Genomic DNA, 138,001 nt, shown 5'->3' with positions numbered 1-138,001 from the left:
GAATATTAGGAACTAACAAGGGAACCTGTCATCTTCTCTCACTCCAAATAGCTTCACATTAGCAAGTGTTGAATGAGTGCTTGCTGTTTAAAACCTGTGGATAAAAACTGAAACCTTGTCTGCCGTGGCTTGAAAGTTTTCTTCCCCTCTGGCTGGTATTTGTCGGTGAAGTGGAGAGCTGCTGGAGGCTCCTCTCTAATGAAACGGCCAGGGTGAGATCACGCTCTCCTCCTCCTCCTCTGCGCAGGGTAGCCGCGTGTTTACATGAACTCCCCGGGACACCCGGCTACTCACGCAAAATCCTGCAACCTCCATATTTGGCCTGACAAAGAGTTGGACTTGTGCAGGACTTCCATACCGAAGACAGGAGTCTTCTTCTGAAAATAACCTGAATCTTAAACCGAGTTGTTCTTCGATTCTTCCTCCTAGTTTGTCAAAGGGCGTGTTTCCACTGGTGCTACGTGGTTGGGGCCAGCTTGACTCGGCATGGTATGGCTCGGCACGGGTGTGTTTCAACTCTAACTTGGTCCCAGCTGAGCATGGGTGGAGTTAGGGCTGCAAGGCGGACCGAAGGTCCCTGGACGTTTGTTGTGCTGCCTGTGTCAACTAGATTCCTAAGTTTTACTTTTTGTATTGGCCATGTTTTTGTTTTGTTTTTCGGCAAGAGATTTTAGTAGTGCTTAGAATGATTTTGTTGACTTCTATCAAAACACTGTTTATTATTAGACAAGAATACCCACACAACTTTAAGTCTACACAAAGCACAAAACAGCAAAAGCTTCATTCAACCATGGTAACATGCTACCATGCGTTAAAATCGCTATAAGGACCGAAACTTAACAGGCAACAACTCTTTCTTCGCCCATGGCACAGTTTCATAATCATTTCAGTTTTTCATCATCATTCATCTTCTATACCCGCTTATTCCTATTCAGGGTCACGGGGGTCTGCTGGAGCCTATCCCAGCTGTCTTAGGGCGAAGGCAGGGTGACACCCTGGACAAGTCGCCAGTTCATCGCAGGGCCACATAGAGACAAACAACCATTCACACTCACACGCACACGCACACCTACGGACCATTTAGAGTGTTCAATTGACCTCACATGCATGTTTTTGGAGTGTGGGAGGAAGCCGGAGAACCCACGCAGACACAGGGAGAACATGCAAACTCCACACAGAAAGGTCCCAGGTCCGGGCCCCGGAATCGAACCCACGACCTTCTTGCTGTGAGGCGGCAGCGCTAACCACTGCGCCACCGTGTCGCCCCATTTCATTTCAGTTTTTAAAGCGTGAAAATTTAAAAATCCACACACAGGGCATTTAAAAATGGCGGTTTTGGTTTTCGTGATAGACTTCCCCTCGGCTTTCGTACAAACTCTTACCCAATCAGTGCCCTGCTCGTTGCTACGTCACCATTATGGTTAAGGCTCACGGGTCGCTCGGAACCCCTAGTAAGCAGGTGCCAAAAGGGTAACTGTTGGAACCATGCTGGCACCAGTGGAAATGCTTACAAACTGGGCCGTGGAAACATGCCCAAAGTGAAGCCATATTGGTGCAGCAGCAGCTGCCTATGTTCACGTGAAAGTATTGAGAAGGTGTTTGGAAGCTGTCAGCTGTCTTCATGACGATGAGCAGCAGGAGAGTAAACCAATTCAAGTTTTCAGGCGAATCCACCAGGCAGACTTGGCTATTACATTGGTTTTTGTGTACCACTACAACCTCCACCTCCACCACCAACTCCTCCACCTACAACAACACCACCACCACCACCACCACCAACTCCTCTACCTACAACACCACCACCTCCACCACCACCGCCACACTGCACCTGAATAAGTTGTGTTTTCTCTGTTCCAAAGTCGTTGTGGCACAGCTACAAGCATTTTTCCCAAAATTCAACCCCAATTCACTACCATTTGTGACTTGGATGGAGGAGAGAAACATTGGTCATTTTTTCCAAGTTTTTATTTTTTTTTATAAACAGAGACTGAATCTTTTTAACTCTTTAAACTTTAAGACGTTTTCATTTGGCTTTGTTCCAGATGTCAGTAAAAACTCCAATTCTAGTATTTAGTACCATTTTCTACCTGCTCTTTGCGGAGCAAAATGTCTTTTTCGTATCTTTGCACCAACTCTGACTTGCAGCCACTCGTTTCTCTTCCTTTTCTTACCCTCTGAGAAGTTTTCTTCTGCCCACTTGCAGTTTAACCCAAGTCAAGTGGACTTGTGCTTCTCCTTAAATCTAAACTTTCTATCCATTCATTTAAAGAAAAAAACACTAAAAGCACACCTCTATTTTATTTCCTTTCCTTTCCTCTCCCCCAATGTCTCCAGGATCCCAGTCGACGTGGATCCTCTCACAGTTTTCGCCTCCTTGTCCCCGGAGGGCGTCCTCATCATCGAGGCTCGCCAGACACCTCCGTATCACCTGTTCAGCGACGATGGCCACCAGGACGGTGACGGCATGCTGGAGGTGGAGGCCCCAAAGCCCCAGGAGGCCGCGGCGGCAGTCTGAGCGGCCACACTGTTTGTCCCTCCGCTTCCTGTTTCCTGACGTCCGGATGTAAAAAGTGTAAAATAAGCAAAGGGTCCCGTATTAAAACTGTCTACAGTGACTCAGAGTGATGCTTCAATTTTTTTTTTTTTTCTATTTCCGCATTGTTGCATGTCCAGTTCATGTTTTTAAATCAAGCAAATGCTTTTATTTGACACAACACCTAAATATGTATTTTTCCAAACAGAAAACCAGAAATGGCAAACTACGGCCCGGGTTCTTTATGCGGCCCATTAAGCTTTTTAATCCGGTCCGCCGAACTTGAAGAAATATTAATAGTAAGTAAGTCATAAAATAGCTGTAACTTCATCTTTTTTCCAGTGCTGTAAGAGTCAATTCAATACAGGGCTAAATAACATGGGGCTTCAAAGCATTTGTTGTAAAGCATGTTTTTTTTTTTGTTTTTTTGTCCTATCCCATATTTTACAACCCATTGTGGCCCACAGGTCAAAAAGTTTGCCCAACCCTGCATTAAACTCTAAAGCCTTCAGCCAGTGGATGGAACGGGTGCAGCATTAACTGATTTTCAGGTGTTGAAGAGGTGCAGGGGCTCTGACATGTTGCAGGTCTTTAATAAGCAGCTGGTTCCTCTGACACTGAGCCTTTTTCAATACGGATTTTCTATTTTTAATTGTGTTTTTTTAGTGATCAAAAATATATTTTCTGAAATGTATTTTGTTTTTGAGGGAGTGAAAGTTAAAATAAAACATCCTTTCTCTACTCAAGTGCCTTGAGCATGAAGCTCATGACTGTTTTACCTTTTGAGTGAAGGAGCTTAAAGGCCCAGTCTGCACAAATAAATTGAAATAGCAGGATTTATTATTATTATTATTATTATTATCATCATTATTGGCGACATCTAACTCTAAACATATACCTGGATTCTTTTTTTCATGCCAATAGCTCAATTTAAAAGTGACGTACTGGGTCTTTAAACTGACGGATGTGTAGGTAACCTTTTTTGACCACATCAAAGGGAGCAGTCAACTACACTTCGAGTCAAAAGTCTGGACACACCTTCTCATGTATTTAGTTTTTTTTTTTAAATCTTTATAACTTTCTACACTGCGGATAGATATTGAAGACATCAAATATATGAGCAAGATATACATCATTATGCAGCAAAGAAAAAACACTTTAAATAACTCTAAATATGCTTTTTTTTTATGGAAAGTGGCTATTTTGAAGAATAGAATAGAATTTAAAACGTGTTTGAGTTATTTTAATTCCAATTTTTATTGTTTCCTACATAATATACACGTGTGTTCATAAATAGTTTTGTTGCCTTCAGTGAGAAACTGCAATGTCAATAGTTGTGAGAATGAAAGAGAATACATTAAATTCTTAGGATGTGTCCAAACCTTTGACTGGTTAGTGTATATTGATCATATATTCCACCAGAAATGTCTGTAAATATATTTGAATTTGTGCCAATTCAGAATAATAAATGATTGTCTGAAGTAAACCAGCACAACGTGTATTTTCTCCTCTCTCTCTCTCACTCTGTGTGTGTGTGTGTGTGTGGTTTGGTTGTTTTTTCTAGCTCTGTTCTACTACTGGAGGTTCATTTGTTTGTTCTCAACAAGTACAGAAACAGTAGCTTATTTGTTAAGTGCTGAGGTGGTAACTATTAACTGTGACTAAAAATGATTTACCGAGGTCTTTTGGATTTGTTTTGTTATGTACAGTATGGTTGTCACATGACCCTGCATTCTCTCCGTTATCAGCTGATGTGAAATTTCTGATGAGGAGCAACAATAAAGAAATGCTTTTATTTACAAACATAACATTAGAGAGGGGAGGGCAGAGGGAACGCATTATGCAAACTGGCAACTGTGTGAGAGGAATTTGTCTGTGTGTGTTTGAGAGAAGGCGGGTTTGTGATATGATATAGTGGTTGTGTGACAAGAGAAAGTGTTGTGAGGTTAGTTACTGCAAGCCTGGAAACAATGGGTTTAGGTTTGCGATGTTGACATGCTAGTAGATCTCGGGAGGTTGGCTATTTGGGAAGTAGATCTTGGGTCAAAAAAGGTTGGGCACCCCTGGGCTGTGCCTAAACGAATCTAGTCAGTGGTGCTCTCAGATGGTCAGGGAGGGTATTCCACAACCTGGGAGCAGCCGAGCAGAAGGCTTGATCATATATGCTGTGCAGCTTAGTTCTGGGGACTTTAAGGAGGTTGGCTGTGCCGAAGCAGAGGGTGCGTGAGGAGGTCTGTGTGACGAGAAGTTCCTTTAGGTAGTTCTGGGGTCATCTCCGTATATACACTGGTGGTACACACGTGATTTATTATATAAGAGAAATATATATTGACACGACCTGGCTCAACAGCCATGCCAAAAAGGTGGAAGGACACGGTTTAACAGTTCACAAAAGAAATATTCAATTTATTGTCCAAACTAAACTGAATGTGCAACAAAACAACAAACTGTGCCATCGACAACGAGGTGGGTTTGGCTGGGTGTTTCACCAAACAAACATGAAAAAGACTGGATTAGCTCAACTAGATCTGCCCTTTCCCCTTCTGGTAGATGTTGCAACAACTCCTCGAGTTTGCAAAGAGTCTGAGTTTAGGTAGGCAGCCAGCCGCAGCCATTGAGGCGCAGCCATTGAGGCGCAGCCACGCGGACCCTGCCCACTGCACTGCGGGATTGGGGGTTGAGTGCGTGTGTGCAAGTGTTCATGGATATGTGTGCGTAGGCCCCGGAGAGTGACTTTGTCCAACGCCGCACTCTTGGTGCCTTGTTCCGCACGATGTCATGGCGATAACACAGCAGTTGCCGTGGAGACGTCCTTGATTGGGCCGCAGCCAAAGTCAACAATCCGCAGGTGTCCATGAGGGAAGGGGGGGTGAGTAGTCGCCTTCCAATAGACATCGACTACCCTGAATGTCCCTACTGGTCTCCAGAACGATCCATATTCCTTTGCAGAGTCAAAAGCTTCTCCAAGATGACATCCACATTGCGCTTCAGATCAGAAAGTTCTGCTTTCAGTGCCGAAATTGCCACAGTCTGAGTGAATGTTTCTGTTTCTGTTTCTTCTTCTTCTCCTACTTGATACGCACAAATAACGTAAAAATGTGAAACCTTCAAAAATAATATGATAGTTTTACATTATAATGTGAAAAATATCACAAAAAAGTGATACTGTGCCCTGTTTGTTTTTTTTTTGTGTGTGGCAACAATGCACTTCCATAATGGGAAACAGAATATTAAGTAAGATTGCAACTTTCTTTCAAAAGACTTAATACTGTTACTCGCAGGTAAGTATAACCAGATTAGATATTATATAGATGTTTTTTTAGTATACGTTTTTATGCGTATACACACACATACATGCACACAAATAATGTTATTGTTTTATTTATTTATTATTTTTTGCTATTTACCCAAGTGTACTTTACAGGGGAACTGCAACACAGGTATAGAAAGAGAACACTTGTACCCACCTGCGATAACAGTGGAAGGTGCAGCAGGACAATGTCCAACCACCAGGACACACACATATATATGTATATATATATATATATATATATATATATATATATATATATATGTATATATGATTACCATAACTTTTAACCTATAATTTAGTTTTTTGTTTTTGTTTTTAAAAGGTATTTTCCAATTTTGTGTGTTACAGGACACAGTATGAATGATGTGCGTGTCACACGGGCCATTTCTCTGTGTAAGAGAGTGGTCAGCAGCTTCTCCTACAGCTGGAAGAAAGAAGAGAACTGGCTGAAGTACAAATACAGCTGGGTTTGCCGGATCACCAGCTTATTACTGAGTCAACCACTCGCTGGGGATCAAGGCTGCCAATGATTGAAAGGGTCCTGGAACAGGAAAGTGCACTTGCTAAAGTCCTGTCTGCTGACAAGAAAACCAGACCTCTTGTCCCGAGCTGGCAGGACATAGAGGTCCTGGAGGCAGTCAAAAAAGCTCTGAAACCCTGATACTCTTTCAGGAAAGGAGTTTGTTACCCTTTCATATGTAAGGCCTGTGCTTCACCTGCTTAAAACCAGTCTCCTGGCACCTGAAGACGGAGATACTGAGCTGTGCAAGTCCATGAAGTCCACCATTGTGGATTACCTCAACAAGAAATATGCTGACCCATTCACCAGTGACCTTTTGGACATTGCATCATTACTTGAGCCACGATTCAAGGGCAGTTACATTGCAAGTGAAAAAATCAATGCACTAAAGCATACTGTCATCACAGAGGCGGAGGTTTTGCTCAGTGATCAAGACAGTGATCAGGCCAGCTGCTCGTCTAAACTGCCGAACCCAACTGTGCCCAAGGCTGTACCTAAAGACCAAGGAGAGGCAGGTGTGGCAGTGCCACCGACAGCTAAAAAAAAAAAAAAATCTCTGGCAAGTTTCTTTGAGCACAGCACGCTCACAGAAGCACGTTGTAGAAAATGAACTTTCTAGCTACCTGTTGTCAGCCTGTCTAGAGAGTAATGCTCACCCTCTCAAATGGTGGATGAATCACGAAATTAACTTTCCAGGATTGAGCCGCCTGGCAAAAAAGTACCTTTGTGTGCCAGCTACCAGCTCCCCTTCTGAAAGTGTTTTCAGTTGCAGTGGGAACATTGTAACTTGCCACAGGGCTTCCCTGAAACCTGATAGTGTTGACAGGTTAGTTTTCCCGCCACAAAACCTGTAAAATGGCCAGAAGTTGGCTTGTTGTAATTTTGTTTGCATTTGTTTTGTTCTATAGTTATTTGAGATTTGCACAAATACAATAGATGCAATTTCTGTCGGTTACATGTTTTGTTATTTAAAATTTGCACAAAGAAGAGCTGCACTTTGTGTTTTGCACAACTGCCAACCTCAGTGGACAAGTCTGCCTGTTACAGTTTGCGTAATTGCACAGTATTTCTTTTTTTTAATTAGTTGCTGTGTGTATTTTTGCTATGTAGGAAAGGTATATTTGTTTGATTTTATTCAAGAAGATTTTTTTTTAATTTATCCAGGCAGTTTTTTTCCATTGTTTTATACAGAATGATATTGTGCAGACAAAATAAATAAATAAAGGTGGTTGTTTGACATTTGGTATGAGGCTACGACTGATAACCTAGTTTTTTTGTTTTTTTTGAAGGGTTTGCCTTAAGGAAAAAAATAACAGAGAGCTTTGGAGGGAACCAAAATTATATTGCGGAAAAATATCGATACTGTATATATCGAGTATCGTCATTCAGCTAAAAAATATCGAGATACAAGATTTGTTCAATATCGCCCAGCCCTACATGACAGCATACTAACCTTCAGAAAAAGGGAATAAGTCAGAGGACAATCAGTGAAGACACACCTGCTGCTCATTACCAATGTCTGGATTATGAGCCAGGTTGACTTCCGCTTCCTCTTACCGGTGACGCCTGCGATCGGTGCTGCCACCCAGTGATGTCCCTACACAACTACAGTCAAATTACAAAATCTAAAATTGTATAGAAAAAAATAATAATACAAACAAAATACATTTTGTGAGTATCACATATACTCTGGTCAGTATTCCCCCCCCTATGTGTCTTGTAAACAGTTTCATTGGTCACAGTCAGTGCATTTACCTGAGACTCAAGAAAATTATTGCCTTAGTTGGACTATGATCGGACAGCTGAAGTGCATGCAAACGTGTTAGTCAGACTATAATAGACAACGCGTGTTCACATGCACCACAACCTCATGCTAGCCTCTGCCCCCGGAAAAACATTCAAGACACGAGCTCCTTCAACGCGTGGCGCTACTACGTTTGTGTAAGACTGAGGACACAACCCAGAACCTTTTTAGTTACTTTGTGTTCTCTAAAAAAAACACACACAACACGGTGCTCTGTACAACTCGCCAGTTTATACAGAACAATGGCGTCTCTCACCTGGAGTGGAATTGGAGCTCGCAGTTATTTCCTGGAGGCTCTCAACATCTTCACAAGTCCACAAAATTTCTCAAATCATTTGCGCATTATTCGGAAATGTGTTCAGAACTCTTTCATTACCGTTGTGTTTTCCACTTCTATTTATCAACACAACAAAAGGAGTCGCTAGATACATTTCATTGCCTTTACTGAAGCTCCACACAATACGATCACAAACCCTCTCCCACCAGTCTGTTTTCAGAACTCGTATGGACCAAGAATGAAGGGCCCGAATCACTCTCCACGGTGACTGCACAAAGTATAGAATCGAAGACATGGTTTTGTTGTAGCCTTCCAACAGCACACGCTGTTGTTGTCTGGCTCTCCAAATCACCATCGGTTTCCTTAATGAACAGCTGCTGTCCCGCCTTAAGTAAGCGAATTTTTAGAAAAAAAATCAAACATACACAACATTTTACTCGCGATTTTAATGAAAGTAAATAAAACATGATAGCCGAAGGAAGCCAGTTATCTCAGGCAGCCCAAATCAAAATGTTACTTGGATGCTGACTTCATTGACTAATACCAAAAGAAAGCCGTGCTAGCGAGGGTTGAGTTAAAAAAAACAACAATATTTTTGATATTTATTGATACACATGTTTAAAAATGATAATCGATACATAAATCCCAGTATCGGTATTTTAAAATGCAATAGATTTTACCTGTTCTCTGTTTTTGTTTGGTTAACCCCTTTAGTCTCGTGTGGGTTAATGCTTCGCGCAGCATTATCGCAGTCAGATGTCGCGAGATCCAGCCCATCCGCCTCAGAGAGAACAAATATGGCGGAGAAGGAAGTACAGCTCGTTTCACCGGGAAATCTAACGTATTTAAAACTGAAATTCTTATGAAACTGTATCATGGGCAAATGAAGAGCTGCAGATGTTTTTGTTCTCGGTGGCCGAAGATAAAGGTCAAAGAGAGCTTGTTCTTTTTGGGGTTTTTTTTATTTCTGTTCAAAATGCACCAAAGCTTTGTGAGACAATCACTGCAGTGTTTGTATGTTTTCATGAGGTACACAATAGCATTAGCTTTTGTCTGTATGTTTGGTGTCCATGGGTCTGGGTATACATCTTTGAATAAAAAGTGCATGTTGTTATATAACTATTTGTTTAATGTGCAGTTCTTTCTTCATGTAAATATTAATATTTAATTATGCACCATGTTAGAGGTTTCTTTTACAATTGAATTTACAGCATGAGTTCTTTGAGAATCTTTTCCATAACCAAAGCAAAATTGGTGTTATAGCTAAAATATCGATATTGAATAGTATCAGAAATATCGGACTCGAATTGACTTGGGACCTAGTGTATTGGAATCGTATTGCATCGGGAGGTCAGTGGCGATACCCAGCTCTAGTGCTAGCTGTGAGTTTTGGTAGCTCAAAGAGGTAGACAGCTGATAGAGTTTTTTATTCGGGTGAAATGAAGTCCAGCAGGACGCAAATTTGCATTTATTATATTTCCTCTTTTTAAAAATATCATTAGTACGTAGCGCTCACTTACATATTATATTTGCTGTGGTAGATGCGGGCTTTGACAGTAAATTTGCAAGTAATATTTTGTCTACGTTTGTAAATTTCTGACCAATCTGCTGATGGTGGTGAAGCACGTCTGTGGCTGGGTGAGGAAACTCGTTAAATTGAAGAACAGTATGGCCATTACATCGGTGTTGTATCGAGCTCCAGTTTTTTTGCTCTTGTGCGACGAAAGAGGTTAACCAGTAGTTAAAATGCTGAAAAGACTCATATCGCCCCCTAGTGTGGGGGAGGTGGACGCGTTCCCTTCAATCATTCATTCTCAGCTGCATGTAAATTGGGACAAGGAGACAAGACCTTTTAGACGAGAAAAGCGAATTATGAGCTTAGTCTGATTAAGCTCTGCATGTACATGTAGTGAGAGAGTGCACCTGCAGCCCGAGGGTGCACTTTATAACACTAACAGCCACTCAGTGAACCAGACAGCATACAGCAAGTCAACAGGATCTTCAATGTGGAGCAGCGCAGGGGTCTATTAAACTGTAAGTCCTGTGCAGTAACTTTTAATATGTTGAGCAATGTTGAGCCTGACTGGTGAACTTGATGTGTGATGAACTCAGCAGTGGACCAAACTGTTTCCTGAGGTGAACATCATACTTCAAGTTGGTTCCCTGCATAGATTTAGAGGAGTTTTATGTCTCAACATTGAAGATTAAGTGTTAGTTTAATGCATGAATCTCAATTTGATTCAACAATAGGACTGGGTGTTATATTCCCTTACCTTCCACACTGAAGGGGGGGTGGTTGGTGGGGTTCTGTTGCATTGGGTTTGTAGAAGGGTGGCCTCAGTTGAGTGCAGAGGATTTCATGCATCTTGGGGGGCATCAGGTGGGCAGCCCCCTTCCTCAGTGTTTCGACGACTAGCCCCTGACACCTCCAGAGGGCTCATCGGCACCACCTCGCGTCCCAGGTGTGCCCCCCTCTGCACTTCTCAGCTGCTGCTACTGCTGCTGCTTCATGGCCCAAGTGCTGTCTCTTCTCTTCACCCAGAGCCAGCGGCTGGATTGCTCTGTGGAGTTGGGGAGGAAGTTGATGGCTTGCTGCAGAGCTTGACCTCGGATCCCCAGATCCTTCAACAGCGTTGATCTCCCCACAAACCCTCTGCACCCACCTCGACTGGCTAGATCTTGGTCCTCCATCCGTGCTGTTCCGCATCCGCTGCCAGCCCAGAGTATTTGAGACACACTGAGACACACACTACTTGCCCTCGGATATGAAATTGTATGTTTTCCCTATGTAGTGAAGAGTCAGAGAAAGAAGAGGAAGATGAAGAACAGGAAGAGGAGGATCTAATCCCTCTTGCTGGAAGGCATAAGGCCCTGTTTTCACTTGGTCACTTGTAACTGTTTTGGGGGATTGGATCACGAGAACGGATCTCGAAGCATCTGTTCGCAGGTAGCATTAACATGCATCTCGAGCGTGCCATTTGTGATCGTATTACAGCGAATAAGAATCAACTTCCTGTTTGCGGACTATATCAAGTCACTCGTTTTAACTCTACTGCAGCTCGTATGGATCCGAACGAGGAGTAACGACTGGTGGGACAGAGTGGTGACGACTTTATTTTCGGATCAACAGTGGCTGGCAAATTTTCGGATGCAACGTCGCACATTTAATCACATATGTGGGAAACTGCGACCGCTGCTCCGCTGACAAAATACGCTAATGCGGAGTGAAATTTATTAGCATGCTAATAAACGAGTCTAACAAAAAGGATTTGTTTTCGCTTCTTGTTTGTAACTTTATAATGACAACGCCGGGAGGTGGGGCGCCGACCAAGTACGAAATGAATTATGGCTGCAGGTGTGTCTTCCTCTTCCTCTCACTACACCTGCATCCATCCACCAAACCAGCGTTGTTTGACACTGTGTTATTTGTAAGATCTTGTTTCATACATTTGTTTGTTAATGTTGTTGCATTTTGGATGATTTCATTTGTAATATTTATATTCTATGGAATTGAATTTTACCATGCTTTGTGAAGGATTATGTACATATATATATATATATATATATATATATATATATATATATATATATATATATGTATATATATATATATGTATATATATATATATATATATATGTATATATATATATATATATGTATATATATATATGTATATATATATATATATATGTATATATATATATACATATATACATATATATATATATATATATATATATGTATATATATATATATATATATACATACACACATACATATATAGAAAAGAAAAAACAGTGAAACAACTCATGTCAGCCACACATTCTCCTGAATTAAAACAACTTGAACTGCATCCTGAACTCTGAGGCTCTCGGTGTCTGAACGCACTCCCATTTTGGTAGCGAACCTATGTTTTCACCAGCACAACCAAAGTGAAATCTAATACCCTATTTTGGAAAAGATAATAGTGATCCAGCTATACTGATGGTCATTTAGCTAAATAAATAGAGATGGAAGCTGAATCATTTTTAGCAGCACCAATGTTTAACATAGGGGGGAATTTGTGTAGGGGTTTCAAAAAAGAAAAAATGGAAAACTTGGAAATTATCTCTGCTGGAGCAACCCAATAGTTTTAATAAAGATTAACATGAGCACTTTGTTCACTTAGCACAAACTTTAATGATTAGGTTTGAGAAATCATTAGAATGCAGAAAATGAATTCCATCTTAACTTTCTGCAGCAGCTCATCCCAACCAAACTAGAAACAAATTGGACCTGCAGTAAATAATTTGCCTACATCTAAATTTGTGTCATCTTTTCTGCCGGCTGCACAAGATCAAAAACATTTTCATGCACCCTCCTGAAGTTTTTCACATTTCACTGCATGAGTGATGTGATTCCTTCACTTAATGGCTGAGAAACTATTTCACTTGTGACCTAGTTAATGTGAGCCATCCTCAGTTGCGCTAGGCTTGATCTGCATCATGGTACATTTTAAGGCCCCAGGCGGCCAGCGTAGAGTCACTCCTCTTAAATGCAGGAGTTGTTTGATCCTCTTTGCTCTTTGCTTCCAACTGAAAGAAAAAAGAAGGCATTTGAAATAAGACGTTAAGAGTCACCTGTACTGCGGTATCCATCATGCTAGTGGTGTAGCTGGAGCAGTTGTTACAAGCAAGCGGGCGGCTATGGTATCAGCTGACGCCACCTAGAAACATGGGACCAAAGAAGGCAATGACAGATGAGGAAGGTGACAACATGAAAAAGTCACTGGAGTTCATGTCGGAGGAATTTTCTGTTGTCAAGATGCAACAGAAGGCCATCCTAGAACTGGTGGAGGAGGTGAAGACTCTCCGGACCCAGAACGTAGGACCGGCGTATGGCTTACATGCAAAGCAGAGTGGCTGAGCTGGAGCAGTACACCAGGTTGAACCTGGTGTGACCGGGCTCCGTATCAAACCCCAGTCATACACTCGGGCGGTGACTGCTGACAACGGTGGAGAGCCCAGTGTTGCAGAGGCTCACTGGTTACTAATTGCTGGTTGTCTAATTATATCAATCACAGAGTGGCACCAGTCAGAGAGCATCTAAAGGTCTCCCAAGGATGGCTCAAAGGTTGATTCAAATAGCTTTATTTTAATCTTTGCTTTAAATTGGTGAAGCATACATATACATGTGTGTGTGTGGTTCTGGGAAAAAAAACAACAACAGTAAAACAAATCAGCAAACAACCAAACAAAGGCTCAATAACTACAGTAAACGGCATGCATCCAGAATAACTGTCACTGTCTCCGCAGCACCTCTCATGTGCCCCCCTCCAATTCCTAGCATTTTGGTTTCTTCCAGTTGGTGCCGCCAAGTATTGATAGCCAACAATCTGCGCCTGTGATCTTGATAGCCAACAATCTGTGCCTGTGGCACTGCCTTTATAAACCGGTCTCTCGTGTTCCCTCGTTGCCAGATTATCTGTTTTGCCTTGTACCAGTAATCCAGCGGTTATCTCCCTGTTGGTCTGCTCCTTTGTTCTCCTGTTGACAACCGACCATACAACCCTGCCTTCCCGCCTCAGCCTCCGCCACACCTGTGTTTGGATTACGACTTGGACCGTCTTCGACCCTGCCTTCGCCTCGCCCTTGGACTGATTCCCCGGTATCGACCCTCGCCCGTCCCCGACGCTGATCCTGCCTGCCCCCGTCACCGCTTGCACTGGCTCTCGACCTCGGATTGTCCGACTTCCCGTACGAATAAACGTTCTAATTTGCAACAGAGTATCTTGTCGTGCATTTGAGTCCACCAATACCTGACAATAACAAAGGTAGACCATAGCATGGCATACATTAACACAAGTTATCAGTGTAAAGTTATAGTCAAAACTGTTAATATAAAGTAAAACTCACTTTTCTCAGGACGCACACCTTGACACATGCATTCACCAGCAACCCCTGTGGGAACTTTAACTGCAGTTTAGCACAAAAAGATCAAAGCAGGACAACTTGCATTCCTTTTAGGATTTTTACTGATGAAAAAAGAACACCCAACATTCCGTAATCATCCAACTGTTTTGTTTTGTTTTCTGCCACACTTTTAACTTCTTCTACTAACATAAATATGTTTTCCTACCATGCAAAATTACTAATACATGAAAAATAATAAACTTTGTGTTATTAAACAATAAACAAAGGATAAAACATCCTCCCCCCCATGAAGACAGTTAATAGAACTAAAGTTTTAGGGGGTACAGCAGTTGAACTGGTCTTCGTAATATTGTCCTATCTGATGTACAGCACAGGCTCGACAAGTCCATCTCTTCCTGGAAACAGTTCCTTGATAATTCCAGCCCTCTAAATCTGACGCGGTGTTCTCCTCCTCTCCAATGAGCACCAGATCACCCTCCTTGAGAGAGGTAGAATGTGCGTCTTTACTGGCGTGGGCAGATCTTAGCTCTAATAAGTACTCTCTTATCCATTGAGTCTAGAAGTCGTTGAGAAGACGCTGGCGATACTTCCATCTCCGAGTTAACTCCTCTTTGCTGGAGTTGGGGGTGCAAGCCGCAGCATGAAAAGGCTTGGGTGGTAAGGAAGAGCGTCGCCTTCCAATCAGGAAGTGAGCTGGTGTGATGGGCTGAGGCTCTTCAGGTTAATTGTACACAAAGGTGAGTGGACATGAGTTTATTGTTGCTTCTACCTCTGCCAATGGAGATGTAATCTCCTCAAAATTTAGTGAAGCTCTTCCCATCACTTTCCTTAAACATGTTTTAACTGATCAAACCAGCCTTTCCCAAAATCCGCTCCACCAAGCAGCTCGCTCTGCAATGTATTTTCATGTGATGCCCTTTTCAGTGAAATACCATAAGAGCTCAGGCTCCTTGATGCTTTTCCAGAGTTCTCTGAGGTAGTGATCAGCTCGCTTGAAGGAGGTTCGGGCATTATCTGAATACACAACCTTGCAGAGACCTTGTCTGGATATGAATCTCTTAAATGCCAGGAGGAACGTCTCTGTTGACATGTCGGACACCAGCTCCAGGTGGACTGCACGTATCATAGCACAGGTGAAAAGTGCTATCTATGTCTTTTCCACTTTGTCTTTCGTAGTCTTCACAAACAAAGGCCTGCAAATAGAGTTGTCTGATGTCTGTCCTCTTGTCCTCCTCCTGTCACAGATGTTTTGCACACTCCATTGCCACTGGGGTGTCACTGCCAAAGTCTTTTTTTCTCAACAGGTAATCCTAATGCCTTGGCCTGCTTCTCCAGGATAACGCTCCACTGACTTCCACCATCCATCAGATAACGTACTTTCTTCTTCCCTTGTTCCTTCTGCCAGTGCTGTTACTGTTTGCAGGACAACTGTGTTTTGCTATGCTGTGCTTGTCTTTACCATGTGTGGGGCAACAGATGAGATGACAGCCATGAGTTTTTGTTTTTTTGGAGGTTATTGCACGTATCTCAGTTGGGGAGATGCCTGTGCTGGGGTGGGATAGTGGGAGGGTTTTGTGTGTTTTTTCTATCTGTCCTACGTGTTTTTTGACCTTCCTGTTGGTTGTTTTGCTGGTCAACCTTATTTCTAAACGCACTGTGAGATTGGTCCGCCTCTTGATGTCACTGATATCTTTACCCTTCCTTATTAGTTTCGAATGGTTCAGCCTAGACTGATACAACACCCTAATGGAAATGCGCTTAAGTTCATTAGCTGGAACTGCAAAGGATTAAACTCCCCTGCAAAGCGCAGCAGGGTCCTACATCACCTTCAGCATTTGGGAGCCCAAGTAATATTTCTTCAAGAAACACACTTCAAACCGTCTGTTTATTCGAGAATTAAATGTGGGTGGATTGGTCATGCTTACTACTCCTCATTTCATAGCAAATCTAGAGGAGTTGCAGTTTTATTACATAAATCAGTTCCCTTTGTATGCTCTAATGTGGTCTCTGATCCAGGTGGCAGATACCTAATTGTTACTGGCAGGGTGTATGACACCCCAGTTTTACTGGTGAATGTATATTGGGATAATCCAGATTTCTTCAGCCAGCTTTTTTCTAAATTTCCTGATATGTCCACGCACTTCCTCATTTTAGGAGGTGATTTAAATTGTTGGCTCAACCCAGATCTGGACCGTTCTTCTACAACGGTCACTACCACCTCGAGTTCTGCCAGAGCAATTCATACCTTCATGGATGAATTTGCAATTTCAGATCCCTGACGTTTTTTAATCCCTCCGGTAAGGTATTCTCCTTCTTCTCTCACGTACACCATACATTCACTCGGACAGATTACTTTCTGGTAGATAACAGGTTTCTCCCTTCCGTCAGCTCCTGCTCTTATGAGGCTATGGTCATTTCTGATCACTCCTCTGTCACTATGAATGTTCTATTTAAGGGGAGGATCCACGCTCAAACCCCATGGCGACTTAATACCCGCTTACTCTCGGATGAAAACTTCGTAGAATGCATTTCCAATCAAATTGACATATTTTTGAGTATAAATAAAACTCCTGACATTTCTGCATCTGTATTGTGGGAAACCTTGAAAGCTTACATTAGAGGGCAAATAATTTCTTTCGTAAGTAATGAGAGGAGACAAAAAAGGAAAAGATTGGATGAATTAACAAAACATATAGCTCAGTTGGACAATTTATACGCCACATCGCCAACCCCTGATTTGTATTAAGCACGCCTCTCTATCCAATCAGAATTTAACACGCTGACAACAGACCGTGCTGTTGAATTACTCCTTAAATCCAGAAGTAACTGTTATGAACAGGGTAATAAGGCTGGCAGATTACTGGCCCACCAACTACGACAGGCTGCCTCTTCCCACCAAATCCCTCAAATTAGAACGTCGGTAGATATTACAATAGACCCTAAAAAGATTAATAATGAATTCAAAAGCTTTTATACCTCATTATACACATCTGAAACCAATTCAGATACGCAGGATTGTGAAAATCTTTTCACTCCACTCAAGATTCCTCTGGTTCACCCTGACATGGTTGAAAAGTTGGAAATGCCAATAACCACTAATGAATTTGGTAAATGTCCAGGACCAGATGGTTATCCCATAGAGTTCTACGGGAAATTTCAACACAAATTAGCCCCCGTATTGATAGATATGTTACATGAATCATTCACATATCTTTGTTTACCCCCAACACTTAATCAATCTTCCATTTCACTTATCCTTAAAAAGAACAAAGACCCCCATTGCCTGTTCTTCCTACCGGCCGATCAGCCTGTTAAATGTAGATCTTAAGTTGCTGTCTAAAATGCTTGCCTTACGTTTGGAAACTGTGCTGCCTAACATTATCTCTCCCACCCAAACTGGATTCATTACGGATAGACACTCTTTTTTCAACTTACGACTGTTTAATACAATTTATCATCATCCAATGACCTCTGTACCAGAAGCTGTTATATCATTAGACGCCGAGAAGGCCTTTGATCGCGTGGAGTGGAGGTATCTGTTTTACACCTTAGAGAAGTTTGGCTTTGGTAAGAACTTTGTCACATAGGTGAAACTACTGTATTCAGCCCTGGTAGCCTCGGTGAGGACTAACAACACCCAGTCAGCATACTTTCCTCTTCATCGCTCGACTCGCCAGGGTTGTCCCTTCAGTCCCCTTTTCTTTGCCTTAGCTATCGAGCCCCTCTCCATTGCGCTTCATTGTGACCCACGTATCACCGGTATTTTCAGAAATGGGGTGGAACAAAGAGTTTCTCTTTACGCAGATGATTTGCTCCTCTACATTTTCAAGTTTTCTGTCTCTATTCCTGTGGCTCTCACTATATTTAACTCGTTTGGTACCATTTCAGGCTACAAACTGAATCTAAATAAGAGTGAATTGTTTCCCTTAAATAAGACAGCGTATGAGTACCCACTCCATAGCTTGCCATTTAAAATTGCAAAGCATAGCTTCACTTACTTAGGGGTTCAGGTAACTGCCGAATTCAAGGACCTTTATAAGGCGAATTTTGTCCCTCTTATAACCCGTATACAAGAGGATTTCGACCGCTGGTCAGTGCTAAACTTGTCTTTAGCTGCCCGAATTAACTCTGTCAAGATGAACACCCTGTTGACTTGTTTTAGTAAACAAGTCAACACCCTTGACTTGTTTTAGTACTACTATTGTCCGGTGGTATTGTAATGTAATGTTTATCTGTGTATCTGTTCTATTTCAAAATATCAATAAACAGATTGTGGAAAAAATGAGCATCATAAACTGGACTGTAAGGTATGAATGCTGAAATAACTAAATCCACAACACACAACATGACACAGACTAAAATAACTTGTTCATCTACATCTGGAGACAATAATGATTTAAGTCAAAGGATTGCTGACCATGACAAAGTGGATCTGAGAACTTTTCAATACACTGAACATAATTTACTGGACTTGGAAAATGACATAGACCCGGACAATATTCTTTTTCTCCACCATCAATGACAAATGCGGCTACTACACAGAGGAACAGTACAACCAGACCATTAAAACGGATGGTAAATGATCAATTATCTATTTCAATAGCAGAAGCCTGTATGCAAATTTCAATAACATAAAGGAATATTTAAGACTATTTACAAAACCATTCAACATAATAGCCATATCAGAAACATGGATTAATGCTGATAAAATAATAGATTTTGAACTGGCTGGATATGAATTAAACTGGATGAAAAGAATGAACAAGAGCAAAGTGTGGCGGTGTATGTGGGTAAAAACTTGAATTATAAGGTAGTTGAAAGTATGACAACTGTGATTGATAATTTATTAGAATGTATAACTATTGAAATCTGTGAGGGAAAGAAATGTAATAATTAGCTGTTTAAATAGAGCACCAGGCTCTAGTATTGAAGAGTTCAAGGACTGGATAGGGGAAATGTTTTCAAAAAATAATCCAAAAGTTGTTTTGATCTGTGGTGAGTTAAACATTACTAATAATAATAATAATAATAAACTTTTATTTGTACAGCGCTAAATCACAACCAAAGGCGTCTCAAAGCGCTTTATACAATCAGAGAGAACCAACCGGGCCCCCGGAGCAAGCAAGATGCGACAGTGGCTGGGAAAAACTCCCCTGTGGGAAGAAACCTAGGGCAGAACCAGACTCCAGAGGGCCATCATCTGCCTATGAGTAGTTGGGGTGAAATACAAAAATAGAGGAGAAACAGAGAAAGAGAGAAAGGAGCAGAGTGAGCCAGGGTGGCAGACAGGACAGAGTGAAAAACAGATACACCAACCAGGCAAAACGGATATAAACACAAAGAATAGGAAATAATTCAAGGCTGCTGTCCATGTGGAGTGTAAGTGTCCATGCTTTGGAAGGCAAGAGCCTAGCTCAATGAACAATCTGCCGATAGGACAAGTCCAGGTCCTAGGCGTGGTGGTGGGATGAAGCGATGACACCAAGACCCCCAGGACAGCACAATCCAGCTCCTGGCGCAGTGGTCATCACCTGCCAGGGACACAGAGACTGCGGCAGTATCATGCATATCGAGCATACTATACAAAGCATAATGAGAGCTTGGACAGAGTGGATAGAGTAAAAGATTGTAAAAGATTGATTGGGTGAGGAGAGTGATAGAGGCTCCGCCTGCACAGAGCAACGATCCCTGTAACGGGAGCGAAAGATCTCCCTCCACCGCGTAAGCCTACAGCAGCTTAACTGACAGTGGATGGAGTCTAACTATAAGCTTTAAGAAAAAGGAAAGTCTTAAGTCTACTCCTAAATAAACTAACTGTGTCTGCCCCCCTCACTGAGGCTGGAAGATGGTTCCAAAATAAAGGTGCCAGGAAACTGAAACACCTACCTCCTGATCTAACTCTAGAAATTTTTGGGATAACTAAAAGACCTGAATCCTCAGAGCGAAGGGCTCTTGGAGGATGATAAAGTTCAATAAGTTCCCTAATATAAGAAGGAGCCTGAGAATGAAGAGCTTTGTAAGTTAAAAGTTTTGTAAGTTGATCTGCTAAACCCAAATAAGCACAAACTGACGGATGGATTTATCAATACTATATACAGTATGGGTTTATATCCCAAAATTACCAGACCCAGCAGAATCACATTCCACTGTGCCACTTTAATTCATAACATATTCACCAATAATTTTGTAAATAATACAGTAAGCGGACTATTAATCAGTGACCACCTACCAGTTTTTACAGTTTATAACAGTAACTCCAAGAGAAATCAGCCAAACGGGAAACGGACGAGAAAAAGAATATACAAATGAGCAAGGACAGAGGAAACCATTAATACATTAAGGAAGACCTACTAGCACAAAATTGGGACAACATATATAAAGAAAATGATATTGGTATTGCATATGAAACATTTATAAGAATATTCACATAGATATATAATAAAAAAAATAGTCCAAGTAAACAATACAGTACAAAACAAAAATATGCAGAGCGACTGTGGATCACAAAGGGATTACAAAATGCCTGTAAAAAGAAAAATATGATGAAGAGAATTCATAAAACAAATAACTAAAGAGACAGTAAATAAATATAAAGAATATAAAAATAACCAATATTATGAGGATATGTAGAAGGATTACTATAGAAAAATATTTTATAATTACAAAGATAATATTAAAGGAATATGGGACATATTAAATATTATTATAAATGGTGATAAAATAGCTACCCTAAATATTTTATTGGTAACAGTAAAAATGACTATATGGATGATGTGGTTAATCGCTTTAATAACTTCTTTGTCAATGTTGGACCAAACTTGGCAGGAAAAATCCCTCATCTATTTTCATTTAAGGACTGGAATGAGAACCATATAGATAGAAATCCCAGTTCAATGTTCCTTACAGCAGTGGAAGAGAAAAAAATAATAGGTATTGTAAATAAACATAAATACAAAACATCTGCTGATTGTAATGACAATGATGTGAAAAACTGTGAAAAAAGGTCATTGGAGGGATTTCAGAACCACTTACATATATTTGAAACGTGTCATTCCAAACTGGTTCATTTCCAAACAAAATGAAAACAGAAAAAGTTGTGCTGCTGTATAAAACTGGGGATAGACACCCCTTCGCAAATTACAGGCTTGTTCCTTCATTTCCAAAATTCTTTAAAATTCTAGAAACACTATTCATTACCATTACCATTCATAGACAAACATAAATTACTCTGACAGTCAATAAATATGGATTCAGATCAAACCGTTGCATTAATAGAATCAATAGATGAAATGTCAGGTATGAGTGGACTCAATTGCACAACAAAAACCAAAAGCCGTTCAAATTCAAAGATTTGATGCTCAGGTGGTCAGACAGTCCAGGGTCAAAACCAAGGTCGGCGGTGAAGGAGGCAGGCAGAATCAATGTCGGGGTCGGTGGAGGGCAATACCGATGGCGAGGTCCAGGGAGGCCAAACAGGAGACGCAATCAGGGCAAACCAGGGTCTTGACCTGGAAATCCGTCTGAGGACGAGGCAAAGGCAGGGTCGAGAACGATCTGGGTCCAAAACCAAACTGACCTAGCAGGCAGGCAGGCAGGCAGGGTCATATGGGTGGTCAGCAATACTACAATTAATACACCACAATCACTATTTATATTGCAAAAAAGAGTCATAAGGATAATTCATAATTCCGGTTATAGAGCTCACACAAATTCATTATTCTTAAAATTGAAAACATTAAAACTCACTGATCTGGTCCACTTTGAAACAGCACAAATCGTGTCATCTAAAAAAAAATTTTCAACAGAGATGGGTGTGAAACTTAAAACAACAATGAGTGCGTACAACTTTAAAATGTTTTTGTGTGAGGTTGTGGAACAGACTGGAGATTGATTAATTTCTCTTTCACTTTCTCTCACACATAGTCACTCACCCATCCTGGAGTTATTTTAGCTTTCCATAAAGTTATAGTTTCCAGGTGCTACAGCTTACAGTTATCACGAGGTTGTGCACAAAAACTCTATGGGCTAGCTGACCTACTATTAAACATTTAAAGCCTAACTGAATAAAATGAGTCCTGTCATAAGCTCCCATGTTGACCATTTGCACACTTTAAGCCTACAGATACTATTTAGTGAAGATGTAGGCTACACACATCCCAAAACATTGTTAATTGCACAACATTTCTATTTCAATCCAGTCAGTGACTTTCTGACTGCGTGTGTGCGTGGCAGCATTGGGGGGGATTAGAGCAACATACAGTAACACAGACGTAGCATTTCCAAACGGACACACGCACACACACACACACATACACTACTCTCGTCCCAAATAACTTAACTTAGCAGGGGTGAAGGTCAAAATACCTGATGCTGTGCAGGACCAGAACGCCCTGATGCTCTTCTGCTCCACAGCAGCAGTTCAAAAAGCCTGTTCTCGTGTCCGTATCATTTCTCATGCCAGGCCATGCCAAGCCACATACATACCATCGCACGCCATGATACAGTTTATACACTCGTGAGCTAAATTGGTAGTTGGTAGGCCCAGATTGCCCATCCAGTGAATTCAGTCATTGTATTAACAGAGGCACTCCAGATTCCACAGCTAAAAGGTAGCTAATTGTTTAGCGTCTTGGGGGCGTATTCACACCAGGAAAGTCCTTAGTTTGCTTTCTTTGGTCCGGACCAAAATACAATGTATCTTTTTTGGTTTGGTACCTTTTCACTTTTCAATTTTCGCAAGAGTCCCAGGATTTAACAACAAACCCACATGTGTGCAAAGATCGTTCAATCATTGGACAAAACGGTCCAGGGAAACACAGTAAAATACGGAAATTAAACATCATCGATGTCCAGCGTGCTGCACTCGTTGTGCTCATAATGTTTTTGTTTTTTTCCCCACACAAACACAAGCGTTTGCAGGTAATTTGGAGCATCAGAAGCATTTGATGCAACAACGATTTTATGAGGAGATGTTTACCAACGAAGACGTTTTGCAAGAACCATCTCCTCATTGCTCCACGTTGAACCACGACTCATGTTAGCCTGACGGTCCGACGACATGCTACTAGACTTTCTACCATGTGGCTACGGAAGCCTGTGACGTGTAATAAGGTGTGTGATTTCAGAAGTGGTTCAAGCCACGGTGCGGTCGCTTTCACACATCAACCGAACCGCACCATGGTTCGTTTGGAAGCGAACCAAGGCCACCTCTCCGGCGAGGTCTCGGACCGGCTGTTTGCTCCGCACCAGAGTTCGTTGGTTTGTGTCAGGCCGGGACTTGAGGCAGGACTCAGACGCAGAGTTTACCAGAAAACAAGAAAATTTATTACACACGCAATTGACCTCTGGTCAATCAAATAAACAGGCTATGAGAATCCTATTCTCACTGAGCTGACAACAAAATCAAAATCACTCGAATGGAGGAAAAAGGATTGACTAACTAACAAAAGTATACTCTTACAAGAAATCTTGGCTTTAACAAAGAAAATCACTCACGAAGAGGAAAAAGACTGACGAACTAACCAAAGGTCTACTATAATGACAAAATAAAACAAAAAAAAAAATGACTGACAAGGAGGAAAATGACTGACTAGTAAACAAATGCCTATTCTAATAACAAAACTTAGCATTAACAAAAAAAAATCACTCGACTTCGAGGACCGACCGACCGACCGACTGACCGACCATCTTGCTGGGGCTGTGGTCGGGGCTGGGGCTGGGGCTGGGGCTGGGGCTGGGGCTGGGGCTGGGGCTGGGGCTGGGGCCGGGGCTGGGGCTGGGGCCGGGGCTGGGGCTGGGGCCGGGGCTGGGGCTGGGGCTGGGGCCGGGGCTGGGGCTGGGGCTAGACGTGACGGACAAAGACACTCTGGCACAAGACAAGGGGAACGCAGACTATTTGAACACACAAGGTAACAAGGCACAGCTGGAAACAACAGGTAATTGGGTCAGACGAACAGGTGGAACATGAGGAGAGGTTGTGATCTGAAACGAGAGGAAGTTGTCAAAATAAAACAGGAAATGACGAGACAAAACCTCACCACGGTGTGACAGTTTGTATTCACACCAGCCCAAAAGGTCCACACAAGGGACTTTTTTGGTTTAGTCCGAACCAAACAGGGCAGGTGTGAATACGCCCTTAGTTTAACTCTTGATTCTGCTTCGGCACCAGAGTGTTGACGAAATCAGTTTAGCCTCTGCTGAGGGTTTAGGTATAGTTTTTTTGTTTTTACCCCTGCTATTTCTAAATGAGTTATTACTTTGCAGAGTAACAACACAATGCAACAACCACCTATTATTATAGCAATTTTATGTAAAATAGGCATGATTGAGAGATAATTGCCCCCATTCAATGCATCTATATCCCTTGTTGTTACTTAAAAAGTTTGTTTTTTTTCTCTGCAGAACATTCCTGTAATTATTTGTGCCCATGAATAGGCACTTCATTCCATTTAAAATATTTAAAAGCATGAAGCCAATTTGACTTCTTGAGGTAAAATTTTACTAAAGTTTAATTTAGCGAAATTGCATGGTAAAGTTTGGCATAACCCTGAAAAAGCACTGGGAATGTTTACTCAATTTGTCCTCATGAAAATTTATGTTCTCCCCACTGCATTATTTGAGTTACGTGCTTCTCTTTTTATTGATTTTTGTCTATGTAATGTTGATCATCCTGGTCTTTCTAGTGATAGGTTTTGATAGGCTGGGGATGCTGGGAACGTCCTCTGTCTATTCAGCCAACGTGGACAATGCAGTAAACATCCCCATCTCACTGCTGCGTCTCACGAGAACAAACTCAATCGACCAACTTGGCTTTTCTTCTCTTTTCTAAATCCTTGTCAGGCGTTAAATAAATCAGCGAACCCAATTAGAATGACCCCTGCAATGAACTTCTATTGTCTTCAGAGCTGTTGAAAATGTTCTTAATTCTTCTCAGCAAATTCAGTAATTTATTTGTCATGTGAATGTTGGCATTATTCAAGCTTTATTTATTCATCTATTTATTTATTTATCTTGTGTTAAGCACAGCTGCCTTGCTGGAGCAAATGGCAGCAGTGTCTTTGACTCAAAAACAATTACACTCCGTGCGTTTACATGCAGAGCTTAATCGGACTAAGCAATAATTCGTTTTTCTCGTCCAATCGGAGTTCTCACCTTGTCCCCGTATACATGCAGCTGAGAAATTCTAATTATTGACGGGAACGTGTCCTCCTCCCAACACTAGGGGATGGAGTGAGTCTTTTCAGCTGGTCAGCTGCTTTCGGTTGACATATTAAATCTATTATGATATGGAACGAGAGTTCATAATGTACGTGTTACTTGCTTAGCAGATAAGGTGTACCCTATTTCTTGTGCTCATGGTTATTTTAAAAGGCAGACAAGAACGTTGTTTGCTGTTGGAGGGCTACAACAACACAATGTCTTCGATACGCTTTGTGCCGTCGCTACGGACCCGAAACTCTCGTTCTTGTTGGATTCGGGTTCGGAGCAGACTGGTGGGAGAGTTTGTGTACAGGTTTTGCAAAGGAACGGTGTCTTCAGTTATACACACGCTCATTAAAGTGCCGACCGTGGAGGAAGCTGGTGCCGCTGCACGCCGTTTCCAGCAGAATAACAGCGAAATTACCAAAATAAAAACAAATCAGAAAAACATCTCTTTGGTGTGCTTTTATTTACAAAGTTAAAATTCTTCTAACTTACAAAAAATGCGAACGAAAAGGTAGAAATATAAATACGAACGAATACGTGTTTGTTCAGGGCTGCGCAAAGCCGGAGCCCTGCATTTGCTGCGCTACCTTTTTAAAAAAAGGTCTCCGTTGCGTGTTATTTTAATATGTCCATCTCTTTTAGAAGAGAAAGCATCGCCCTGGTCTCATCCTCTCTCCAAATGTCAACATTCTTATTCGTGTCTGCCAGGTTGTTTCGCGCCGTCTGTTTTGTTAGACGACGTAGTTGTGCGGTCATGAGTCGCGAGGGCGAGGCGTGGCGTGTGCGCACTCGCATTGTCCAGTTAATAGTCCGACTAAGGCGTATACATGGCAGAGAAATTAGAATTCCAATCGCATAATCTGGGTGTCTCAATCGGAGTTCTCCGATTCCAATCGGAGTTCTCAAACTCCGATCATAATCGGACTAAGGTGTTTACATGCACGTGAGTTCTCCGATCATAATCGGACTAAGGCAATAATTCAAATTTCTCTAGTGCCATGTAAACGCACTCACTGTATATATACATATATACAGTACATATTCCTTTCCTGTGTATGTCATAAAGGGTGCATGCAACTGCCTGCTAGGCCGCCCTGAGGCAGTAGGGATGGGTCTAGTTCGGCGGGTGGATGTGGTCAACAGCATGTTCGGGTCAGGTGGGTATTTGAAAACAGAGCCGGTGAGAATTACCCTGCAAGAGGATGTCAAGCCGTACGCGGTGCATACAGCAAGGCGGATACCCCTGCCACTGGTTCCACTGGTTAAAAGAGAGCTACAACGCATGGAGGATGAGGGCATAATTGAAAAAGTTACACAGCCGACAGAATTGTGCGCTGCAATGGTGCCGGTGCTCAAACTCAATAAGAGGGAGGTCCGTTGCTGTGCAGACCTCAGGCGGCTGAACCGGGCGGTGAAACAGGAAAAATATGTACTGCCCACCGTGAAAGAAATAATGCCAAGTCTGTCTGGGTCCAAGGTGTTCACGTCACTGGAAGTGACCGCAAGTGGGTTTTATCAGATTCCTCTACACGAGGACAGCATCATCACTCCATTTGGGAGGTATGCTTTCCGCCGCCTCCCATTTGTTATACCAAGTGCGCCTGAGATCTTGCAAAGGAAGATGTCAGAGACTCTGTCGGGACTGGAGGGAACAGAGGTTTACATGGATGACGTCTTAATTTATGCCGAAACGGAGGAAATACATGACAAGCGCCTGGCCGAGGCACTGAAGGTATGCGGAGATTAAGCAGCGCACGGGGAATAATCAGTAGCTCCAAATAGTATTCGGCTTCATCAGGAACGGGTGGCCTGAATACTCAGGGAAAGTGCCAGAGTCAGTCAAACAGTTTTACCAGATGCGGGGAGAATTATCTGGCTTGGTCATTGGGGGAAGTCGCATCGTCATTCCCACCGAAATGAGAGAGCTCGTCTTAGAGAAAATTCATGATGGGCATCAAGGTCTAGCTAAGTGCAGACAGAGAGCAAACCAGGCTGTATGGTGGCCTAAAATGTCAGGGGACATAGTGACAAAAGTACAACAGTGTAAGTTCTGTAGGGGAAATAAAAGTGCACAGAGAAGAGAGCCCTTACTACCAAGTGAACTCCCATCCAGACCATGGGAGAAAGTAGCCATTGACTTATGTGAATTAAAAAAGCAAAAATACTTGGTAGTGTCCAATTACTACTCCAGATATTTGGAGATTCTACACATGCCTCCCACCATTAGCAGTCTGATTGTGGCCGAGCTGCAAGTTATATTTGCCAGGTGGGGAGCGCCAAAATGCTGCTAACCTAGTCTCGGCAGAAATGAGAAAGTTCAGCGAGGATTATGATTTTGTCCACGCGACATCTAGCCCACATTTTCCCCAGGCTAACGGCCACGCGCAGAGGGCTGTCCAGATAGCTAAAGGTATACTAAGGCAGGAGGATCCCCTCCTGGCTAAGATGTCATACAGAGCCACGCCATGCTCTTCCACTGGTGTGAGTCTGGCAGAACTCCTGAAGGGCAGGAGGCTCAGGACCACCTTGCCCACACTACAGGACAACCTGAAACCGAACTGGCCCAACGCAGATGTCATCAAAGAGGCCAATGCTGCGGCCAAGCAGAAACAGGTCTATGTCTACAACCGCAGGAACGGGATGAGGATTCTACCCCCACTGAGCCCAGGAGACACTGTACTCACGAGGTTGGATGGACAGAAACAATGGGGGACGCCCGCGGTTGTTCACAGCGTTTTCCCCACACCTAGGTCCTATGTTGTGGAGACGGACCAGGGTGTTCGCTACAGGAGGAATAGGCGCCACCAGTTGGCCTCGCCAGGCACACATGCATCTACAAGCGAGGCTCACAGCGACGTCAGCCCTGAGGAGGACACTAACACTGAACTGCCTCGGTCTGAGTTATTTTGTTAATTGAAATGCATAAGTTATAAGAACGTTTACTGTATGGTGCTTGATGTTTGCGATACTGAGAAACTCCGAATGTAAGGTATTGCAGATTCTGTGAGGGGGAGATGTAATGGATGTATCAGTTAATGGTACTGTCACTTTAAGAGAGCGCCTAGAGAGTAGGTGACGTAGGCGGAAGCCAGGAAGTAAGAAGAGACCGGTGAGAGGGACTCTTGCTAATAAAACAAACTACTATACTCGAGTGGAACTCTCAGAGTCGCCTCCGTCCGTATTGCACGTTTTCTGTCACGGACATTACAACTACTCATGTGGAATTATTCGGAAATGCTGAGTTGTGTACCTCACCATTTACGTCTGTAAATGTCTCCTAATTCTGAGCCAAAGTACCAGTGAGCCTTGCACAACTTGCACAATGAGGAAAACATGCAAATATTTTAGCATAAGTGCCACTTCCTGCTCCTGAGAGTTGCTGCTGTGGTCTCAGATCAGGTGCTGCCATTTGGGAAGGTGTTTTGGACTGGCCCACTACCATCCTGAACTCTGCCCTGAACCGGCTGCAGCATGGGTCCAACTCTCACATGGGGAAAGGAAACTCATCCACCGCCTGATCTTGTTCAAGGTCCAGTGTGTTACTATTGGGAGATTTTGAGAAGAAACAGCGACATCAAGCGGTAACATTTTAGATTGCAGCGCTCTTTCACTCACCCTCCCTCTCCCGAATTTGCCAGTGAACTACGGTGGCCTGCAAACACTAACCTGGATCATCCACCTTTGTCCCATTTGTTGGTTTATTTGAGGGGGCCAGCATTCACACTAAATATGAAACGCACTGTCAGGCAGCTGGATTGTCCACACCAGGCTTCCTTAGAAATATGATGGTGCAAGATGGCAGCTAAATGGGAGCAAGACCCTCGTTCTGTGGATATTCTTACATATACAGTATGTATAAATATACACATATTAGGGCTGGGACATTATTGTGTTAATTGGATAATTAATGCACAAAAAAACAATGGCGTTGTTAATAGCGGTGTTAAAAAAAAAATTACTGCGTTAAAAATATTGCATTTTATTTTTTTACTCTAGACAACACCCAACGTTTGCATGAGCTTCAATGCGGATAACAGCGATGCAGTGAGTGACGCCAGACAAGCAGAAGTTGGAGTAGCAGTTGAGCTAACAAGTTCATTCATTCATACATCTTCTATACCCGCTAATTCCTATTCAGGGTCACGGGGGTCTGTTGGAGCCTATCCCAGCTGTCTTAGGGCGAAAGCAGGGTGACACCCTGCACAAGTAGCCAGTTCATCGCAGGGCCACATAGAAACAAACAACCATTCACACTCACATGCATACCTGTGGACAATCTAGAATGTTCAATTGACCTCACATGATGTTTTTGGAGTGTGGGACGAAGCCGGAGAACCCGGAGAGAACCCATGCAGACACAGGGGCTGTGTCTAAATTCAGGGTCTGCATCCTTGAAGTACGCATTTGAAAGGAAGTTGCATTACAGCACTGCGCCGAAGTCCCAATTCCCAAAAGTCCTTAGGACGCTCAAAATGCGTACTCGGAATACGCCCTCGTTTTAGCCGATTTCCAAGGCTGCACCGTTACTATCCTTTGCGTACTTATGTATCCCATGATGCTTTGCGTGCTGCTGCAAAGCATCGTGAGATCCTGGGAAGTCAGCTGAAATTAGTGGCACGTACTGGCAAAGACACTTCATATAAATTTAAGTATTGAAATTTCACATAAAATATGCAATTTTAACGTAGGGTTTTTACTTATTTGAATATCGAACAACATCGTTAGATGGTGAACCAGTGGTTAGCTTGATGCTATAAAAACGTCACTTCCGGGGTTGGCCAGCAGAAGGGAACGGTGGTGACGCAACCAGGGAATACCCCGAAGGCTAGACCGTCCCGTATGGTTACGGGGCGGTGGGGTTTGGTCCGTCCTTCTAGGCCGGGTCCTCGAAGAACGCTTCCTTCAGACTGAGGACGCTCGTTTCGAAGGTTGCAGACCCTGAATAGAGACACAGCCTCGGAGAACATGCAAACTCCACACGGAGAGGTCCCAGGCCCGGGCCCCGGAATCGAACTCACGACCTTCTTTCTGTGAGGTGGCAGCGCCCCCCTCTGGAACATACTGTATATATATGCGGAATATATTACTGAAGTTACAATATATAATACAGTTTGCAAAGTTAAAACATCCTGCAAGAATAATTAGCATTGGTAATTATGTTAGTAAACAATTAAAACTGCACTATCAACATTTGCAATGAAGTGTATGTTGATATATGTTGAACATATATGATGATAAGGACGGCAGTATTTGCTGTTGCATGAGTTAGTGCATATGGCTAAAAGGCAAACAAGCATTACTGTCATCAGCCTTACCACAACAACAAGTTTACCTTAACCCCAAATAGTTGTTTCTGAAAGGTCTAACCTTAAACCTAAATCCTAACTCCAACTGTGGAGATGATGCAATAGAAAACTAGGCTCTGCACCTTGCGGCGTTTACAAACGTTAGCCAAATGAGCATTTTCGCCTAAAGCATCACCAAATTCCAAACAAAACTTACCATCAGGCTGAGGAAATGGGTGGGACTTAACCACGTGGACCAAATTTTGATTGGCTATCAGCAAAGGCAGTGATTGTTGATCGTGAACACAGGTATAGTCTATCAAATCAATATTGTGCGGACCACAACACGGTACCCCCCGTACGCCAGTCTGCCCTTGGTCCGAAGAGATGAGACACGTGATGTCAGTGCACGCCCAGCGAGTTTTTATTTGTTTTTTTATTTATTTTTTAAAAGAAGAATAACATTGTGAAGATGTTTCGAATAAAGCAGCTAAAGCAGCTGATCAACAGCTACACAATATGAATTACTTGCAGCTTTTGGTCAGAGGACAAAATATTGGCAGAAAAACACAAGAAATTGTGTTACAAAATTACAGGTAGTAATATAAAAGTAAAAAATACAAATAAAATGTTGAAAAAAAAAAATCGAAAATAAGTTTGGCCAATATTAAACTCTTCACATTGCCTTCTTGTTTTGTCAGGGGATTCATCCATTAATTCACTTTTTAGTCACCAAAGAGTCAACCATGCATTGTGCATTGAAGCAGCCCTCGTTACAATATTAATAGCTACATGCGTGCACCACTGATTACCTACTTTCATGGAATGAAATACTTATGGTTGACATATTTTTTTTTTTTTAGCTGTAGTTACGTTTGGAAATCAGGCTCTTGCTGCAAATTGTGATTTAAAGTCAGCCTGATCAACTGCCAGGAATTTGATCTACCTGGTTGACACATGGATGATTCCGTAACACACAGCTGGCATGGACTCAGGGTCAACTGGCACTGACCGGTCTGCCAGCTCTCTTTGGAAGATCCCCGGTTGCGGTAACCCCAGCGTTGTCAGCAGCTGTTGGCACCGACCGCGGCTCCTTATCGCACAGCGCTCTGAAGGGCTGCGGCTCGGAGCAGAGTTCTAAAAGAACCTCCCTTCAGAACCTGACAAGGCTCAGGAAGTCCGGATGGTCTCTTATAATTCTTTGGTGGCGAACTGCTCTATTCACTTCGTCCTCCATCGTGCCTCTGCTGCTGTTAGCTTTATTTAACTACAACTCTTTGCGTGCATGCTTTGGTACGGAGCGATATCAATGAACGTGTTGTTCGTCAAAGCCTATTTGAAACCGCTTCAGTAATTGCTTTCCAACATAACCAGTGAGTGTCACCAATGGACCGACAAGTGCAGAATTGTACGTACGCCCATTTGCGACTTGACGTGAAGCACATCCGAACGTGAACGTACGTGCCTTTTGTACATGAGGCTTTTAGGCTCCCATTAAATTTGCAGTAGACGTTTTAGCGAGCGGAGAGGGCCAGTGACCCAGCGCCCCTATTGGTAACGGTCTACGGTGTATGCGTTGAGCCAGCCAAGCATCTTTTTATTGCCACCGCGCTCATCTTGATGGAGGTTCGCTCCTATTTCCATCCATCAAGTCCAACCGAGATGTGGGGATGCGTTCAATAGATGAATGAATTTCATAAATGCATTTTACAGTTTAATGTCGTCCTCAGCCAGGCGCAAGCAAGAAAACAAAAGAAAACAAAATAAACAACTACCCAATCCTAACGCCACAGTCTCACTCCTTTATGAATAATTCAGTATTTAAATAAGAGCCAGCATCAGCCGACAGTTTGTGCCACGCTCTATTAATATATTGGCTTCATTCCGGCACGGCGGCCACACTGAGGTGTGTCATTCGTCTTTATTTATATCGCTGCCTGGGACTCAGTGGAAGATAAATACAGGAACAGAGGCTCCGGCTGCCTTGAGAGCCCAGCACAATGTGACCCTGAGGCACCAGTCGCAATACTGAGGGTCGGGGGGGGGGGGGGACTACATGTGTTTTTTACTGATAAGAAAGCATGTTTTTGTTCTTGTTTTTTTATTCTTTTTTTTTTTTATAAATTGCTCACATAATAATTTCATGGCTTGTCACTGAGTGCCTTGTCGGTGTTCTGATGCAGACTGTTGACCCTGAACATCCCAGAGGTCACCACTCAACAAGGACAATTTGGGTTTCAATCATTTTGGAGCCTCTTTTTGAAAAGTGGTGCTATTTCACCCACTGAATTTTTCATATGGCTCACTTTGACTGTGTGCCCTAGAGGAATGTTGTGTCTTTTTTTTTTTAATTATTTTGAATATGCAACTTTGACAAAGCTCCCTAAATATTCTCCTTTCTCCCTTAAAATAATATAGATGGAAAGCAAAATTCTTAAAACACAGAAAAGAAAACAAGTGACCTATTGCACTGTTTTTGAACTGATAATATTTGGACTTGCTTGATTTCTTCACTTAGATTCTTCCATAATTTGTAATTTGTTTAATGCGTATGCAGAATATTTTCTATATGAGCAAGTGCTTAGAATAAAGTGTCTCAGGATGGAGAAAAAAGGGAGAATTGTGTTAAGAAACATGTTGTTTCTTTGGTTAAACGGTTGTGCAGTTCACCCACTCCTGCAGTCGCCCCCCTCACTGTATCCCTGCTCCCAAATCAAGTTATTCTGACGTTAAAAAGTCTCTTTTTACTACCCACATTTTGTTGAAACCTGACTGAAATCTTGGTTTGTTTGTATGTTTTGTTTCTGTTCTGTTCTTTTACTTAAATTACAAGTCAACCACCAACATGAGTTTTGTCAAATTTGACGCAGTTTTGATGAAACTGTAGAAAAAAATGTGACTGTTTTGACTTCTGATCTTCCTTGAAGTACTGTGTGTGTGGTCTCAGTTCTGATATTTAATTTAATTTCTGAAGACTTTCTTTATTTTCGTGTTTACATGTCTTGCTCTCCCTCCTCCGTTGATCACCCTCGTGGGTTTTTACTCTCTCACTTTTTCTTTTTATTTCCCCAGGTCTCGTCTCACCTGATGTGTTTTCCCGTAATGGTTCTCATTCTTCTTCCTTTATTTCAGTTTTCATGGGATTCATTTCTGGTTTCCAGCCTCTCAATATCTTCTTTTTCGTTAATCACTTTTTCCAGCCTATTGTGTTTCTGCCGTACCTTTGATGCACGTTTTCCTGAAACGCGCAAGAAACTATAATTTTCTTGTTTCGAACACAGAAATGCAGTCAACAGCCTCTTAAACAGTCTGAACTCCAAAGGTTACTGATCTCCATTAAAGCTACAAGGTGGAGCTGCACTGGACTCTGGTCCCAAGGCTGAAACTCTGCAGCACGACTGACATTTCATCACCATTGAGCTCATTATGCTGTTGACCTCTGAGCTTCTCGCCTGCTCCTTTATTTTTAAATCTTTTTTTTTTTTTTATAAACGGGCGTTTAATCCTTGACGAACAGTCGTGGTGGTCAGGTGCTTCAGGCATGAGCTGACAGCAACGGATAAAATATAAATCCAAAGCTCCAGGGGGGAGTGGTGAAGGAGGAGGGCGGTGGGAGGGGCCTGGGGTTAGCGAGGAGATTGGATTCTTCCGTTCTTCCAGGTGGTGTTGACCTACCACAGGAGGCGTCAAAGTCAGGAAATGGAGGCACGAGCGCAGAAGCAGCTGCTGGGTGGCGCCAATTTATTCTTATCAACGAGCATCGCTGCTGGATCGATGCCATATTAAATTTTGCACATTAGAGCTCCCATCTGAGGGTCTTCGGAGGTGTTCAGCGGTCCAGAATACGAGCCAGTCAGGGCTTCTTGAGGGCAAAGCATCCAAAGAAAGAGTTGAGTTTAACAAGGCTGCCCACCTGGGGGGCAGCAGTGTGATGGTAAAGGTGACCGATGTGAGCCTCAAATCAGAAGATCCAATCTGGGTTCTACTTAGTCCAAGTTTCACCTTCAACGTTCCGGTTCTTTCTTCCTCCTCAAGTCGAGTCAATAATCGTTTGTTCAGACACCGTGGGAATGTTGCGGGATCTGTGTCCTCATAAAAAAACATCGGCTCGGTGACAGCAGCAGCAGAGGATTATTGCAATCCGCCGCCGCGTCCTTGAATAATTGATAAAAGGACGAAGAAGAAACGAGGAGAGAGAAGGAGGGAGGACAAGCGAGAGGGAGAATTAAAAAAAAAACAGATCCGAGTTTCCAAACATCATCACATTACAACCTCGGGGGACTTTTCACTCGACCTCAAATCCAGTTTATGGAGGTAGTCTTGAGCTTTATTGCCCGGTGATACTGCAGAGCTGTGCGGCCCAGGATGAAATAAAAGATCATCACTGGGCATCACCGAGACTCTCCCACAACGGCCATCAATCTCAAAACACTTTCCAGATTTATGATAAAGTGAATTATGATTGCGATAATGGCGGCAGCCGCTCTCAAAGGGTGCAGCCGTCGACTTGTGGCGAGATGTAGAAGGTCACCACAGTGATGGATGTATCACAACAGCAGCTGCTATTATTCATCCTGGGAGACCCTGGCCGAGGAGACGCCACAATAAAGACACTGGAGAAAAAAGAGGAACCTGGTGAAAATAAATGGACGTTCTACGCTGCCAAGGTATCTGGCTTCTTTCACTCTGTTTTTATATTTATTTATTTTATTTTTTTTAAATTGGATTCTGCCTTTTTATAAGGACCCGAACTGAACGTAATTAAAGTGAAAAAAAAAATGCTCAGAGAATGAATAAATAAGTCATTTGTCAGCAGTAAAGGGTGTAGAGTAAATGCCACAATTAAAGTGCCTGTCTTGAAGAACAAACAAATGATTTGGATTTTGTTTTTTTTGTTTGTTTTTTTTTCTTTAACATGCAAAGTGGGCTTGGGAAAAGGGAATTGAATTTCTTCCTTCATGCTTCCCCCATTATGGGGACACCAGAGCCAATCATCTGCCTCCATCTCACTCTTAGAATACTCTGCATTCTCTTCTGTCCTCTACTGACTTCCTGTCTTCTTCGCCACATCTTCTGACCTCAGCATCCTTCAACACGTATATATTCACTGTCCCTCCTCATCTCTAAACCTTCTTTATCTCCTTCTTTATCTCAAAACCTTCTTTATACCCTTCTTGTCTCCAAACCTGCTACATCTCCAAACCTCCTTTATCTCTTTATTCACTCTAAAAAAGTGCATTTGAGCCATAGTTAAGGTAAAGTGACTCTCAGAATTAACATGTACATTTTTAGTTTGATTTTAATGCAAGTTAGTGTTTTTATTTATTTATTTATTTATTTATTTACAGTGTGGTACAAGCAAGTACCACACTGGGCTTGACTAACTGTTATAACCCCCAAAACATCCGGGGTAACAAGGGTGCACTCGACATCAACCCCAGTTCCTAAGACAGACCGTTGCTGCCCTCTGCTGGCTTAGCTCGGTGCACGCGCAGTTGTCAATGTTTTGTCACTATATCACAATCACATTGTCAAATTTTAAGCATGTGCTGCAAAGGGCCTGCTGATGGATAATGCAGCGCAGAGCAATGGCCTCCTCTACACCATCCTCTTCCAGTTTTTTTTTGTTTTGTTTTTTTTTAACAAGTGCCACCAGTCCATTTTTCCTCCTTGTCACTGATGGCGCTCCATCGGTTGCTATTCCAACAAACCTTTTCCATGGCAAACTGGCATTCTTTATGGCACCACACAGCTGGTGAAATATCTCCTGAGCAGCAGTCTGGCCTTGCATTGAAATTACTGTGAGCAACTCCTCTATCACCTCAAATTGTCATCACTACCACGGACATATATTGCTAGCTGGGCACTGTTTGTAATGTCTGTGGTGAAACATTTGGCTTTCTCACACAGTTGGTCATAAATGTCACTTGACAGGTCAGAAATGCGCTCAGCCACGGTTTTGGCAGAAAGGCTGATGTTGCTCTTCACAGCTTCTCAGCTACACTAACTTTTAATAAATGTAATTGTTTTAACAGGCTGTGCTGGATTCTTTGGCCACCTTGACACAATGGGTCTAGATTGGACATTAAAAAATATATATTTTCTTTGTCTGAGAAAAATTAAATTTTTGTTTTGGGGAGGAAAAATTAGCACTTTGTTGTTGTTGTTTTTATGTTGATTTCATCACAAATCCAAGCCTGAGAGTGTCATCATTTCTATTTTTTCCAAAAGTACACTACGAGTGGTTGTGTACACTGTAAGATGACATGCTATTATTGTTAAATTCCTTTTTTTTTTTCCCCGAGATGTTGCAAATACTGCTTCTTGACACAACTTTCATTAACATGTTTATTTTTGAGATGCTTTTACAGACGATCAAATCTTGATGTGGCGAAGATTTGTATTTTTTTTATTTTTTTTTTATTTTTTTTTTGCATAAAAATCACTATATTTACAGAAAGACGCTCTTTCTGAAGGTGGTGGAATGTTTCACGGATTGTATTTTACACGCACGGCAGGAAAATGAAGACCCTCTATCTATTGAATAATTCCATAGTGTGGATGTTTGCAGTTCAAATCACTGACTTCTCTTGATGTTTTCTCAATATTTCTTGTCTCAAACTTGCGTACTAAATCTCAGAGCAGTACAGTGACGGGTCCTACTTTTTCTGCAAGAGCTGCTTTCAGTCTGTGTGGGAATCAAAGTTGACATCTGCCGACTCTGTTCTGCTCTGTTTGAGAATAGGAATGTCATGCGCAGTTAAACTGTGAAAACTTAAAAAAAAATGTAAGATGAAAGGTCTTCTGATTTATTTTTGATGATTCCACCTTGAATAAAAACTGTATGTAAAATATATTGACAAAAATATTCCTTAAATAAAGCAGATTTAAGATATTGCAGTTCTTTTTCAGAACTTTTTCTACTGTTTATTCATTTTTTTTAATTTGTTGAGTATTGATATAAGATATCAGATATCTATGGAAGAGGATTAGGGCCACAAGAAGAAAAAAAAAAAAAAGATAGAATTGTTTCTTTTTCATGTTTCCAATTCGAGATTTCAAGATTAAAGTCAAAATTTCGAGAATAAAGTTGACATAAAAAAGACAAAATTTCATGAATAAAATCAAAAATTTGAAATTGATGTCAACGTGAAGTCAAAATGTTGAGAATAAAGTCGAAAGGCTCTGCACACAAGTTTCCTAATTACTTTGGGTGAACCTTTTGGGATGCACCTGTTTTTGGCAGTTGGCTTTTAACTGTGGTAACTGGGTTAATCCACCATCCATCCAGTTTAATTGCCAATTTCCAGTTTATTTTGCGTCAACTTTATTCATGAAATTTCTACTTTATTCACGAAATTTCGTCTTTTTTACGTCAACTTAAAACTCAAAACGAAAACTTAATAAAAAATCTCCTTCCTGTATTGTTTTTTTGTTCTTGGGGCCCTAATCCTCTTTCGTAGATATCAGACGAGCGCAAATGATTAGATTCCAACACATCCGTCACACCGAAGCAGTTTCAGGGACGGTATCGACATATCCGCTGTCCACGAGTCCTGTGCTCGTGCCAGCTCTGGCGTCTTCAGGCTTGCGAGGCCTCGTCACTGCCGCCGTGGTGGTCGCTGAGGCACCGTTCGCCTCTTTCACCCTGCAGCGGCTGTAAACCGGCTCAGTGTGCCTCTGCAGAACCACCGTGTGGTCGGCGCCCACCTCTCTCACCCTGCTGTAGTCGGCCGATGGGTTCGGCTCCTGCGCCCGGGCGTCCATCGGGTGGTGAGCGTCATCGCCGTTCAACATTTTCCCCCCGTCCAAGTCCGACTCTTCCTCAAGCTGTGTCAGAATATCCACATAGCCGCTGTTTGCGGCAGGGTTTAGATGATTTACTGGCAGACCCATGTCTGTTGTCTCCACGGTTGCAAAGTTCAAACCACTCTCCCATTTTCCACTGGGCACTTGGGACACCTTTGTGTAGCTTAAACTCTCCCGGCATTGATCATTCTCTGTCTTCACCGCCTCCTCGGTGTCGCCCTGGAAGGCCATCAGCTCTTCATGTTGCCGTTTCAAATCCAAGCCACAGCCTAGGAGACTGACTGGGCTTTGCTTCATCCTTTGAACATTCGACGCGTCTGAGAGGAGCTTCTTGTCGTTCTCCGTCACGATTAGATACTCCTCCATCTGCTCTTTCCAAGCCGCCATGAGAGGGAAGTTCTGCTTGATAACCAGGGCGTTGATGTCTTCAGGTCGTCTGCTCTGTGAGGGTCAGATGGGGCTTTGTTTTTTTAGGTAATGAAATAACACAAATATTAAAATAACAGTTGCTTTGTCACCTTGAGTCGTTGAAAGTCAACTCCTCGTATCTTCGGACCGGGAACAGGAGGTAAAATGCACCGTGACACGCTGAGGAACACAGTCATCGAGTCGTAGGGTCACATCCTGACTTTTGCAAAAACCCACCTGAGGTGCGGGATACATACCAGTTGCTCTTCACGACCAGGATCCACATGGATGCAATCAGCGGAATTGCAAACAGCACATAAACCAGTATCCAAAATGCTTTCCCATTCTGAAGGTCTGAATTGTACAGAGCCCCTAAAGAGACACAGATTTTTTTTATTTTGTTTTTTGTTGTTTTGTTTTTTTTTTGTTTTTTTGAATGAGTTTTAAGCGCTCGTGTAAAAGTTTTACGCAAGCACGCAAAGTTGTTCTACGTCAGCACTTGAAACTTTAACGCGAGCCCGTAAACATATTATGAAGTACATGTGATACATATACTGTCAGGTATATTTTGTAATTTAAGGAAGGTGGTCAAATCCACCTCTGCTGCCAATTCCGCCAGCTGACAGAACAAGTGTGGTTTCAGTACTAAATCTGTCCAGCTAAGTCTTGGGACTTACTGCCAGGCACTGTTACGCAAGTGGTGTTGCTCCACTTGCTCCAGGAGCCGTGATCAATCCTGCAACGCACCTGCACCACGTACACCCCCCCGGGACTGAGGCTGAACAGGCTGAAGTGCGTTTGTGTTCCAGACGTGTATTCCTGCAGAGCAAACAAGGCGTCGTCTCTTTCAGTGCGCTGAGCAAACCGCTGTGTACAAAGTCATCACGCAGAAGCAGTTTTGGGGGCAACATCGACATTATACAACATCCGTGTGTCCTGTGCAGTTTGAACAGAGCTGGTTAGGTTACAACTTGTTTGCTTAGTTGTTTGTTGTTTTGTTTCTTTTCTTTTAAGTTAAATCATACATGGTTACTTCATGTTTGGAAGGCCACAAATTACACCTCAAATCTCATCAGTCAGTAAAAAGTAATATTTGGAAGATGACTTTGCAAATGTAACATGGTTACAATTACAATTACAATTACAAGTTACTCTAATGAAGATGTAATATTAGTGTAACTATTTTTGATTACTTTGTCAAAGTAATGTACTGTAACTTATTTGTCAATAAATTATTTGACGACGTTACATGTAACTTGTTACTCTCTACCACTGGTTAGAAGTCGAAGCAACAACAATGTAACGTCGCTGAGTTCACAGTGGGACTTGGGTCAAGGGATTTTTGACTCACCTTCCACTGGTTGTTGTTTCCTTGCTTGACTCTGACTTGGTACTTGAAGGTGACCCAGCCAGACTCGGTATCCGTGTTTGGGGGACGACCCCAGCTCATGTGGAGGGAGGTGGCGTGCTCCTTCTCCTCCACCTGCACCGTCACATTCTCAGGGGCGTTTGGCTTCACTGTCGAGGACAGAGACCAGAGACAGTCAGGAAGGCCACAGCGCAATTAAATCCTTTTATTTTATTTCCCTTTTCTTTTGCCCATTAGAGCGACACCTTACAAATGTCCATCACGTCCACCTTGAAGGTGTCTGAAGTGGTATTCCCCAGTGCATTGTGGGCCACCACCGTCAGGTTGTAGTCCACCCAGATAAAAGTGTGGCCCCTGTTAAAGAAACATGAGTTCTGTCCTGCCGATTGGTAGTCTGGACACTCGTGCGTTCCCTGTAACCTGTGTATGAGGGGAAAAAACGAGATGAGTGAACTGTGTGTGTACACAAAAGGCTTGTAAAAACTCTACTGGGTCAAGCAAACGCATTCTTTGCAGCTCAGTTGGTTTCTAACCGATAAGAAATCTTGTGGATGTCATGTCCGTGTCTCCTGACCCTTAATAAAGGTGGTGAACGTTTGTCTGTGACGCTGCAACCGCGAGGTTGAGGACATGACCAACAGCTTTTATGAGAACTTTTCACGAATCACAGAAGGTCTGAATATAATTTCACAGGATTATTTGGGAGTCTTCGCCGCATAATCAGCAAAGACCCTGGAGAAAAGACCGACCTCTCCCTCTCATAGTACAGGCGATGCGTGGTGGGCAGACCTCCGCTGGAGCCCGGCTGCCACCAGCAGCTGAATGTTTCCTTCTCAGGGGATCTGCAGCCAAGCAGGGCGGGTTTCCCCGGGGGGGACGAGCCTGGCAAGCGTAGCAGCAACACAAGGGCCCAAAAAGTTTTCAGTGAATTCAAAATTGGTTGGATTGACAAGAATGTAATTAAAATGTTTCAGGTAAAAGTCACTAAAATTAAATAAATAAGTTGCTTAAATGAATTAATAACGTGTTTTCAGTCTTTTTTTTTTTTTTTTTAATCTGCATCCAAGTTAGCACTCAAAGCAGCTCCACATGTGGGGCCATATTTCATCACTTTGCATCTAGAGTAGCCCCAGAAGGTCAATCTGCTCAGAGCTCAATGATTTTCACTCTGACGTCAAACTCATCAGATCGAGTCGGGCATTAACAGTAGCGTCTGAGCGGCATTTCTCCAGATGGAGGTGTTTGACGAGAGAAAAGCATATTCAGAGTGACGCTGAAGTCATCTGCTTTCTGCCTAGCAGGTCGTCCAGCAGACCAGTCTGGTTCAGATTCATGACAACTGAAGCTGAAGTGATAGACAGCCAGACAAAAAATAAACAATGTTGTGTGCATTCTTGGCGTGAGAAATCTTACACCATGGACCTTGACCCAAAAAGCAGCATTTTGTTGAAAACCAAAACATTGTTATTATTTTTGAAAGCTTTGCCATCACAGAATTCTGCAGTACTGTGTCCACTTAAGAAATTATAGACGCTGGCACTTACTGTTCGACTGTACTAAAGCACACAGCAGCTTGAGTGACAGCAGAAACAGTCCGAGATCTCGGCCCATCCTCAAGCCAACTTCCACCGCCTTGACAAAGGAGGAAGTGGCATCAGCAGCTGGTGGCTGAAATCAAACCTGTTATTTACTTGCATGTCTTGTTTTCACCTACGACAAAGAAGCATAGAGGCAAAACAAGAAAGGACGACAGATGAAGGTGTCTGTGTTAGAGCTGACAGTTATTGGTCATCATGTACTGAATAAAGACAGTAGGCAACAGTAATATGTGAGCATTTAGGCAGGAGGTTACTAATGGACCAAAGTGTTTTCATTTGATCTGATCCACTCGAAGGATTAGTACTATACTGTATATGTATTATATGTCAGGTTGCAGAAATTTAAAACTTCAACAAAGTTTATTTCTAATTCATTATTTAATCAGATTAATGCTATATATATATATATATATATATATATATATATATATATATATATATATATATATATATATATACATATACATATATATATATATATATATATATATATATATATATATATATATATACATATATATATATATATATATATATATATATATATATACATATATATATATATATATATATATATATATATATATATATATATACATATCATTGACAAATGCCTTAGAGATAACCTGTATCTAATTATGAGCATCGTCCACAAAAATCCAATATAATCACTCACTACTAAATTTTATGCACTAGTCACTATTGTATTATACGTAGTTATCGGCAGCTGGAAGGTTTTAAACAGATGAGATTTGAAAGCAGCTCTTAGATTTGTTTGCTCACCTCGGGAGATGAATGTAACCTTCACGGCTCTGTCAAAGCGCCACATTGAACTTGCGGCGACACATCAAAAGTTTGTACTCACCTGGGATAAGAGGTGCGAGGGGGGCGTGGCTTGGAACTTCCGTCCAAAGAGCACAAACAGGGCAACGATGAGTCACGTGTTCTACTCATTTCTCGTCTGTTTCAGGGTCGCATAAAAACCGTTAAATCAGATGTATGTGTCCAAACTTTTGACTGGTAGTGTATATTTCAAATATATTGTGCAACTTCTAACCTCATCGTGATGCTGTATTATTATAGAAGAATACTTTTTGCGTCGGTCGTCCTGTGCAAAAAAACAAAAACAAATAAAAACCCACGACGCTTCCTATGGAAATCGGTTTACGCTCTCTCACAGAGTGACACGTCTTGCGCAGAGACAACCTTTGGCGGCAGCTGCGTGTCCGGGGTGGGAAACCACCAGCAGCAGCAGCAGTGTTGTCGGTGTGTGACGCCTCTTGTGTTTCTGTGTCATTCAGGAAATAGACGCTGTGGCCTCGGAGGAGTCGCTGTGAAAGCGCAGCGCGAAGCAACACGTTGATGGTGCAACTTGGTCCACCCGCAGGTGGCCATGTCGGAGTGTCCGGAGCGCAGCAGCAGGATCAGCCTGCTGAAGGAGCCGCTGCTCAGGAGACTGTGCGAGGTTTTGGACCGCTGCGGCAACAGAGGATGGCGCAAACTCGGCGAGATCGTGAGCAGGGACAGGCGCTTCAGAGTCAGGTGGGCCCAGGTGACTCACTGACTCACTGACTTCAAACTCTGGTTACAAAACCAACTTCTTGGTGTTATAATTTACAAGACAAAAAGTTGGTGTTATTCTAACCTTATATAATATGGGAAGCAACGAAGTGCAAATACTTTGTTGTAGTTAGTACATTTTTCAGGTTTTAACGACTGCTTTACTTGAGTATTTTTTTCTCACAACTTTTTTTTCTTTTTTTTTTTTGCTTTTACTCCCTCCACATGTTCATAAATGTGTACTTTCTACTCCTTAAATAGGAAAAACATGTTTGTTACTTTTGTGTTTAAACATGTTTAAAATATAAAAATTCTGTTCAATATACAACTTCTCACTCAGTTGTTGTTGTTGTTGTTGTTGTTTGGAGTGGAGCAATTTTGAGCGATATCTGTTGGATAGTTTGAATATAAAAGTGGAACAAAGTAATATTAATATTAGCAATACCACACATCACACCTTATAGTGCAATGAGTGTTTGTGTTGTTCCTGGCTCCACCCTCAGTGTTTTAGATCTGAGTTGCTCTCGTCGTAACTATGTCACCACACTGACAGTGAATTGCTTGCGTTCGACTTTGTGTGAGAAGTGCATTTCATAAAAAAGAAAGTGTATCAATAAATGCGTTTTCTTTCTTAATATTGTAAGTAGAACCACACAGTACCTGGCAAGTGATGATGATGTTTTCTGACTTGCATATCCACATTTTGTTTTGTGTCCAAACTGGACGAGTGGTTTGCACCTGAGCTGCTTGCCTCCCCTGACCGGTGTCTTTAATGCCGTTGTCCATCACTCATCCACAGCGACGATGAGTTAGAGGTGTGCTCTCTGAAGGTGCTGCAGCCCGAGGGCAGCCCCAGCCGCATGCTGCTGCGGCTGATGGGAGAGCGAGGTTGCACCGCAGGTCAACTCATTGACCACCTCCAAACTCTGGGCAACTCCGAGGCCCTGGAGTGCCTCAAGCCTTCAGGTAGAAAAACACAATGTCACCTCGGTGTTTTGGCAGTGCCTTCCCTGTGTGTAGTGCGGTCGAATCGGTGAAGTAAAAACAAACTCTTCTCAACGACGTTCCAGCCCTGCAGATCATCGTTCAGCCCCAGTCTGTGGCTCTGATGTCTGGCCACAACCTGCGCCTCACCTGCTACGCTGTCGCCAAGTCGCCGGTGCAGTACCAGTGGTTCAAGACCAAAGATGAGGTGGGCTACCCAAACTCTTCTGCTCTTTTCTTGCCCAGCACGTGTGGGGCTGTCAACAGTCTCACGTCATGTTCCTTCCTGTATTGTGCAACCACACCAGATGCACATTTCACACGATTTTACTCATAGAAAACACAGTGGCAATGGCAAAGGATTTCTTCACTGTCTTTTTCATACCTTTATTTCGAGCCATGTAAGGTAATAACAACACAATAAGCATTTAAATCTAAATTTCAGCACTGTCCTTGCAGCACAGTGTGTGGTGGTGCCTGGGAGACTTTAGAGCAGCTAAACAAGGCAGCGAATGTATCAGGTACACGTGAGGAGAGAAAAGCCTGGGAATGTTGCACAGTCTCTGCCTCTGTTGTCAGCATTTAAACCTGCCGCTGCATGTATTTACAAGCTTTGCTGTAGTTTGTTGATTTGGTCGCAGACAAAACAACTCGGCGCTACGACCTCTCACTCTGGTCCAAGCAGGCTGATCACTCCGACAAGCTGAATCTCACAGCCTTTCACGCTTGAAATAATAATAATAATAATAATAATAGCTAAAACAGACAGCTATGATTTCTTGCCCTTGTAACTAGATCTAGAAGTCTTTCAGATCATTTTAGATCTGATCATTGTTGTGTCATTGTGCTTTAAAACCAGCTAGTTTTTTTTTTTTTTTTTTTTTGCTTTTTCAATACCTTTTGAACGCTTTTTAATGCCCTTATCCACTGCAAAGCACTTTGAGATCATTTATTTGATGTATAAATAAAATCTATATTATCATTATTATTAGAAACATATTCAGTTCTGCTGCCTTCCACAATTCTGCTTTTCTTTTTTTTTCTCGGTGCTTGGGTCCTCAGGTGCCGAACAGCTTCTCTCCCGACCTGATGATCAGCCCGGTCAACGTGAAAGACGCTGGATTTTACATCTGCAGGGTCAACTGCGGTGAATCATTCGAGTTCAGCCACTGGGCTCAGGTGGACGTGCTGAACGGGAACGTGTCTCACGGTGCGACATCGCCGCTTTCCCGCTTACTATTTACCTAACGCGTCTCTCGAGCCAATTTTGACCCCTTTAACCTTATTCAATTTTGACGAAATTCGGCACGCTGGTCAGGACCATCAGGTTTTTTCTTATCCAAAGATTAAAGCTCTCGGTGCTCCATAGCGCCACCTACAGGCAAAAAAACAATACCCGAACTAGAATAATTCTCGCGGCCGGTACTAACGTCGTAGAGACATGGGACCAAAACCCATGGGTGCACGTGATCCTCACCTACATCTCAATCTCCTAGGCCGAGTCTCTGTCTTTGATAAAAAAAAAAAAAAAAAGGCACAATTTGAGCTTGTTTGCAGGTATGTGCAAAATGATGCAAAAAAAAAAAATCAACCAATCTTCTCCTCCAAAACAGCAAACGTTGGGGGCATAAAAAATTTAGTATAACATAGCCAAGACTGCGAAGATCATTTTCTCAAAGTACTCTTATTTTTTAAAGTGCTGTGAGTGAGTAGACAGCATATGTGTGATACCTCCTCTTCTGACCACCGCTGCCGCCAGGGCTGAGCTACCACTCCCCGGAGGGTGGGCTGAGGCTGGTCATCCAGCCACAGTCGCAGCAGCTGCACATCGGCGAGGACCTGCAGCTGGAGTGCGGCGCCGTGGGACGGCCCATCCCTGGATACCAGTGGTACAGGAACGGCGTCCCCATGCCCAAGGTTACCAAGAGAAAGCTTGTGGTGAGTTCACACCTCGTTGCTCAGTGCTCACTTATAACGTCATTGTGGTATTTTCAGTTTCAGTTTGAGTTGATTTTTCCATATTTGCATCATTTGTCCTGTTTCAGATCCCCCACGCCACGCAGGACCATCGAGGCAGGTACCGCTGCGAGATCAGCAGCAGCAACGAGAGGACGTGGACCAACGAAGTGGACGTCTTCATCGGTAAGGAAAAATAACCGCGGTGCGGGTTTCTGAACACGTAAACCAGGAAAGAAACAACAGAAACGAAAAAAAAAAAAAAAAAAACGGCCACGTTGTCGTCTTTGCGTCTGAGTGATTTTGTTGTTCTGTCCCTCGACGCAAAGCACCGAGGATATCCGTGCAGCTCTCCGGGGCAACGGAGTGCTCTGAAGGTAGAGTTGTGGACCGGTGCATGCCGGGCAGCCAGAGGCTTAATGATTAGCAGGGTGTAGCGGCATGGAAATTTCTCCTTTCTCCCGCTTGACTGAAAGACAGCCAGTAGAGGTCCCACTCTGGGTTTCACCTGCATGACTGGTGCAAGCCGGGGTGGAGGTGGAAATTCACTGACAAAAGACCAAAAGCCAACAGCAAATTATTCACGATAACCTGTGAAATCTGTGAAATCAGAGGTATTTTTCCCCCTGTTGCAATAATAAATTGTAACAGCAGTTTATTCAGTCCAATCAAGTATCTTGTTGGGTTTTGGTCTTTTTCTATAATCTATTAACCCATTCAAATCTATCATTAATTCTTGTCAGAATCAGAGCAAACTTTCTTTAACACAGCAATTTAAAAGGTTTATAATGAGATGTTAACGTTTTGTTTTTTTTGTTTTTTTCCTTTTTAAATTCCTAGATGACATTTATGCCATCGGAGTCGGTAAGATCAATCAATCTCAACCCCTTTTTCACGTCTTTACTCGCCACATTCTCAGTGTTTGCTGTTTGATCTCTGAGTGTGCGTCTGCTGCGACCTTTCACACTAAGGTTCCGATGACTTCCTCCTGAACAGCATCCCGGATCAGCTTTACGGTGAGCGACTCTTTGCAGCAGTTTCCTCCAGTGCAAGTGTCGGTTCACTCTTGCCGCGCTTTCCACCGTGCGTGACAATATGCACGCTCCCACCGCGCGCTGCGCTATATTTATCTATCTGATGTAGTCAAGCATGTGCGGCCTGATCAGTTCACCAGAAAAACACCAAAATAAAGATGTGAAACTTGTGGTAACCAGACGTGGACTAAATCAGCGATATCATGCATGAACCTGCGTCAAACGGCTTTTAACAGATTTTATCTTCCGACGAAGGGTGTAGGCTGTGCGGTTATATTCTGAGCACCTTGACTCAATTTGATTGCTTTCAGTTAGAGATGTTGAAGTTTTTCCCACGAGGCGGTGGTTCTCAGACCGTCTCTGTCATGCCCCCCTTTTGGAGAAAGGAAATGTTTCATGCTCCCCCAACCCCGACAAAATGGTGACAAAATAGGCTGTTTTCAACTTTATCGAAACAATGTTTAAAAGAATTAACATTCCTCTCACCTGTTTTAGTCATTTCTGTTGTGCAAATCACTTTTAACATTAATTTCACTTTTCCCTTAGTCATTTATGTTCAACAGCAAACCTCGCCTCATGTTTCGCGCCTCCCCAGACAGAACTCTGCGCCCCCCTATTGTTATTATTTTTAGAAAAACTTTATAATCTACTCATAGAACAACACATTTAGCCCCCTGGTTACTGCCTCCTGCTAAAATCTCGGTCAAAAGGACAAAAAGAAATCTGTTAACGCCTCCACCAACACTTTTTTCGACTTCATTTCTCGTTTTTTGGGGTCAAACCGAGTTTTGACAGGCGCACCTCTTCCTCATGTCGTCGCAGCGACCGACAAAGTGGCCCTGCTGATCGGCAACCTGTCCTACCGGAACCACCCGCAGCTCAAAGCTCCCATGGTGGACGTGTATGACCTCACCAACCTGCTGCGGCAGCTCAACTTCCAGGTGGTGTCGCTGCTGGACCTCACCGAGTCGGAGATGAGAAACGCCGTCGACGAGTTCCTGCTGCTGCTGCACAAGGGGGTGTACGGTGCGTCGCGGTTATACCCACGAATCCTCTCGAGGATCAAGTTCAGTCGAAGGTGTTTAACCACAACTCCCCCACCCACGTCTTCAGGTCTGCTGTACTACGCCGGCCACGGATACGAGAACTACGGCAACAGCTTCATGGTGCCGGTGGACGCTCCCAACCCGTACCGCTCTGCCAACTGCCTGTGTGTGCAGAGCATCCTGAAGCTGATGCAGGAGAAGGAGACGGGCCTCAACGTGTTCCTGCTGGACATGTGCAGGAAGAGGTGAGTTGCATTGTGTCCGCACTGTCTCATTAAATTCAGCAGCTTCACAACTCTTGGTTGTACCTGGACAACTCAAAATTGAATACACAGGCAAAATACAAGAGACAAATTGTTCTCTTTTTTGCAACAACAAAAAAAAATGTTAAATGTTCTTGATTTTTTTTCCGTGCACTGTTCTCTTTTCAAGGAACATTCATGATGACAGCATGCCAAACATTGTCCTGAGAGTCACGGCCAACATCGTCTTCGGCTACGCAACGTACGTTTTGCTGTCGTTGCACATGGCTTCATCTGTGTACACGCAGGCGTTGTACCGCATCTTTCTGCTCTTGAAAAAGATTAAACACCTCACGTGTTTTCCGTGCGGTTATGAAGGTGCCAAGACGCTGAGGCCTTCGAGCTGAGCTCCAGCGGCTTCACCAACGGAGTGTTTGTCAAGTTTTTGAAGAAGCGGCTGCTTGACGACGAGAAGATCACCGTGGTGCTGGACAGAGTCGCAGAAGGTGAGACCTTGGAGGATTTGACCTGAAGCATCACTTCCAGTTCGTTATTTCAAATGAGTCTAAAGCCGTTGATTCAGTGATGTTCTGATGGTTTGTGAGACAAATGGTTTTCAGTCACAAGCAGCAAAAAATTGATTGACCCTAAGATTGTTCAAGTCAACTCTTCATTTTCAAATTACATTTTATATTTATTTTTTTTTATAGCACAATTCCATTAGCGCTCATTTAACTCCATCTTATGATGCTGCCTAAATAATGGGTGTCTCATATCCTAATGACTGATTTGTAACACTTAGATGAGTTTTGTTTTTTTGTGTTTGTTGTATATCAGACATGGGTCATTTCAATGCTACGAAGGGGAAGCAGGCTCTGGAGATCCGCAGCAGTCTGTCAGAGCGGAGAGCTCTGACCGACCCAATTCTGCCCGGCAACAGCGCAGAGCTCACTCACACCTACAGCCGCCGGTGGGCGAAGGCTCACGGTGAGTCCAGAACACAAAGTGTCCATTTGGAAATGTTGCTCATCAGCTTTCACTGTGTTGTTCAAGCTTTTCTTTACGACGAGGTCAAACACTGAGTCACATGTTGAGACTCCCAGAAACAAAAGACGGCTGTCTGGCTCACACGCTCACCTACTGGGTGACTCACCAGTGGAGTGAATCCCCTTCACTTACATCAGAGGATTGTTAGACGATGACCAAAAAAACAAAACAAGACAAACCTCAAATTATTTTCCTTCCATTTACCGAAATGACCCTATTTCCTAAGGATCAATGAATTGATCCTGATTCTGAATATTTTCCTCTTGTATAGCTTTCTACATACACAGTATGTCTTCATACCCTCACTAATATCCTCAAATGTAGTAAAATCCAGAAAAAAATAAATTTGGACTTGATTGGTGCAAGTAATATTATATGCAATTTTTTTTTGTACCCTGTGAAGTCTAATTGTTCTACTTGTTACAATCTTTTTAGCTGCCAGCGTATAGTTCCCACACAAATCAGCAGCAACACACAAAGCAAACGGAGGCGTTGCTTTTCTTCTATTTCTTTTTAGTATTGATTCGACAGTTTGTGTTATAGGTTTAACTTTTATTTGCTTGTGTCGATCAAATTCATTTTTTCTTCTATTCCAGAACTTCCTGAGAGCATGTGCCTCAACTTTGACTGCGACGCTCAGATCAAGTTGGGCTTCGCCGCAGAGTTCTCCAACGTGCTGGTCATTTACACGTATATCGTGAAGAAGCCCGAGGACATGACCTTCTGCCAGGCTCACGTCACCGACTTCCCTCAGGTCAGCGCAGCCCGACAACCGCTTGTTCGCCGTGTGAGTGCGAGTTTGTGTTGACTGAACACTGCCCCCTGCTGGCTCGTGTGCGACAGGAGCTCGACGTGGACCCCAAAGAGATGAACAGAGAGACTCCAGAAGAGACGGGGATCTACTTCCTGTCCAGCAGCCTGCCGCAGCACTGCCTGTACACCAGGGTCAGCTCACTGCAGAAGCTCAAGGTGAAATACTTTCCGTCTCGTACTTAGTCGTCGCTTTCAGTGTTCATTGTGACAGCAAAATTTGACTTGGTTTTAGTCAAAGTCTTTTGACTAAAATGTTATTTAGTTTTAGTCATAATTTAATCATCTAAATTGTTTTGGTTTTAGTCTCGTTTTAGTTGACGAAATGGCATAATTGTTTTAGTCGACTAAAATGAGATTAGATAGTAGTAGATTTAGTCGATTCTCGCCACAGTTTTTACAAAGTGTTTAATTTTATTTTATATCAAGTGTAAAGTGTGTCCAAATGCCCTGTCGCCTCTTCCTCCCGGTGTTGACATTTGCTCTCAAACTGGTCTGTACCAGATAATAATGTGTGTACGTACGACGTGACTTCCTCACCACGGCGCTCTGATTGGTTTCCTTCCCAACTTCTCCTGCCACTTTCTAAATCGTCATTTCCTTCCACAAACGAAATGAGCTCTGATTGAATCTCGTCCTTCGCAGACATGTTCGTCTCATTTTTTTTCGTTGAGGAAAATGTCAATACACCTCTTCGTCGTCTGAGTCCTTGTTTTTTATTTAGTTTATCGTCTCGTTTTAGTCAGAAAAAAAATTGACGATAACTGTCGAAAAAAAGAAAAACACTGGTTGTTTTGAAGTAAAACTTCTTTTGGAGCTTAAGACATTTTATCTAACTTGTTTAAGTCAGGAAACCCACTCAGCAAAGAGTCATTTGGTCTGTAGAAAAGAAAAGAAAAGGGGGAAAACCTTTCGGAAGGTGTCTGTCTTTCAGTAAGAACCAATCAGATTTGATATCAACAGTGTTTCCAGGTAGCAGCAGCAGCTTTTGCTTGAGGTTAGAAGTCTACCAGTGCCATGAGCTGAGCCACAATGTGCCGTAGTGTTAAAACGAACTCTTGACTTTCACCATAAAATATAATTTCATATTCAGAATTTTCTTTTTTTTTAAAAAAACAAAAAACCTTGGTTACGTTTGCTTGGGGTCGAGTGTCCAGTCGCCTCTCCTGAATTCGCCTCTCCTGCAACAACAGGAGGACCTGGTGTTCACCGTGTGCCTGCAGGGCACCTTCGCCAGCATGGACGACGACTCCGTCTACTGGAGCAAAAGCATCGACATCGGCAAGCCGCTGATCGCCCGGCTGGACCTGCACCGCGCCGTGCGGCGCAACAGCTGCCTGCAGACCTGCCAGATGCCCCACAGCCCCTCCCACAGCCCGTGTCACAGCCCGTGTCACAGCCCCGGGCCCGAGCACCGACTCCACCTCCACCACGGCTCGCACCAGGCCGTGGACCACAACCGCCTGTCGCCGCAGCACCACTACCTGGACGTGTACGAGACCCCCCACCAGGGGGCGGCCGGGGGCTGGGGGGACTACCACTACGACAACCTGAACCCGGCCTACACAACAACCTCCGCCGGCGGCCTCTCCAGCCCAATGGGCCGGGTCAGCATCCCCATAGAGGCCACTGACGACATTGCAGAGATACAGACTGTTTTCATGAACAGTATGCAGTTCAATCAGCAATAGGAAGAGGGGCTGGGGGAGGAAGGGAGCTGCTTTATATGTATTTTTTACCAGGAGAATGTACACGTGCCTGAAATACTGCTGATATCTCACATGTAGCATAGCGAGAGATTATTTTATATACTTCAACTTTGCAACAAGCATTTATCGCCTCAATTATTAATTTACCCCTTATACTGAATTTCAGTTTCCTAAATGCTTTAAATTTACCACGGTTTCTCTGATGTTGATCAAAATAAAGGCCAAAAGTTGTTTTTTCTATATCAGGTCCTTCCTGTTTTTTCCGGACAAAAATTTAAATTTAAATTGTTAAATTGTTTGGTTTATTAAGCTGTAAAACAATGTGATCCTTTTCATGCACAACAACAAAAAACAAATTGTTGTATGTTTCCCCTCTAGTGACAGTCAAAAATGAGTAGGTGCTCTCTTTGGTGCCCAGATAGGAGAAAAATCCAAAGGGTCAGAAATCATAGATTCTAGTTTTGAGTACCTGAGAGAGCCCCGCTCTTCTCCTTAACCAGCTCAGGACCTTTGTTCAGCGCCAGCATCAACAGAGTTGTGATGGGGGTCAGTGTTTGCCCCCTTCTCACTGAACCGCGGAACTTTCCAAAATAGTCTCACTTCTTTTTTAGTCTCAAAAAAGAAGAATAAGGAGGGGGGGAAAAAGGGGGGGGGCGGGGGGGTTATGTAAAGATACAACAATAGTTATGACACGGGACCTTTAAAACAAACCAACAAAAAATTTAAATGATCAGTCAGGATCTGGAGAAAAGAAAACAATATTGTCTGAGCAGTAGTGGTGGCGGTTCCTCGTCTTTAAAAACGCCTGTGCCCTTTTTGACCTTCAAGTGGTGGCAGGATGTGGTACCGAAGGAGGAAGCTCAGTAACGGAACGCTCCCCTCATATCTCAAAAGCGGGTGTTTCTGTTCATTTATTGACGTGTGGCGCTTTCAAAGCCAAGAACGGAGGGGGAGAAAAAGCAAAGACCTCAGCAGAGGGCGAAGGCGTGTTGGCACAGGAGCGTTGGAGGATTTCTGTTCAGGCGGGACGGGCCGGCTCACAGCGACACGCACACACGACTCCCCTGAATAATGGATGGAGCGAAGCAGCCGCAGGGCCGCCGGGTGACATCATCGCTGCGTCACTCGTGCAGCTCAGGCAAGTGGGAGGGGGAGGAGAGGCTGGGGGTAGGGGGGGGGTTAGTGCAGTACTCAGTGACAGAGAGAGAGGGAGAGGGAGAAACCTACCTGCAGACGGGACTAGAGGAGGAACTGTTCGGAATCATGGCAGCAGCCTGGAAGAAGCTCTGCGGCCACGTTCTCCTGCTCCTCGCCGCCTGCGTGCACGGCAGCGCAAGTAAATGTTTGTGCTTCATTTATGACTGTGTGCGAGAGAGAGAGAGAGAGAGAATTGTGTGCACATTTTGTTTGTTCTATTCCTTGCATTTCTCGTTCCTCCACTAAATTAAAAGGAGGTGGATGGAGTCTATCTATATATCTATCTATCCATCTATCTATCCATCTATCCATCTATCCATCCATCTATCCATCTATCCATCTATCTATCTATCTATCTATCTATCTATCTGGGAGAGAGAGTGAGAGAGAGAGAATTGAAGACTTATTGTGAAGATGTGATTAAAAAAAAGCACAGAATGTCCTGTTTTGTAAGGGGAAAATAAATGCTCAATATCGATTGATAAAATTCATAAGATCTTTGCTTTGTGTGGCAGAATCACCTGACCAGAATGACCAGGGGACGTCTGGTCCTCAGGTCAACGTCACCAGCCAAAACAAAACCTTCACGGTGAAAGGTAACTATTGCCATCGAGAAATGTTTTGGATTTTCAAACCTCATATCAGCTCACACAAGAACTCCCTGAAATGAGAAAAAGTCAAGCCTTCTGGGTTTTTTTTTACTTGCTTTACTCAATTTATCAATCGAGTTGTTGTGATGTCACAAAGGGCAGTAATGCCCAGTCGAGTGGCCACGCTGAAGTAGGGTTGTAAACAGTCGGTTCTCCGGGACAGACACTTGTGGAAAAGGATTCTCCCATGAGACCTTCGGCTCCGTGACTCCCTCTGTGCTCTGACTGAAGGGGGAGGCCAGACGGAGATAGTTGAGCTGCACCAGTCTGTTAACCTGACGCTGGAGTGCATCTGGGCTGGCAACGCCACCAAACCAGGGAACGTGACCGGTCTGTGGAGGAGAGACTGGCAGGAGATCGGCCGCGTAACCGCGCAGCTGGAGGACGGCCAGTACAGCATCAGACGAGTGCAAGTATTTTGTGTGTCGCCACCGGGCTCCCACAGTCCAAGGTGGCTCCCGTTCATTTCGATGAAGCTGCTCACCCAGCGCATATATACGCCGAAAAAGTGTCTGACTTCTGCGTTAATGGGCCCATGCGCAGTGGTGTCACTTCCCATCATGCCTCTGTAACTCACATAATCTGTTTGGCCAATCAGAATGATCCTGGAGAACATCACTCACAGACACGTCAGGACGCAGCCACGCTGGGAATAAACTCTTTTCTGGTGATTTTCTGGCCTTTATATTTTATGAGAAATGACTAAAAGACCATCATTGAAAAATCTACAATGGAAAGATTTGCTGTGTTTCAGGTCACAGTCGTCCTGTCAGCAGTTTTAAAGGCATTCATTTTTGTAGTGTCGTCTATGGCAAAAATTCTTTTTGGGCCGTTGGATTTTTTTTTTTTTTTTTTTTTTTTGCTGCAGTACCTCGAGTGACCACTGGGAAAAATTGGCTCACCACCACATTGCCAGTCCGGTATACAGTTCTTATACTGTAATACATCCATGGTCTTGCCACCATCACAGACCCAAGATGGTTTCTCAGACTCATAAGTCAGCACGTCACATTGTCATCATCATTATCATATATGTAGGAAAGCACCTCCGAAATCGATTGTCTGATCATTAAAACAAAACTTAGACTACAACACTTACAAAATGTAATTAAAAAAAACAACAACTTTTTTTTTTTTCTTGCAGGTTTTATGTTGTCAGTCAAGAAAGTCTTGGAAACTACTCGTGCACGTTTGGAGGTGAAGCAGGAATAGATTTTGTTTTGACAGGTAAAAGTCCTTCAGTATTTATCACATCATCTACAGCTGAATTCAGGCCAAAGTGTTCACACCGTGCATTTTTTTTAAATCTTTTTTTTTTTTTCTCGAAATTGCAAAGGATTACAGATGTCATCATCACGATACGTGCCTACGCTACACTGATTGTAGAGCAGAACAGTGAACTGGGAACAATCAGGGACAAGAACAGGGATGATGGGGAGATTTTGATTAATAAGGGTGTGTGTTACAACAGGGGGCGTCAAGTTGTTGTCAGGGGACAGCAAACTCCCCTGACGTCACCTTGAATATTCTGAATACTGTCCGTCGTGCGGCTGCCTTGACCATTCATTCGCGGCTGCGACCCTCTCTCCCAGCTCCACAGATGGGCGAGCAGAGAGACAAGCCCATCGTCAGCTACGTGGGCGACACAGTGGTGATCATGTGTAAAATGGGCAAGGCCAAACCAGAGCCGAGCAACTGGACGTGGTACAGAAACGACACTGAGCAGGTGGGTGAGCAGCTGTGGTGAGGCGTGTTTTCCTCCTTTCCAAGAAGCCCTGCGTCTTGATTGGTTGAAATATATGAAGCACAGACGAAACACCAAAGTTTAGTTGCTGTATTCAGATGTACTAGATGCTGTATTGCTTGATATGTTAAAATGATGTTGTTTGTTTTTTTTAACTGATCCAAATTGAACTAAAACACATTGGTGGTTTTCACCTGCAATAGTCTGATTCTCTTTCTTTCTCCAGTCGACTTCAATGATGACGGTATAATAATACATGTAAATTCTGACAACTTCCTGTGGAAATTCCCATGCGGTTGACAGTGTCACATGGTTACTTTTCTCATTGTTCCAGGAAGGAAATGCTTGTTTGGTTGGTTTTATTTTGTGTGTGAAGCAACAACGCGCAAGTTCAACTCACAGGGCAGCAGGGTTAGCTGTGGGCTAAATCCGATGCGGCCCTTTTTGTATTTCCTGCAAACAATGTCACTGCGTCCTGTCCTGTTGAATAAACTAATCTACAAATCTACAAACACTGTTAAATATTAAAATGTGGCATGTATCAATTAATTTATTGAAAATTTAAACTTTTGATTTTGGTGGCAGGTTTTGAACTGCTTTGAACTTCAATATTCCAGATGTTTTCCCAGCTGGTCCAAAACAATATATCCACACTGTGTGTCTTTCAGAGTTTCAGCCTCAGTCTGTCTTTGCATTAATTAGAACTTATTCGTTTCAGCAATGGGAGGGTCGCAGCTGGTGCTGGAGCTTGTCATTGGACAAATCTCAATGAAACTTATTTGTCTTTGTTATATTTGTTGTAGAAGCACGTGGCTCTTTCGGAACCAGGTCGTTATGAAGTAAAAAACGAAAAGAACCAAACTCATCTGGTGGTCCACAACCTGACTGAGGCCGACTCTGGCTTGTACTATTGCAGCGCCATTTACCCCATCGGCAGCAGCACGGGACACGTGGAACTGAAGGTATCACGTCTCAGAGTCTTTTTATTTTTTTTTTATCATCGTGTCACAGTTAAAATGGTAGCTGCACCAGATTTGAGAAAAACAAAAAAAGTGTTGCTATGACTGGCTGTGTGCTTACTGGGTTATTGGGCAGATAGAGAATCTTTCATTTTTCCAAACCCATAATCCCTTGAGGGTGGAAATCAAAGCCAAATTCAAATTGTAAGCAGTGTTGATTGGGGCTGTTGTGTGTCTGTAGGCCAGGGGTCCCCCAAACAGCATTCGAATCTGGCCAGGGACCCCTTACACAAACCACTAACAATATTTCCAAATATGTTAAAAAATAATAAAAAAATAAAAAAATAAAAAAAACATCAACTTTTACAATGTTTTTTCTTACTTTTATTTGCTATTCAATAACCGTGACATTTATTTAAAATGAGAAAAGTATCTACCCCAACCGTGTTAGAATTAGGCTGAGGGCTAGGGTTGGTGTTAGAGTTGGGGTTAAGGTTTGGTTTAGGCTTGAGGGCGGTGTTGGAGTTGGGTGTATGGGTGAGATTAGAGTTGGGTTTAGGGCAGAGGTTGGGGTTAGTGCTTCAGTAGAGGTCATGTTTAGGGTTGGGATTGGTGTTATATTTTGGGTTAGGGTTAGGTTTAGTCTTGGGGTTAGGGTCTTGGGGTTCCTCATATGCTAGAAGTCCCAAATTTAGCGTGGGCGCTTCTTGAGGGATCCTGATAAAAAAGCAAGTGGTCCCTCGTCTCTAGGCCAAAGTTGACCTTTAACCCTCATAGGGGTTAGGAACTTTAAGATTAATCAATCAAATAGTAAAATGTGACAATGTTAAACCACCTCACTAAGATGTTCCAATAAAATGCATCCTCCTCGCATTAACGATGTGTTTGTTTGGAAACTTACTTTTATGTTGTTACAGGTGAAGGAATGTTTGAAATACATTATCTTCCCCCCCCCCTTACATTCTTTTGCTTCTGCTGCTTGAAGGTCATCTCTTTCTCCGCACCTTTGAAGCCCTTCATTGCCATTGTGGTGGAGGTGGTGGTCCTTGTCGCTGCCATCTTGCTCTATGAGAAAAGCCGCTCCAAGAAAAACCCCACAGAAGGTAGTTTGGACCTGAGGCACTGAGGCTGCCGCTGTTTCTTTGTTTCCTCAGTGCTGAATTTTGGCGTGAACAAATGATCTGCTTATTTGTTTCAGAAAATGGGATAAGCGAACAAACCAACACATTGTAAGTGTTCCAAGATCAGACCTGATTAAAGCTCCTTCCTTGTCTTATTTGGTTTTCTGACGATGTTTGTTTTCATGTCTTCATCAGGACACAGGGCGAGACTAACGGGGCGGATCCAAGTTCTTCAATGAGACAGCGGAAAATCTGAAGTCAAACCCGTCCAGCAGATCCAGTTCTTCCTAGAGTGTTAATTTTTCCTGGAACCCGAATATTAGTCGTCCAACACAGCAGTACGAATAAGAAACCCACAACAACCCAAGTGCTTTGTTCAGATCTCCTACCTTTGTGTTTTTTCAGTCACAGTTGTGACTGAATGAAAATGTAACTGTTGTTTGCACCTCCACTTTCACACATATACAGGAAAAAATACCATGGAGTCACAGTAACCCAGTTTGCACATGAATTCATGCATGGATTGTCAGTAACTCATGCATGAATTATCACGACTCCAATAAACTCACAGGGATGACGTGTCTGTGACAGCTATTATTATCAGCTATTATGAAACAAGGCGAAGAAAAGGAAAATTTCTTTTTTTTTTTTTTTTTAAATTTGAAGGAAAGTGTCAGAAACATTCCGGCATTACCTAGAACATGAGCCAAGACGTTTATAAACAACGTGGTGTAAGGCTGTGCAAAAATATGCCGCATCAACAGTACAATTTTCAAAGTAAGGAGCAATAAAAGACAGGAGACAATAGCTTATGTCTTGTGTGTGATCTCTATTGACAACTTGCAGAACATCCATCCATAAACATGGTTTGCCTCACATTAAATTACAGCGTGCTTTCCTCTTAGTCGGAACACTTCATTACAGTCCTTGGTATTCTCCTAAAGCGCATCTTCTGACATCCCTGCGGACACTGCGATGCAATGGGATTCCAGAGACCTCAGGAACTCTGCGGCTGGTTCATGAGGAACTGGACCAGGAGCTTGAGGACGCCGTCATCCAGTCCCAACACCGTGCCGTCTTGTACGCCGTCGTAGAGCTTCAAGCTCTCTGTGCCCCACATGAGGTTCTTTCTGGGGTTGTCGGCGTCGGCGTCCACGGACAGCGCCACCGTGTTGAGCTGGTAGCAGAAGAAGGAGAAGTACTTCCCGTCTGTGATCACGGCCTGGGACGCGAAAGGCCTGGCGACGTCCTCGCCGTTCCAGAAACCTGGGAGTGTTTAAGCGATGTGACGATACACAGGTGAGTTAGCCTGGTGATTAAAACGAGAGGTGCCCCACCTGGTGTGTGGTCTGTGCGATCTATACCCACCCTGGTACATGGCCTGGGCTCCCGTCCAGGCGAAGAGGCTGCTGAGTCCGTTGGCTCTGAGGAAGACCTCGATCTGGTCAGACTGCTGCAGCCGGGTCATGCGGTCTCGGTGGTACTTGTCAGGGACAAAGTGGAACTGGGTGTGGCCGTAACATGCGGGGTCAGGTAACTTGGCACCTGTGAACAATGAACAGGTTGATTCATAAGTAATCGCCGTAGGTGGCAAAAGCATTCAATTTCAGTGCTCGAGCAGAAGTATTAATACTTGGTGAAAAAATGCACTGGTAAATGTACTGATTCAACTCAAGCTCAAGTAAAAGTATTAAAGTATAGGTTCTGAAATGTACTGAAGTAAAAATTTTTTTTTTTTTGCTGTCAATGAAAAATAAATAAATAATAATAATAATGATAATATTAATGTTGCCAAAATTTAAATTTCTAACAGAAAAATCTGGACTGAACTGACCAGTGGTCTCGCACAAATATCTAGATAATTTTAACAGCTTTGCTACTCTCAATGCTGTTTTTTTCTTCTTTTTTTTTCCCCCCAGCGCAACTAAATGTCACATTCAGCATAACCACATCTTTACATTACCTGTAAAGATGTGGTTGTCATACTGTCTTCTGAAGAGAGGCATGAGGTTGGGAGCCAGTGTGACCTCTGGAACCTCGGCAGCATACGAGTCCTCCGGGGGGGCGAACTAGAGGAGAGAGAGAAAAAAAAACAAAACATACACGACTGATGTTTCAAATATGAACCGACTTTGATAAAAGTGACTGAATTGTGAGGCGACGTGCTGCGGTACGTTCTGATCTCTGTACCTGTGGCAGCTGCTGCGCAATCCTGATTTGACTGTTGGGCCGGTCGTCGATCTGGAACCGGGTCGGCTCCAGGTGGCCTCTCCGGTGTCCTTTAGGGATGACTCTCTCACCCCTCCTCCAGTAAAAATGCACCTCAGGGTCAAAGTCTAATAAAGAAGACACAGAATACCGTGACGCTCAGAACATCAGAATTTCATCATCTGACCACCAGAGAGCTGAACAAAGACTGACACATCATTATTATTTCAATCTAAAGTTGTGTCTTCTTTTTTTTTTTGATAGTTTTTGTAATGGCACAAAATGAATAGCATTTTCAGACAATTATTCATCATCTACCAACACCAGGAGCTGTGTTTTAAAGAGACAGACTTGCAGTTTGAAAACTGAGACTGATAGAATCATCCCCTAACCTTTGGAACATCAATAAAACTGTAATTCTCATTATTATGATGTTAAATACGGAAAGAAGAGTTAAATTGTTGTTTAGGTTTCAATCGCATTAAACCCCCACAAAGGCTGAAGAATCAGAAAGCCATACCTAGGCTAGACTGGAGGAACAGCGGATTGTATTTGGCCAGACTGTAGGTGAGTCCAGACACCAGGTTCCTCAGCAGAGGTGCCACCGTGTGCTCCTGTTTTCTGTAGAGGAAAGCTCTGCCCTTCTTCAAGTGCCAATGCTCGTGTAAAATCACTCGAGTCACCAAGGAGCGGATGTCCGCGAACACATCATCTGGCAGCCCTGGTACTATGGTCTGAGCTTCGGATGGAGCCGAGCGGTCTTCACTAGCTGTGTCCTGCACAACTGGGGCGAATTTCTCTGGCAGTCCCGGGATGTATGCCGTCTTGGTAAAATGTTGGTACCATCTGTCTGCGTTCCGAGCGAACGTTTGGGGGTAAACAACAAATTTCATATGCTGGGCGCGAGTGATGAGGGAGAGTTTTTCATCCACCGGAGAGGCGCATATCTTCTTGACGTACTCCTCCACCTGTCGCCGCCGAGCTGATTTGCTTTTAGCCGTGAGAGAAGGGACGATGGGTGGATAGTTGGGCTCCTTGACCGCAACCTCGGTGTGGACATGCCTGGAGTTTCTGACCGGAGGCAGGTTCTTGGGGAACAGCAAGGGCAGCCGTGTGCGGGCCGCCATGTTTCTGTACAACTTCCTATTTCCGGCACTTCCGGTTATACAGTCGTGACATATACCGCTGGAGAGCGCGTGTCTGTTTGAAAGCGTTATTTGTCTGCAACGAATTAATAAAAACAAAAACGGTTCATACTTTTTATAGGCCACAAAGTGTTGTCTTTATTGATTTATGCATTTAAAAAAAAAAAAAATGTAATTATTATTTTTATTTTGAGCAACAAGGAACATGGAGGCTCTTGAACAAACCCTTGGACCAGTTTCCTTTACGTACATAAAGATGTCGGAGTTTGGAAGTGCTTCTAATTATTACTTTTTACTAATATAAATAATCATAGGTGGAAACGATCGAATGCGTGCTATGGCGCAAATTGATCGGAATTGTCTGTTTTCCAGTTTTCCCTTCATGGTTCTTGGCAATTGACTGTCACACTTTTACGTGTGATGGACAGTGTTCTATTTCTTCAAACTACTCCTTTATGACAAAGTATCTAGAAAATGTGGCCTGGTCATGGCACCAATGCTTAAATACGAAGACGTATCAATATGACAGCTGTAAATATACTCGACTTGTATTGAAGGAAGCGTAAAGCTGGCGCCAGACTCTCGTTTTACCGTACGTGACTAGAAGGCAACACCACTGTTTTGCTACGGAAGAGGATTGGGGCCATAAAAAGAGAACATAGGTTCTCCCGTCAACTTCCGAGCTTAAATTTTGGAGCAGATAAACCTAAACACAAACGGGAGGAAAATTTTTATTAATGATGTATTTTCGTCAGATGTTACGGACACCGTTGTGTGGGATTAAAGCGGCTCGTCTCCTGCGACCTGTTTTTCGAGTCGAGGTAGCTCACCTTAAAACAAACCTGCTTGCTCTCGTTACTGTCAACAGTTTGTGTTTGTTAGCAGAGGCAGGACACTCGGCCGCCTGCCCCAGCAGGCCTGCTGGACAGGTGGCTGTGGGGAACCTGCAGAGCCCCACCAGCCAACCACAGGTTTGAGTCGCTGCGCCCCACGCAGCTGCTGGGTTTGCAGCAGGAACTTGACCTTTCCTCCTGTGTGAGCTCTCTCTCCCTCTCTGACCCACAGAGGCCACTGTGCACCAAGAGTGACGAGGTGAGGCTGGCAGAGGAGGCTTCCAAGAAGTATGGCTCCCCAGCTCCAACCATTTTCTCCAAAGTCATAGACAAAAGCATACCCGCAGACATTATTTATGAAGATGAAAAGGTAAACCTTCCGAAATAGGGCTAGTGCAAGTGGACTCCTGAAAAAAAAGGGGTACATATTATTTGAAACGCAAACAAAATAATTTGGAGGAGCGCTCAGAAATGTTGTCTATTTGTGTTTGTTATAGTGTCTGGCATTTAGGGATATCACCCCCCAAGCCCCTGTTCATTTTCTGGTTATACCGAGGGTCCCGATTCCCAGAATAAGTGAGGCCAAGGATGACGATGCAACAGTAAGTGCAGTTTTGTGGCTTCTTAGTCAAATGCATTTTGCACTTTCCCCAGATGCCCTTAAGCCACAAAACAAAGAAATTAATTTCCTGAATGAATTCCTGCAGTATAAGCACTCTCGGGCTTGCATGTTAAACATTAGGTATGAGATTAAAAAAAAAAAAACCTCCCTGTGTAATTGACTTTGAAATGCTCAAAGACATGCTGGTAGAACTGGAACTTCAGACAACATGCTCCCAGGTTACCAACAGGTCTGTTTGCTGTTATCCTTAAAGTTCATTTGCTTTAGCTGTGATCATATGCAGGCAGCTGGTTGGGACATCAGTGATCAGTAGCTGCCAAAACATTTCAAATTAAAATAGCTGTTCTGAAGATCCAATGTGCAGTTTAAACTATGAAGTTATTTATTCATTTCATTTAAAAAAAAAAAAAAATCTGTTATCTATTTATTTATTTGTTTATTTATTTGCCTTTCAGCTTTTAGGACATTTGTTAATAGTTGCCAAAAATGTCGCAAAGCAAGAATCTCTGACTGAGGGATACAGAGTGGGTAAGTTTCTGAGATCGTTGCCGACAGTTGATTTCCCATCGGCGCATCGCATCACATTCAAAACGTCTGTCTGTCCTCTGCAGTCATTAACGATGGGAAACATGGTGCTCAGTCAGTCTACCACCTCCATATCCACGTCCTGGGAGGGAGGCAGATGACATGGCCACCGGGATAGCGCCACACAGTGGTCACACTTCAGCAGGCGTGTTGTGATCCTAAGAGCTGTGCTGAGTTGAGCTCACCCAGGAATTCAATATATTGAAATAATAATAATAATAATAATAATAATAATAATAATAATAATAATAATAATTCAGTGTTCTAAGTACAAATTAAGGCCACCCTGCACAAAGTGCATCCACAAATGTTTAACCTGAAGTTTGTCAAATGGTAATTAAAGGTCAATAAAGATTGTTTTGATTGTATTTGCTATTTTTATACAGGCAACATTAATCATTACTATTACAAGACTGCCCAGTGATCAATGATAATTGTGATTGACAGTGAAGTTCTGTGAGTCATTTTGAGTTCTTTCTTTAAACTGCAAAATATGGGAATGAGGTTGCCACTAACCTCGTTCCCAGGGTTTTTTTGTTGTTGTTGTTGTTTTTGTTTTCAATCAGTGATTGTGTTTCACTTTAGGCAGGCAATTATGTTTATGTGAACTTCAGTTTGGGTAATGAAGTTACCAATGTTTTCCTAAAGTGTTTGTAGCAAGAAGATTCTTGTTTTTCCATGCTGATGGTATCTGCATCTTTGTTGGTAATGTAAATCCACACAAATGACATATGATTTTTTTTTCATGATTCCTTGTGTTTGGCTTATTATTTTGCCTATTTTTGTTTTTATTTTTTTTTTTTGCGTTGATTCTTTCGTTCACGCCACGACTTTGAACACTAGATGGCAGGATTCTCCTTATGGCGCAAGAGAATGGAAAAAGACTTCTAACGTCAATGTCACAATATTAATCATTTTCACCTAATGCTATTTATTTAGTTGAGATGAAACATTTCTCTTACAAAGGAAACGTGAGAGGATCTCCCTAGAAGATCTCACTGAACTGAATCCTGATGTCGGTTGCAGGTCAAAGCAAATGTTTGCGCACGCAGGAAATGTGCAAAACCTTTGCGTTACTTTTATGGATAAAACTTCATTTGATTTGTTTTCAGTCATCTAAAAATCTTGGTTGTGCCCTCGCTCCTGTTTTTTTCTGCTACAAATACACAAAGTGAGTCAGGACCCAGGGACTTGAAAGACAAGTCTGTGACAGTCGTCACTCCAAAGCTTAACAGACATGGAGCACAACTTTCAGTTAGTTCTCCCCTCAGTTAAGTGGTGATGGATTTGTCAAGTGTCAGCGTCGTCTGACAGGTCACCAAATGGGAAGAAACTATTTGTAGGGGGTGAAACCGACGTCTGTATTGCGACTTCCCAACCCTTTGCAGACGCACTATAAACCCTGCACAAGTCAGCATAATGCCTGAGCATACACGCTGCCGTTGTCATTTAAGCTGTCAAGTAAACTGTAAACATGCAGTAATTCAAAGTAGTAACTGAAGATTATGTACTTAAAGCAGATCAAGGGAAGGGCCTTCAGTTTTAAATGTAAGACTGGGAATAAAAAGGAGCAGAGACATTTTTTTTTTTTTTTTTTTAGATTAAACAAAACAAAAAAAAAAGTAAGTAAGATGTAAAATATTACAAATAAACTTTCGTTCACAACAGGTCAGCTTGGGATCACACACGCCTTGCTGAACAGTGACAGTACGTCGTAAATTATGTTGATCTACGATCTCAGCCAAACCTGTTTGGTCAGTATGCAGAGAAACATCCCAGCTTCCTCTGTCGTGTCGGGTGACATCGCAGCCTTCCCCGATACTCATGACCTGGGAAAGCAGGTGAAACAGAGCAGAAAGCAAAAAGCAGAAGCAGGCCTGAGACATCCAGTGCGTCAGACACACTTGGCAAAATAACCAAATGAAACGACTGATCAGCAAGCGGCAGCAGTTTTCCCCTTTCCCGGACATTATTTTTCTTTTACAGGCTGAATCATGTGTCACAAATAAGCATTTTGCTGCATTTAGAGTCTTAATAGGGCCGCTAGTTATGGGTCAGCGTCACACCAGGTCTGATGTGAAACATCAATGTAGAAAAGAAGTAGAAAATATGAAATTCAATGAGGTTTGAGTCATTGCAGCGCAGTAGGCTGGAGCAACTAAAACAGCCACAACACTTTCTGCTGGCGCACTGTGTTTCCACACCTCTTACTCACACTGGATGCTGTATCACTACACAGCATCCATTGTGAGCTCTAAACGAACGGCTCAGTTCTACGTCTCTCGTTTCATGGACAAGCTTGTTTACTGCGAGACGGCCACGAAATGTAGGTCAGGTGTGACTTTTCCATTAAAGATACATGCTTCCTCTCCATCCTGGGACTCAACGGCACAGAGCGGTTGATCTCAGACATCAGATACATCTCTGCAGAGTAGGATCACCTTCAGGGATCTTTTCCATTTTTGTTTCTGCATGCGCCTCAGCGTTGCTTCTCTGCTGATGCCGCACATCTCAAACGCCACCGCCGTGCCTCTGCTCGTCCTGGACTGGGCTGCAGTTCAAAGGTGTGTCGGGTAATACAGTACACAGTGTCGCTGAGGCGGCAGGACCCACCGGGCTGAAATCCTGCGGCTCTCTACCGCCTGCAAATGTAGGTTCATCCTTAAATCACACATCCAAACTTCCTCTTCTGTGGTCTGGAATGAAAAGCAAAGGAAGAGACTTGAAGTTCATCACAATTACCAGTGGCAATCGGGATCCGGCCGTGTTGTTGCTTGATAGCAGCTGCTGCAGGAGAGTCATGATGCACACATTTTTCTCCTTTGCCTTTGTTCGGTGAAAATTTGACATCAGTTTGCCTGAAGGAAGAATCTGGTGCTTCACACTGGCTACACACAGTCTCCGTCACGAACAACTCATTTTCTCCATTTTAATCAATGACTTTATTGCAAGACATTCATGAATTACTTCAGAGCTTCGAAGATGAAGATAAAACTAAAGATGGACGACCAGGTAACGTTTGCAGTTGCACAGACAGACAAACCTGCCTGACCCTTGCGGTTCCAAATGACATCATATGCAAATGAGGTCAGTTATCCCCGCATTGGCAGACCTCACTGGTCCAGTGAGTTTCCAGACAGTGTGTTGCAGTGTTTACCACTGCAACACACTGTCACCCAGGTTTACGGAAATACATTTACAAAAAAAAAATGCTCACACAATCAATCAAAATAAACACGCGAAACAGACAATTTAAAACAATTTTTAATCGGCGATCAGAGCATACCTACGGTAAAATAAACATCTCCATATTTATCAGACTACTAAATACTCTTTTGGATGAATGTGATTTATTCATATTGTTACAATATAAAAAATAATGTATCTATGTGTAATAATAAAATCTTTAGAGGCAATAAAAGTCACAGATTGTTAAAAAAAAAACAACAAAAAAAAAAACAGATGCAGGCTGCAGGCCTGCAGACTGAGGTGGAAAAAGTTTGTTTTCATGTTTTCTCCTTCATACGATTATGTTAAGCACAATGTTATGGATACAAGTTTGGTGTTTTTACAGGAAAAAAAAGTCTGCACAACATTGTCTCCAATAGCTTCAGCTAGGTCACAGATTTCATTGCACCACCACTAACTTCATACTTCTTTTTCTTTTTTTCTTACACTATATTTCACAGTCCAGTGGAACCTCTCGGCCACATTCCTTGCATCTTGAGCGCTGTGAAAATGCTTGTGTGCAATTCCCAATTTAACAGAGACACAATAAATAGTTTGTCAGGCTCCACGTGTCTGCAGTTTCTCCAGCAGCCGCCTTCATCGTCCCACCGTACCGCTACAGTCTCGCTCCTGCGTACATCTCTTCTATCTTGTCCTGGTACATCTTTGCAACGATGGGCCGTCTGAGCTTCATGGTGGGTCCTGCGGGGACAAAAGAACAAACAACCAAACTAAACGTCATTCTGTTTCGAGTGCTGCGGCTCAGACGGTGTTAAGAGGCAGGAGATTCAATCTCGACCGAGCAAACTCGGCTGGAATGTTGTCACGTACGCCATCGCAGGGCGCGTCTGATAAAAATAAAAATAATGCGATAACCGCAGGCTCTGAACATTCTTTCACGACGACTTGCACTTGACTCTTGCTCCTCTATTGAATGGCGGCGGCAGCGACTGACCCAGTTCTCCTCCGGCGATGGAGAAGTCTCGATCCAGGACCACAAACTTCTGCACCTTCTGCGCGTTGGACGTGGCTCTGGCGTTGACGCGCTCCAGCCCCTCTTGGATGGCGTTGTAGACGGCCGGCTCCTTATTGGCGTTGACCTCCGACACCTTGGTGGCGGCCACGCCCAGGCGCCGGCAGAAGTCCACGGCCTCGGGGCTCAGCTTGTCCGTGGGCTCGGCGTTGTCGTCCACGACGCACTGCAGATACACAAACACAGAAGGGCTCAGAGATGTTGCGGTTGTTGGGGTTTGGATCGGCTCTGCGGGTGGAGGAGGAGGAGGAGGAGGAGGAAGAGGAGGTGGAGGAAGAGGCGGCGTTACTTTGAGAGTGAGCAGCATGGAGAGGAACTTGCGCTGGTCTCCGATCAGCATGGCGTTGCTGATGATGGACACCTCGGACTTCAGAGCGTCCTCGATGGGCACTGGAGGGATGTTCTCCCCGCCCGCTGTGATGATCAGTTCTGAGCAAAACAAACAAACGCAGCTGAAAGCCATTTGGTTGCATTCACTCTGTAGACGACTGTTAATTTGAACTACTTTGCTTTGGTGCTGATGGGACTCGCGTTACAAGCAATTGGAAGCTGTCACATTAAACATCTCTCACTTTTCTGGTATTTAGCATCAAGCATATATACAGCATAAAATGAAAACACCACGCTCGTCAAAAAATATCCTTTGATAAGTTGCACAGGCGCATTAAAGGCAGGAAACCAAAAGTAAAAAAAAAAAAAAGACCTGATTAGAACCTAAAAAAAAACACCAAAAATGATTCAGCTGTGATGGGCTCATGTGATGTGAGTGTTTTTTGGGTTTTTTTTAATCACATGAAATAATCTTTTGCATCCATTTTTACATCACTTTATCACATCACTTAGTGTTTTTTTTTTTTAAAAGGTAATTTATGTCATATAGCATCATGGGATATTCTTTTTTTTTTTTAATGCAAAACTTGGATGAGTGCATGAAGAAGTCAACAAACTGCTTGAAATTGCCATAAATAACTTCTTTTCTCATGCAGTGCTACTTCAACTTGGTCCTTTTGCTGCTGACCTTCAATCCAGTAGCAAAAAGAAACTCAATTAAAATCAATATTTCACACCTAGGAGAGGAACAACACCAAAGGGGGGGAAAAAAAATACTGACGGTTATTTCAGCCGCCTACCCTTGATCCTTCCCGTGATGTACAGGAAGTTGCGCTGGTCGTGCTTCCCCAGGTCTCCAGAGTGCAGCCAGCCGTCCTGGTCGATGGCCTCCGCCGTTTTCTCAGGCATGTTCAGGTAGCCCATGAAGACGTGGCGGCCCCAGAAACAAATCTCGCCACTGCCATCGGCATCGGGCTTGTCCAGCTTCGTCTTACACCCCGGCATCACCTTGCCGCAGCTTGAGAGACGCGGCGCAAATCGAAAGCGACGTTACGATGGAGGTTACGATTAAGTTACACCAAAACAGCAGGTGGAAAAACTGCTGCAGCTGCCCACAAAGGAAAGAATAATGAAATAAAATTCAAGATAGCATCTGCCATTGATTCCCCTATATCTCATCTTCAGGGTATCATTTAGAAATCCTAACTGTGCTCAGAAGTCGACAGTCTAACAGGGAAGTATCCAGCGTTCTCGGCCTGCTGCACATCAATAAATAGACAGATAAAGAAATAAATCCAATATAATTGATTGATTGAATGAATACAACTTGCCATCCCCTCCCCATCCCGCCCTCCCTCTCAAAATAAAACAAGGGAAGTAACACTGGTACACTTTCAACAGATGCCAAGTGCTGGTGTTTTGCAGAACATGCAGAACCCAAAGGCAGATATTTGCATTGTCACACAATTTTCACACAACTATGTTTTGTTGTGGCGCTAAAGTACATTAAAAAAAAAATGACCCACTACCTCTTAAAAAAAAAAAAAATAGGACCGTGGAAAAATCTGGAACAGTCAGATACGAACCAGGGAACCATTGACAACAAGAAGCGGGAAGCAGCATCAGGTATCAGGAGATCTATCGATTGCCGATTATGAGCGTGAACGGCGTGAACGGCGTGAACGGCGTGCCGCTGACCTCGTGATGCGGTACTCCTCGTTGCAGGAGACGGTGTGCGGGCCGGAGCTTTCACTCATGCCGTAGATCTCCAAGATGGGCATGTTGAGGCTCATGAAGTAGTCCAGGGTGTCTTTGGTGATGGGCGCGGCGCCGGTGAAGCAGACCTTGCAGCGGTCCAAGCCGAGCGCAGCACGCACCTTCTTAAACACCAGACTGTTGGCCATGGAGTAGCCCCACGGCACCGCGTGCTCTCTGCAACCAAGAAGGTCAACTACCGGTTGGTTTTTTTTTTTTTTTGGTTTAATGTGTGATCAGAATGAGTGGTGTTCTGCTGAAGCTCATTCAGCTGAAGAGTGCGACCGCAGGTCATTCCTGCCTGCAGACATCACCAGGCTGTACAGCTGCACTCAGTCAAGATCATCTTCTCAAACTCGTCTCACAAAAGGTGCAATAAAACACTTATTCGTACAAATCTATGCCAGCGCTCACCCATTCATTGCACTGTAGTTATACTGCAGGCCGATGGCCTTGGCCCAGGCTGCCACCTTCTTCCTCATCGGGGGCGCTTTGGCTCCAACCTCCTTCATCTTCTCCTCCATCTTCTCCCAGACTCGAGGAACCCCCAGGAAACAAGTTGGCCGGGCCTCCTTCAGAGTCGTCCCTAGAGAGCCCTGGAGGAGGAGGAGGAGGAGGAGGAGGAGGTTTCGGGGAGGAGATGACGCCATCGAGTCAACGAATCTTCGTTCACCAATCGCCCGCTCACGGCCGAAGGCGTCTTCACCTTGAGTGCGTCCGGCTGGGCGAAGTAGGTGGTCACAGCGTAAGCGATGCACATCCACATGTCAAACATCTGGGCGGCAGCGTGGCTGAGGGGCAGGTAGCTGACCACCACCTCCTGGCCTCGTTCTAGGTTGACGACGGAGAGAGCCGTCCTCACCGTCCAGGTCACCTGCGGGACGTCCAGGGAAGTTGCCTTTCACTACAATCCCAACAGTTCAGTGCAAAATGCACAGAAAAACATTTGCCACATCTGACTGAAACGAAAAGAGGATTAAGGCAACAGAGTTTTTTTTTTAAATTTAATTTCCATTTTGAGTTTTAAGTTGAAATTTCATGAATAAAGTCAAACAGGAAAATGGCAAAAACTAATCTTGGAATTTCAACTTTTTTTTACATTCACTTTAATCTCAAAATTTTGACTTTAATCAAGAAATGTCTACATTATTCGCGAATTTTTTTGACGGTGATGGGCAGAGATGTAGTACAGTACAAATAAAGCTTAATTGAGGATAGAAAATTGGAGTAAATTTAAAATTTTCAGGGCAGAGATATTTAAAGCTCCCATAATAGGCTAAATGATTTGCTTAATCAGTGTTTAATAACTATGATTAACTGTAGCCAGTCAATGAACTCCCCAAAAATCTGAAGTTGTTGTTGTTTGTGACACCTCTCGTAGAGCATGTAATGGAAATCGTCCCTTTGTGACATCATAAAGGGACTTATGCCTCTGTCTGGTTACAAACATCACCCACAACCAGGTTTTCAGCCATTACAGTCGTACAAGGACATGAAAGTTGTGTGTCTGGACTCACATTGTCGTGGCTCAACATGACTCCTTTGGGGTTCCCAGTGGTTCCAGACGTGTAGATGAGGGAGCAGCACTCGTTGGCCCGAAGACTGCTGATGACAGTGTTCAGCTCCTGGTCAGTCATGTCCTCTCCCATCTTCAGGAAATCTGCCCACTGCAGGCAGGCACACACACACACACACACACACACACACACACACACACACACACACACACACACACACACACACACACACACACACACACACACACACACACACACACACACACACACACACACAGTGTGTCTGAATCCTCGTACGACTCTTGGCATTTTCATTTACAGCGAGTCGTTGTGTCGGCTGACTGAACGTACCGAGTACAGATACGACGCCCTGTGCTGCAGCTGCCCTTTGTACTGGACAATGGCTTTCAGGTGAGGCAGCTGATCCTTCACCTGTCAGGAGAGACGGAGTGGACATGATGTGATCGGCGGTTTCTTTGTTTTCTCTCCCTCTCTCTCTCTGCTGTTTTTATGGACACACTGACTGCTTGAGCTCCCGACCTGCAGGATTTTCGACAGCTGGGTCTGGTTCTCCACCACCAGGATGTTGGCCTGACAGTTTGCCGCCACATAATGACAAGCCTCGGGCGAGTTGGTGGTGTAAATTCCAGTTGCCAAACCCCTTGAAAAGCAAAAATGTTATTAGCTTTGCAAATCTTAAAATCCGCTTTCCAACACATCTTTGACCTGCAGCCCAGTCCGGGCACGAGCAGACAGTAGCGATGGCATTTGAGACAGACACAGGCGGAGATCAACGTGCAGCATCAGCCGAGGACAAAAGGGGAAAAGATCCCTGAAGGTGATCTCACCCTGCAAAGATGCATCCGATGTCTGAGATGAACCACTCGGGACTGTTGAATCCCAGGATGCCCACGCCATGGTACCGCTCCAGCCCCAGCTGCAACAACACAAGCGGTGTGTTCACTTGGAGAGGCAACATGTATCTTTAATGGCAAAGTCACGCCTGACCTACATTCACATGGTCGTCTCACAGTAAACAAGCATGCCGGTGAAACGGGAGATGCAGCACTGTGGTGTTCAGCACGCAGTTCTCACGCCAGAGACTCTGACAGACGTTCGCACGACGCAGGCAGGAAACTGAGACCTTCGTTTAGAGCTCATGCACTATACAGCATCCAGTGTAAGAGGTGTGGAAACAGAGTGCGCAAGCAGAAAGTGTTGTAGTTGTTTTAGCAGCTCCGGCCTGCTGGATTTGAGCTTTAATGACTCAAACTTGATTAACTTTAGTCTCTTCTACTATTTGATGCTTCACATCAGACCTGGTCTGACGCCGACACAAAACTAAACGGGGCTATTAAGACTCTAAAATGCTGACGAGTTGTTTCATTTCGTCATTTTGCGCAAGTATTTTTAAGTATGTCTGACGCATCGGATATCTGAAGCCTGCAAGAGTTGTAGTTGTTCTGATTGTTCCGGCCCACTGGATTTAATCTGAATCGACTCCAGCTTGATCGACTTTCACCTTTTCTACCATTTGCTTTAGCGGAATTTAAAAGAGGCCTTGAGGCAACCAAGGAACGCGTAAACGTGGCCGCTCTGGAAGTCTGCAGCTGCCTTCCTGGGAGAACGTCCACTCGACCCACTTCACCCAAAGTCGCCAGAACGCACGTGCACCACATCACTTACCCTGAGGAAGCTTTTAGCGGCTGCACGGCACTGCTGGTAGTACTGCTTAAAAGTCATGGTCACCCACTGGCCTTCCTCTTTGTAGGCCAGGGCCGGGTGGTCCCCAAAGCTCTCCACCGTCTCCACGAACATCTGATGGGCGGTGATGGGGGTGTACGCCGCCGGTCCCGAGCCCTCCATCCTCAGCCTGACCGCTGTGTCCTTGCTGGTGCTCCATAGCTGGTCGGCCGGGGTCAGAGCTGCAGGGGCGTTGGACGACTGCAGGGGAACGGGCTTGGGTTCCTCAGCGACGGAACAGCAGGGGCAGCCGCTTCGAGTTGCCATTTGAGAATAAAACCTTTAAAAAATAATAATAATAATAACAATAATAATAATAATAATAATAATAATAATAATAATAATAATTAAAAGAAATCCTGTGATTAAAAAAAAAAACAAAAAGTGGCGGCGAGTTTGCTCTGACGCTGCGGAGTCAAGTGGATGAGCTGACTGCAGACATCACCGGGATCATCTGAGCGAGCCTCGACTCCTCCAGCGAAGGCAAAACACCATTTGCCGTTTGTGCAGCGAGCGGCTGGAAGGTTAAGCTGTCACCCGATACGCTGGAGCAAGGTGAGGAATCAACATCGCCTACCCACCAATCAGGTTTGGCCAGGGGAGGTGTAATTGCTTTAGTCGCCTGGCTACATTTACGCGTGTGTGTGTGCTCATGCGCGCGCACACACACATTGTTTTAACCCTGTCAGGGATGAATGATGACAACCTCATTAAAGTGTTTTTAGTTGGCTTTAGGCATTGAAAGAAACACATTCACGCAGCTATGCTTTTTCCTTCTTGTATCCACAAATGAACACTTTCTCTAATTATTTCAACTTGTTTCATGCGATGACGTTTTTATGTGTTTTATATGAGCTGCTGGATGCAACAATTTTTTTTTACATACTTTTTTTATTGCTCATCACATGGTGTTCGATTTACCAAAATAAAAGCACCTTCAATTGTCTCCTCCGGTAAGAGAACTGGCAAGATATCTTTGAGCTGTTTGACAGGAACGGGAACCAGTGGATGGAACTTCAGCCGGGGGAAGGATTAGTATTCTGCAAAACAAACCATCAAAATCAGAGAGGAAGCAAATGATTGTTAAAAAGATGGGATTTCTTGTCTACGCATGTGGATGTGGATCCAGGATTACCCATAAAAATGATCAGTAGTCAAAATCACCAACATAAAAACAGTCCGTCTTCCATTAAAAAAAAGGTCCTGTTGCAGTCTTATTTCACACCAGTCCCCAACTAAAAAAATAAATAAATAAAACAGCTCTGGAAAAAAAGACGATCCAAAATGCTTTGCATTCATTCGGAGAATACCATAGAAATTATATTTAGGAAAAAGAAAATGAAAAAGTGTTTCTGCAGAGACATTAGCTTTGGAATAACAATATGCATAAACAGAGAGATTGTATCAAACTGCAATCCCTGGAATGTTGTCAGTCACTGGCCGTCAGCCACATGACCCCAATTTTAATCTGATGAAGTCAGACAATTATCTGCATCAACGTAGGTAGAATGTACGAAAAGAAGTAGGTAATCTGGAAGAATCTAAAGATGAAGCTAAATAGTGCTGCATCGGCCTGCAGTCACGCAAACATCAGCTGCGATGTAATGAAGCTCTGACGAGAGAGAGAGAGAAAGAGAGACAGAGACAGAGACAGAGAGAGAGACAGAGACAGAGAGAGAGAGGGAGAGAGAGAGAAAGAGACAGAGACAGAGACAGAGAGAGAGAGACAGAGAGAGAGACAGAGACAGAGACAGAGAGAGAGACAGAGACAGAGAAAGAGAGAGAGACAGAGACAGAGACAGAGAGAGAGAGAGGGAGAGAGAGAGAAAGAGAGAGAGACAGAGACAGAGAGAGACAGAGAGAGAGACAGAGACAGAGACAGAGAGAGACAGAGAGAGAGACAGAGACAGAGAGAGAGACAGAGAGAGACAGAGACAGAGAGAGAGACAGAGAGAGAGAGAGAGAGACAGAGACAGAGAGAGAGAGAGAGAGACAGAGACAGAGACAGAGACAGAGACAGAGAGAGAGAGAGGGAGACTGTCGAATCAAATTTAATTTAGTTCACTTTTTTCTACCTTAAAGAAAAGGTGAATGCGTTCTAGTTGCTCTGCCATCGCTCTTCCTCAGTCCAGAGAAGACACTCAACATCAGTCGTATTAGCCCCATCATATTTATCAACGTCTTATTTCATTTTAACCAAAGACTCAAAACTGGTGTCACTGTTGTTGACAGTGAAAACAGGCGTTGGGGAGTCGGGGGAACTGAACTCATTTGTCAAAGTGGCATTTTGACACACTCGTAACTAAACCACAGGTAGGGAAACATAGATCTGAACATCTTTTGACTCCCTGCAGCATTTCATTTTTAGAATGTTTGTACAGGGTGTGGAGAATGAACGCCAGCATGGGTAATTGTCAGAGTTTCTGAGGACAGGAGAAGATTTCTCCTGACCTATGACCTATTAAAGCCAGTTTATATTTATTCACGTTTTAATAAAAACATACCAGTGCATTTAGCTATTATACCATTGACTCAGTCGCTATTTTAACTTGGGCACACAGTTCTCAAACTTATTGCTTTGCTTTTAAGCTACCGTACTGTTTTCATTCAAACATTCATATGCGTCTCATACAGTACATAGGCGTGAACAATCCCTCGTCATCTCTCCTCCTTTCTGTTTTTATTAACTGCCCATCATCTATTGTCAACAACATGCACCATGACACAGTGACCCACATGCTCTCACCATTCAATTTAACGAATCAACATATCCGATAAACTCCACTTGTTGGCCGTTAGCATTAACGTCACAGTGTAAAAGTACTGTTGCGTTTGTTTCACAGATGTAAATCAGTCTGTTTTTTGAGAAGTTGAACTTTCTGCTCCTCTTGCAAGAGCTGAACTCTGTATTTCTTTACCACATAACAGGTTCACCACATGATGCTGCTGGCTGTTTACGTTTGACCAGCCAATTGTCCTTTAAATCTTGCAGTGATGTGTCATTTAAATGAGACGTGAAGCCTGCAGTACATATTTCTGTTAAAAACATGTCGGGACTGCTGATAGCGAAACTTGCCAAACCTGCGTTTAGCTGCTGATCCCTGCTCGACAAGACATACAGTATCTTTACCTTCGCTGTTAATCTCCTCCTCCATCTGTGGAATCAAGGCCAGCAGCACACAAGGGAATGGTGTCACAAACAAGGAGTCGACTTCAATGCTCTGGGCGTGGTCCCTCAAGTTGCTGCATACTGGATAAATCAGTCTCACCGGTGCTGCATCATTTAGAATAATCCACCCGTCCAATTCCTATACTACAAAGCAATTCCTGGCTGAACTAGCAGAGGCCTTCTCTTACTGAGAGTCTCAGTGAAACAAACACGAAACACGGAACCTGACAAGGTGTTCACAATCAGGGCTGGAGAGACATTAAAGAGGCCAATTATTACCTTGCGCCCCCCCCCCCCCAATGGATGGATTTACACCTGGGACAGCCTGTAAAAAGCCTGAGGTCCTTGGTTCCATCTCTTTGCCCTCCCTGATTGAGTTATGTGCTACAGGTGAGCGCTTGTGTGGACAATCACAGAGCTGCAGACAAGTTAAAGCCTCACGCCGCAGCTCCAATCTCAGTTTGAAAAAACCATCAAAACTTGCAACATTTCCAGAGTGCTCCTGGCAAAGAAATTGATCAGAGGAGACACGTATGTTCCAGGTTCAATGAAACAAGGAAACCGGAAGTGACATCAGCATCTTCTACCGGGCTGAATCAGCTGACGCAAGGAAGAGAAACAAACAAGGTCAATGAGTCTGATTAACTGCTGTTTGTCATAGCCCAGCCATGGACATGAGGCTGCTCTTTAAACATTAATTGTATTGCATAATAAGCATTGATCTGTTTGCTTTCATTCCACTAGATGGCATTAAATATTACAGCAGGCAAAACAAAAACTATGTGGTTTATTTGGGAGGGTGGAGACGGTCTTAGTAATTTTTCATAAGGACAGAAATTGTTACAGTCGGAGGCATTAGTTGCTTATTCAACAAAGTACAGTGAACAGTATAAATATGCGCAAATGATTCAAACCCTGTTGAACAAGTTAGTTTTTAGGACTGCTGTTTGAAGAGACGTTAACGAAAAGCCAACGAACGCTTTTCAAATGTTTCTCCTATAGCCGCAACAAACTGCACAGCACCGCGGCCTTGTGGCCGACACGTTGTACTACAACGTGCCGTCAACCTGCGTGTTGATGAATGAAGTCACACGAGCATACTTGTATAAATGGCACAGTGAGGAATTGCATTTATGCAAATGTAAAACGAGTTAGAAAAACAATTGAACAGGTTTATTAGTGATTAGTGAGTTTTATTTTATGTAAATGAAGGCTAATTGTGGCTTTAAGAGTGTTTAAGTCGTGTGAATGGAAGCTTTTCTGTTAAAGTTTAGAGGCGAGTATTGCCGTGCCAGCAGCAAAGTGGAAATCAACTCAAAAATAAATCAGCCAAAAAAAAAAATCAACCCTGACAGCGACAAAACCTTTTTATTCTCATCTCCTCGTTGATCTGCTGCATTCATGTGACATGCCACAGAACGCTGACTGAGATTACAAGAAACAGCCGGGTGCTGACTTTTCCTCGTACATGTAAAAGTATCAGAAAAGACAGAGTTGTCTGTTGGAGTTTAGAGGCGTCACAATGCAGCATTGACTTCATCACCAGAAGGTCCAGTTTGATGTTGAGCAAAGAACAACGCCAGCATTCATTCGGGTGTGTGACACAAACCGTTCTCTGGTTGGCCTTTAAAAAAAAAAAAAAAAAAAAAACTCTGAGGAACATATTTGGCCTTTTAAGACAATACGTGTCGAAAAACAAATCAGTTCTTGTGCATGGAAGCCGGTCTGCTTGGAGGCACTATCGAATGACCTGGAGGAATGTGTGCTTGAATGGGCTTTTGGTGAGCAGGTGGTGTACTGTAGGCGGTGGCTCATTCGTACTGTTTGGTAGTCATGGCCACGCCCTTCTTGACCCAGGCGTTGCTGCTGAGCAGGGAGAGCATGAAGCGAGCCACGTCTCCCCTCCCCACGCTGCTGCCACAGTCGGGCACAAAGTATCCCTCGTGGGTCAGGAACTCTTGAGCTGGAGAGAGAACAAAGGTGAATGGGAGCTCGATGTACACGCAGTACTCTTGAGGAGCGCAGCGGGAAACAGTGCGAGCGTTCTAATGTCAGCGGGCGGTGACGTAACGCAGCGTGACCCATGGCGGAATTCGTCCCAGGGGGAATTCAACATTTCTTGGCTGAATAAAGCCGTGCTGTTTGCCATGCAGTCACACGGACGGCCAGGATAATGACGGTATAAATACAGACATTCATGTTTTACCTGCACGTGCGCTACAATGTACTGTGAATGCGACCCGGATAATTAATAGGAAAGACACCGCCTCTGGCCTCGGAACGCACCTGGGTGGGCGTGATGACTTAATAACATAATACTACATCAAAGTTCATACACACACCAGCATGTGTGTCTATGTGGGAATGTATGTGAATCTTTTCATTATTACATTTCTCCTTGACGTCATTGTATTCCTTGCCATTTCATTCAACTCTGTCCACCTATTTTTATTGAATGTACTCATGGCTCTGTAGGTGGGTATGCAAAATGCTCAACCCAATTGGATTAATAAAGTTCTCTGTATCTGCATCTAATATTTGTTTTTGTAATTTGACCTTTGAGATTCTTTGTATAGAGAGAGTCCTTGCACCGTCTTTCTCTCTTTTAAATTGTCTGATTGCACTGAAGGGGGAAAGCTTTTCAATTCCATTACACGTTGTATGATGACAATAAAAGGGCATTGTGATTCTAATTCTTCGGTGTCTGTGTCTGTGTTAAGGCAACAGTTCATTCCTGCAGGCCTGAAGCAGCTTTGCACTAATTCTACCTGTGGCAGGCTGGTTCTTCAGGCCGGGCGGGCGGACCACAGTCCAGTTTATGTCGTCAGTCTTCTGCAGTGTCTTCTCCATCTCGTACATGTTGGTGAGCAAGCTTCGGATCATTGGCAGCAGCATGAAGCGGATGATAAAAGGCGACTGCCTGCCGGAGTCGGCTAACGGCGGAAGACAGAGAACACAATCAAACTCACGGACTTGCGAGAAAAAGTCTCGGCAGTGACCAAGAGCCATTTGAATTCCCAGGAGGCAGGCGTCGTAAAAGTCAAGGTCACACAGAGAACGTGCCAGACTGGACTTCACACAGCACGCACACGGTACACGTGACTAGTGGGTTTAATACATTTCAGGAACCAAATTAAATGTTTTATTTGCACTAATAAAGATCCAAGAAAATGTTAAAAGTTAGACGTGGAGCAAAGTACATAAAAGAGCAGAGAGGGCGAGATTGGAAAGAAGCCCCTGTGAGGAACCGAGCAGCAACACTTACGCTCAGTGTACCAGGACGTCATGGTGACGATCCTGTTGACTCGAGCTTCTCTCATGGCGCTGATTACGGCGCTCATGGACTGGGAGTATCCCGTCACAGCAGAGAGCATGGAGGTCGGGAAGCCAAGGCAGGACATGATCACGTCCTGCCCTTTGAAATGAGCCTTCAGACTGTTTGCAGAGAAAATGTCTGCTTCCACCACCTGGAAGCAGCAGACAGGAAACAGCTCGAAATGAACCGCGCTTGACTTCAAGCAGTCTTCTGTTTGGGAGATGAAATGACTGAAGTCCATTATGGCCCAAGTAAGAACAGTTTCACATAAAGACTTATTCGTGACCTCCAGCCGCACCACAGCTGGCTCATTCTGAAAAATGTACATTTCTGATACGGACGACTTTTTATGTTCAGACTTTTCACGTCTTTATTATTTATTTTTGTAATGGTTCCAAGCTTCAACCATCCCGTCCTATGAAACGTCCAAGTCATCTCCACCAGGTGACGCTGACTCAGGCTGCCCCGTGTCCACTTAGCTCAGCATTCATACCAATCAAAGATCCAATTGAGGGAATAACATTGAAGCAGCAACAAGAACTTTGTGGATACCATTTAGAATCAGTCATAAAACGTTACACACGGTGGCTCTTTACAGCCACAATAAAGCATGGGACTTTGCTCTCTGCTAAAACCTTGAGCTCTGAACATGGAAAGCGACGTTACCTTGAGGAGAGCATGATGAATGGTGAGTTTGGCCGGATTCCTGACGATGGCGGTGACAGTGTGGCCCTGCTGCAGTGCCTGGTTGACCAGAAACTGTCCGGTCTGGCCCGTGGCTCCTAACACGGCGATCTTCATCCTCAGATTGTGACGCACAGGGCTCACTCCGCGCTCATTTACAGACCTCACTGCTGGCAAGTTCCCTCCCTGCTGTGCATGACCAGAAGTGAAAAATTGATTGCAACGGTCCAGTTAAAAAAGAAAGAAAGAAAAAAAAAAAAACCTTGTCTATGATATTAAGGATAAAGAGCTGGCAAGTTGGTGGAGAGTTTTCATGATGAATAAATATTTTCCTTACACAACCAATTGGCACTGATTCTGTGTCGTCACAAAACTGTATCAGATGATGGACTATAAGAACATTTGGAGAAACTGCAGCAGTTCCTAGTTTCTTTTTTCTGCCTTCCTGGAATAAAGGCGAGGGATGTCATTTTCTCTTCGGCATTTTAAAAGGGTTTGGGATTCCCATTTTCAGATCGACACGCATTTCATTTTTAATTTTCTTTATCTCAGAGGCAAGAAGCAACACCTGCAGGACACAGCGGGAAGCTGGGAGAAACATTTGAAAAGTCTTCGTACACCATGTAACATCACAAATGACTGATTTAAAAGACGGGGCTTTTAAAAAAAACAAAACATCTATTGTCATACAGATATAAAATCCCCATTACAAACATTTCCCTTCACAGAAAAGCCCCACACACATACACAGAATCAGGATTTGTCCCCCCCCCATTTATAAATAAGATGACATGCTGTGTTACATGACTTTGCAAATGCCCGGTATGAGGAAAATCCTGTCTCCATTTCAATGTCAAATGGAAGCGCTTGAAGAATGTGTTTCTTGTTGGCTTTAAAAAGCAGTTTGAACATGTAACCCTAACCCAGTCAGCCTGACATTTACTTTTCTCATGTAATGAGACCCCCGAGGCCAGTCATGCGCAATTCTTTTAGTCATTTGATCTGGTGGTTTGCTTACAACAGCATCTATCTGCAGGCTTGGAGGCTGGCAGATGCAGATCTGGCAGCCTGGCAACTTGAAAAGTCCATCCCAAAAATATTGGACGTAAAATGCCCAAAGTTTACTAGTTTTAGAACCTGTGTTTGCCTCTTCAAACGCCGAACAGTCCCGATAACTCGTCTGGCATTAAATGTTAACCGGGTGACGCGCCGGGCGCTCAAAAACGATCCACAAAGGTGCGTCACTAGTATTACGATAACAACCTTGAACTGACGTAACTGCACATTTAATACTCCGGTGGCTTCTAGTATTATATATGTGTGTGTTCTCTTTATCAGCCGAGTTGTCCAGTCAGAGGACAAATATCGTTCCGCCTTACATAGCCAGATGCATACGTCAATGACGTGTTTCAAACAACATGAGTAAACGTTAATTTAAACGAACAAACAAAGCTGTGAGTAAATGAATGCGTTACTATTTGAGTTAAACGGTTGTCAGCGGCACCTTTTTTTTTTTACACCCAAGGTGGCACCAAGGGGTCGCTAGTCTTATTTATTTATTTATTTACTCACGTCGAACGTTGACGCCTGTGCGCTGCGGCGCTTCCTTCCGGTGTCACGACAAGACTGCGTCCCTGCCGAGACGTTGAACAGTCGCCTCGCGTTTATTGCACTGTCAGTTACCAAACAGTTAACACGCCGTCACAATATTTAGTCAGCCGCGTTTCATTAAACATCAGAAGCACATTTGTAATGGCGGTTTGTCTTTCGAAATGTTTTTTTTATGAGCTGCCATAGAATAAAGCACGTGCATATTTTGGATTTCAAATATCCGTCCTGTGTGATGGTGGTAGAATTAAACAGTTCAGTAGGTCGGTAGGTAGGTATTTAATGTTCTGTGTCCGGTGAGAAGTGCACAAACTACCAGCCAGAAACAACCTTTCTCCATATGATGTTACAAAATAGCCACAGCTGTAATACACCACACTATGTAAAGTCACTGTTGACTTTATTGTGAGACGCATGCAGGCAAGCAGAACTCGGCATGACGTCGTGCGTTCAGAGGTCAGAACAGAGGGATGCGTTCAAGAGCAGAAGCGTTCTTTTCTGTTTTCACAGCGACGGTTTACACAGAGCGAATGATCAAACCAACGGCTCCCCCTTCAGTCCATAAAAGGGAGTCGCGGAAGCCTGTTTTTCACAGGTGAATATCCACCGAGATTTTTCCTCCAATTCAGTCCAAAGCAGAATGTAAGGCTTAAAACACACACACACACACACACACACACACACACACACACACACACACACACATCCTATTAGGAATTGCTTTCCTGCTTTTCACACATCTAAATGATGTCCCAAAGTTTTTTAAATAGCAACAGGTAATTTAACAGTTGTTATAAAAGAAAAGAGGAACAAAAAGTGAAACTATAGATTGCACTGACGAGATACCACAGAATGTGTTTTTTCGTACCTGGCATGAATAACTGTAACACCGTAAACCTTTGTTTGGCTTATAGTTTTGGGTTATAATTTGTCACATGTATTAAATGTTATGGAGGTATTATTTAGCGCTGATGTGTCATCATGGGATTTAAAATACAGCACCAATCAAAAAGTTTAAATATATAAAAACACCACTGCGGACACGGCCATTCATGTCTGCCTCAGCAGCCCGCACTTTTCCATTCTCAAGTGTAAAGACCTGTCTTGGCGCAGGAAGTTATTAGCTCTAGTAATCCACTTGTGGCCTGGTGCCTTGATTATGGGATCGCATGAGAGACTAAAGACTACACCACCTTCAGCACAGACCAAGGGAACTAACTGCTCATTGAGCTGCACACAGGGAATATCTGCTTTCCACACATGAAGACCCCGGACTGAGTTCCTGCTGTCCTTCATCTGCCCACAGAGAGCACGTGTGATGGACAGGACTTGTGGATCTCTGCTCTGATCGAGGTAGAATGGTCTAGGATGAAGCAATGCCAACGGTTGTTTAAGTTCTCATTGAAGCTGAGCTCGAGAAAGGTGACCAGGCAAGTGAATGTTTGATTCTGTCATGAAGTTAATTTAATCTTGCAAATGTTGATATTAAAATGCCACAGATTAGAATCAGTTTTAGCAGTTTTTCACGGTTTTTCATAGTTTTGTTTTTTGGTTAAAATGACCAAGTTTTCTATTTCTCTAATAGCAAGGAGCCCTCCTCTGATGGGATGACTTTGCCCCACTGTTAAATATCTTCACAGGTGAGAAATTCCAACCATATGTTAATTTACTAAGGCTAACTGCCCTATCAAGTTCAGATATAGACAATTATGTGGTGGGTTAGGGTTAGAGACGTCAGTAATAAACAAACAACTAAAAACATTTATGCTAGGGAGTTGTTTCCATGTCCTTTTAATGTCAGGGCCCGTCAATGTTTCCTCTATTTAGACTGCAAATTGATTGATGTAAGCCTTCACGGAATTCCGACCAAAACAGTCCTGGGATTGAGGCCAATCGCAAAGGTTAGGACTGAACCAGCACATAATGAGATTAAAAGGGCACAAAGTTGAAGGCCCCCGCAGTCTCAGCTCTCCTGCTGCAGCAGCAGCGCAGCTCCTCACTCTGTGAATGAGTGTGAGTGACTCTGACTGGCCGTACCTGGAAATACCTGTATATGTAAAACCGAGTTAAATCTCAAGCTAAGAATCCAAGACGTGAAATGACAGTTCAGTAAAGTGGTGTAAAACAGATATGTGTCATCAAGACTAATGCTAAAAATTAGGCTTGATTACCAGTGACCCTATGGTTGTTTGTTTTTGTTTGTTGTTTTTTTTTGTTATTCTTTTTTTTTTAATTTGCCTTGACAACTGAACAGCAGCAGTCATGGGATGTGGCGTCACAAAGTCTGACCAATTCCACAAACACTCCAAAAAAGGTAAACAGACTGGTGGTTGACACGTAAAAGATAAACTATCCCATCGTACCTACCAGCACTATGTGCGTCAGAGCATGAACGTGTCTTTGTTTCTTTTTGCTCTGCTGCGTGCAAGCTGTTACAAGTAAGCCACTTCTGTCTTGTTTTGTTTGCTGTGTTTGGTGCAATAGTTTGCCAGATGTTTACTTTCCGTTCCTGTCAGTTCATACCACAGAGATGTAGATCAGGCTAGAAAAAGACACGTAAACATGTTAAGTTACAACAAAAGTGACACATTTTATCATGACCCTAACACAAGATCAATATGAGAGCCCGGCTCAAGTACTTTAATTTGCCTCTGCTATTTTAATGATAGAGGGCGGGGAGACGGGCAGTGGTGGTGGGGGCAAGTTGTCAGTCTCTGTCTATTATGGTCTGTTTCATTTAGCAGTTGCCCACCCTAACCCTACAGCATGGCAAACATTTGGCAAGTTGTGATTAAAAAGTGAAGCACAAAACTGTTTTAACGATGCAGCATTTAGTCGCAGACTCGCATGTAAAACATTTAAAAATGGCAGAAGGAAAAAGCTGAGCTAAGTCTCACTCTCAATCATATGTATTGTGTTTTCTCCCAGTGTGATTTATTATCTGTCTTGTTCCGCGTCAGCCTTAAGAGCGGCCGTCCTGATTCAGCGATGGTACCGTCAGTATGTGGCCCGAACGGAGATGAGGCGGAGATACACGTGGCACATCTTCCAGTCCATCGAGTACTCTGGAGAGCAGGCTCAGATAAAGGTGGAAAAACTTTAGGTGCAGATTGAATCACAAAAACATACACAACAACATACAATAACATCCTCTCCTTCCTACGCAGCTGTATAACTTCCTCGGTTACCTCATGGATAATTTTACACCAGCGAGCAACGAACGTAAGATTCTCACTCTGACAACCCGTATTACCTGAACCTTACAAGCCTTTTTTCCCTTCATGCGCCACGCTGTTCTATTGAATGCAAACCTCCGGTCCTCCCACTAGGAAATTTAATCTCGCACATCTTCCGGGAGAATGAGGTGTGTCGTGATGCCGAGTGGGAGAGGCACTTCTGCTACAGGAATATCGAGGTGCCAGAGATTTACTCGGGCCCTCACCTCACCTTCCCCCTGACGGTGGAGCAGGCAGTCGGGCTGGTGGAGGCCTTCAGGAACAAGAGAGTATGTGCACGTTGCTCCTTATTAGTCTGGTGCCCAAATGCCTTCTCTTCACCTTGACTCTTATTTTTAGAACAATAGCACACCAGTCTGTCAGTGAACTCTCCAGGAATGAGTCCAACCTTCACTTTCTTGTTCACGTAGAGTTCCAAAGTCTCCTCCTCTAACAAGTTTGTTGTCTCAGTAGCAGCTGCACTCCCGCTACGTCCTGCAGCTCCTGCTGGAGACGTGGAAACGGATGCGGATGTTGCCCAATATCAACCGCATCTCCACCTGCCAGAGCAAAGAGATCACAATCTGTGGTGAGCTGACTTGGATTTAACTTGAATTTGGAATATTGTTGCAAATTTGAATAAATGCAATGCCAGCGTGTTTCTTCTGTGGTTGCTCTTATGCGGCTGTGTTTGTTGTTCTAAATAAATCCTCAAATTACAGGTGATTTACACGGTCAAATGGAGGATCTGCTGCTCATTTTCTATAAGGTCAGAAGCCAAGATTTGAACTTAATTTGTTATTAACATAGCAGCATTCATATATATATGTATATATTTATTTATTTATTTATTTATTTTTAATTAAAGGTGTGTGTTTTCTGACCTTTAACCCGCGGGTGCTTTGTCACAGAACGGGATGCCGTCTTTGGAGAAGCCCTATTTGTTTAACGGCGACTTTGTGGACCGAGGAAAAGACTCGATCGAGATCCTCATCATCCTGTTTGCGTTCCTGCTCGTCTACCCGAGTGACGTCTACCTCAACAGAGGAAATCACGAAGACCACATAGTCAACCTGAGGTACCATTCGTCTCATCGCTCAGGGCCAGCGGGCACAAACAAAGTCCTCACATAAAAAAAATTCTCTCTTCTTGTGGCTCTTTGGCCTGCGCAGGTACGGCTTCACCAAGGAGGTGTTGACTAAATACAAGGTGAGTTCATGTCAACCCGAAGCGGATCCTTGCCACAACCATTGCCAAGAAGATAGATAGATAGATAGATAGATAGATAGATAGATGAGTTGAGGTCATCCTGTCCTGTGTTTCCTCAGATGCACGGCAAACGGATCCTGAAGCTGCTGCAGAAGATCTTCAGCTGGTTGCCATTGGCCACAGTGATTGACCAGAGGGTGCTGGTGCTCCACGGTGGAATCTCCGACGTCACCGATCTTGGTCTCCTCGCCAGACTCGACAGGCACAATGTGAGGGACAGACAGTGAATTCCTCCCAGAGCTGCATTTATGTCTCTTTTTCTTTTATCACTTGTTACCTAAAGAGCTGTCCTCATCTGCCGCCCCCCCCACCCCACCCCCGCCCCCGCCAGTACGTTTCCGCACTGAGGCCTCCAAAGAGAAGGAGAATCCAGGCCTCGACAGGGACCTCCATCGACTCAGACGTGGACGAGGAGATCTGGTCCCAGAACAAGCTCTTCCAGCGCCGGACGTCTCTCACCTTTCCCAAACCCATCGGGACCCGCGACAGCTTCCACAACCGCTCGCTGCAGGACTTCTCCAACAGGATCAAGCTGAGCGTGGAGGACGAGCTGGACAGTCAGAGGAGGAAGCAGTCCATTTACAACTGGAGCGGAACAGAGAAGGAGGTCCAAGCCAGAAGTCCACCTCAGTCCTCAGATTCCCTCAACAACGACACGCTGAACGACGAATGGAAACAGGTGATGAACAAGTAGAAAATGTCCCACTATGTCTGTGCGCTAAAGTCTGTTTAGCATTTGCTTAGTCCACTTCAATGCTGTGTCCAAAGCTTCACAGTCCTTCTCTTTGAAGGATATTTATTGTACTGTAAACAGTTGCTAATCTGCGAACAGTTGCTAATCTAATGGATTCCAAACAAATGGTCATTCCTGCAGCTAGAGTCCTGCTCTGCTCGCAGAAACTCCCTGTGCGCTAATGACGTCAGAGGTTTCCGAGTTGGAAAGCTGGTGGCCTGCATTGCACAGATTAAAGGGAAGAGGTTTAATCCCAGGTCTTGACCTTCGATGTCCTGGATGGTGCTGATTCACTCGCATGGGCGTAAACACCCCGGCAGTGTGGAGCGACACACCTCAGGGGAGGATTGTTGACAAAGGCCTCAACACGCTTTAATCCATCGCGTCATTAATCCCTCTGCGGCGAGATCAATCTGCTTTACAGATCGGCCGTCACCACCTCAAAGCCGAGCTGTTGGAGTTTAGCGAGCTCCATCGCCTCAGCCTCACTCCACTGGACCAAGTCCAGACTTGCTCTGTGACTGAACCAATGGAGCTTTTCAAGTGCCAAACTTCTTTATTTTTTTGACATTCAATCATTCTGACCTTTTAAATCAGTCACATTGCATATACTTTTGCAATGTTTCCCCCTAACATTTTATAGTTTTAGCTTGACCTTGTCCAGGGGCAGGTGTGGGCAAACTACGGCCTCTGGGCTGTCTGTGGCCCGAACTTGAAGAAATTGTATTAATTTCAAGTCATAAAATAGCTGTTTTTCATCCATTTTTCCATTGTTTTAAGAGTCATTTCAATGAAGAGCTAAATACGGTGGCGCTTCAAAGACAGATATTTTGTTGTAATGCTTTTGTTCATTTTCAATTGACATTAAATCACAGGTTTATATTGTTTTCTCCTGAGGTGCATCACCAAAACAGTCCATCCATCTACTCCTGCTCCGGCCCCTATGTCAAATTTTAGAACCAATTGTGGCCGACCAGTGAAAAAGTTTTCCCTCTCAAATGACTCGAAAGCAAAATTGCTATGCTAATGCAAATAGAGACATTTATTTTCAAAAACTTAAACTTGACTTGAACATTAAATGGCTTTTAAGCCCCAAACCCACAAAACACCAGCAGTCTCAGAAGGTACTGGACTTGACATGTCAAGACTCAAGGGACTTACTCATACAGTGAAGATGGTGACGTGAAGCCACACAAATCAAGAGCAAAACTATTGATGGAACACCGGTGGGAACAATCGGGGAACGAACAGATGTGGAAAATATCAACCAAAATAAAACAGGAAGTGAAGACAAGACAATATTAGTCACCTAAGATGAACATTAAACATGAAACTCTAAACAGGAAGTGAAACTATGACACAGAATGTGTCAGTAAAATAAATCTGAGAGTGCACAATGAGACAATGTATAAACCAGAAAAAATACAATATATAATATATGTTTTTATATTGACAGCCCAAACCAAAACCCAACGAAAATGGGACATCACTCCTTGGTTCAGAAACCCCATTAAGTAACCGGCTGCTTCACTGTTCAATGAACTGCCTTTCGTGTCGACCGCCTCCAGATCCTGGACCTGTTGTGGAGCGACCCAATGACCCAGGACGGCTGCGTTCCCAACGAGGTGCGGGGTGGGGGCTGCTACTGGGGCCCCGACGTCACCGAGGACTTCCTGAACAGGCACAACCTGCAGCTCATCATCCGCTCCCATGAGTGCAAGCAGGAGGGTTACGAGTTCTGCCACAACCGTAAGGTGAGCTCAGGCACCGGCAGAGGCGTTTATATAGTATGGTTCAGCATATTTTGACACGTTGTCTTTAAATGCTGGTGAGCTGCACTGACTCCTGGTCACCTCCTCCACTCAGGTCCTCACTCTGTTCTCCGCATCCAACTACTACGATGTGGGCAGCAACCGAGGGGCATACGTAAAGCTGGGCCCAGATCTTGTGCCTTATGTGGTTCAGTACCAAGCCAGCAGCATGACCAGAGAGCTCAGCGTCAGACAAAGGTAGGAAAGCAAGCAAGCACACAGACAAAGAGCAAAATGCAGCAGAACAGCTGCAGGTTATTTTTCCAACGTAAACGTCCCATCTACATTTAATCCAGAGGGAGCTTAAATTCCATTACTGCATGGAAATCTGTAAAGCTTCTCCCACAATGGTCTGAGTTCACCAGTCACCAGAACTGTGTCACCATTTTCACAGCCGAGGCGGCCAAGAAGTTTTGTAAACACTGAAAAAAAGGATAGGAGAAGATAAAGAAGGCAAGAGCGACAAAGACACGAGACATAAAGACACTTTGGCTACAACCCAAAATGAGGAAGTGATTAGAAGGGGACAGGAAATGAGGAAGGCAAAAAGAGTGAAAGGTTAAAAGAGAAAAGACATCACACGATTGCAAGTCTATAACGATAATGACGGAGGAAAAAATTTGAAAGATGAATTTAAAAAAATCAAAGTTGTCACAATCAATTACTTTTACAATTGCACAACTGCACAATACAAATGTGTTGACATAGACAAGACTTTTGGATGAATTATGGGGGGAAACACTGTATTTTTTTCATCTCTGGTCATTATGCTCATCTCATCTCCAGCGTGGGGAGAACGGAGCGCTCGGCCCTTAAAGTCCTGCGAGAGCAGCTTTTCGCTCACAAGTCCGACCTCATCGGTGCCTTCAAGAAGTTGGACAGAAACAGCACAGGTGCGTCACGGTTCACAGAGCGGCTCAGTCCCCTGGGATTTAGGTGCGAGTTCATTTTCTATTACGCCTCCCCGGCCTTTCGCCCCCTTGTGCATCTCAAAGTGCGGGTGGCCCTCAGGGGAGGAAACGTGAGATCATGCTTTTGTCCTCTGAAGGGAACGTTTTCAATAAAAGCAAAGCATCAGTTCACACCAGCACATACTGCAGTTTCACAGAAACTGTTCAGGGTTTACTTTAACTCTGCGAATAAACAGATATTGTGCAAGGTTCACTTAATAATTTATATTGCGGCTCATGGTGAAATCTAACTTGACCTTTGAATTAGATAAATATTTAGAAATATTTCTTAGGCCACTGTTTGATCACATGTTCAGTGACTCCAGCACTTGCCTGTGATGCTGCAAAATCCAAGAGGATTCAGTTCCAAAACAGTGAAAAAGTGAATAAATAAATTTAAATGTTACATTTTACAATATCAACTCACACCAGTACGCTGTATGTATACACATCAAACGTTGCAGTCTTGTGGAGTTCATTCAATGAGCCCTTAATTAAGCGTTTTGGGTTGTGTGAAGAAGAGGTTTTCTCTGATATTTTACAATATCAGCTCAGCTCAGTGGTCTAGTGGTAGAGGGTCCACCTTGAGACTGGTAGGTTGATTCCCAATGATTCCCGGGCACGGAACCGCTGCTGCCCACTGCTCCCTCAGGGGATGATGGGTCAAATGCAGAGGAGAAATTTTGCATCCCTTGGGATGTGATCAGTGGGACCTTAACTTTAACTTATCAGAGTTGTAGCAGTAAGACAATGTTTCCTGCTCCAGGTCTTGTGTCGGTAAACGAGTGGGCCTCAGCCGTGGAGAGTGTGATGCACCTCGGCCTGCCCTGGAGGATGCTGCGCAGTCAGCTGGCCACCGTCAGGACCAGCGACGGCATGATCAACTACCACGACTGGTTCAATGAGATCGCCATCTCCGGAACCAACACTGATGTAAGCACACAGCGACAGTTCCTGAGCTTGAAGGAGAGGAGATCATGGCCTGTGTAGATTGAACTTGTTGTTGTTGTTGTTGTTGTTGTTGTTGTAACTGGGTGACAGTAGGAGGCTAACGGGTTGTACTATGATAACCATATAGACAGAGCACACGCTGTATATTCACTGGATATCATGTATGTACAACTTAACTGTTGCTAATTTTTTCATCAAGCAGTTAAAAGATATATGTATCTTAATATACAAATCAGTGGGTTCTCATTGTTTCTCCTCTTGCAGCACATTGATCAGAGTTTACTTGAGACTTTGTATCGCCACCGCTCCACCTTGGAGACCATCTTCAGAATCGTTGACACGGACAACTCGGGTAAGATGGTTTTACCAGAACACGCTATGCACAAATGCGCACATTTGTTCAAATGTCCACACAGTGAGGTGGATGGCATGGTAGATAGATTTCTAAGTCTGGCACGGATTTGTCTTCTGAGTGAAACCCTAGTTTAATCCAGGTCACGCAGTGTTTGTGTTTACAGAGGAAGAGGATCAACCTACTGATATACTGGTCTCCACCCCCCACATCTGACCACACACATGCACACAGACACACACTAACACACTTAAACTTAGTAAGTCTAATCCTTCACCCCGCCTCCCCCTCTTTCTTTCTAAATCCTCCTCCGCCACTGCCAGGCTTCATCAGCATAGAGGACTTCAGGCAGACCTGGAAGCTGCTGAGCGTCTACCTGAAGATGGAGATCACGGACGAGGCCATCTCCGACCTGGCCATCACCATTGACAGTAACCAGGACGGCAGCATCGACATCGACGAGTTTATGGAGGCCTTCCGCCTCACGGACAAGAAGAGCCGGCTGGAGCGAGGGCGCAGCATGTTCATGGGGACGGCCAACGACCTCACCAAGCTGGACGTGGACCCCAACATTTGAAAAGTGGGAACACAACATGGGGGCCGAGCCCGGGGGCCGAGCCCGGGGGCCGAGCCCGGGGGCCGAGCCCGGGGGCCGAGCCCGGACCTGCAGGACCCCGCAGCAGAAGGGCGTGGGAGACGCCAGCCCAACGCAAGCTAGTCTCATGACGCACACTTAAGACGTAGGATTGCAGCTAAGCAACAGTCATGAGCGCAGCTCACAGGGGATTAGAAAGACGGCAGAGTTAGAAGGATTTATCAGCTGGTTTTCATTATGAAGCCGTTAAAACAGAACACTAGCAAACTGTAACAAACCATACGAAAGCAATTCGAGGACAATTGCAAAAATGAAAAAAAAAAAAAAATACAAAAATAAGCAGAGATTTGATGCTATGAAACCCCACACACTGGTCCCTAAAATTATTTCTATTTTGAAAAGGAGCAACCATGTTATTCTTCGTTATTATAATATGGCTCTGTGCATTCCTTTAATTCTTCATTTTTGACTTCTACTATCTTTAAATCCGTGTAATCTTTAACTATTTACTCCAAAAAGCAGTAGATACAAGAACTAAACAAAATATCTAATGAAAAAAAATTGCTGTTGAAATGGATTATTTTCGGCTGTATTTTAATTTAAATGGTGCCTTAGCAGTAGACATTGCTGCCAACAGCTGCTGTCTTGTACACGCCAGGGATCGCTACAGGAAATTTGTAATTTTTTGATTGCAGGATGGATCTTCTCAGAGTTGTTGCTGAATTAAAAACCAGGTTATTGTGTCATTTATTTCCAAAAAAAAATATCCCTTAAAAATGCATTGCTGGGAATTTGCTGTAAGGGCTTTTCTGCACACGTGTTTCTGTGTAAATAAAGGTGGAACCAGAGGAGTCCTTGTTTAGCTAGTCAAATCGTCATATTCAGCAGGTAGCATTTAAATAGCACACCACGGCAACTGAAATGGACCAAAGTGCTTTACAGACTAATGGCAATAGAATATGCAAAAAAAAGACCACTTGTAACAAAACTTTAGTGTTCAGTTTTTACAGTTTATCTTTGACCAAAGTCAAAAGTCACGTTTAACTAAAAAAAAAAAAAAAAAAGAAGCAAACAGTAAAAATAATCAAACGATTTATGTTTTGTTGTTGTTAGTTGAAGACGTCAGGATGCACTAGTAAAAATGGAAAGTTGGACAATATGTTGGTATTTTTGGTCAAAATAATCGATCAATGTAAATACATCTCAGTGTTGAAACTGTGAAATTCGAGAGAGGCGCTGTCTTTTTTTCTTTCTTTTTTTTTTTAATATATATACTGTATATGCTTTAGATCGTGTAGTTACAGTTTTTAGACTCGCCGCTAGGGGGCAGAAAATAATCATTAATGCGTGCAGCCAGGAACCTTAGCGCTGCTGTGGGCTCGTCAGCGTTTTAAATCTGCAGTCTGACACTGTGGAATCCCTGAGAGCGCCGCACCCTGGGTTTGAGCTGATAATAAAAAAAATATTTGAGCAGCTAAATCATCTGACACATACATCTTTGGTTGGATTAACTTCAATTTGACTTGAAAAAAAACATTAAAAAAAAACAGTTATAGATGTAAAAAGCATGTCAGAACTGGGGGGGAGCAGTCAAGATGGAGATCAGCTTAAAAGCAAAGCGGAGACTACACATACAGTCATATTTTACCTGGAAAAGACAGCTTGGCCTCAGAACGAACTTGTGCAGCCTCTTGATCTTTGAAGTAATTTCCTGTGATGGAGAAACACATATCCTGCTGGCTGCTGCAGAAACACTCCCAAGTCAAAAGGCTGGAGCTGATGGGGACATCTTACACCATTCTTAAGCTCTTAAGAGTCTAAGGGGCAGTCTGACCAACACAGCACATTTTATATGTTAGACAAACAATTACTGCATGCAAAACACGTAGTTACATGATTTTCATGGCTCTTTTGTGTATGTATAGTACAGTATATTTCCCACAAGAAAAATAGAAAAATACTTACTTGTACAACAAATACTCATGATAACACACACACACACACACACACACACACACACACACACACACACACACACACACACACACAATACATATGATAATCTTGTAAGATTGCTGTATAACTAAGACTGAATTCTCACAAATCCGTGTAGAAAAGCTCAAATTTGAATAGTTGAGTTTTTCAGTTCGGCCAATCGGCGTATTTCGCTGAGAAAAGTGGTGGGCGTTACTACCAGGTTTCGGTTGTTAACAAAACAGGAAGCTGCCACTAGTGTGTCAGCATAGGTAAAAAAGAAAAAAAAGAAAAAAGTGTCAACCACAGCTTGGATGCTGAAATAGCATTAGTTGTTTAGTTTTGTTTTTCCGTCCGAAAACTGGACACTGCGAAACTCTGCTGTTACCAACTTGGTGAACTAGCGGTGAAGAACTCAGCAATTTGTCAGCTTTAAATGTCATCAACAATCATCTTTTAAAAATGTTCTGTTCTTTCAGTACAAGAAAAAAAAAACTCTGCAATCATATTACATATTACATTTGGCCAGATGGTGAAAAGTTAGTTAGGCTATGCAATTAAAAGAAGAAGTGAAAAACTAGTTGAAAGGTTTCTGTAGATGTGTTCGGCCTTTACCCTTCACCCGGTTGGTGGGATTTCAAGTTGATATTGATTTCTGGGGGCGTTTCCTTGTATAAACTGTGCTATTTGAGTTAAATCATTGCTCAAAAAACCTCTTCACGGGGCAGCCGTGTGCCGTTCAGACCGCTTGATGACTTTGCAGTCTGTGGAAAGGGACACGTTTGCACAAGATAGAGGAAGGGGGTTAGCAAAGGGGAAACAAAGCTGAAAGAGCGTGTGATGAACTCTGGAAACCTCACGAAGAGCAGCTTGACCAAAACTGACCAGAAACTGGTCAGTTGCATCAAGCGCTTTTTGTTCACGTAGTCTTCATTGGCACCAACCCCCCCCCCAGCGCCTCAACAGTAAGACCACCCGCTGGAGGTGAACAATGGATTCTCTCTCCTCAAAAAATAGGCCTAACTGCCTTCTGCTATTGTCCCATTTGCAGCCAATGGGTGAGTTTGGGTGTTGGTGGGTGTACATATCTGCTTACATAAAGCCACTGGGTTTGTTTCTTATGTCTCAAGGTTAGTATCAAGCCCTTGAGAAATACTGTTGCTTCTTTCCAAAGCTGTAAAACTTGCACACCTACACTACCAGTCAAAAGTTTGGACACACCTGTTTCTTCTTTATCTTAACTCGTTTCTACGCTGTAGATACACTGAGGACATTAGGACCAAGACATGTGGATAAATGTGGCAGGAGAAAAAAAAAAAAAAAAATCTAAATATAATATGTTATATCTATTTTAAATGAAGCGTGGCTGTTCTAGATCATCTAAAATATAAAACTTGCTTGCGTTATTGCACACTTTTTTTGTTTAATCCATATTCCATAAGTAGTATAATGTAGTATAGTCATGTATGCATCCAAACCTTTAACTGGTAGTGTATATGATAATGGATTGCATCTCAAAGAAATAACAAACGCAGTACTTGTAAAACATTGCAATGTCTTGGAAAAGCTAGCGTGAGAGAGTGGATCCAAATTCCTTAGAGGAACTCTCATAACATGACTGGAAAAGCTGTGGACTTTTGTCGGGAAGACACTCCTCCACGAGGAGGGAGTGCCGCGGCTCCATGCTTAAAGGCTGATGTCTTGCGTTTTGGTAAACAACCAGTTTATCGCACTTGTACCTCTTACATTCTTTTCAGTGAGCCTGCATTTCAAACTACTCCCCCGGGCTACCCCACCTTTCACTGGCTACCGACACAGAAGTTTCTGATTCATTGCCACTGGGGCAGCAGAGGAAGGACTCAAAACAATAAAAACGGATGCCCGGTAATCCATTTGCTTGAAAGATTCATCATTTGATTTAGTGAGGTGTTCCTCTTGTTATTTTACACCTTCAAGTTGGACTTTTCAACGGCACACAGCTATTACGTTTCTTTTACGTTCCACACAAACAGCAGGAGACTGTGAGCAGTTTTGCATGAGCTGCAACTTTTATTTTTTTTGCAAATACACTAGAAATGTTTACAAAAGCACTGTAGAAACATCTGTGCAGTGTAAATTATCAAAACTAAAAATGGATATTACTCTGAATTCATTTTGCACCTTCCATGACAAGCGGGATTGTCATCGTCAGCAGCAAAACAAATTAGCATTTATACGAAGAGGAAAAAAGTCTGTTAGTGACTTCAGACCGTCAAAGTGTGGCTATCAAGCCGAAGAGCAATTTAAGGAGAAACAGAATAATAATAATAAAAAAAGTGTGTGTGTGGGAGGGGGGGGGGGGGGGTTGGTATGGCACAAGTGCTCATCCCTGAAGGAGGGCTTCATTCATCTAGATACTAGGTCACATGGCAAAATGCTTCACTTTACTCAATCCTTAAGATAATCAGCCTTCCAGTCCAAAATAATTAACATCACTCCAGTTGGACAAAAGAAAAAAAAAAAAAAACAGAAAAAAACGGTGCATTGGCTCCACAAATAGTTTTCTTGAACACAACTTCTCAAATAAATCTGACACAAACAATCTTTAACCAAACATTCAGAAACACTCTAAATCAACCTTTACACTTTGTCCTTATATTTTCTTAGAGTTCCACAAAAATGAAATGATCGGAAATTAAATGTGCTGAACTTTACAAAAAAAAAAAAAAAAAAAAAAAAGGAAAAAAAAAGGGAAGCAACCCTAAAGAGGTCAAACTAACAGAGATACATAAATATCATGTGGCCCCTTGTAAAAAACAAAACAAAAAATAATAATCAGGTAAAACAAACTCAAATGTATTCATACAGTCCAGTATTGCTCCGTCTTAAATAATACTGAGATTTGCTCACAGGGAGCACCGATCACCTCTGTTTGCTTTTGCACCAGGTGACAAAGAGCAACGTGCATCAGAACCGCTCACTTGTACTGTCCTTTCTTTCTTTTAAAGTTTGCCTTGATGTTGACGCACCTCCGATCACTTTGACAAGACCACCGCCAATACTTCACATTAGACTGGTGTGGCACGATTGAAAAAAAAATAAAAATAATTAAAAAAAAAATCAAAAGTGGATTTTACAAAGTAGAAAAGTTAGCGGGTGGTTTAGTGGCACAGCCGTTATCACCGGGGAGAGTAAACACAGCGCCGGGGCGGGTGGGGGGGGGAGGAGGGCAGCAGATCTATCGGGGGTTATCTTTGGTTGAGCAGGGACGAGCCGATAGGCCTGAACCGTCTGACTCAAAGGTCGGCGTCGCCCAAGTCAAACAGCGGCGGTGGACGACGGCTCGCTGATTAGCGCAGCAGCTGCGGATCAGCTCTCCAGTCAGCATTTTTCATTCTAGTTCATTTTATTGTTTTTTGGCCAACGATGTCCATCGGGTTTGAATTTGAATTTCAAAATACTTCCGACACCGATCCAAGGAGTGATATGGCTTTGCCCCCGCGCCCCCATTTTTTTTTTTTTTTTTTAGCTAACTGCTGGGTTCAGTCGCCCCGTGATAACACCAGAGGATATGCGCGATGCGATTCAGCTTCAATGCGACCGACGCTTGTACACAGCGTCACAAAAGTTTGAGTAAAAAACAAACAAACAAAAAATATACGAGTAACAACTGCTAAGTTCAGTAAATGGCAGAAAAGCTTTGGCGCTTTGCATCTTGTGCTCGAGGGGTGTCGGAAAGAAGAGGTGGATCGGTCGCCGACACCGGGAAGCTGTCAAAAGGGTTTCAGGCCTGCGGGTCGACCCGAAGCGAGCACAGTACGGTCAATACCACAGCTGCAAAATACAAGTCCGTAGGTTGTGGTCTGTCATTTTTCTTTTTTCAGCAGCAATAACAAAAATACAAAAAAAGTATATCAAAAAAGAAGACACTCGCTGTGGTTAAAAAAGAAGAAGAAACTCAAGACGACAGAGGCGCGTGGATGTCACAGCATCCTGCGCCTGCTCCTCCTCCACCACCTCCTCCTCCACCTCCTCCTCCACCTCCACCACGAGTGAACATCAAACGGTTGAAATGCGTCGAACAGACGGACCACCTGAACAGGACGACAAACAAGGACGACAAAACACATAGGGCACGGTATCCAGGCAAAGTGCAGGGATTTCTTTTTTTTTCTTCTCTCGCCTCGTTGACAGTAGTGCGGTCTTAAAAATTCACATCCCATCAGCGGCGACCACTGACTCGCCACGGAAAAGAAAACACAAAAAAAACGTAAGACAAACAGTGACTCAAGTGCTGTCTTTTGTCTTCTCCTTTTTTTAGCTCCTTGGCAAGCTCGATGACTTCACAGCATCGGTTCCACTTCTTCTTTTTTTTTCTTTTTTTTTTAAGTCAGGGCACTTGTCAGTGTCTTTGATAGATTTGCTGTATGAAATAATAGGACCAAAAAAAAAAAAAGAAGGAGGAGGAAAACACCTGGTAGCCTTGCGTGAGTGGACTGGTTCGAGCAATCCAAATTGTGCTTTTCTTTCCGTTTTACTGTAAATATCAGTGTAGACGTGCAGGCTCACTTGACAAACTGTGGAAAGTGGTTGGGTGTCTGGCGGCACAAACGCGAGTACGAGTCCGCTGGATTGGGTCGGAGGCGCCCCGACGCCCCGTCCCCTTTGGATGGAGCTGTGTATGTACAACGGTGACGAGACTTCCGGCTCATTTTGAAACGTGGACACAGAAGACGCTGAAATGTTGTAAGGCAAGAAAGCAGGTTCAAGTCTCCCTTGTAAGTTGTGTGTGTGTGTGTCTGTGTGTGTGTGTGTGTGTGTGTTCTTCCCCATTTTGTTCCGTGGTGCATCCTACGAGGTGCGAGATCTCTGAAGCTACCGTCAGAAACGTCACAGCTGAGTGGGTGAACCAATCGCTGTCTCAGGAAATGTGGCGGATCGTTGGAATACTAGTGTTGTGGGGAACGTAAAGAGGGGGTTGGGGTAGGGGGGGGGGGAGGCGGGTCACATTGTGACGAGGAAGGTCAGAATTGCAAGTATTCCAGGTGTCGCATGACGCTGGCGGCCGCGTCGAGAAAAAAAAAAACCCCAACAAAACGCAGCCGCCGGTCGTCCATCCAATCAGGGCACTCGAGGAGGGTGAAGGCTGCGAACGCACTCTTGCGTGCGTGTTTGTGTGTCGTTTGGGTTGTGGTTGTGGTGGTGGGTGGGGTGGGGTGGGGGGGGGGAGTGCCATAAAAACAAAAAAAGAACTAGTTTGGCTCAGACAGTTTCTTCTGCTCCTCCCTTTTGTTTTTTTCTCAAACCAAACGATATGTTGAATCCACTTTTGACAAAACCATTTCATCCTCTGAACCACAGAACTCAGTGTTCCTGTTCACTGGGATTTTGATACTCATCATTCTATTTCATTAATATATATATATATATATATATATATATATATATTTGTATAATTTGTATTTTTTATTTTTTTTTAATCTGTAGGCTTCAAGTTTATTTCTCAGGCAACACTGATGGGCGGGAAACGGGCGACGACACCCAACAGCAGTGGCCTGTTTAAGCCCCGCCCCCGCACAGTTCATACGTCCACATACATCTGTGGCCACGGGGGAGAATTTGGGTGGGGGGGGGGGGTGGAGTATTAGGATTGGTCCTAGCTGGACCCCCCACAGTCCAGAGTGTCCTTGTACTGTTTTAAGGGGACCAACTCAGAAAGAAAGCAAGGGGAGTTTGAGTGACAGTAGTGGGGGCGGCAGGGGGAGGGGCTAAGAAAGTCTTAAGAGGGGCTCAGCAGCAGGTGGCATGCCGTTGGTATTTAGCCCCACCCCCACCCCCAACCACTACCTTGGAATACGTGAAAAGGAGCACACTGTGTGTATAGCGCCACCCGTAGTAATGTAACACCCATCCCTCAGCAACTAGGGGACGGTGGGGGGGGTTGGGGGGGGGGAGCGGTGGGGGGGGATGGGAGGTCGGGACCACTATCAACACTTCAGGGCCTCCACTGGAGACATGGCGATATAAGAGCCGTTCTTGGTCGGCTGGGTGGCGGCCGGCGTTTGCGACGGCTCATCGGTTTTGTCGCTGACCTGCGTGTAGGCCGTGTCGTCTTTTGCCGTCTGGTCGGAGAGAAGGAGAAGGGAGAGGGCGTTAGTTGGAAACCACCGCAGTGGCACAGATGTTCAAACAAAGCTTTAGAAATTTAACCCGGACGGTAAATATGATAATCAAATGGGGCTTTGCTTAAAATAATAATAATATATATATGTATGTATGTATGCATATACTGAGATGTCCACCATGAACCACATTGATCTAGAAATATGCATTATTTTACGAAGACATCACCGCACACAACGTTAACTGAATGGCAAATGAATGCATTTACATTATGAGATGAGAAATTTTAAGAAACAAGAACAAACCAACAAAATACAAAATAGTGACCCGTAAGGATAATTAATGGCAAAATGATAATATCAGAGATGGATGGATAACAAATTAAACCAAAGAAGAATAGCAAACAAGGCAAAAATTAAGACTTACAGTAAAAGAATGAAAAGCTTCAGTAAAATCAATACGTTTTACTTCATTCTAAAACAGAAAAGGAAAAAAGGGGGGGGTTACAGAAAATTAAAATTAGAACATGGTTAATACATCTTGTCTTCAAATTGCAATTACGCAAATTGTAAACATTTCACGACGCTGAAAACCAAAGGTCTGAGCTTCGGGGAGCTCAATTCTAACACTTGTCTTAGATGAGAAGATCAATGCCACGGACGGACATGAAATCTCCTCATCCAATGCGCAGAATTTCAGACTAGTTTTATTACACAAATGAACTGGACTATTCCGATCACAGTCCAGTTCATTCACAGTTCAGGTCGACGCCCCCGCGCCGCTGGAGATAAGAGGTGAACATGTTCTCATCATCGTTCCTCGAGTTCAGTGCTCTTTGCGAGGCTACGAGGCTACGAGGCTACGCGGCTGCGAGGCTACGCGGCTGCGAGGCTACGCGGCTGCGAGGCTACGCGGCTAACCTTCGCGGCAGAGACGTTCATGCGCTCGTCATAAGCTGGTTAGGAACACGGATGCACATTTGATACAGAGTAGTGAAAAAAACAGTTGCACAGGCCAACATTGTTTTTCGCAAAGTGTAGTCATGCAATGAGTTAGTTGCGCACACATGCAGCCTCAGTGTTAACCGTGCAGCAGCACAGGAAACTGTTAACCATGCTGAAAATTCAACCAAAGAAGGCTGTCAAACTTTGAAAAAAAAAAACAAACAAACAAACAAACAAAAACACAAAAATTAAAACGATACACTAAAGCTTTTGACCCATAACATCTAACTGAAAGATTAATGCCGTCTACATTTTTTTTTTTTTTTTTTAAATCATTAGTCTAGGCTTCTATCCCTCTGGGGGACGGGGGCTAATGTCAGTGGGCTGCTCACACTTCACACCAGGCAAACTGTGCACTAACGACACACACCAGCAGGGGCAGAACCTACCTTCTTCTGACGGTTGCGGCAGAACAAGACGACAAGCACCAGCAGCAGGATGATGCCCAGGCCCACAATTAGCAGGGGGAAGTTGGACATGACCGTGACAATCAGGAGCAGCGTTCTCATCTGGGACGCTGAGTCATCATCAATAGTGGCCGTCTGTTACAGAGGGATAGAGACAGAGAGAGAGAGAGAGAGTGAGTGAGTGAGTGAGAGAGATCATCTATTTTTGACCCCATTATTTTTCATAGGATTTGGTGCAGAGCGCTCCGTCCGGTCGGAGACCTCACCTCGTTGACGAACATGACGGGGAAAATGGTCTCGTTGAGGAACCTGGTTTTCCTGCGGTGGCGGAGACACGGAGGGTTAGCGGAGGAGGTGGGGGTGGTGGGGGTGGTGGGGGTGGGGGTGGGGGCAGACATCTGTCTCAACATGTGGCCGGAATGGGGACACAGTGTGACAACAGCAAAGTGGGTCACAGTGCAGCAAAGTTCAACTCACGGGAATCCGGGCACTCTCTTCACAATGACATTGATCTGGGCCCTCTTGCAGGCGCGGATGGGAACACCTGTGGTCTATAAAGGAAAACAAATGTAAAATGTAAAAATAAAATTCCTTTGGAAAAATAAATAAATAAATAGTCATTATATTCATAGGTTGAGTCCAAACTAGATTTTTTTTCTCCTTCCAGTGTCCTTTTTCAGTTCAAACACTGACAAAATGAAAGGACTGCTCGTTGCCAAATACACCTTGCACTCTTGTCTTATATCCGTACAATGTAACGGAATGCAAAGTGAATTAGGTGGATAAGATATTATCACTAGTGATACCTTCAAATTGACAATGTAAACAAAACACTTTTCAGGCGCTCTCTCTGAAACGAGGTCAAGTGATCAAAACAAGCACAGTGACTCACTGAGTGATCATTTCCAATTGCCAGAGATAAAGAAAATGTCACGAGCCGATACGGCTCAAGATTTTCTCCGCACGCTTCCGCGACGAGTCATAATTCCTACCGGCTGCAGGTCAAGGTACGTCTCGTGCTCTTCCTTGTTGGGGTTGAGCCCGTCGACGGCGTTGATGTACTTCGGGTCGGCCTGATAGAAGTGGGGGAACGACACCACGACGGGAGCGCCTTGACGGAGGAGGGGGGAAAAAAAGCAAACAAACAAACAGAAACGAAGATAAAGACATGAGGAATCAGATACGGAGGCGACTTGTGCTGAACTGCAGGAGGTGGGAAAACACGCGTGCAGAGAGAAACGTGAGATTAGATACCAGAGTGACTCGCAGAGGGTTTGACAGTCGACGTGGTGAACCGGTGCTTCCTTAAGGTCACATTGTGGCAATAAGACGAAGGACACACCTGTGCTTTTGCATTTCCTTCCCGTCAATGTGAAATCTTTAGTAGGGCTGCTGACGGCCGGATGTGCACGTGACTGCACTTTAATTCCGTGTCTTTCTCAATTTCCAGCTCATTGACGTTCATGTCATTTTCAGAAGCTTGCAAATGTGAAGGTTTACACGCGGTACCTCCGCGTCACACTGGCAATAACCCTGACCCTGAATAGGAACAATTCTATCATAAAACAAGGAGCAGTCCGCAGGATTGCATGTAGTATAATAAATAATACTGCGGTATTATAAAAGAAAGACCCATCTAAAGGACACGGATTTCCTTTTTTGCGTCAAACAGCAGCGGCTCCGACGGTGTTTGAATCATTTAGGGGCTTCCGGCTGCTCTCCCTCCCCACCCCTCCTCCCCCCCCCCCCCCCCCACCACAACACGCGCCGTCTCACAATGACACCACTCGGCACATGACCACAGAGCTGCGCTTTGATTGGCTTCTGCATTCAGCATCCCATAAATCCATCCAGTCAAGGCATGCTGCTTCGCATGAGTCAGAGGAGCTGATGCGGGCAGCCAATCAGCTTCTACGACAGCCTCTGCCCATACAGTGCGCGGCTCTGACACCAGCCCCTCACCGTGCCTTCTCTCCTCTTCGGTCGCCACGAACGCGAGAAGAAAAAAAAAAAAAAAATGAAAATGAAAATGAAACACAGCCTCTAATGAGGAGTTCAGTGCATTCAGTTCATTTTGGTCACGGCAGCCGCAGATACGCCGTCCTCGCGAGGCCCGCCTCGGAGCCGATTGCCGTATGGGAACAATCAGACTCCACTCAATGACCGCCATCAAACACCACACACGGCCTCGGCACACAGTCGACACCAGTTAATCATTGAACAACGTATTGAGCAAAGCCGCCGTGCTCAAACACGGGGAGCATGTCAAACACCAGGCAAGGGACTCGGTCCCTGACTGAAAGGGCATTTGGCGGGGGGGGAGGTGGGGGGGTCACAGGGAATGGGTTTAGGAGCCAGCGAGAGGGAAAAGGGGGTCAGGTCACAAGTGGTAGCAGGGTTGGGGTGAGGCGGCGGCGGGGGAGGGGGGGGGGGGAGCGCTCGAGGGTTTACGCGGCCTCTCTCACCTTCTCGACAAACGCTGACTTTAAGCACCCCGGTGCCGAGGCAGTCGCCGGCCGGCACGCAGAAGCCCTCGTTGGTGGGATTTTCCTTGGGGCTCATGAGCACGTCGTTGGGGGGCGCGAAGCGGTACGCCTGGATGCCTTTCACCTCCACGTCGTTCACGTAGGCAAGATGGATGGACCTGATCGAAATCGAAAAATAAAAATAAACGATTGTGTTTCCAGGAGTGACGACTCGGGAACGAATGATTTAAAAAAAAAAAAAAAAAACACAGGAGGAGCGGTCGGGGAATGATTGAATCAAATGAAAAGCAGGGGATGCGTCCTTGGAGAACGGAGAGCAGCATCCGGTGCGCAGTCTTATCTGCAAGGTCAGAGTTGTATCCCCCCCTTCCTTATCGACGGAATGGTTTACATGTGACTTAAGTTGCAAACGGGAACGCCGGCGGCGTTTGTACGTCACGGCCCATCGAGACGATTTCCCTGCAAACAAATGTTTTGCATCTCCGCCCGAGGAAGCGACGTGCGTACCTGCAGAGGTCCGCGGCGAAGATGTAGAGGAGCTCGTTCCTGTTTATCAGAGGGTGGAAGACGGCGCCGTCGGTGCCATTGATCATGTTGCTCTGTTTCGAGGACCACCATGACATCTCCCTATTGTTGGAAGAGGACAACAAAAATAAACCAGGCGTACTTGTGTTTTTAATGTCTGTACACTTTGACTGAAACATTTCTCCAGAACGTATACCATAGATAAACTCTAGAGTTTTTAAGTCTTTCGGACTTTCGAGTTCGTTACGTGAATACCATGACTGACGGCAAAAAAAAAAAGACCCAAAACAATTTGCTATCTCTTAAGGGAAGAGCTGTGCCTCAGCACCGGCGTGTCCTCACCTCAAGCCGTTCCAAGTGTCGATCTTGCCGTAATCCAAGTAGTTCTGTTCTCCTGTGTGGAACACAAACTCTCCCTCGTGGGTGCCATTTTTCTGAGAAAAGGCGAACAGACACAGAGGTTCAGACCAAAGCCGCGGAGCCAGGCACAAGGCATACTGACACTTCTGAAAAACCACCTCATGAGAGCGTAAAAACCTCTTAGCCGCACTTGAGAGGTTTTTCTAAGTTTTCTTGTTGCGATTATTTAGCTTTTGCGCAATCCCAGGGGTCAAATGAATCAGCAGCATCTGGTGCAGATTGCACTGACCGGGCCTCGGACCAAACAAGGACGTGACTAATATGAGAGGCCACCTTCAGCTGAAATGACTGCTGCGCTTATGAAATTTGCACGCACCAAATTGAACGCACGGTGAGTAAGCAAGGCGCAGGAGGGCAAGACCCGGACAGGGCGCGATTGTTTTCCATCTACTGCTCATTTCACACGGAGCAAAATTTCTTTTTCCTGTAATTTGGGACGCCGAGGAGCGACTGCGGTTCGTTTAAGGCAATCGCTTTAATTACCTCCAGCGGGAAAACCCACCAGACGAAGCAAGAAAAATTCTAAAATTCACGAGCAATGGTTTCCAGTGTAGCCTTTATCAGCTGAGCCATCACGCCCGTGCAGCGCTGTGAGTCACAAGACTGACGTTGTCAGCAAGCTGCAGACGTTGCTGCGTAAACAGGAAGCGTAAAGCATCTTCCATCAGCACGAAGGGGAATCTCACTTCTGTTATGCCAAGCAACCACACAAGCCCTCGCTCAACTGTTGCTCAAGGAACCAACACAGCACATGACTTTCATCCTCCACTCCCCCCCCCGATTTGAGCAGTAAAGGCACACGTGGCCGTGCTTACCTTCCACATCAGCCCGAAATACTCGTCCACTTCGGGCCTCAGTTTGTGGATCTTTGCGAGGAGGGGGTGTTTGAAGCCCCACAGGTACTCGTGGACCGTCCTAGTCAGGAACAGGTCGACGCCCAGACTGTTCATGTACGCCGACACAAAGGTTCGCAGTAGGAAGTTGTAGGAGTGGAGCTCGTTCATCACAGCCTGAAGAGGGAGGAGACAAAGCGAGGACACAGACACCGTTCAGCCTTCGATCGTCCGATCAATCCATTTTGTATGTTCAAGTTACTTAAATGTCCTTGAGTGACTTGAACATCGGTGATACAAGTTAACACATAAAATAAGGCTACATTCAGAACTCGCAGGTTTTTTTTGTTGATAAAAACCTGCGAGTTCTGGCCCTGCGTCACGGGGGCCACATTCAAGCGCAGTGGAGAGAGTTGAAACCAGCTGCAAGACAGACGGCACATCAAAATCACCCCCTTTCAGCTTTCCAACCCAAACACGACAGCCTCGCATCTTCACGTCACAGACTGGGGCCCGCTGCGTTGGGTAAAGTAACACTGCCGACACTGCGACGTGCCGATTATGTGACAAGTGTGCATCCGACCCAGAAACTGGCGGCTCCGAGCCACAATGAGGTTGTCCTGCGGCGCACGCACGGCTTACCACGTAGGGGATGTTGATGGTCCTCACAATGTCCACCTCGGGGTCGCCTACGGACTTCTCGCGCACAAACACAAAGGATTTGGGGTTGAGGGCGTAGACCTTGGTGCCGTTCTCCAGGAAAGTCACATTTTCCCGCGGCCTGTATTCCCTGTCGGAGAGAAGACACAGATTGCCGTTGGTCCAGATGTCTCCTGTTTGAAATTTCATCACCGCAGTCGATAACAAAAAAACCCTGCCGGATGCGTCAAGACCTAGGATGACCTTTCCTGAGGACACTCTCGAACGCAACGCCAGCCCAGTGATTTCCACCACGGTACGTAATAACACACATTAACAGCTGCCGCCGGTGAGGTCCTCACTGCACCTGTAAGTGTAGGGTCCGATCTGCTTCACCGCCGCCTTGCCTCCGGCCAAGAACTCCACCGGATTGGTCACGTTGAAGAAGTAGTACTCCATGTAAACAGGGGGTGGGGGGTTCTTCCACGCCTCGAACATTTGGCTCTTCTCCGTCAACGTTATCTCCTATTGACAAGGGAGAAAGATAAAAAAAAAAAGAAACTTGGAGTAAGACAGTGTAAACTGAAGCCTGTCAAAACAGACACGAGGAGTCACAGCCGAGTCTCCCAAAACCCGCTCTTGGTTCGTGGGCTTGCATAAACGTTAACACACCAGAGAACAGGTCTGAATATGTGAAAATCGGAACGAGAACGCCTGTAATTACGAGCCCACGCTCAGTTGACTCGGTCCACCGGCGGGCGGCAAGCGAGAGGGTGCCTTAGCGCCAGCAGCATGTGCAGTACAACACCGTCAGGTACAACAAGGACATCAACTCAAGTGTTCTATTCAATCCGTGTGGGGCAGAGTCAACACACAAAGCTGCAAAGGCGGCTGTGGTTTAACAAACTTTTCACTGTGACCGTGTGAAAAGCCCGCCGAGAGCATCAGAGGTAGAGGCAGCGCTGGCATGTGTGACATAAGCCTGGTTGCAACATGTCAAAACACGAGCAACGGTAACCTTTAGCCAGACCATTTGAGTAGATGAATGACAACAGACGGAATGTTAACCGAGGGCACCAAGAGGGCCAGGAAAAACAAGCGGCTTCTTCCATTCTCCAAGGGTATTTTTACAGTTGGACGCGGCCAAATGGACGACTTCCTGCGGTGCCCTTTGCACGTCAAGCTCGAGAGGAGAGAAGCTTTACAAAGTCCTCCACGCTAACGAGGCTTCTCCTATGGCCGAGGGTGTGGCAGGAACTTCCTGTTTGGCATATACCCAAACGTCTAACCTTCGCATTTAAGGCTCCGCACAAGTGTTTATGTTGCTGCTTTACAATACGCCCCATTTTAGATCATTACATAGATTCACCAAAATGAATACTTGTGACTGAGCGAACAGAGAAAGGTGAGGAGGGGATTTGCAAAACGGAGCAAAATCTTCCAGGTTCATTTCTGTGACTTTCATTTTAAGACCATATATTTAAAAACAACAACAACTTAAATTGAAATTATAACTATATTTAATTCTCACCTTAGTTCTTCCATTGGCTAATAGCACTTTGTTAAAAAAAAAAAAAAATGTCGAGTCTTCTGCGTCATTTTGCGTCATTTCTTGTGAGAATCAAAATGCTCCCTTGTTGCAACAGATTATCTTAAATTCCAGTCCGGTGTCAACACATTACACCCACTTTGCAGAAATGAATATGGCATCACAGGTTACAGCTGTGTAATAACAACAGAAAAGGAGAAAACATAGCAAGAGAGGACACGCGAAACAACTTGATCTGACTTGCGGTATTTAATCATCGATTCTCTGGAGTCTTGACTGTTCTGCTTCTTAATTAAGAGCTGAAACTGGACCAAAAGAGTGAAAGTGACACTCGGTCTCAAGCATGTTCACAACGGGTTGTATTTGTCCTATTCAAATAGAAAACAAAGTAGTTTGTGGCGTGTCTGGCCTTGCCCTTCAAGCATCTGGCATGGTCTGCTTTCCAACCTTGAGTAAAAGGCCTTTGAAAGACCTTCATTGAATGACCTAAATTTTCTTTATCTACAGGATAAAACCTTGATCTGTCACGAAACATTTTTTTCCCCACAGCGCAATCAAAATACAAGCCGCGTGACTAAAGACGGATGAACCAAACCTTAGTCAAACAACTTTAGGCGAGGCTAAGTCCTCACATGCACAAAGACCAAATAACATAGAAACAGAACATAAAGCCCATTTCAAACACGTCAACCATCAAAGGCTGCATGTCAGTGACACAGGTCCGGCTTAGAAATACTGTTGTGTTCACGCGCAAGGGTTCCATACCTCTCCAAATGTCAAAATATTTCTTATTGTAAACTGTGGGAGCGCACCGATGGAAAAAAAAAAAACAACGCATTTCTACGATTATCAGTATTTTTTCTTCTTTTTTTTTAAATCACCGACACATGTGACACGCAGACGCGCTTCAACGTCGTGTCCAGGCGTAAATATCGGGCCCTCGAGGCAAAGAAGACTGACAAGTTTCTCAAATGGTTTAGTCGCATTCTCCTTCACACTCAACCTGTCTGACAATAAGTCTATGCCCTGGAGGCGTCTTTAGAGTTGTTCCAAACAACTGGGCTGTGCCATCATTACAGGGAGCCGCACTCCCGACATCAGATTAGGTTGATTTTTTTGGAATCTGCTCCGTGCGCCTGGGTCCTGCTAATTCATTGGGAAGACTGTGGCAAAGGGGGATTAGCTTTGCTGTCAGTTCATGTAATCAACAGTCACATCGGAATTAAAGCCGCCCCCCACGGCCCCGCTCGGTGAACTTTGACAAATTTGTCTAATTCGGGACGCTGCTGTGAGTCGAAAAGGGACATAAATGAGACCTAGACCTAAATCTTAACTCCAGGAGGGGGAAACTGCCGGTGAGTGACGCCGTTTGCAAGACCCCTACTTGAACTATTAGGGTCTGCAGCTCTTGGCTCTTTCCCTTCAGCTGAGAGGAGAGAAAAAGAGAGAGCAGGCGTCGCGCACAAGCAAGAGGGTTTCCAGAATGGTGCACAGCATCCAGCAAAGCGACTGATGTCAGTCAGAGGAATGTGAAGCATTTTTAAAACGGGTCTGAGTGGAATGGGGTGTCAGGTGCCAACAAACCCCCCTACTAACCCCCTACGTTCACCCTGCAGGCTGCCACAGCACCGGGTGGCCGCTTCAGTTTCTTGGTTTTTCTTCAGGAGGATCGTCACACTTTAATTTCTTCATCTATATATATATATATTTTTTTTTATCACTCCAAAAATCTTTCAAATCATTTTCTTTCGATTTGAAGAACATTTGGCAACAACGGGGGAAAAAAACTGCTTCTCCCCTCGTAACCCGCTCCTACACTAGAAAGTTGGGGGAACTCCTTCAGCTCACTCCCCTTCCCCCAGGTTCCTCACGACCTGACACAACCATCACCACCACGGCCGCCACCACCCCTCCCCCATCACTGAGCACCAAGTCATCCCGTTATCCCCTCCGCGGACAGAAATGTGCCACCGGGTCAAGCCGTTGCTGTCCAGTACGAACATTTTCATCAGGCAATAGGAGCCACATACACTGCGGTCACTGCAGTGACGGCACATCGCGTCAACGCTGTTAGGCTGTAGGTGATGGGATTTAAAAGGGGGGGGGGGGGGGGACCCGTAGCTGGTAAGCGGGGTAAGGTCATGGGGAATGCAGCCGACCCGCTGACCAACTCCTCCTCTTGGGGTTATGATGGATTGCGATTCTAGCACAGATTTAAACGTACAGGGTTAAGTTGTAGTCTTAATGGATGCTGCAAGCTACCATGTAACGGCACTTGGAACATTTCACAGCCCCGGACGTTGCGGGGGAATTAATAGAGGGATGGGCTTAGATCGAACTGCAAAATGCAGCACAAATGAAAAATAAAATCACATGAATCCACACATGTCAAATGCAATAGCCTAGCTTTAGAGGTAAAAGCAGCATTTACAAACGCCGGCTGGAGCCACCCCCTGCTTACCGACCCGGTGGGTGCACACTGCGGATGGAACACATCGGACATGCTTGGTCGCAAAGAAAAGGTCGAAGCAGTTGACAGGAACAATAAAAAGAGAGCATCGAGAGAAACGAGATGGCATTGCGAAGGCAAGAGGAGAGCGACTCACCTGCTTTAGCCGGCTGTGAATCATTGTTTGGAAGACTTGAGCTACGAGCAGGGCGATCCCGACGATCAGCAGATGAGCGCACACGATCCCGGTGGCGTAAATGGCACAGGATCTTCGAGTCATGATGCCGGGCGGACGAGGTCGATCCAACTTGGCTGAGAGTCAACGTTAACTTCCACGCTAATTAAATGAAGGTGGCAAAAAAGGCGAGGTCTCGGGTGGGCACCTTCGAGGATTGGCGTCTCCTGAGCAGCAAGCAGCTGGGGAGGCTTTAAACTTCTCTCCTAATCGCCGTAAAGTGACGTTTCCGGTAGCGTTGTGGCCACACAAAAAAAAACCGATTTGGCCGATCGAGAAATAAATATATTGGCACTTTAAGATCCGGAGATGACACTTTAGGATTAGGAGAGAAGAGGAGGGACTGAGCTGCTTCGAAGGCGGCAGCGAAGTAAAACAGCAACCCTCAGCACATCGGGTATAGTAGAAGAGCAGCCCACCGCCTCCTCCCTCTTCCTCTACGCTCTAATGGGCTCGGTCAGGCGAGAAGCGTCGTTTAGGGGCGGCTGCCTGCCTGGGCGGTGGGTGTGTATTGAACAGACTTCAGGATGCGGGGTGGTGGTGTGGTTTAAAAAAAAAAAAAAAAAAAAAAAAAAAAAAAAAAAAAAGCAGTGATGGAGCTTTTCGAACACGCTTGATGTCACCCTTAATGACAATTCCTCGAACTCGTCAGGCTTTAGACGACAATTCCCCCCTATTTTGGCGCCCTTTTTTTTGTCTTGTAACACTTTGGAGTGGCTAGTCAGAGAAAGCAAACAAAAAAATAGTGATAGAAATAGTTTCCCCTAATGTCAAGTTTTACCGCGGCTGAAAGCAAAGCTTGCAAGTTCACTGAGCAAGACTTGTCAGCTTTATCAATGAATTAGCAGAGGGGCTCAAGGCGGACGGACAGCTGGCCATAGTACTACACTCGCCGGCTTTGCTAATAGGGTTAGCGGCTTGTGCTTCGTCTTCGTGAATATCAAGCCATCCCCTCATACCTTCTTTTAGTCTCCTCACTCAAACATAAGAGACGGAGAACAATTCGTGCAGTTTTTTTGTTTGTTTGTTTTTTCTAAATCGAAATTCCGCTATGTCGCCTCGTCGTGCCTCCTTAAATGAGCCCAGCGTGGACATGAATAATGTTCCATTCAAGCGACCAACGCTCGCTGACGCGCAGCCTTTGTTCACGCAGCCCGAGACGCTGATTGGCTGCTGCCCTCACGGACCACCGTCTCGAGACCACCCCCAGCGCACTCTGATTGGTCAAGCGCTGGTGTGTGGATGTTGAATTTGATCGACTGATTTCAGGGCGGGGCTGCAATAAAGGAGGAACGGTGTAAAACTGCGCGTTTTGAAGTGGGTGTTATTATACGCGGATGCTGCGGAGTCCACTCGATATCTACCTACGATGCTGCAGTGGAAGAACAAAATTAAGAAAAAGTGTAATGGTTGGTATCTGTTATGACAAAACAGGACACGGAATAAATATCGCAAGCTAGAAACATGAGAGCATTATCTTTGTATTTTCATACAGCATCAAGAAGACGCTGGACATATACTTTATATATCAACAAATACCTATCTTCAAGAGAAAATGTTGGACAATCCCGCATTTGAGTTACACTGTTGATATCTCTTTACCAACAATGACTTGGTGTGCCTCTGACTAGCAGCTAAACATTATTCAAATGTCAAAATTCAAAATATGTTTTGATTATTTCATGTATGTAACAGGAATTCACGTCTAACTTCCCTGTTGTTGTTTTTTTTTAATGTCTGGAGAACTTGTTGAATGTTAATTTGATTTTTTTTTCTCATAAGCTATGGCTAACTTTTGAATAAACCTTCAATCGAAACAGAATTTTTATCATCATGCACAATAAAAAAAAACAAAAAAAAAACCCTATTGCACTTTTGCACTCTGAGTCAGTCGTTTGTTGCACAAAAAAAGTTTATCAAACCTTTAAATAAGTATTATGTTAATCTTAAACATGTACCACCAGAAACTGACATGCCTTGTTTCATTGTTGCCTGGGGTTTAAGGTGACGAGAGTCTGTGAAACTCGTTACGGTCTAACCTGTGTAATGCTGGCACGTTTGGGAACTGTGAGCCACCTTCTTATTTACATTAAACAACTGCACTCCTGCTCTCGAGAGTATTGCTTTACACATACCTCCTTTCAGCAAATTTTGATTCATGCCCTTGAAAATTAGAAGATCAGTTAAAGTGATCTTTACTCCATTGTTTTGCGTGGTATTTCATGTTCTTGGTATAATTTAGGTTTCGATTAATGACCAGACAACATAAGACTGTGCTTAGAAAGCTTAAATGTAGAGGGGAATGTTGCACCGAGAGGTGAACACGGTCATGGGGCTCCCTCTTTCATAAACCCATTCATAACTAAAGTTGGACCAAAGACTACAAATTTTCCGGAGGAAGTGATATACATCGTTTGAAGTCGCTTGCTGGAAGGAACTGGCTGGGCTGCACTTTTAGCATTAATGTAGTTAACTGTTGCAGCATTGTACCAGACATTATGGCGGATCCCAGAGGACGGGAGGCAGCGGGAGGCAGCGGCATCTGTTCAAACAAGAAGAGTAAAAAAAATTGCGAAAGAAAATCATTGGGGCGGGGAGGGGGGGAGAGAAGGATAACAGTCAAATAATGCTGCAACATTGTTTCAGCCAAAAGAAAGGGTGAGAGCGTGGGAAGAGGTGCGCTGGAGGTCAGAAATAATCAGGTACGGAGCTTTCATTTGGAGAGTTTTATCAAGCATTCACAGGCTCATTGTTACGCAGAATACGGACATTGCGGAATTCTAAGGAACCACAGCGCAAAGACCATGTTTGAAACATTAAATCAAATGAATAAATGACAGAGCTTTCTGCACATCATAAAACTGGGGTGTGCTCTGGTGCATGTGGCTTTTATATAAAACCGATGATGGGGACAAGATGCACATATGCAAACGTGTCATACGCAGAATGGCCAGAGCAACAGAGATCATTAACTTTTCACTGCAGTTTGACAGCATCACATATTATTTCTTGAAAGGCTTGCCCTGCAGTGCAACACAATGCGTTTAAAAGCCACTTACTGTCATGCAAACACTTCAATACAGTCTTAATACTTGTTTTGAGGTTGGAATCAACAATGCATTCATTAACTTCACACCAATGAGCTTTTTATCCACTGAAACAAAGAGGTTAAGTTCTACTTAACTGTTTTTCATACATTAACTCTACTATAATAACATCACATTATAACATATAACATTAAGAAAAACTTCCTTGTGCATTTTTAATCTCAAGAGCGGGAATCACTTAATCACATTTCGATTTTAAAAGTAAAAAAATAAACCAATTTAATTGACTATCTTAAAGTGGGGCTACTTAGCCAAACCAAGAAGCTTTTAAGTTGAACATCTCAAACTTGATTTGTGACTCCTTAAATGCATTCATAAAACCAAGGGACCCATACATTCACACAGTAGTTTGCAACGTTGAAATACATAGGTTACAAAAGTGCTAGTTTGGCAGCATTTTCTCGCTTGATGAGGAATAAATGATGTGATTTACAATGCAGGCTATGTTTGCTCAGTTTTGTCTGCTGCTTTTTTTTTTTTTTTTTTTTTGCAGAAATGCTCTTCCACGTCTTACAGAATTGTAACTCAACAACCCACAGCAAAATGTAAGCAATAATAGTTTATTTTACCATTATCAGTCTTTTCTTTGTAAAGTGTAAAAAAAAAAGAAAAACCGTGAAGCCGAATGGCAACATTCCAGCATGTTTCCTCCCCATCAGCGGATTCCGGCTCAAATCAACGTAACAAGAACAAGATTAACTTTTCCTTTAAATACTGCATGCCACTGTAAATGATGTTTCTCCACCATACAGGGCCCGCAGCACCCTGGAGCCTGGTACCAAGCATTAAGTCACACAACTCTCCAGGCTTATGCGGCCTTTGTAAGGCCGGAGACTGATATATAGGCACCGTTGTGGGAGTGGAGACATGAGAGGAGTGGCAGACCTTTTCACTAATGGTGATTGATGTGGACGGAGCTAGTGAGTGCTGTGGTGAAAGTACACCATGCTTAATTTATGTTTGGGATAGTCCATGTCGCGCTCTCCTTGGAGAGTATCGCGGTGGCAGAAAGAACTCGCTGTGTTGAGGCTGAATGAATGCTGTTCGGTATTCTGAGAATTCCAAAAGATGTTGGAGGAGCAGAGCTCCGACCTTGGATCTGGTGTTTTGGAGTTGAAACCACGAGGCAGTTACCATTCTGCAGGATGGCACTTAGACACAGTGTTACTGTTTGGACATTCACAGCGTTGACCAAGTGACATAACAGCAAAACTGAAAAATGATTAGATCTCCAGTGAAATTTTAAAGTCATCAAGCAATGTTTCAGCATTCAAGAATTGATTATTTTCCAGCCAAAATGCATATGACATGAGTTCACTGTTTAAGTATTGTTGAGAATTGTTAAGCGTGCCACATTATCTATATGCCTGCTACTAAAACTTCATTTGGAACCCTATGAGAACTCAATATGGTAATTAAGGTTAACACCTCTCCTGGTTGAGACCCCCATTAAGGTTTTCTAGATTGGAAAATGTTTCCATCTATTTTAGCACTGGATTCCGTACGTTTATCTAGACTCATAAGGAACAGGTCGGGAATCTATTATTACTGTTTAAAGCCTACCAGTAGCGTTTTCCTTTTTCCTTCCTTCCAGGTTGCAATTTTTCACTCATGATTGTTCACTCGTGACGCCGGTATTATCCACAGTCATTTTTATTGCCTTTAAAAAAAAAAAAAATCAGCAAACCTTTTTTGTGTTTTAGAAGTTTTGTAAAACAAAACTTTGCATTTGTTTTTTTTAAATTGTCTGTTTTGTCGAATGCAGTTCGAAACATGGCTGCCATGCGAAGATCTCATCCCCATCTAAGTCTTCATGAACGGATCAACTCCTCAATATGTACGTAAGAGAGAATCACAGAATGGAAAAATCATCCAAATGTCAAAAAAAATGTGAAAGTTAACACATGCAACTGCAGTCTTGACATATATTTAATCTTTGTTAAGTGTTGCATTTTCTTTTATTCAGAAATTTCACGTCCCAAGATAAAGTTAGAATTACATGTTCTTAAATTAGAACAATCTCAACGCTGTAGCACCAAGAACAATTTAAGTGCATATGCTGTTCCGTGGGGTCCCGAGTTGCGACCCAGAAGCGGACGCAGGAGACTCGAAAGGTAATTAAAGAGTTTACTTACTAATTAAAGAGTTTACTTACAAGGAGCAAGGCAACAAAGAATTGAAGTGTCTGAGTCCTTAAGCAGCCTGAGGAGAATTCTGAGATTAAAGACTAAAGAAAAGAATAAAGTAAGACAACAGAGAACTCCCCAGATCACAGACCAACAGAGAACCCTGACATATGCATTCACAAAGCATGCATTTTTTTGTTTATTTACATTAAGTGACATACAGACCATAATATTCCTTTGTCTACCTAGGTGTGGTGTATTTCCCACCATTCAGTGCATGTGTTTTGCAACAGGAGACAGGGACTCATTGTTCTCACATGGGGTGATGGAGTGATGAAAGTAACTGAATTGCCGTTACACCAGCGGACAAACAAAGACAAAAAAAAACAAAAAACTAATCCACAAATATTCTGCAGGCCTCACACAGATAAATTTACTTAAATCGATCTGAAATTGTGTCAATTGTTTCCCTTGGTTGCAAATTCTTTTGCGATCCTGCTCAGCCTAGCAGTCTGGGGACCTTTGAGCCGAGAATTATGCAACAATATATACATTGTATGTGCTGACAAAGCCTGCCAACAATATTGTGCTATTCCTACAAACAGGGAACGAGAACTGCAGTGACAAGCTGGATGTGCTGTGATGGTACATTAACAACTTCTTCTTGTATGCAGCGCTAAAACACAATTCATGTTTTTGTAAACTATTTACTTTGAATTCATGAACAATAATTTTTTGGGATTAATTTCATAACAAAGATGGTGAACATTTTCAGGCCTCAAATCTTTCTTGATCTTTCAGGATAACTTTGTTCTTCTCAATTACTCTGAATTACTTTGTAAATTATACTTTAAACACTGGGACAAAGCCAGAGGTAAAAAGTAAAACAAACAACTTCATCTGGCCAAAAGATAAAAATAACAAAGGCACAAAACCAAACAATGGCATTCTGGATAAGTGGGGTCAAAACCTTGAATGTTTGCACTCGACTAATGCATTTCCTCTCTGATGAATGGTGCAGCATCCCATAGGCAGGAAAATCTGTTAAAAAGGGAAATGGAACTTGTTCACTGGAAAGCCAGCCTGCTACCGGGCAAAACAGATTTTATTGTAAACAACAAGGCTTTGAAGTGCATCACACGGGTTTCCCTAAATTGTAAATTGCCGCTAAGACAGAAAGTCTCTGGAGGAAAATTAACACTGACTCATTTTCAGCAGTTTCTTCCCTGATGTGTGAAGTAATAACATGCACGTCTTTAGATTTTGAACTAATAACAAAAGGGGGCTTAGTTTTCTGTTCAGTGAAGTTTAATGCAAATACAGATCCTTTTTTCATTTACAATCTCCTGGCTTTATATTAATGGACAAACTAGTTTTACTTTGCAAGCTGTTTGAATTATTTATTGTGCAGCGAGGACATGATTTTTTTCTCTCAATATTTACTGCAGCGACAAAAGAAAAAAACAACGCCTTATTATTTATTTTCCCAATTGGGCCGATCTTCCTGTAGCCACTCAAACAGAAATGTGCTGATAACGGCCCCCAGCATAGGTTTCATGTTCTGATATTTACGCATCGTTTCAATATTTACATGTCAGGTAAATGAGAGGATGGAATTCACTGTCTAAACATAATTTCCGGTTCAGAAATGAAGACGTTGATAAAGAGGTGAATTAAGGGGCAAAAGTGGGGTCAGGCTGCCAGGACACAGACAGCGAATTGTCTTAAAGTAGTTGATATGATTATGATTTTGTTTTTTGTTTTTTTTCAGAAGCAGAAAGAGCCATTTCAGTTCATCGCCTGCTTAAGAAGGGGAAGAGAGCGGCGAAAAGGCCTGACACTCGGCCTCTGCCGGTCACTAAATGTCAACGGGGAATGCGGGAGAAAGAGCTTCGCTGGGAGTCACATGAGAAGAGCTCCAGCTCAACGCAAGGCTGGAAATTCCTCAGAGAAACGGGACTACACTGAGGCAGCACAGTCATGACTATATCACCCACTGAAATCACGGCGCTGCTACTGCTGCTGCTGCTGCTAATGCCGCCGCCGCTGCATCATGAGTCTCCCTGCAGTCTTGTGACAGCACGAGGGATCTATAGATAAGCGGTTCGAAACAGCTGGGCCGGTGCGATAAACAAACCCACTGGATGTGCATTAGAAGGGCCAAGGCCCGAACCTTTATTTCATTGTGATCACAATAAATGTCCTCAAAGAAGGTGACATTTATCATCTTTCAAAAATCCAATTCATTCCTGTTTTTACGCTGATGTTGGGAATTAAAAACAAAACAAAGCCTTAACAAATAAATTTGCACGCCATGTTTTCACGTCGCGCCGATGTCACAAATTTCATGGCTGCATGGGGAGCGAGCTGTGTTTTAGCACGCAGAACAAAACATCGTGCTAAACAGTTCACTGATGGCATGGCAGCCGTTCATTGAGTTGGTTAGTGGCTATAAATAGGGTTCATCAGTGCAAAAAAACTGGGGAACAGTGGCCGCTCTGTCCCACCAGCGCTTTACTTGTATTTGCACAACATGAATATCTGGAGACCTGAACGAAGGCTAATTAGTTAATTTACCAAGCCTGCCAGAGATCAAATGCCAGGAAGTCCACAAAACAACAATCAACATTAAAAAAAAAAAAACAGGGAAGCGTTTCTCTTCTCCTTTTTTTATGAGAACTCTGAAAATCCCCTAAAATTCAACAATTACTTCACACTGAAACTATTATTTTATTCCTTCTGTATCCGCAATTACTTGTGGGAAAGTGTCTTAAACGTCAGACCTGCACATTGGCTTACAAACTGAAAATCCAACTGTTACTTAGAAAGTAGAATTTATTGCTTAGAATCAAGTTTTTGTTTTGTCTAAAAGTGACACAGCAGTACTTCGGGCCAGGTGCAATGACTTTCAAAATGTCATTTTCTGACATGGAGAGCCCCCTAGTGTTCAAATATCTGCAAAAGAATTTGAATGAATTCCTTTCAAGAGAACGTCGTTGACTGGTGGAAAAGTACAATATGGTCCATTAGCCTAATGTCCTGCACAATTCTTAAAAAAAATAAAAAAATAAAAAAAAAATCGTTAAGCATATTAGCGTTTTTGGACAATAGTGAGTGCCACTGCAGCTGTAGTACAGTTATATGGAAAAAAATAAAAAAAATAAAAAAAAATAAACCCTATTGGTAAATAAATAAATACGTGATTTGTCCACATTTACCTCACCAACTAGGACATAATATTTCATTTTAATAGAATTTGATCATTTCTTTGATACTTTCGCCTCAGCAAGAGTTGCTTCGTCGACAGAGGAGCTGAAACATATGAACCCTCAGCTGCTGGCCATTATGTAATCAACAATAGAACACAGCTGCTGAGGGTAAAAGGTAACGTTATACATTTAGCAGAGGGTTTAAAAGGATCAGAATAAGGCTTCACAGTCTATGTGGAAGGGGACGGCTCTTCAAAACCACACTGAAAAGATAGAGAACACCGCTTCCTTGTTTTGGTTCATACCAGTCTCAGTATTTATTCATTCCATTGTAGTAAAAAGGACTTCAAATAGAAAAATATTTTAGGGCCACAACATATTTTAGTAATTTAAAAAACAGACACACGAGGACTTCTCATAAAAATATATATATATATATTAATGTCACATTCTATGAATATATGAATGGATTCTTACTTCAGGCTTCTTGCTGTTGATTCCATGCCACATTAAGCTCTACCCAGACATCTGATACTGATCATCTACATAAAACGTTTGACGCGTTGCGTTACTTTGGGTCACAGTTCACAGACATTGACGATTGACTTATTTCCAGTCGGCAGAATTTACAATGGTCACGCACGGAGCACACTGTGCTCACAATAATTACATCGTTCATATGTCGAATCTTGTCGAAGAGACATACAATGTCCGTTATAAACCCGTCAGTCGCAAAAGGAGCCGGCCTCAAGTCTGTCTGCTGGTGTCTCACTCTCAGCTGTGTGGGTCAGAGGTCAGGAGGGCGTAGACGGGTGACTTGTGGCCCGGTGAGACTGGGTGTGCAGGTCTCTGTTTCAGCCAGTCTGAAGCATAAAGAAGTCGTCAAAGAATAAAGCAAAATCTCCCATTGCGTGATCTCCAAATGTTTTGGGTAACATCAGTTGTAAAGGGAATTATATTTAGACGCGACACGTTACGTGACATGTAGCAGCACTAAAATCACACCCGCTGATGGGCGAAAACAGGCAAGAGAAGGAAGGACGGACGCTTGTGACTCACTCTGACCGAGGGGTTGACTGTTGACTGGGTCCCCCTTCAGCTCCACCATCTTCAGGGACTGCGGCTCACTGCACACAGTTGGTTGCGCAGACATATTACATCACTTTTACACAACCTGCGGCCCTCGGCGCTGCTCTACATGTGACACCAGTGGCGGCAGGTCGCATGCACGGATGACGCGAGTTACCTCGGCGTCTTACCGCAACCTACGCAAACGGACTCCCCTCGCCACTTGCTCATCAACGCTTATTAGAACGATTAATGACGACAAAATTCATTCCCGAGCGATTGTGTAAGATTTATTTTTACTTCTTACATTTTCGCCACATTTCATTACAGTTGGCTATGTGTTCACAAAACTCCCAAGACACCTGAGAATAGCGGACGACAACTTTTCTTCACTACAGGTCACTACAATTCCATCATTATTATTATTGTTAATAATAACAATAACAAGAAGGTGAGGACGAAGAAGACGAAGAAGAAGAATGCATTGATTTATAATAAATCAACGTTTAAAAATATTGTAGTAATAAAATATAAATATAACATTCAGTTTAGAAATAAGATGCACAAGGTTTGGACATGCTCCCTACCTCCCCCAAGTCTTTCTCCTCATCCGGGGAACAGCTTTTTCTGCAACAGCCTCGTCAGGCCTGCTGGAGGTGGCAAGAGGAAATCAACCGCTCCAGTGAGAAACACACACACATATATATACTGCAGTAGCATGACATGACGTTCAAAATGTGTGAATAGCCTCATTTATAAAAAAAATATGTATATATGTATATATGTACATATGTACATGTATATATATATATATATATGTATATATGTATATATGTATATGTATATATATATATATATATATATATATATGTATATATGTATATACATATATATGTACATATATATGTCAGATTTAGAACTAAACTCAAGTCTATGATTGTGTCTGGACTCTGCGCACATCTGCTTCAAATAAATTTGAAATGACTGTCAGTCGTGGAATTTCCTTTTTTCCTTTTTCCTTTTTGTATTGGGCAACCGTCGGCAGAAAACAAATATATCAATTTTATGGAAGAGGAGAGACTGAGGCCAGACACCCCTTGATTCCTAGAAAACTTCCTGCTCACATAACAGGATCACATGACTCATCAGATGTGACCTAAGCTGGCCTCAGACTACAGGGTAATCCGTGCAGTGTGTGGGAAGAGAGGCAAAGACGTACAATGCGGTTCTGTGCGCTCTCTCCGGCGCGGACCTCCTCCCGCAGAAGCTCCCTCCAGTCGCATTGCTAACCGTGTGTGGTCTGAGGTTCTCTGAGAGCACTTCTCGCAGCTCTCTGACCAGAGACCTGAGCTCCTGGGCGGTGCGGTCCTGCTGCCTCTTCGGCGTAAGAGAGAAAAATGGGGAAGGGGTTGATGCCGGTGTCCTGGTCAGTATTGATAGCAAGCTAGACCAGGCATGGGCACACTATGGCCCGGGGACCTTATCCGGCCCGTTAAGTTTTTTTAATTCGGCCCGCCGGACTTGAAGAAATTGTATTAATTAGTCAGTAAGTAATAAAATAGCTGTACTTCAATTTTTTCAGTGTTTCAAGAGTCATTTCGATAAACAGCTAAATACTGTGGGGCTCCAAAGACACATTTCTATGGAAGCAAATTGCTGCCACCTAGAAAAAAAAAAAACAGGGCTCAGTATCACGTTATAACGTGAAACTATCACTAAATGACGTGATAGTTACACATTATATCGTGAAAATTATCACAAATAATGTGACTGTTTTACGTTATCACATAATAATGAGCTGTTTTTTTTCTAGGATGGCGCATTACAACATTTTGTTTTAATGCTTTTGTTCAATTTCAATTGACATAAAAGCACGTTTTCCACATTTCCCATGATATATATATTTTTTTTCCTCCTACTTTTTGGGTCACCACACGTCACATTAAAAAACAAAACCTTCTCTTCAAAGAAAAAAAAAAAACTGCGATCCTTGCAAAAAAAATACATGCATCAAAGTCTGTGGGATGCGTAACTGAATAAAACGAGTACCATGGTGTCTACGGCGTAAAAGCAGCAGATACTGCAAGATGGGATTTTTTTTTTAACAGCCATTCCATTCCATTCCATTAAGCATCAGGGTTTCTGTCCTCGCCGCAGGAATATGACGACGTGAATACTTTGAAGGATTTAAAGGCCAAGCAGATGTGCTGAGAATGCGTCTGCGCAGCCAAATAAACAATGGTGCCCACATGTGCTTCACAAGGCGCGAGGGCGTCTCCCACCGTACCGTGAACGGGCCGTCGGTGGCACGCTGGGAAGAGAGAGGGGCTCCGAGTGCAGAGGGAGGAGCCAAGAACCGTGGAGAAACATCAGGAGTTTTGTTTACGTTCCGGGCCGGCAGCTCCTGCAGAAGCAGATGAAATATACGACATGTGAGGCTCACTTACGAGTAGGTCTGAATTCACAGCTACAGTTTTGTCAAACAGAGTTGAGAAATCTCAATTACGTGTAGGAATATTCACTTATGCGTTGATATTCTGTTTTAATGTTGTGTCCTCAGCTCTACCTTCAAGTCCAGGGCATGCTGCAGCTTCAGGCGGTAAAAGTCTTGATCCTGCAGCTCGAGGAAATCTTGACAGTCGGCAAAGCTCTCCGACAGCTTTGGGAAGTAACGAAGCAAAGTGAGGACTGCAAACAGAACCCGGGCGGACAGGAGGCGACAGCTTCTTCATTATAATTTCCATGTTTCCACGGGGAGAAATCAGACGGATGACTGTTTTTCAAGGAACTGGAAATAATAATCCCACCCACATTTACCACATTTGCTACTTTCATTTGCGAAACTGTGAGGTGGGAAATGCATTGGTTCTCATTCATTTATAAAGTCCTAAAAGGTAAAACCTTTATTTAAATAAAGGTTGATGATGATGATGATGATGATGATGATGATTAGAAGAAAAAAAAAAAATCAAAACATCCAAACCGGTTCAAGAGAACCTTGGCACAAACTCCTATTTGTTATTGCTCTTTATGCTGTGAACACAGCATACCAAATTTAATTGGCTCTAAAGTGAATTCTGAAGCGTTGACTTCATCCCAAGCAGTGTCCTGACTCCTGGCCGCACTTTGGAAAACAAAAAAGGCTTTGTATGGTAGTGTAATGTATCAACATAGTGATAAAAACCTTTCTACCTTGTGAAGGATCGCCTCCAGCTGTCCGATTCTGTCTCGGAGCTGTTGGTCTTTGGAGCGGAGCGCCTCCAACTCATCCTTCAGCTGTCTCTTCTCCTTCTTGGCGAGACCCAGTCGCTGAAGCTGCTGCTGCTGCTCCAAGCAATGCTGGGACTTCTCCTGAAATGGAGCGAGGAAGAAAATGCGCAATGTGACGGGGCTGACTTCTCAGGCAAAAGGGACGTGGAATGGAATTTGGAACGACTAGCTTCAACTCAAATCTCGCATGGCTATTCCACGCAGCAAGTACAACGGTTTCCACCTGCCGCAGCTGCTCTACCGCCTCCTCCAACTGTTGGATTTTGCCTTGCAGGGTGTCGATCTCTTCTCTTCTGGCTGTCATCTTCTCCTGCATGTCCATGGCTGTTTGGAGGCCTGAGGCGAAGGCAAGGCCGCGATGCAAAGAGACGGTCAAAACAAGCACAAAACATATCTTGGACAGATGCTCCCCAGCACCGTGTCAGGTTTGAGCTTAGGAAATATAATGTTTCATTAGACTGCACCGATTATTGCCCAGGTAAATCAATGCTATGTGACTGCTCGGTTACACATTGGATATAAATCAGGAGAATTTTCCAAATTAATGCTTGGTGCAAGCAGAGATGTTTGACTGGCGCACAAGTTATTAAACTTTCTAACCACGTCCATCGGCTCCTTGTAGGGCCCTCAGAGATGCCCTGACCTGCTCCAGCTCACAATGGGCATTCCTCAGCTGACCTCGGAGCTTCAGCACCACACCCCGGTGCTCTTCCTTCACACAGACGTGGAGTTCCTGCAGCTGCGTGTGCTCATCTGCACTCAGGGCCGCATGCACGCACACACACCACACACACACACACACACACAAAGCAGAAGGGCTGGGCTGTCAGTGAAAACATACCAAACCAGCCTCTTTGGGTGTAAAACATAATTTTACCAGGGACACTGCTTTCCAAAACAACTTCACGGAATCACCCCCTTGACACATATTGTCCTCCCAAGGACAAGAGCTGCTCGCAAACTCTCTTTTGTCTTCCATTCACAAGTAGTTTTGGACTTTCATCCATTAAGTTATTGCTTGCATGCTATACACTGCTTATTATTTTTATTTTTTTAGCTTTTAAGCCCATTGTCCTTGGGCTTTTAGGTTATTTCATGTTTTATCTTATTGATTGTCCTACTTATCTATCTTTTTACTCCACTGCCTTATAGCTTTTAAATGATTCATCTATTTTTTATTTTATCTTCCTTTATTGTATTTTAGATGAGTTTCACACACACACACACACACACACACACACACACACACACACACACACACACACACACACACACACACACACACACACACACACACACACACACACACACACACACACACACACACACACACACACACACACACACACACACACACACACAAGAAGGGCTGGGCTGTCAGTGAAAACATACCAAACTAGACTTTTTGCTTATCAAAACACCGCCTATAAAAAAGGGCAGGGCCTTATGTAATAGTATTAAAGACTTTCTCGGAAGTGGTCCGACTCTGCCATATTTCAAGTAGATAACAGACTGTACGGGGTTCATTCTTGGGCCAACATCTTTTTTCCCTTCATTGTTTAACATCTGCAATGCGACATAGATGCTACTCTATTCTAGTGGATTATCATGTCATTAAATCCAATTTACTGATTCCTATGTATATATATATATATATATATATACCACTTGTACGGTAACAGGGAAAATGCTGCAGCTGAGCTGAACCCACTCACTCTCGAGGTTGAGTAACTTTGCGCGCAGGAGCTCCAGCTGAGCAGTGATCCCCTGTTTCTTCTCTTGTTCCTCCTCAAGACGTCGACCGTGGTCGGTCACAGAAGCTTGTAGCCGCCTCCTCTCCTGCTCAGCAGCTGCCATGTCCCACTTGTGCTGCTTTAAATCGGTCTAAATCACGATAAGACAAATATTTGATCGCACGTTTTTTTTTTGTTTTTTTTTTACATATATTAAAAGTTTTCTGCTGTGCTGCTGACCACAAGCTTCTGGATCTCCAGCTTGTGGTGGTTCAGCTGGTTGCTGAGGAGGTTGTTCTCCCGGTGGAGCTTGTCGATGCTCTGCCTGTGCTGCTCCGCCATCTGTGTGCTGTTCTCCATCTGCGACCTAAGGGCATCGATCTGCTTCTCTCGGTCAACCAGCCTCAGTCTCAGAGCCTCTTTGTCTGCATGCAAGGTTCGCCGCTGCTTCTGGACCTCTTCCAACCTGGCGAGATGCTGCAAGAAGAAAGGAAAAAAATAAATAAAAGCCAGGGAAAGGCCATATTAATGATAATCTAGTGTGTATACTCGATCAAACTGGAATCTTTGAACCATCTGTGATCTTTCAAAACTACTAGCACAAAAACATGTGTTCTTGTTACCTGTTGATTTTGTTGTTGCATTACATGGACTTCCTTGTTTTTCTTCCCCACAAGTTCGCAGAACTTCAATTCTTCCTTGTCCTTCTGTTTCAGCAGCGTCTGAAGGGATGTTTTTTCCTCTCCTTCTCGGCAAAGCTGCTTCCTGGTTGCCCTTAACTTCCCGCTCAGGACCCTCACGTCCTCCTGGAGATCATGCCGCTGATTACCGCAACTCTGGAAAATAAATCATGAATGAAATAAACCAAACACGCAGAAAACACTACAATTTGAGTTGTGTATGAAACATAATTTTACCAGGGACATTGCTTTCCAAAACTTTCAAAACAACTTTTTCATAGAATCACTCCCCTGACACATATATTGCCCGACCAAGGACAAGAGCTGCTCGTTAACTCTCTTTTGTCTCTCCCCCCCCACCACCAACGGGTAGTTTTGGACTTTCATCCATTAAGTCACTGCTTGACACGCACACTATACACTGCTTATTTTTTATGTTAATTTACAAAATCATATTTTGCTAATTACCCTGCACACACACACGCACACACACGCACACACACACACACACACACACACACACACACACACACACACACACACACACACACACACACCAGGACATTTTGTATGTGGCATCAAATAAAAATCAGCTCACTCATACACTCATGTGCGTGCACACATACACATAGTTCATTGTGTTATTTATCTATAGTTATCTTTTTTTGTGTGTGTATTTATGTATTTTCTTCATGAGTTAATCTGTTTATTATTTGAATTTGTTCATTTTTGGATAATTACCTATGGAAATTATTATTATTTTATTTTATTATTTTTTACACAGCACTTGTATAGTGCAGAAAAGAAAAAAAATAGTGTAACACACTGAGATTTCTCTGAGTGATGAGTGCATTACAAAATAAAAGCAATAATCATTATCATTATATGAATGTGCACAGTCTCAAGTGTGGTTTGTTGCAGTACCTCAACTTGGCGGAGCCTGGACTGAAGCTCTGCAGCCTGGTGTAGAAATTGCCCTTTTTCTCTCTCGATGTCCACCAGCTGAGACTGAGCTTGAACGAGCTGTTGTTCCAGACAACAAACCTACAGAACCACAAATGACCACGACGTAGGAAAATATTGATTTTCATCATGAACCAAGAGCTGCTTCAGCAGTCCTTTCACGCAACTGCTCCATTTATGTAATTTATGGATGGGAAGAATTGTGTTCACTAGAGTGCAGGCTAATGGCGACCCATAAATAAATAAACAACAAATGGGTCCTGAGGGTCTGGGTCAAGGACTGTTACAACATGATGAAGCTTGCAAAGTTGCATTTTCAACTCCATCTAGTGGAGTAGTAAAGCAATGCTTAACATTAGCAGTATTTATTAAATAATTACAGTTTCATTCATAGGACTTGACTTTACCTTATCATTACAAGTGGAGAGGGCCAACACAAGTTTGCTGACGTGGAGCTTGTGCAGTGACGTCTGTTTCTCTGCGACCTCCCTGGGAAGATAACAAGAGTCATCATCCAAACTGTAAACACTCTTAGAAAGGATGAGCGAGGAGCACCGCTTACTTCAACAGCTCAACTTTGTGGTTTAGGCTGACGCTGCTGATCTCTGACGAGGTCAGTTTGTCTGTCAACAGCGCCATCTCCTGCCCAAGACTTGTAATTAACTCTTTCATTCTAAAGAGCAAAAATACAAAGCTCAGTGTTACATAGAATAATAACTTAGGCACTTAATCGTAAAAATTGAAGAATCAAATATCAAATTCAAAAATACTGATTTATTAATAGTTGGATAAATTAGTAATGTTTTAAATCCATTGTAAATTCTTAGTATCACACAGTAAAATGACAAAAAGGAAACATGCTAATTTATCACAACATTTATTCATTATTATGATTATTGCTGATTTATGTTCAGTTCATTCATGGCTGCTTCACCTCATAATACCTTTGGTTTTGCTTCAGTGCCCCACAGCAGTCACCACTCCCCAGGTTTTCTGCAGCCTGTCATAAATCAAATAGCATTAAGCATTCAAGGAGAAAGGTCAGAATTGTACTGAAAATGTTTTTTTATCTGTGTACTTTTAGTACTTACAAGAAAAGGTCTCTCAGACGGGCCATCTGTCTTATTCTTCGTGTCCTCTGGCAATGTAGCAGCAGGGGACAGCTTTTTACAGGCACTAACAGCATTAGGATTGGAGACTGCATTGTCCCCATGTTGGCTGTCTTGACAAAACAATGACAAGAAAAGCCCCTTTACGTTCTTTTCCAACCCCTCTACTCTTCCGTTGAGTGCCGAGGCCTCTTCCTTCTGCAAGCTCAGTTTCTGGTCCCTGGCTCTTTTGATGTGGTGAAGCTCCTGACACATGCTAAGCATATTTCCCACCTGGCATACATGTTCCCTGGAATCCTTCAGTCTGCAAAATTGAAAGATTAATGGCTCAAAGTGAGTGCTTTTTATTTTATTGGCAGATTTGTGCTTCATCTTTACCTGAGGTCAGACAAAACGTCCTTCTCTGTCTGGACTTTATGCAACTCAGTCTGGAGTTTAATGATGGCTGTGTCCAAACAAAACGTTTCCTCTGCTGGTTGATGATGGACCTTACAAATTAAGATGACAAAGCATAAAAACAACATAGATTATAGCTTTTTCTATTCATGACAATATTCCACTTGTAAGATTGACAAACAATGTAACCTTGTTGTGCTGCGAGCCAGTCTGTGGTTGCAGACAGACTTCTTTCACATTTTCAAAGAACTCTTCTTCTGTAGCGTTGGCCCTTTGGTCGAGCACTTCTCCTAAGCCATCCACATCTGAGGCACAGGGCTGAATTGCTGTCGGTGAGGGAGTTGAATGAATGGCACAATCTGCAGACGACTCAACTGCTGAAGAAAAATAAAAAACAATTCCATGCAGTTATGCTGCAGGGACAAGGGCAATGACAGGTTACAGTATTTGATTTTGCAACCTCTGCCTCATTGAAGGGAATAAAGTGTATGAAATGTACAAATGTAAGCTAACAAACACATTTTACAAGCTTTACTGGCATCTATGCCAAGATTAGGTTTGAACACGCAACTACTGGCAGTGTGTTGTTGTTTAAAACTTGGAGACAATACAAATACCTTTTTCACTTATCAAGAGAAAAAAAGCGGCATTTAAAAAAAAAAAAAACAATTAAAAAAAGGACACTGACTTATGCGAGAAATTGTCTGAGCTGGTAAATTAAAAACTTTCTTTTAAAGTCTTTCCTTGTGACTGTTAATCTGATACGTAAATGCTCATCTTATTCCGGTACTCACGAGCACCAAAATGGTGAAAGTTGCAGTTTTGCCCAGGTGAACCAGGTGAGCCGTGATGACTGTACATGCAGCCAAACCTTTCCAGTGTAAGCTTGGTCGCATTTTCCAATTCATCCTGAAGTCTTTGGGTTTCCTTTGTTCGCCTGCCAAGCTCCTCGCTATACAAAACAGGTAAACAAATACAGGCCAAGTGTACACAGACATTTCAAGTGTGAGAAAGGAAGAAATTAGGGATTTTTGTTTAGTTTAGTTTAACGTTTACACTTTAAAAAGTTGTGCCTTCAATGGAAATACATTACTCATTAGAGTCAATTGAAATGTTCAGAAATTTGAGTTTAATTTTTATTTTAAATCATACGGGTTTTGGCAAGCTGTTCAAAACACACTATAGGTCTAATAATTACCTTAGTTCATCCAGCGTCAGGCTATCGAATCTCACCCGAGGGCAGACACTGTTGATCTCTGTGAATAATGACAATAGGTCATTAACGCACATTAAACACGCAAGTTTATGGAATAGGGCAAGAGTTGTAGAGGGAGCTACAGCGTCGACTTACCATCTGCTTGTGTTGATTTTGTTTGGTACGGCGGAGATTGAAACTGTAAAATGTGACTGCCATTGCAACTGGATGTGTTAGAAGACATCACTGTTTGCATGAATTATATGTAGCCATCCAATTCAAAGTCAAGAAAGGCGCTAGACGGCATGTAAATCGCCGTTAAGCGATAATTTCATCACCATAGAAACAACGTCCGTAGCCGCTACCTAGCTAGTTTGTAGAGTTGTGATGCCAACCAAGGTAAGAACCGTTAAGTTCGCTAAAACAAAACCTTCACAGCGTATCAGTAACATGATACGAACAACATACAGTAAATAAAAATCCACTGTTAGGTATTAGGTAGAGCAGCGTCCGAGTGCAAAGCTCAAACTTTTGTAAATATCCGCCCTTTCCGACGCAGTGACGTATGGGAAATTTCTGTGCGCCCATCTATTGCATTATGGGTCTTGCAGTCTTTTGACGGATTTAACGTTTTGTTTATTGTGGGCGGACCACCTTCTTGTTTTGCAGGAATTTGTGTTTTCTTTTTTTTCTTTTTAAATTACTCGTCGGCCACAAAACACATGGAACTACGGGGACATGAACCGTACTACTGAGTCACAACGCGAACGGTGTTATACTTCTGCTTTTTTTTGTTGTTGCTGCATCTAGGAAAAGGTAAGAAGATTCCCACTCCAGCTACGCCTACAAGGTAGCTACTTTAGCTTGATACCTTGCAAGATGTGACGTTTGTAATCGACCCAGAAGTCGGACACAACCTATATCTCCGTTTAAAATTCCTCAAGCTGAAAGATATACATTTTCTGTGTTTTCATTTTTATTTAGCTCCCATGAAATGTTTAATTCTATGCGTGCAATGATTGGCTAATGTAGTTTCTTGTGTTTTACTATATATGTTTATTTAACTAATAAACGACATTGTTTCTCATCTATTCACTTAGAAAAATGTAAATATTTATTTCTATTAGTGTTTTGTAAGGCATTTCATGCAAAGAGGGTGTGGGGTCTTCAACTGACACTTGACACCAGATAGGTGTGGTCAAGGACACAGGGTTTATATGGGCTGCTTGACTCTCACCGAAAAAGTCCTGCGTTTTCCTGTTGTTGTTGCTGATATTCCTCTGGGCCGGAATGCCAAACCATTGAGCCGAGATGTTTTTCAGGATGCGGGATCACCAAGTCATTGACAGCCAGCTCCTAAAAGAGCTGAAGTCATGTTGCACCGAAGAATCCAACTTTCTTCCCCGGGAAATGGGCCTGAAGCTGATGGAATGTGCCTCCGGAGAGGTAACCCACTGACCCAATTTCACATATCTCGGTCACTGTGTCAAAATGTCTATGGATTTGCACAGATTTTGCTCTAATTTCATCTAATGCGACATACTGCATTTTTAGAATCACGGCGGAGTTTCTGCAAAATGCAGAGACACCAGAGTGGAAGAACTGTGGAGTCTGACCAGTTTCTTTGGCTACAGCACCCAGACCTTTGTTCAGGCTGTCAACTTATTCGACAGATTCCTCGCAATTATGAAGGTAGGACATTTAACAGTGCATTTTGTTGTTTCAAGCTATGGTCTGCATGTTTGCATGCGTTTTATTATTGCACAAAGCACGAGACTGACCTTACGTGACTTCTAGTCATGGGATGTTAGTGCTGACTTGGTACTGTTGTGTTAATGCAATAGGTGCAGCCCAAACACTTGCCCTGCATTGGCGTGTGCTGTTTTCACATTGCTGCCAAATTGGTGGAGGAAGAGAGCAATGTCTCGCCCACCCCTGATCTCATTCGCATCAGCCACAGCAAGTTCACTGTGTCAGACCTGTGTCGCATGGAGAAGATCATTGCAGAGAAGCTCAATGTGTCTCAAGCAGTCACAGCCTTAACATTCCTACATCTCTACTATCCAGCCTTCAAATCGCTCTCCACCGACAGGTAAACGCCTCTTCTATGACACACAACAAATGTTTTAATGCAGTTTGCATGGAGTTGCTCATATAGATTCTCTCAAATGGGGTTTGTGCTGGTGGACCACATGATGATTCCCTCTATATTTTGAAGGGAGGAGATCCCAAGCATTGGGAGTTTAGAAGCCCAGCTAAAAGCGTGCTTATGCCGACTTGTTTTCTCGAAAGCAAAAGTAAGACTTGCTTGCAGGTGACAATTTAATGTCATAGCAACGTTGACATGAATTCTTTGGGGGTAATTTGTTGTTTTTGTTTTGTTTTTTCCTCTATAGCCGTCTGTCCTGGCACTTTCACTCATTGCTCAGGTGTTGGACTCCATCCAGTCAATCAAATTTTTAAAGATTGTCCTGCAGTTCCAAAGACATCTCAAGGTAAGACAAGCGGGCGAGTCCAGTCAGTGTTGTTTCATTTTTAAATTTTCTAATAGTCGTAAAAATATAAGAATTACATGATAATATACAAGAAAGAAGTTATTACACTGCACAGATTTCTTGTTCTGCATATCAGAATCAGCGAATCATTGTCCAACCAATTTTCCAGTTTAACTCAATTTCTTAACTCAACTACCTCTTACAAGTGTCTGAACTGTCTTTGCAGATCAGTGACAGCGAGCTGCACCGCTGGAAGCAACTTGTGGCCAAGTGTATGACTGAATACTGCTCAAGTGAATGTAACAAACCAGACAACAAAAAGCTTGTCTGGATTGTGTCTAAGAAGACGGCACAGAATCTTCAAAACAGCCACTTCAGCATGCCAGGCCTGCCGACTATTCCTGAGGGGACCTGGGACGAAAGCGAGAGGTTCATTTTCTATTGTTTGTGTTTCTTTTTACAGTTGCTTTTCATCCCCTAATGGTGACTTTGATTCATGCCGTTGCAATGTTTAATATATTTGTTTAAGTTGCACTAACAATGGAACCCTTCTGGCACCGCACATTGATCCGGCCACAGCAGTACAGCTATGACTGTAATGACAATAAAGAACAAGCATCTATTGTTTTCTGGCTATTTCGTAATATTGGCTTCCTCTCGTGTGACAGTGAGGAGTCCTGTGAGGACATGAGCTGCGGAGAAGACAGCCCTTGGGGTTCACCACAAAGTGATGGCGAAGGAGCTTTCTTCCCTTCCACCCTTCTGAGGAGCAAAAAGTGATGAGGCGTCGTCATAAAGTAGCAACACATTTGTATTTCTTCACTAAGGAAAAACTGTTTAGAAACTGGAGTCTTTTTCTCTTGTTGCTTTCTTTGACAAGGGTCGGCTCTTTGATCGTTAAGTGCCTGTGTTGATCCAGTGTACCGTCAGTCTCTTGAAACATATTGTAACAATATTGCGGCAGCTTTGATGTTAATGCGTATGAATGTTAACCCCCCCATCGATTGTCATTGTTGTTAGTTTGTGTCCATACTTGACACATTCCAGGAAAAACAATCAAGCACAGGGGAAATTTCTATGAAAATCACGACTGAGGTACCAGCTAATGAACATGCTCAGTGTTTTTACTCAATCACTATTATTTGTGTAAATATGGAGCATATCTATAAAATAGTCTGCAAATATGTCATTTTTAACCATGTGATATGCACACGTACACACACACACACACACACACACACACACACACACACACACACACACACACATAACAATTCAATTTGAAAATACAAGCACATACACATTGAAATGCAGGATCATGTTCCTCCTGTCTGCCAAAACAAGCTTATGAATTTGTTTCCCTTCAAAAGGAAAATTAAAAGGTAAAAAAAAAAATTTGTGGTTCCTTCAAAATACGGTATATGTGTTTGAATAAATGTGAAATTTGGTGGAATGCTGTGAACTAATCCGTCCAAATAAAGAAGGTACTTTTCACTCTGCTGCGTGGAGAGAATTTATGTCAATTTTAGATGAATCTTAGGTAAAACGAGGTCTATTGTGTAAGTAAATTCTCCATATGTGTATGTGTGTATTTTTATTTATTTTTTTTCCCTGTGGCGAATTCTCATTGAGGCGCGGGGGGTGGGGGTGGGTGGGTGCGAGGGAGTTGGTGGGGGGGCGGGGCGGGAGGGGGAGTCCTAGTTATATATAAAAAAAAAAGAAAAAAAGAAAAAAGACGGGCACTGCTTCGTGTCAACAGTAGCATAGAGGCTGTGCGCGTGTGTTCCTATTTGTGTGGCGGACGGACGGCCGGATGTGTTGACACACATTTCTGCTCCATCTCCTCGATTAAAGCCGCTGCCTGCAGGGGAGGATCCAGCGGCGGCTGCAGCATCATCATCAGTCAGGGGAGGGCTGGGCACCGAGGCCACGCTCGGGGAATGTGATCGGACCGTGGCGCAGCATCTCTACCATGCATCCGGCCACCGCATCCACCGCCGCTCCTTCTCTCTCCACCCGGGGGTGTGAAAGCCGATGAGCGCCGCCGCGTGTCTGCGTCTTTTGCCGGCCGACAGCAGTGCGCGGACCGGCTCGTAACAACACAGGCCGACGCCTCGCTGCAGCCGCCCCGCTTCCCAAAATGGTCCGCACCGCCAAGGCCCTGGGTTTGGTCATCCTGAGCGTCGCCGTGCTCGTACTGTCGCTCATCAGCTATGTGTCCCTGAGAAAAGACAGCTTCTTCTCCTCCTCCAAATACTACATGGGAGGCCCGAGGATCATGTTCCACGCGGGCTTTCGGTGAGTGAACGTTTGTCGTTCTCAAATGAAACAATGTCAGATGTGGCTTGACGAAGGAAGATGCGATAGCAGCAGATGGGGGGGGGGGCGGGGGGCGAACGTGCACGATTTCGAGCTGCTGATGCGCAGTTTCAACCATCCTGTGAGCTGTCCAAGGTGCTGCTGCGGCAGTGAGCTCTGCTGTGCACACCTGCCGGATGCACTGACGATTGAGATCCTGCAAAATTCTTTGAAAATTGCGTTTAGATGTTTTTTTTTTTTTCCCCTCTACAACCATACAACCAACACTGAAACAGACTTTGTCATTGTGTTTTGATGAGGAAAATATAGAGTCAATAATTGATGGCATTGTTTCAAAAAACTAGACCAGGCAGTAATTCAAAAGACAGGGAGAGAGAGAGAGAGAGAGAGAGAGAGAGAGAGAGAGAGAGAGAGAGAGAGAGAGAGAGAGAGAAGAGCAATTAACTGTTGGTTGCTGTAATTAGCAGCTTGACTGGCCACGCAGCATTTCTGCAAAAGGATTGTCAGCTCAGTTTTTTTTTTTCTTTGTCTGTATTTTTGCACAGTTTTATTGGCCACATGAAGACACCAACATGATGATGAAGTTCACTCACGTAAAAATGTGTCCTAGGAGACAGTAGTTTGATGCGGACTATTAGTATTTTGGTACATTCCTATTTTCAGCACGCTCAGTGGAGCTCTGCTGCTGTATTTCTGTAAATGTACTCACAAGTTTACGTCCATGATTTTGCAGCACACTCTGATTCCGATCAATTAACCTTTGGACTAAATATTTGTGATGATATGAGTTCAAGAGGCCAAAGAATTCCACTCTAACTCTTACACTGAAGCACAATAGGTCTGATTTTGAATCGGCCCGATGTCTCATTTGTTTGTTCACAGATCCCAGTTTGCCATGAATTTCTTGGACCCTTCCTTTATCCCATTAACTAACGCCCTGAACGAAGAGCTCCAGGGGAAACCGTACAAATGGAAGTTTAACAAGACTGCGTTTTACCAGCAAAGGTAAGACACTTTAATCATGGATGCAGACTTGTCGGCGGTGAACACCGCCTCTGCTTCAGCTTGCAGCGATGGGACTGACTGAAAACAAATGGCGAGATTATTGCTTGCGGACAGCGTCAGGATTTTACCACTTTACCGGGATGAGATGAAGCAAGCTGTCAGTGCGTTGCCATGCAGAGCTTAATCGGACTAAGCAATAATTTGGTTTTCTCGTCCAATCGGAGTTCTCACTTTTCCATGTTTTCTCCCTTCCCCTCCAGGAAAGACATCTTCAGCCACATTGACATTCCTAACAACTTCTCCCTCACAAAGAGCAGCGTGCGCGTCGGCCAGCTGATGCACTTCGATTACTCCAGCCACAAGTACGTCTTCTCCATCAGCAACAACTTCAAGTCCCTGCTCCCAGACACCTCGCCTATACGCAACAAGCAGTACAGCATATGCTCAGTGGTGGGCAACAGCGGCATCCTGACGGGCAGCCAGTGCGGCCCCGAGATCGACCAGGCCGACTTTGTGTTCCGCTGCAACTTCGCCCCAACGGAGTTCTACTCCAAAGACGTGGGGAAGAAGACCAACATGACCACCTTCAACCCCAGCATCTTGGAGCGCTACTACAACAACCTGCTGACCATTCAGGACAGGAACAACTTCTTCCTCAGCCTGAAGAAGCTGGAGGGAGCCATCCTGTGGATCCCAGCCTTCCTCCTCCACACGTCGGCCACGGTCACCAGGACCTTGGTGGACTTCTTCGTGGAGCACAAGGGCCAGCTGAAGGTCAAACTGGCCTGGCCAGGAAACATCATGCATGATGTCAACAAGTAAGAGGTTTTATACATAAAATGACTTTAGGATTTGAAGCATGAAAGCATTTACATTACAACTCAGGTATCTGGGTACTGTGGTGCAAGATTGCTCGAACCATTCTTAACAATATTCCCGACCTGTCGAGAGTCAGGTCTCTCCAAAAGGCTGAGTCTACCCTAGCGGATGCCCCTGGCCAAAGAGTTACTGCTGCTCCTTTCTGGGCGGAGTTTCTACCTGCCTAGATGCAGGACAGGGCACAAAAAACTGTTGGGTCTCCTGCGCAATTGGCCTCTTAAACCAGACCGTCAGGCCCCAGGTGCCTGGTTGCTTGCATTGCAGATTCTGTTGTATATTGGTTGGTCATTTTTTGCATTTATTTTGTATGTATTTGTCTGATGTTGTCCTGTGTGTTCTTGTCTAGTTCTTAAAACAAATAGCTAAGGCTTAATGCTGCTACAAAAGTGTGCGTAAAAAGTACTTGTTTGCATCAGAAACCCATGAAGGTTTATCATAATTCAAGATGTATGAGGAAGAAGAACCAGAAACAAGTTAATATACAAGAAAGCATCATCAGGCTTCACATGTATGGCTGGTACTCTAACAAAACATATTTCGTACATATGACTACTCACAGTGGAAGTGATGAGGGTCTTCCCAGTTTCGCAGGAGTAATTTGGCAATTCAACCGACTGCGTTCTCTTTCACCACTCAGATACTGGAAGACCAAAAACCTGTCCCCTAAACGCCTCAGCACCGGGATCCTCATGTACACTCTAGCCTCCGCAGTGTGCGACGAGATCCACCTCTACGGTTTCTGGCCCTTCGGCTGGGACCCCAACACGGGCAAGGACCTGCCCTACCACTACTATGACAAGAAAGGGACAAAATTCACAACCAAGTGGCAAGAGACCCACCAGCTGCCCACCGAGTTCAAGCTGCTCTACAAGCTTCACAGGGAAGGCGTGATCAAACTCAGCCTGACGCACTGCTCCTAGATGGAACCCCCCCCCCCCACCCCGGAACTCTGTTGTGGCCCACAATGCATGGCAAGTTGTAAGGCAGTTCACGGCACCCACATCCCACCTATATGTTCACATCGCACTGTAGTTTCCCGCCGAGGCGTCAGATTAATCGGCGGTTTGAACCACAGCGTTGTCGGCCTCCATTGTTTATTGTCGTCTTTGCTTCAGAGCTTAGGAGCCCCACACGTCCATTCTTCTCCCTTGCATGGCTGCTGGCCGTGGATCAAGCAACAATCTAGCGATCAGTCGATGAGTATCTTTATCTGTCCGCAGCTTTCGAAAGGCAGGTTCCGTTCGACACGGATTTCATTGGTAGAACGATAAATTGCCTTTGCAAGCAGCAAACAGATTCTATACACAGAAATCACTGCCTAATCTCAGGGAAGGAGCCAGGTCCGTGTTCATTTTGTAACCAGATTTGATGCCTGGAGAGAGGTACAGTTTCTCCATTCGGGCTTTTTCTCTCTCCCCTTTGAGGTGTTAGACAATCGGCACTGCTCTGGACGATGGTGTTTGTTTACAAGACTCTACTCTCTTTTTTTGAAAAAAATATCTCTGTGCTTTGCGGACAGCTTACAAATATTTTGTGGAGTTCTTTCAATTTTTGGGGAATACGAACCTACATTCCAACAAGAAGCCATAAAACATTTTTTTTTGAAAAGCTGATAGTACGTTGTCAGTGAAGTTCTGATTTTTCACAGATATCAGCCTACATTATGTTTGAACACTGCAAAAAATTTGAAATACCTTAAAAATGGCTAGAGGTCTAAGGCCACGCTAGCGGTAGCGTTCAAGTCACAGAGCTTCAGTTTCCCAAAATTGAATTCCTTATCCTCTTTCGTTTCCTGCATGATTGCCTGGGAACTGTTGTTAGTCTGTACGTTTTCCTATTTTTGTCATTAAACTCGCAGTTTAAACTTGATATTATTTAAGTAAATGTGAAAGCTTTGATCAGTTTTAATGCAAGGACTAAACGTGTTCATTTAATTGAGCTGGTGTACGTACGCTACCTCAAACGTTTCAGACAGTGGTTGAATACCTGAAAACTCAAAATTGACGCGCTCACACTGTTTGAATTGCCTTCTTTCCACACAGTCACTGCCAGTCAAGTCTACTTAAGTCATGTGATGTT

The 138,001-nt window shown here is 43.7% G+C and overlaps 13 protein-coding genes across 21 annotated transcripts in view; 7 read left to right on the top strand and 6 right to left on the bottom strand.

Annotated features, from left to right (window-relative positions):
- The window catches only part of hspb8 (heat shock protein b8), a 10,274-nt gene extending 6,252 nt beyond the window's left edge, over nucleotides 1-4,022 (top strand). Inside the window, exon 3 of the mRNA XM_076025818.1 lies at nucleotides 2,335-4,022. Coding sequence (XP_075881933.1) covers nucleotides 2,335-2,515 — 181 coding nt within the window. The 3' untranslated portion in view covers nucleotides 2,516-4,022. The remainder of the gene's footprint in view (nucleotides 1-2,334) is intronic.
- Nucleotides 4,023-37,513: 33,491 nt separating this feature from the next.
- On the bottom strand, nucleotides 37,514-42,889 carry prlrb (prolactin receptor b). Of its 2 annotated transcripts, none has more exons than XM_076025790.1 (9): nucleotides 42,818-42,889; nucleotides 41,981-42,146; nucleotides 41,186-41,318; nucleotides 40,687-40,856; nucleotides 40,419-40,585; nucleotides 39,745-39,886; nucleotides 39,325-39,439; nucleotides 39,178-39,247; nucleotides 37,514-39,100 (listed from the first exon to the last, which is right to left on the bottom strand). In XM_076025790.1, the coding sequence occupies exons 2-9, from the start codon at nucleotides 42,045-42,047 to the stop codon at nucleotides 38,354-38,356; spliced, it is 1,611 nt and encodes a 536-aa protein (XP_075881905.1). In that variant the 5' UTR covers nucleotides 42,048-42,146; nucleotides 42,818-42,889; the 3' UTR covers nucleotides 37,514-38,353. The 2 variants fall into 2 exon arrangements, with proteins under 2 accessions (XP_075881905.1, XP_075881906.1); XM_076025791.1 differs by having other exon boundaries at nucleotides 41,981-42,104.
- A 400-nt stretch (nucleotides 42,890-43,289) lies between these two features.
- malt1 (MALT paracaspase 1) lies at nucleotides 43,290-52,662 on the top strand. 2 transcript variants are annotated; one of them, XM_076025803.1, is made up of 17 exons: nucleotides 43,290-43,576; nucleotides 44,394-44,560; nucleotides 44,665-44,786; nucleotides 45,641-45,788; nucleotides 46,338-46,516; nucleotides 46,624-46,720; nucleotides 46,864-46,911; nucleotides 47,375-47,398; nucleotides 47,506-47,550; nucleotides 48,391-48,594; nucleotides 48,682-48,859; nucleotides 49,047-49,118; nucleotides 49,235-49,362; nucleotides 49,694-49,843; nucleotides 50,500-50,657; nucleotides 50,747-50,872; nucleotides 51,907-52,662. In XM_076025803.1, the coding sequence occupies exons 1-17, from the start codon at nucleotides 43,428-43,430 to the stop codon at nucleotides 52,402-52,404; spliced, it is 2,493 nt and encodes an 830-aa protein (XP_075881918.1). In that variant the 5' UTR covers nucleotides 43,290-43,427; the 3' UTR covers nucleotides 52,405-52,662. The 2 variants fall into 2 exon arrangements, with proteins under 2 accessions (XP_075881918.1, XP_075881919.1); XM_076025804.1 differs by lacking the exon at nucleotides 46,864-46,911.
- Nucleotides 52,663-53,601: 939 nt separating this feature from the next.
- On the top strand, nucleotides 53,602-58,746 carry emb (embigin). Its single transcript, XM_076025822.1, has 9 exons — nucleotides 53,602-53,758; nucleotides 54,135-54,215; nucleotides 54,501-54,678; nucleotides 55,414-55,496; nucleotides 55,862-55,995; nucleotides 56,817-56,975; nucleotides 57,958-58,075; nucleotides 58,171-58,201; nucleotides 58,289-58,746. Exons 1-9 carry the CDS (start codon nucleotides 53,686-53,688, stop codon nucleotides 58,347-58,349), a joined length of 918 nt encoding a protein of 305 aa, XP_075881937.1. The 5' UTR covers nucleotides 53,602-53,685; the 3' UTR covers nucleotides 58,350-58,746.
- A 156-nt stretch (nucleotides 58,747-58,902) lies between these two features.
- On the bottom strand, nucleotides 58,903-61,456 carry mrps30 (mitochondrial ribosomal protein S30). Its single transcript, XM_076025806.1, has 5 exons — nucleotides 60,822-61,456; nucleotides 60,284-60,429; nucleotides 60,057-60,162; nucleotides 59,462-59,638; nucleotides 58,903-59,359 (listed from the first exon to the last, which is right to left on the bottom strand). The coding sequence occupies exons 1-5, from the start codon at nucleotides 61,426-61,428 to the stop codon at nucleotides 59,091-59,093; spliced, it is 1,305 nt and encodes a 434-aa protein (XP_075881921.1). The 5' UTR covers nucleotides 61,429-61,456; the 3' UTR covers nucleotides 58,903-59,090.
- Nucleotides 61,457-61,780: 324 nt separating this feature from the next.
- hint2 (histidine triad nucleotide binding protein 2) lies at nucleotides 61,781-64,235 on the top strand. Its single transcript, XM_076025821.1, has 5 exons — nucleotides 61,781-62,267; nucleotides 62,512-62,649; nucleotides 62,777-62,881; nucleotides 63,357-63,429; nucleotides 63,513-64,235. Exons 1-5 carry the CDS (start codon nucleotides 62,184-62,186, stop codon nucleotides 63,602-63,604), a joined length of 492 nt encoding a protein of 163 aa, XP_075881936.1. The 5' UTR covers nucleotides 61,781-62,183; the 3' UTR covers nucleotides 63,605-64,235.
- Nucleotides 64,236-66,732: 2,497 nt separating this feature from the next.
- LOC142887875 (long-chain-fatty-acid--CoA ligase ACSBG2-like) lies at nucleotides 66,733-76,367 on the bottom strand. Its single transcript, XM_076025788.1, has 14 exons — nucleotides 76,223-76,367; nucleotides 74,028-74,132; nucleotides 73,036-73,372; nucleotides 72,198-72,286; nucleotides 71,890-72,010; nucleotides 71,701-71,781; nucleotides 71,350-71,499; nucleotides 70,539-70,706; nucleotides 70,247-70,428; nucleotides 69,776-70,009; nucleotides 68,878-69,095; nucleotides 68,037-68,176; nucleotides 67,670-67,913; nucleotides 66,733-67,416 (listed from the first exon to the last, which is right to left on the bottom strand). The coding sequence occupies exons 3-14, from the start codon at nucleotides 73,357-73,359 to the stop codon at nucleotides 67,331-67,333; spliced, it is 2,037 nt and encodes a 678-aa protein (XP_075881903.1). The 5' UTR covers nucleotides 73,360-73,372; nucleotides 74,028-74,132; nucleotides 76,223-76,367; the 3' UTR covers nucleotides 66,733-67,330.
- A 1,243-nt stretch (nucleotides 76,368-77,610) lies between these two features.
- LOC142887876 (flavin reductase (NADPH)-like) lies at nucleotides 77,611-82,300 on the bottom strand. Its single transcript, XM_076025789.1, has 6 exons — nucleotides 82,186-82,300; nucleotides 81,834-81,895; nucleotides 80,244-80,450; nucleotides 79,527-79,728; nucleotides 79,030-79,194; nucleotides 77,611-78,224 (listed from the first exon to the last, which is right to left on the bottom strand). The coding sequence occupies exons 1-6, from the start codon at nucleotides 82,283-82,285 to the stop codon at nucleotides 78,073-78,075; spliced, it is 888 nt and encodes a 295-aa protein (XP_075881904.1). The 5' UTR covers nucleotides 82,286-82,300; the 3' UTR covers nucleotides 77,611-78,072.
- A 1,138-nt stretch (nucleotides 82,301-83,438) lies between these two features.
- ppef2a (protein phosphatase with EF-hand domain 2a) lies at nucleotides 83,439-92,596 on the top strand. Of its 2 annotated transcripts, XM_076025786.1 has the most exons (17): nucleotides 83,440-83,509; nucleotides 84,124-84,183; nucleotides 84,830-84,957; nucleotides 85,037-85,091; nucleotides 85,199-85,374; nucleotides 85,559-85,673; nucleotides 85,807-85,853; nucleotides 85,996-86,162; nucleotides 86,257-86,293; nucleotides 86,413-86,562; nucleotides 86,685-87,032; nucleotides 88,655-88,840; nucleotides 88,953-89,095; nucleotides 89,684-89,790; nucleotides 90,614-90,780; nucleotides 91,063-91,150; nucleotides 91,474-92,596. In XM_076025786.1, exons 2-17 carry the CDS (start codon nucleotides 84,132-84,134, stop codon nucleotides 91,725-91,727), a joined length of 2,220 nt encoding a protein of 739 aa, XP_075881901.1. In that variant the 5' UTR covers nucleotides 83,440-83,509; nucleotides 84,124-84,131; the 3' UTR covers nucleotides 91,728-92,596. The 2 variants fall into 2 exon arrangements, with proteins under 2 accessions (XP_075881902.1, XP_075881901.1); XM_076025787.1 differs by lacking the exon at nucleotides 84,124-84,183 and having other exon boundaries at nucleotides 83,439-83,509.
- A 6,308-nt stretch (nucleotides 92,597-98,904) lies between these two features.
- On the bottom strand, nucleotides 98,905-110,824 carry scarb2a (scavenger receptor class B, member 2a). Of its 2 annotated transcripts, XM_076025784.1 has the most exons (13): nucleotides 110,291-110,824; nucleotides 106,503-106,660; nucleotides 106,139-106,286; nucleotides 105,479-105,673; nucleotides 104,586-104,677; nucleotides 104,226-104,345; nucleotides 103,698-103,876; nucleotides 102,225-102,343; nucleotides 101,710-101,783; nucleotides 101,499-101,550; nucleotides 101,215-101,367; nucleotides 100,248-100,295; nucleotides 98,905-99,820 (listed from the first exon to the last, which is right to left on the bottom strand). In XM_076025784.1, exons 1-13 carry the CDS (start codon nucleotides 110,411-110,413, stop codon nucleotides 99,686-99,688), a joined length of 1,596 nt encoding a protein of 531 aa, XP_075881899.1. In that variant the 5' UTR covers nucleotides 110,414-110,824; the 3' UTR covers nucleotides 98,905-99,685. The 2 variants fall into 2 exon arrangements, with proteins under 2 accessions (XP_075881899.1, XP_075881900.1); XM_076025785.1 differs by lacking the exon at nucleotides 100,248-100,295.
- Nucleotides 110,825-118,759: 7,935 nt separating this feature from the next.
- On the bottom strand, nucleotides 118,760-129,754 carry LOC142887870 (uncharacterized). 5 transcript variants are annotated; one of them, XM_076025779.1, is made up of 22 exons: nucleotides 129,381-129,753; nucleotides 129,228-129,285; nucleotides 128,824-128,981; nucleotides 128,219-128,406; nucleotides 128,012-128,121; nucleotides 127,616-127,937; nucleotides 127,469-127,524; nucleotides 127,087-127,197; nucleotides 126,932-127,013; nucleotides 126,486-126,605; nucleotides 125,505-125,717; nucleotides 125,122-125,358; nucleotides 124,864-125,032; nucleotides 123,749-123,901; nucleotides 123,372-123,484; nucleotides 123,071-123,229; nucleotides 122,445-122,537; nucleotides 122,166-122,282; nucleotides 121,098-121,255; nucleotides 120,466-120,525; nucleotides 119,870-119,937; nucleotides 118,761-119,673 (listed from the first exon to the last, which is right to left on the bottom strand). In XM_076025779.1, the coding sequence occupies exons 1-22, from the start codon at nucleotides 129,478-129,480 to the stop codon at nucleotides 119,585-119,587; spliced, it is 2,934 nt and encodes a 977-aa protein (XP_075881894.1). In that variant the 5' UTR covers nucleotides 129,481-129,753; the 3' UTR covers nucleotides 118,761-119,584. The 5 variants fall into 5 exon arrangements, with proteins under 5 accessions (XP_075881896.1, XP_075881894.1, XP_075881892.1 ...); XM_076025777.1 differs by having other exon boundaries at nucleotides 120,466-120,528; nucleotides 129,381-129,752; XM_076025778.1 differs by having other exon boundaries at nucleotides 118,762-119,673; nucleotides 120,466-120,528; nucleotides 128,219-128,403; nucleotides 129,381-129,752.
- Nucleotides 129,755-129,881: 127 nt separating this feature from the next.
- Nucleotides 129,882-133,211, top strand: LOC142887872 (cyclin-G2-like). Its single transcript, XM_076025782.1, has 8 exons — nucleotides 129,882-130,040; nucleotides 130,547-130,670; nucleotides 130,779-130,916; nucleotides 131,069-131,316; nucleotides 131,443-131,521; nucleotides 131,621-131,719; nucleotides 131,946-132,148; nucleotides 132,388-133,211. The coding sequence occupies exons 2-8, from the start codon at nucleotides 130,548-130,550 to the stop codon at nucleotides 132,497-132,499; spliced, it is 1,002 nt and encodes a 333-aa protein (XP_075881897.1). The 5' UTR covers nucleotides 129,882-130,040; nucleotide 130,547; the 3' UTR covers nucleotides 132,500-133,211.
- A 232-nt stretch (nucleotides 133,212-133,443) lies between these two features.
- Nucleotides 133,444-136,940, top strand: LOC142887651 (alpha-N-acetylneuraminate alpha-2,8-sialyltransferase ST8SIA3-like). Its single transcript, XM_076025438.1, has 4 exons — nucleotides 133,444-134,017; nucleotides 134,921-135,043; nucleotides 135,304-135,861; nucleotides 136,560-136,940. The coding sequence occupies exons 1-4, from the start codon at nucleotides 133,860-133,862 to the stop codon at nucleotides 136,840-136,842; spliced, it is 1,122 nt and encodes a 373-aa protein (XP_075881553.1). The 5' UTR covers nucleotides 133,444-133,859; the 3' UTR covers nucleotides 136,843-136,940.
- The last annotated feature ends 1,061 nt before the right edge of the window (nucleotides 136,941-138,001 follow it).

This window comes from Nelusetta ayraudi, unplaced genomic scaffold, assembly GCF_046127955.1.
Source record: "Nelusetta ayraudi isolate G7.1 ecotype Tasmania unplaced genomic scaffold, CSIRO-AGI_Nayr_v1 ptg000018l, whole genome shotgun sequence".
Taxonomy (NCBI): Eukaryota; Metazoa; Chordata; class Actinopteri; order Tetraodontiformes; family Monacanthidae; genus Nelusetta; species Nelusetta ayraudi.
This window is presented reverse-complemented; position numbering and strand designations above follow the sequence as displayed.

Bases quoted from the DNA above. Each gene is read 5' to 3' on its own strand.
- prlrb (XM_076025790.1), bottom strand. From the start codon at position 42,047: ATGGGCCGAGATCTCGGACTGTTTCTGCTGTCACTCAAGCTGCTGTGT. The intron at 41,319-41,980 runs GTAAGTGCCAGC...TACGCTTGCCAG, and splicing joins TGCTTTAGTACAGTCGAACA to GCTCGTCCCCCCCGGGGAAA. The intron at 39,101-39,177 runs GTGACAAAGCAA...TGACCCTCACAG, and splicing joins TTGACTTTCAACGACTCAAG to AGCAGACGACCTGAAGACAT.
- malt1 (XM_076025803.1), top strand. From the start codon at position 43,428: ATGTCGGAGTGTCCGGAGCGCAGCAGCAGGATCAGCCTGCTGAAGGAG. The intron at 47,399-47,505 runs GTAAGATCAATC...TTTCACACTAAG, and splicing joins CATTTATGCCATCGGAGTCG to GTTCCGATGACTTCCTCCTG. The intron at 49,363-49,693 runs GTGAGACCTTGG...GTTGTATATCAG, and splicing joins GCTGGACAGAGTCGCAGAAG to ACATGGGTCATTTCAATGCT.
- emb (XM_076025822.1), top strand. From the start codon at position 53,686: ATGGCAGCAGCCTGGAAGAAGCTCTGCGGCCACGTTCTCCTGCTCCTC. The intron at 54,679-55,413 runs GCAAGTATTTTG...TTTTTCTTGCAG, and splicing joins CAGTACAGCATCAGACGAGT to GTTTTATGTTGTCAGTCAAG. The intron at 58,076-58,170 runs GTAGTTTGGACC...TATTTGTTTCAG, and splicing joins CAAGAAAAACCCCACAGAAG to AAAATGGGATAAGCGAACAA.
- mrps30 (XM_076025806.1), bottom strand. From the start codon at position 61,428: ATGGCGGCCCGCACACGGCTGCCCTTGCTGTTCCCCAAGAACCTGCCT. The intron at 60,163-60,283 runs GTACAGAGATCA...TCTCTCCTCTAG, and splicing joins TTGCGCAGCAGCTGCCACAG to TTCGCCCCCCCGGAGGACTC. The intron at 59,639-60,056 runs GTAATGTAAAGA...CATTGTTCACAG, and splicing joins TGACAACCACATCTTTACAG to GTGCCAAGTTACCTGACCCC.
- hint2 (XM_076025821.1), top strand. From the start codon at position 62,184: ATGATGTATTTTCGTCAGATGTTACGGACACCGTTGTGTGGGATTAAA. The intron at 62,268-62,511 runs GTAGCTCACCTT...TCTGACCCACAG, and splicing joins GACCTGTTTTTCGAGTCGAG to AGGCCACTGTGCACCAAGAG. The intron at 63,430-63,512 runs GTAAGTTTCTGA...TGTCCTCTGCAG, and splicing joins GACTGAGGGATACAGAGTGG to TCATTAACGATGGGAAACAT.
- LOC142887875 (XM_076025788.1), bottom strand. From the start codon at position 73,359: ATGGCAACTCGAAGCGGCTGCCCCTGCTGTTCCGTCGCTGAGGAACCC. The intron at 71,500-71,700 runs GTACGTTCAGTC...GCCTGCCTGCAG, and splicing joins GGGCGTCGTATCTGTACTCG to TGGGCAGATTTCCTGAAGAT. The intron at 69,096-69,775 runs GTCAGCGGCACG...GCGTCTCTCAAG, and splicing joins GAGGAGTACCGCATCACGAG to CTGCGGCAAGGTGATGCCGG.
- LOC142887876 (XM_076025789.1), bottom strand. From the start codon at position 82,285: ATGCGTCTCACAATAAAGTCAACAGTGACTTTACATAGTGTGGTGTAT. The intron at 81,896-82,185 runs GTAGTTTGTGCA...ACGTCTCGGCAG, and splicing joins AGAAAGGTTGTTTCTGGCTG to GGACGCAGTCTTGTCGTGAC. The intron at 78,225-79,029 runs GTAGAATTAGTG...TTCTCTCTCCAG, and splicing joins GAAGAACCAGCCTGCCACAG to CTCAAGAGTTCCTGACCCAC.
- ppef2a (XM_076025786.1), top strand. From the start codon at position 84,132: ATGGGATGTGGCGTCACAAAGTCTGACCAATTCCACAAACACTCCAAA. The intron at 85,092-85,198 runs GTAAGATTCTCA...TCCTCCCACTAG, and splicing joins TACACCAGCGAGCAACGAAC to GAAATTTAATCTCGCACATC. The intron at 90,781-91,062 runs GTAAGCACACAG...CTCCTCTTGCAG, and splicing joins TCTCCGGAACCAACACTGAT to CACATTGATCAGAGTTTACT.
- scarb2a (XM_076025784.1), bottom strand. From the start codon at position 110,413: ATGACTCGAAGATCCTGTGCCATTTACGCCACCGGGATCGTGTGCGCT. The intron at 105,674-106,138 runs GTAAGCCGTGCG...CTCCCTCTTCAG, and splicing joins CCATCAACATCCCCTACGTG to GCTGTGATGAACGAGCTCCA. The intron at 104,346-104,585 runs GTGAGGACACGC...TTCCAACAATAG, and splicing joins GACACTTGGAACGGCTTGAG to GGAGATGTCATGGTGGTCCT.
- LOC142887870 (XM_076025777.1), bottom strand. From the start codon at position 129,480: ATGCAAACAGTGATGTCTTCTAACACATCCAGTTGCAATGGCAGTCAC. The intron at 122,538-123,070 runs GTAGAAAGGTTT...TACTTCCCAAAG, and splicing joins TGGAGGCGATCCTTCACAAG to CTGTCGGAGAGCTTTGCCGA. The intron at 121,256-122,165 runs GTACGGTGGGAG...CTTACGCCGAAG, and splicing joins CCACCGACGGCCCGTTCACG to AGGCAGCAGGACCGCACCGC.
- LOC142887872 (XM_076025782.1), top strand. From the start codon at position 130,548: ATGCGGGATCACCAAGTCATTGACAGCCAGCTCCTAAAAGAGCTGAAG. The intron at 130,671-130,778 runs GTAACCCACTGA...CTGCATTTTTAG, and splicing joins TGGAATGTGCCTCCGGAGAG to AATCACGGCGGAGTTTCTGC. The intron at 132,149-132,387 runs GTTCATTTTCTA...CTCGTGTGACAG, and splicing joins ACCTGGGACGAAAGCGAGAG to TGAGGAGTCCTGTGAGGACA.
- LOC142887651 (XM_076025438.1), top strand. From the start codon at position 133,860: ATGGTCCGCACCGCCAAGGCCCTGGGTTTGGTCATCCTGAGCGTCGCC. The intron at 135,044-135,303 runs GTAAGACACTTT...CTTCCCCTCCAG, and splicing joins ACTGCGTTTTACCAGCAAAG to GAAAGACATCTTCAGCCACA. The intron at 135,862-136,559 runs GTAAGAGGTTTT...TTCACCACTCAG, and splicing joins ATCATGCATGATGTCAACAA to ATACTGGAAGACCAAAAACC.